This window comes from Monodelphis domestica, chromosome 5, assembly GCF_027887165.1.
Source record: "Monodelphis domestica isolate mMonDom1 chromosome 5, mMonDom1.pri, whole genome shotgun sequence".
Taxonomy (NCBI): domain Eukaryota; kingdom Metazoa; phylum Chordata; class Mammalia; order Didelphimorphia; family Didelphidae; genus Monodelphis; species Monodelphis domestica.
In genome coordinates this window covers 107,098,243-107,242,421 of record NC_077231.1, presented here as the reverse complement: position 1 = coordinate 107,242,421, position 144,179 = coordinate 107,098,243, and the positions used below count along the sequence as shown (strand labels likewise).

Genomic DNA, 144,179 nt, shown 5'->3' with positions numbered 1-144,179 from the left:
CTCCTTAAAAAAGGAGACTTGGCCAAAAGGAAAAGGAGGTACAAATACTCACTGAAGAGAACAGTTCCCTAAAATTATAACTGAGCAAGTGGAAGTTAATGACTCCATGAAACACAAAGAAACAATAAAACAAAACTGAAAGAATGAAAAAATAGAAGAAAAGCTGAAATATCTTATTGGAAAAACAACTAATGTGAGAAATAGCTCAAGGAGAGCTAACTTAAGAATTATTGGACTACTTAAAAGCCATGATCAAAAAATGAGCGTGGACATCATATTATAAGAGATTATAAAGGAAAATTGCACTGATATTTTTGAGCAAAAAGGAGAAATAGAAATGGAAGCAATTCATCAATTACCTCTGAAACAGATCCCCAAATAAAAACTCTCAGGGATATTACAGTCAAATTCCAGAGCTTCCAGGCCAAGGAGAAAATAATGCAAGCAGCCAGAAGGAAATAATTTAAACATCATAGAAGTAAAGTCAGGATTGTACAAGACTTAGCAGCTTCTACTTTACAAGATCTGAAGATTAGAAATATGATATTCAGGAAGGCAAGAGAGTTAGGATTACAACTAAGAATCTCCTGCCCAGTGAAACAATATATTACTCCAGGGAACAAAATAAATATTTAATGAAATAGAGGACTTTCAGGCATTCCTAATAAAAAGACCAGAGTTGAACAGAAACTTTGATGTCCAAGTGAAAGACATAAGCCAAGCAAAAAAAAAGGTAAACAGAAAAGAGAAAATTTAAGGGATTCAATAAGATTCAGTTCTTTACATTCTTAAAAAAAAAAAAAGAACCCTTACAAGTATCAGTTCCAAAAGCAAAAGAGTGGTAAGAGCAAGGTAATTGAGTTTAAGTGACTTGCCCAGGGTCACACAGATAGTAAGTATATTGGGCCATATTTGAAGCCAGGATCTCCAATTTTCTATGTTAGCTGCCCCTTGCCCTCATCTTTTTAGAACTCTATTACATTTGACAAAGTTGGTGATCTTCTCTTCCTGTATACTACTTGTATACTTTTTTTTAGGTTTTTGTGTTTGTTTGCAATTTTCCTCCTACCTATACGCCTGTTCCTTCTAGTCTCCTTGTCTGGATTATAATAAAATTTCTGCCCCCTAATGTAGATGTATCTTAATGCTCTTTTCTCTTAACATTATATTCTTTGATGACTTCATCAGCTTATTTAGATTTTATTATTGCTGTACAGATTATTTCTAGATCTAAATAGCTAGAACTAATTTTTCTCTCTGTGTCTCTGTCTCTGTCTGTGTCTATTTCTCTGTCTCTCCTTCTCTCTTTCTTTCTTTGTGTGTATCTCTGTCTCTGTCTCTTTCACTGTAGGCTAACATTTCCCAACTGTCTATTAGATATTTTATATTTAGTATCAAGAGTTTAGGCCTGTTTTACTTTGTCATGATTATGAGCCAGAAATTACTTCAAAGGTCTATGGGTAAAATATGTAGTATTTTCCTGAAAAATAAAACTGTAATTAAGAACGTTTTTCTTTGAAAAATTGTCTTCCTAGATAAAATTATGGAAAGCATCTGTTCAATTGGTTGTATTCAATTATCTGTTAATATGTAATATTTTCCTCAGGATATTCTGAGAACTCCTCTTCCTCCTCTATCTCCCTCTCCCTTCCCATATGGCTGCTTAACTTCACAATTTCTCTTTCATGTATCTTATTTTTTCTTCTAATTTTGAATACCTTTATCAATCAATAAGAATATACTAACCTCCTTTGTTTTTCTCTTCTTAAAAGTTTGGACTTACTTTAACTTGGCATGGAGACCTTCATTACACTAAGATTTTGTGTCTGTTTGAAATGCTTCCTTCATGTAGGCTACATAACAATTTGTTCTGAATTCACTCTCCCAGGGCAAGGCTGGTTATATCTCCTCTAAGTGTTCTAGTAAGATCCTTGAAGGACTGTTGGTAGATTTCTCTAATGTTGTCGTCTTGTGTTCTGTATAACATTGGCCCCACTAAAATTATTCCAGATGTGGCGTAGTCACTGCACAATTCTTCATCACTGCGAGCTTGAGTGGAAGAGGCAATTCTTGAGGATCTTCATTGCTAGGCTATGTCCAAAAGGTTGTTTCTTGTTTCTGGGGATTCACTGTTGGAGACTATGTGCAAAATCCATAATTGACTCCAGTCCTAGACTTTCTGCTCTTATTTTTTGAAGCTCACAGGATTATACTTATCTCCAGTCTCTTCTTGAAAAGCAAGAAAGAATGGGCACAACAAAACCATAAATGACAGCAAGGCCATTCAATCTTTGATTCATTAGGGAGACCTGGTGGGAAAATAAAGGCTCAAGACTTCTTTCTTATCTGAAGATAGGCGTTAGGACTCACCTTCTCTAACTTTAGTTAGTCTGATAAGAGCCAGAAACAAGTTCTTGCTGACTAATTCTTTTTTAAAAAATATAACCACTGTCTGGTTATGCAGCTAGAGAACAGTTTGTCTTCTCATGAAATGATTAACAGTCATGAACCAGGTATAGAATATCTGCATATGCTCCAAACTAGGGAAGAGGGCATGTCTCTTATATGTCATCAAACTTTTCTAGATGCAGGCTCTTCAGCATTTTCCATGTGGGCGATTGAACCAGCTTTTCTCTCCTCTTTTTACATGTCATAAACAATGTCTTTTTTTATAGTTCCTAAAGGACAGTCTAAGTCAATTATTCAATAATTTTGGGATCACTCTCTACATAGAACCCTGTTTTCTGAATAAAATGAGCTAGGTTTGGGAATCTATCCTTACTAAGACTCTAAGTCCTCCTCTAGGTGAGGAAAACTTTTGAAATCTCTAAGTAAAGACTCAATGAAAATTGGATTTCTACATCGAACCCAAATACGACAACAAAAAATGAAAATTCAGTTTAACCAATAAATTCTTTTGAAGGGGTGTCAACAATTGAATATTAATATTCTTGTTTTAATAACAATTTTCTTGGTTTGATGGGTGGCAGTAGCTGACATATTTTGTATTTGTTTCTGTTATGAATGTTTTTAACCAGAATGGATATGCATATGTTTGTTCACGTATATTTAAATGAATCGATCTTGAAGACATCTTGACATTTATGATGATCTCTTTGGTGTGAGCTGGATATATATGGTAATTTAAAAAAAGGTCTTAGAACCTGAGTTTAGTCACTTTTCTTATTTTTATCAATCTCATTGAAAGATTCAAGTCTTTCTAACTGTTGTTTGCTGGTTTTTGTTGGTGAATCTTTTTGAAATTCTTGTTTCTATGTGGTGAATCCATCTGCCATTTCTACAGCAGACTATGAATGGCTATTATTTCTTTTATAGCTTGTTTCTTTTATTTTTTCAACTATAAGATAGCTTGGGTTTTTCTATCTGTCCCCAACTCCCCAAGTCTAAGACTTTTTCAGTTAGTGATCTAGTACCTTGAGTAGATGAGGAGGAGTAAAGTTTCACCACCTCTGAGAAAGGTGTTAGAATATTTGAGCACTAAATATGATCCAAGGATCTATTAGTATTTGAGAAGTAGAATCTTTAAATATGAGAAAGAGGGAGAAAATAAAATGCAGTAAAATATAGTAGCCCAAGAGATATACTTTTCTCCTTCAATCTATTGTAATGCAGAATTTCACTCTCAAAGACAAAGAGAAAAGCCCAGACAATTAAATCAGTGTTAAGAGTCTGCTGAAAGAAAAATTGGAATAAATTCCAGAAAAATGACCCAACTTCATAATTAATTTGATAATAAGATGCTGGCTAGATATTCTTTCATGAATAAATGAGGTTGATCCTTAGCCAATATAGAAATGAAATGTTCAGAACCTATATTGAGAATAAAGAATTAAATAAATTAGTTGAATTCAAATGTTTAGCAAATTGGAATAGAATATTTTAGGATTTAATTGTTAGCATCTAAGCACATAAAATAAATTAGTTTTGTTTTTCAAGAAAAATTTGGGTGCAGTCTGGATGCTTGCATGTTTAAAGATTTTAAAAATGTTGAAATAATCAGTAAGTGCAAAACACAAATGTGTTAATTTACAAAAATGACAGAAATGACAGGAAAAAAGAAAAAATCCAAACAAGAAGAAAAGTTAAAGGTTAAAAAATGAACAATAATGAAATATTATATACATTCAAAGAGAAATGTAACTTGCAATAGAATTGGTTTCGATTGCAATGCAATTTGCAAACTTTTTAGAGATTCTGAAAATGAATGGGAAGAACAAAGTCAAATTAGGGGGAGTCACAGAAAAGTTTCCAACCATTTGAAACTTTTGGGGATGGGGGATTGTGCACAAAGTTGGGAATATTTTAAAATGATTTTTCAAGCTTAATTTCATAGATGCAAATATCCTGGTGTGGATTTGGAAGATGAATTTGGAATCATGGAACAAGCTTTTCATAGAGCAATTTAATTTTATTAAATTGAATTATTATAAATTCATTACCTGATAGATTAGTTGAGGTTAGCTGTTATCCAGGACAGAATTGATCTTGGTTATGGATAGTAAGAGGTGGATGATGGTATTATACCTCTCAGCTGTGATCTCATGATTATTTAAAAAACTCAGTGCTGGGGATTTGAATATAACCAGCTTAGAAATCTCCAAGTTGAGAGATATCTGTGTGAATGGGATCTTCTAATTTTTGTGTGCATTCTGCTAGATTATTGCTTTATATTCTGTTTTATGTTTTAATTAATCCTAAGATTGTTCTTGATTAATGTGGCTCCAATAGCTCCTTTGGAATTATGCCTGGATTGTTGTTGTTGTTTATCCTTTGTACTCAAAGAGGACCAATGATATCACTATGTTGGGGTGAGGGTACAGTGTGTTCCACTGTGGCTAATTCGTCCAACATGAGCTCAGAAACCACAGATTGGTCACAAATAGTCCATTTAATAGCACCTGCCTTACAAGGCAATTGTGATGATCAAATGAGCTGAATATACATAAAGCTTTTTGTGGAATTTACTACTATCTATGAGGCAGTTAGGAAGAAATGGATAGAGTCTGAGCCTGGAGTCAAAAGATTCCTCTTCCTGAGTTTAAATTCAGCCTCAAGCACTTACTAGTTATGTGATTCTTTTTTTTTTAATTGTTTTTTTTTATTTTATTTTTTTTAAAATATATTTTATTTGATCATTTCCAAGCATTATTCGTTAAAGACATAGATCATTTTCTTTTCCTCCCCCCCACCCCCCATAGCCGACGCGTAAGTCCACTGGGCATTAGATGTTTTCTTGATTTGAACCCATTGCTTTGTTGATAGTATTTGCATTAGAGTGTTCATTTAGAGTCTATCCTCTGTCATGTCCCCTCAACCTCTGTATTCAGGCAGTTGCTTTTTCTCGGTGTTTCCACTCCCATAGTTTATCCTTTGCTTATGAATGGTGTTTTTTTCTCCTGGATCCCTGCAAGTTGTTCAGGGACATTACACCGCCACTAATGGAGAAGTCCATTACGTTCGATTATACCACAGTGTATTAGTCTCTGTGTACAATGTTCTCCTGGTTCTGCTCCTCTCGCTCTGCATCACTTCCTGGAGGTTGTTCCAGTCTCCATGGAACTTCTCCACTTTATTATTCCTTTTAGCACAATAGTACTCCATCACCAACATATACCACAGTTTGTTCAGCCATTCCCCAATTGATGGGCATCCCCTCGTTTTCCAGTTTTGGGCCACCACAAAGAGCGCAGCTATGAATATTTTTGTACAAGTCTTTGTGTCCATTATCTCTTTGGGGTACAGACCCAGCAGTGCTATGGCTGGGTCAAAGGGTAGATATTCTTTTGTTGCCCTTTGGGCATAGTTCCAAATTGCCCTCCAGAATGGTTGGATCAATTCACAACTCCACCAGCAATGAATTAATGTCCCTACTTTGCCACATCCCCTCCAGCATTCATTACTTTCCTTTGCTGTAATGTTAGCCAATCTGCTAGGTGTGAGGTGATACCTCAGAGTTGTTTTGATTTGCATCTCTCTGATTATAAGAGATGTAGAGCACTTCTTCATGTGCTTGTTAATAGTTTTGATTTCTTTATCTGAGAACTGCCTATCCATTTCCCTTGCCCATTTATCAATTGGAGAATGGCTTGATTTTTTGTACAATTGATTTAGCTCATTATAAATATGAGTAATTAAACCTTTGTCAGAGGTTTCTATGAAGATTTTTTCCCAATTTGTTGTTTTCCTTCTGATTTTAGTTATATTGGTTTTGTTTGTACAAAAGCTTTTTAGTTTGATATAGTCAAAATTATTTATTTTACATTTTGTGATTCTTTCTATATCTTGCTTGGTTTTAAAGCCTTTCCCCTCCCAAAGGTCTGACATGTATACTATTCTGTGTTTACCCAATTTACTTATGGTTTCCTTCTTTATGTTTAAGTCACTCACCCATTTTGAATTTATCTTGGTGTAGGGTGTGAGGTGTTGATCTATTCCTAGTCTCTCCCACACTGTCTTCCAATTTTCCCAGCAGTTTTTATCGAATAGTGGATTTTTGTCCCAAAAGCTGGGATCTTTGGGTTTATCGTATACTGTCTTGCTGAGGTCGCTTTCCCCCAGTCTATTCCACTGATCTTCCTTTCTGTTTCTTAGCCAGTACCAAATTGTTTTGATGACTGATGCTTTGTAATATAGTTTAAGGTCAGGGACTGCAAGGCCCCCATCATATGTGTTTTTTTTTCATTATTTCCCTGGATATCCTTGATCTTTTGTTCTTCCAAATGAACTTTGTTATGGTTTTTTCTAAATCAGTGAAGAAGTATTTTGGGAGTTCAATGGGTATGGCACTAAATAGATAAATAAGTTTGGGTAGGATGGTCATTTTTATTATATTGACTCGTCCTATCCATGAGCAGTTAATGTTTTTCCATTTGTTCAAGTCTAGTTTTAGTTGTGTGGCGAGTGTTTTGTAGTTGTGTTCATATAGTTCCTGTGTTTGTCTTGGGAGATAGATTCCTAGGTATTTTATTTTGTCTAAGGTGATTTTGAATGGAATTTCTCTTTCTAGTTCTTGCTGCTGAGCTGTGTTGGAGATAAATAGAAAAGCTGATGATTTATGTGGGTTTATTTTGTATCCTGCAACTTTGCTAAAGTTGTTGATTATTTCAATTAGCTTTTTGGTTGAATCTCTAGGATTCTTTAAGTAGACCATCATGTCATCCGCAAAGAGTGATAACTTGGTCTCCTCCTTGCCTATTTTGATGCCTTCAATTCCTTTATCTTCTCTAATTGCTACTGCTAGTGTTTCTAGTACAATGTCAAATAGTAGAGGTGATAATGGGCATCCTTGTTTCACTCCTGATCTTATTGGGAATGCATCTAGTTTATCCCCATTGCAGATGATATTAGCTGTTGGTTTTAGATATATACTGTTTATTATTTTTAGGAATGACCCTTCTATTCCTATGCTTTCTAGTGTTTTAGTTATGTGATTCTGAGCAAGCCATTTAACCCTGTTTTCCTCAGTTTCTACCTCACTTAAATGAGCAGGAGAAGGAAATGGCAAACTGCTCTAGCATCTTTGCCAAGCAAACCCCAAATGGGGCCATAAAGAGTCAGTCATGACTGAACTATTACAATGCTACACATAAATGATAGTTATTATTTTCCCTTTGTGTCACATTTGCCAATCTGAGAGGTATGAGAAGTAACATTACTCTAATTATTAGAGATTTGGAACATTTGATTATGATGAGTACTGAGAGTTTGGATTCTTTCCTTTGGAGATTATTCATATCCTTTGACCAATTGAAGAATGACTCTTATTCTTATTAGTTTGAGTCCATTCTTTTTTTTTTTCCCCACCTTTACCTTCCATCTTACAATCAATACTATATATTGGTTCCAAGACAGAAGAGTGGTAAGGGCTAGGCATTAAGGTTAAGTAACTTGCCCAGGATCACACAGCCAAGAAGTGTTTGAGACCAGATTTGAACATCTCCAAGTCTGGTTCTCAATTCACTAAGCCACCTAACTGCTACCATTTTGTGTCAATTCTATATGTATCTTGGAAATTAGGCCTTTACTGAAGACACTTTATTCAAAACCTTTTCCTAGTTAATTGTTTTCCTTTTGATTTTGGTTTTGATTTTGTAAAACTTACAAATTTTATGTAATCAGCACTGACCATCTTATTGTCTTTGATAATTTTCTTACCCTTCTTTAGTCTAAAACACCTTATTTATAGATATAAAAGCAAATTTCTTCCTTTTTCCTTTTAATTATGTGATACTTCACATCTAAGTAATCTGTCCACCTGGAGGCAATATTTATATATCATTTAAGAAGCCTAAACCTAATTTCTGGCAATCTGTTTCATATTTTCCCCTTTCATTCTATAAGCTCTGGGCAATTTTAATTTATATGTTCTTGAAATATGATATCTTGTATTTTTCAGTCATACTTTTCATGTAATTCAGTCCCTTGATTATTTATCCTTGACCTGTTTTCTAAGTTGGTTATATTGGACATATTTCTCAGATTTTCTTCCATTTTGAAGAAATCATTAATTTAAAAAAATTCCTGTTGTCTTATTGAATCATTTTCTGCCTGGCCAATTCTGAGTTGTTAAACATTCTAAGACATAAATTCTCCTTTCCTCTTCTCTGACTATTCTTTTTTGTATCTCATTTAGTATCTTCTCTATACCTAGAATCTTGTGGCCAGGACATTTTTTATCGTTGAATCTTTACCCAGACTTTTTTTTGTGTGTGTGTAGGATTGCTATCTTTCTCATTCTTTACAACCTACATGTCTCTCAAACTAAGGCATTTCCTGGTGGAATTCAGAATATTGTTTGGATTACTCAGCTCAGCAGCCTTAGTATCTGGTTTTGGTGGAGGTATAGCCTGTGCTTAGACCAACTTCTATGACAGAATGGTATGGGAAGGATGTGCTTTATCCTGGGAATGGTACCCAACTCTAGACTCCTTTTCAAGGGATTCTGTGGCTGCGCCAATCCTGGTCTGGGCTTCAGGGCATCCTATTGTTTCGAGTTCACCAGGACCTCCTCTTCTAGTAGGCTCTGTTTGGGGCACTTTCACTCTTATGCTGGGCCTAGGACTTTAGGGATGTTCAACATGGTTTTTGCATGGAGTGTTCTGTCATGTTTCTTACCTTGGGCTACTAAGGTAAGAAGGACCTGGCTTTATGATTATGAATCAACTTCTTCTTTGGGGGCTTTAGTGGACAAGGAATTTTGGAATTCTCTTGTTTTTTCCCCCCAGGTTATTTCCTCCATGCTGGGTTGGGTACAGCTCATAAGTTGACCTCTTAATAAACTTCAATGGCTTTCTATTGCCTCCAGTACCAATTACAAAATTCTCTGGCATTTGAGCCCTACATAACCAAACCCCACCTTAACTTTCCAGTCTATACCTTATTCCCCAACATATTATCTTTGATCCAGTGACACTGGCCTTTTGGCTGTTCCATGAATTCCATTTCTTAGTTCAGAGTATCTTTTTTTGGTTGTTCTCTGTGTTTGGAATGCTCACTTTTTTTCTGCTCTCCTTTCTGATCTCTGTGGCTTCTTTTAAGCCCCAACTAAAATCCCACATTCTATAGGGAGCCTTCTCTAACCCTTGGCACATAGTAAACATAAATAAATTTTGTGATTGATGCCAGTTTGGGAAACATGGGAGCAGGAATCTACATTTAATTGAATCAGTCCTATACCTTTGCTGAATATCTTTTCTAGGCTAAGATGAAGTAAACTACCTTTTGTTAGCATTTCATAGTTGATGAGTGTTTCCTTTTACTCTCATTCGGAACCTGAACCGATAGAGAACCTTATTTAGATTTGACTTAAAATAGAGCTTCTTTGATCATATTTGAAAAGCCTGTGCCTTAAAACTATAAATAATAATTAAAAATGCTTTGGTTCAACCACCATAAAAACATAGTTAAATCAATTTTTCAAAAGGCATGTCTTATGTATATTCTTTACATATTAAAAACTTAAAAGGTCCAAAACAATTCATTATGTTTCTATCCCTAAATTCACCCTTTTCAGAATATCTCTATTTTTCACCAGCATTGTTCTAGTCACCTATATTCAATGACCTTGTAGACAGTATTAGCTCCTAAAGCATCTCCTCACCTGCAATACCAGAAGTTAACAAGTCATGTCAATTATACCTCTATAAGCCTCTTTCTTCTATTATCTTGTCTGGGGTGTTCAAGGAAGACTAGTATCTTTCTCATAAGGGTTGTCTGAGTCCTTTTCAGGGATGTTTTCCTTCATTGGTGTACACCTGTCACCCAGCTCTTACTTGAGACTCCAAGAAGCATGTATAGCAGCCACATTCTGGTGAACTGTCTTGGTAGGCAGGCTAAACAAAGTTGAGAGAAACTGATAAGCCTCAAACATGGTTGCAAATGAGTGGAGTGTCTACTTCAGGCATGTGAAGACATCCCCCTGGTAGAAAGCATGAATAAGAACAGTTTGTTCCAATGGCCTTGAAAATGACAAAAGCAGACTCTATGATACTTAGAGCTTGGTGAGACATTGAAGAAGACAAGGTCTTCCACTGCATCCCAAGCCATCACCAGTTGTCTTGACTTTTGTCTTCCCATGGCATTTTGATGACTCTAGAAGACAATGAGGCCACACTTCTGTACAACTCTGACTCACTTAAATCCAACTTATGTGCAAGTCAAAAGATATCACCCATAACGTTTTACATTTTTGCCAAGTCCTCTGGTAATGGATCAAGTGCCTAAGTAGCAAGAGTGGACACACTGGGAGTTGTAATCATAATACTGCACATTAGCAGTCTAGGGAATAGGGCTGCTTTCTTGCTAGAATAAAGCTGCAGTAGAATTTGGTAGCCCACTGGGTGTCTGAATAGCCTTTTAGTAAGGACTGCATTACTTACCTCATGGCATGAGGAAGGTGCTAAAAATTATCTTCTTGACCCAATTCTTGTCTGCTTATAGCAGCAGCAAGGATTATGTCTTGCAGTTGAAATACAAAAAAATGTGCAAAACTTTTGTGAAGATGATTCTACCCACCACTGATATGTGGTGGATAACTTATGGATAACATGAAATCCAAGAGACCTGAAAGATGAATAGCTCTTAATGCGAAAGAACTTAGATATTGAATCCAAATAGCAAGGCTATCAAATAAAGATAATTTTACCATGAAGTTGCTGTGGGTTACACATTCAAATATAATCTAGTCAACAAGCTTGTATACTTCCTCCCCCCCCCAAAGACTGAATGACAGATTCATGATATTATGACTGCCATTTGCAGGAAAGTGCTGTGTCACCATCATCAGTGCTTATATTCCCTCCATGATGAACCTGATGAAGTCAAAGAAAAATTTTATGAAGACCTTTATGAAGACCTGGAGACCTTCATCAACAATGTGTTAAAAGAGGGTACACTTATAATTCTGGGTGGCATTAATGCCAAAGTAGGCACAGAATATCAGATATTGTAGATATACCCTTTCAGCAAATAGTGGCATTTCATGGGCTATGTCATTATAAAGAGAAAATACAGATGGGATGTGAGAGTAATGAAGTGATGTGTGGTATAGAATGCTGGACTGATCATAGACTTATCCTCTATAAACTAAATATTTGCATTCAGCAAGAACAATGACTTGGATGCAAGAGGACTAACAGAAGATTTAATTCCAGCAGATTAGATTGCTTCTCCCAGGGGGAACAGTTTGCCACTCACTTGGAGAGAAAGTTGAGTCAACACTTGGTGGGAAACAGTAGAGTAGAAAAGAAATGGGCAGCTTTTGGAGATTTGGTGTACAGAGCCAAATTTATTCATTTGAACCAGAATACTCACAAACATTTGGATTAACATGATGAAAATGATGGAAAAATTCAGAAGCTATTAAATGAAAAATGAGAACTCCACAGAATTTACCAGTAGGATAGCTCAGTTGTCTTTAAGAAGGCAGCATTTTATTGTATCAAAAGTAAAGTACAAATGAAGATTAGAGAGAGGTAGGATTCCTGGATTGGTAAGAAAGCAGATGAAATTCAGTTTTATACTGATAATAATAACCCAAAGTACTTATGTGATAGCATGAAGGCTGTTTATAGGCCAGAGACCTATGGGTACATCACAACTTCTCAGTGCTGATGGAGTCACACTGATCAGTGATAAGGACATGATCCTGGAGATCATTTAGTGTTCTAAACAGATTGTCATCAATCAATGCTGAAGCCACATGTATTGTATACTTCAGGTGGTATACCTCCCTACTCAAACTTCCAACAGAAGAAGAAGTTTTGAATGTCATTAGGCTCCTCTTGTAGCTAAGCACTTGGTGCTTATTCCATTCCAGAAGGGATTTATAAGACAGGAGTTCCACTGTTTATACAAAAGCTGACTGAAATTTTCTGGGTTATATGGCAAGAGGACATTATCCCCTAGGAGATCAAGGATGCCTCCATTATCCATCTCTAGAAAGGAAATTAGATTGTTCTGTGGCAATAACAAGGAAGAGTCTCTAAGTTATTGCCAGCAAGATTCTTGTTAGAGTCTTCCTTCACCTGGAAGATGGTCATCAACCTGAGAACCAAAGTGGCTTCAGAAAGGGCCATGGAACAGTCAATGTAGTGTCTGCTGCTCAACAACTTCAGGACAAATGCCAGGAGGAGGACAGACAGAAATTCATTGTATATGTTTGTTGATTTGACCAAGGTCTTTGATATTGTCAGTCATCAGGGTTTGTGGAAGATCATGACAATATTTGGTTGCTCAGAGAAGTTCATCAGAATTGTATGCTAGTTCCATGATGGCATGCTTACATGGGTTCTGGATAATAGATGATGCTCTCTTGCTTTCCCAGTCACCAATTCAGTGAAACAAGACCATGTGTTTATTCCCGTGCTTTTTAGCATGGGTCTTCTCTGATGTTGTTGGATACCTTCAATGAGGATGAAAATGGCATTAAGTAAATTATTTAACCTGAAAAGGTTATGAGCCAAGACTAAATTTGAGGCACAGTTGGTGTATGACTTCTGTTTGCAGATGATTGTGTACTCCCTGTGGCCTCTGAAACAGATGTAACAGAGCATGACTCAATTCTCCCTTGCTTGTGTTAATTTTGGCCTGAAAATTAGCACAAAGAAAACAGAGGAAGTTCTTCACCAGCTAACACTGCATTATCCATGCATGGAACCATTGGCTATAGCAAATAGAGAAATTTTGAATGCAGTGATAAGTTTACCTTCCTTGGCAATATCCTTTCAAGGGATGTACACATAGAGGATGAGGTTGGTAAATGCATGCCAGAGCTAGCTCAGTGTCTGAGAGGCTCTGACCAAAAGAACAGGAGAGAAGAGATATTAGGCTGCCACTGGAGCCAAGCATCTACAGAGCCATTGTGCGGAAATCTTTGTAGAACACTTCTGAAATCTGATAGTTTACCAATGCTGTGCCAGCAAACTGAATCACTTCCAATAGAATTGCCTTAGATTTTTCTGAAGATCACCTGGCAAGATAAATTCCTGGACTTGGGAGGGTCTTTCTTCAACAGGACTGGCATACATTCTAACTCTACTAGTGGCACCAAGCCCAACTCCAGTGTGCTGGCCACCCTGAAATGACTCCATAGATATTTTATATACTTTGCATATATTTTATATTGTTATATACTTGAGTGCACATTATTTCCCTTAGTAGAATATAAAGCCTACAGGAGTGGGGATAAATTCACTTTTGTCTCTATCTCTCTAGAGCTTATCCATAGCAATTGATTAATAAATGTTTGTTAGTTGATTGATTGGAATGCACTCTCTTGTCACTTTTACATCATTGAATCCCCAGCTTCTTTGAAAGCATAGCTTAGACAGTTCTGTCATCAAAATGCCTTCTTCTTCTTCTACTTATTCTGCTTTGGAGCAGCTGGGGAGCACAGTGAATAAAACTCTGGGCTTGGAGTTGGAAGGAACTGGGTTCAAATGCCACCCCAGACACTTCCTAGCTGTGTGAGCCCTAGCAAGTTCCTTGAGTCCAACTGCCTAGCTCGTACCACTTTTCTCTTTTGGAACTGATACTTATATTGATTCCAAGATAGAAGGGATGGGTTTTTTTTTTAAAGAAATTATTTTGCATTGCTTTCTGTATGCTTATTTCCTTCTTTCTGTATGTTTTATCTCCTCAGCATAATGTAAGCCCCTTGGTGACAGGGACTGTTTTCCCTCCTCCATATTCCCAAAGCCTAAAACAAACAATGGTAAGTACTTAAAAACTGTTTAATTCACCATCCATTGTTATTTTCCTAATTCATTTCTGTCAATGTAACTTTTTTTCATTTAATGGCAATGTCACTGTACCCAAATGACCTGTTTAGCCTTAAAATGTTATTCTTATTGTTCCTATAAATTTTTTAGTGGTATTTAACCTTATAATACAAATGGAATGTTTTGATTTTTTCTGGATTCGATTTAATTTTATATGAAGCTTGGTAAACCCATGAGTCACATTTGTTATTTAAATTCTTTAGTATTGGATTTCCTAAACTAGGTTACATCATTTCTGGATTGCTATTTCTTGCTGGTACTAGGAAGAGACATCAGAGTAGGTTACCACCTTCTCAGTTTCATACATGATGAAATGGAGAAATAAAGAACAAGGTTTTAAAAAAAATTCCCCAAATCAGAGCTAATATCTTCAGAAAGTTAATCACAGCGCTGTCAATTGAGTTAGCCTGTTTTTCTCTGTTGTTTTCCCTACAAGTAGATTCTTCCCTTGGTAACAGTAAATCAAATCATTACCCCATGCCTTTTATCCCTAATCCCCCATCTTTCACACTGACTTGGCAATGATTTAGGGAAATGATCATCAGGGTAAGGTAGATTAATAGAATGGCTTTTAAAAAGGGCTTAAAGCATGTCAATTTACAAATAAATAAATGTAACACCAACCCATTCTCTACCACTACTTTAACAAATTGACAGACACTTTAAATTTCTTTTCCTTGTTAGAAAATGGGATATACATTTTTTCGTCAATGTTTCTCATACTTGTCAAGAGATTAATAGATTTATTATTTTAAAAAAGTTTTCAGATAGGATGTTTAGAGAACTCTACCATAAATATATTTGTTTAGATTGCATTCTGGGATATACTTTAGTTGACCATATAATCTACATTTTAAAGCTTCACTTAGTTTGAAATATGACTAGAGTACTGAAAAAAGTTATCTCCATGATCACATCTACCATAAAATCTTGTATTGATTTAGTATATGTAGGAGATTCCTATTTTGAAGAGAGTCTTGAAGACTGTATTTAGTTCTACTAAGTTAAACATTTTTAAGAAAAAAATTATACCATGGATGTTTGTATTCTCTTTATCTCTCAGTCAGTGTCACAATACATATGTGGACTACTTTTTTTGCTATTTGTATCTTACGTTTTTCAAAAAGAATACTTCTGATGTATGTAGATTCCATTCTTATAGGGATTTTCAGAAATGGAGAAGAAGACCTATAGATTAGTAATGACCCCATTTGCAAATATCATGATACTAACTGCAATATGTCTTTTAATATTACAAAGAATCCTGAGCAAAATCCTTAAAAATAGTTTTTTTGAAAGTATATGCCAAAGTAAATGAAAAATGCATATTGTTGAGATTATAGAATGCAGCTGAAAATACTCAAAGACACCTATATTATCACAGATATACGTGCCTGCACACACACACACACACACACACACACACACACACACACACACACACACACAAGACTAGGACTATAAATAAAGGATAGTTTATTAGGTCTAGTAGTATGAGATTGACTTTGATCTAATTTAAGAAAGTATTTTCAAACATCCTTGTTGCTTCCAAAGCCAGGTGATGCTGTGAAGCATTGAATATCATGATTTCAGAAGAACAAATTTTGTAGATAATCCAAAGAATAACAAAAAGGTGTGTATACTGAGTATAATAAAGTGGAGCCACATAAATGCATTTCCAAAAAAGACTTTTCTATGAGTAGTGGCATTAAGGCATCATCAAGAATGTCTGATGTAAAGAAGAAATAAGTTGATTGTGTATCAAGAATAAGAAACAATAAGGAAATCCAAGTCCACTTAAGTATCTAAAAGAAACAAAGTTCAGGTATAGTAAACCAGAACAAACCCTCTAGATTTTGTTGGTAACCAGGTTTAAGAATAGTACAAAAGTAATTCATTTGTGTTGTTTGTCCTTTGTTTTCCAAAAAGACCAATGACATTATGATGAGTGTCTTGACATGGGCATGATTTGGATTTTAGTTAGGCAGACTTATGCAAAATCATCAGCCTTACTTTCCCAGGGTCATCAAAGTCCAGTGGCAAGGCAAAACTCAGGCTGACTGGTGCTAAGCTCTAAAACCTCCACAACCCTTGCTTCAGTCATCTTTAAGGTCACTGGGACAAATTGTTCTTGTCTACCCATTCTGCTGGGAGGTCTTCATATTCTTGGGATAGACATCCCCCGAGAACACCAACGGGATTAAAACTTGTCAGTTAACCTCAACCTAATTTTGCTTGTTTGCCAACATGGATTTAACAGGACAAGCCTCTGCAACATGCTATGATTTCTTGGAACCACAGATGAGAATTGGATAACAGGTGGACACCAAAGGTGAATAAGCATCCCTAAAAAGGGCTTGGCAAGCCTTCTCACTAAAGGGAATAGTCCTCCTTGAAAGCCTCACAAACCTCACAGATGCATAGTCTATTTAATAGTTATAAGAGAGGATTACTTAACCATAGAGACCGAAATAAATTCTGAGCAGGGAAAAAATTTCACTGAGAATAGAATTGATTTGCTTGAGCACAATTTCCAGATATTATCTGCTGTTGGTCATACTGATTATTTGTCAGTCTGAAGCCTCATGATTCATCTGGAGTTCCTAATGGGTTGTTGTACTTAGGTGACCAGAAACTATACCGATATGTAGAAAGCTGTATTATACCTTTGAGCCAGTTAGGTTGTTCTCAAGGAGAGTTTTATTGCCTTAAAAATTGAAAAAACAATGTTATCCCCAACTCCTCTGCCCACCAAAGCAGGGCAGGAAATTCATGTACATAATCCCAATATAACAAGCAGCCAGTCTCACTAAGAAGAATCATCTATATCAATGACATTAACAAAAGGCCAAAATAACTTTTGAAGAGTGATGTCAGAGAATTCTCAATGAGATGGTAATATGAAAGGTCATAGAGGACCCTAGCTGTCTCAAAAAAACCCAGAAATTATCTGAAAAGAGTGTTATGATGAAGAAAACAAAACAGAAACAGGTTATAAGGGGAAAAGAATGGATAATAGAAAATGAGATGGAGCAATAAGAACTTAGTAACTCCACGAGGCAACAGGAAATACTAGAACAAAGTAAAAGAATCTTATGAAATTAGAAAAAAAAACCACCTCTAAGCCAAGATGAAAAATGCATTAAGGACAGAGTATCCAAAATTATTAATTCCTTAAAACCATGACCAAATTAAAATATTATAATTCAGATAATTTTTAAAAACTACTCAAATCTATCAGAACTAGAGAGAAAGGAAAAATGGAAAGAATATATTGATCATCTCCTGAAAGAAACTCCAATGAAAGGAATAGCCTAAATCAAAAACTTTCAAGTCAAAGGGGAAAAAATACATCAGAAAGAATTTAAGAAATGAGGAATCTCATATGTAATTCATATCTTTAAAAAAGAGAGAGAGATCCCAGCAGGAAAACACACAGGAACACTAGAGTTAAGTTTTGTAATTACCAAGTTAAAGAGAAAAATACTATGAAGAACTATAAAGAAACACTTTAAATACTATGGAAATATGATAAATATTTAGCAGCCTTTATATTAAAACAAAAAAAATCATGGAATACAACATTTTGAAGACCAAAGGAGCTGGCTTCACAAGAAACATATTTAACAATGAGAGACACACACATAGAATAAAAATACAGGGATAGAGTGTAAAATATTATGTTTCAGTTGGCAAAAAAAAGACATAAGTAGCAATAATTATCTCAAAGTTAAAGCTGAAATAGATCTAATTAAAAGATATAAACAGGGTTACCATTATGTTAACAGATGCCATAGATGAGGAAGCATTATCAATACTAAGCTTATGCACCAAATGTTATGGCATCAACATTTTTTAAAAATTTTATTTAATTAGATGATTTAGAATATTTTTCCATGGTCACAAAGCTCATGTTCTTTCCCTCCCTTCCCCCCACCCCTTTCCATATCTGATGCACAATTCCACTGGGTTTAACATGTGTCATTGATCAAGACCCATTTCCACATTATTAATATTTGCAATAGGGTGATCATTTAGAGTCTACATTCCCAATCATAGCCCCATAAACAAATGTGATCTAAGCAGTTGTTTTTCTTCTCTGCTTCTTTTCCCACCGTTCTTCCTCTGGATGTCGATAGCATTCTTTCTCATATGTCCCTCTGAATAGTTCTGGATCATTGCATTGCTACTAGTAGAGAAGTCCATTACATTCAATTGTACCACAGTGTATCAGTCTCTGTGTACAATGGTCTCCTGGCTCTGCTCCTTTCACTCTGCATCAATTCCTGGAGGTCATTCCAGTTCACATGGAATTCCTCCATTTTATTATTCCTTTTAGCACAATAGTATTCCATCACCAGCATATACCACAATTTGTTCAGCCATTTCCCAATTGAAGGGCATCCCCTCATTTTCTAGTTTTTTTTTTGCCACCACAAACAGTGCAACTATGAATATTCTTGTACAAATCTTCTCCCTTATTATCTCTTTGGGGTACAAACCCAGCAATGCTATGGCTGGATCAAAGGGAGGCAGTCTTTTAGTGCCCTTTGGGCATAGTTCCAAATTGCCTTCCAGAATGGTTGGACCAATTCACGATCCAAATTTTTAAAGGAAAAACTAAAGGGCTTATAGGTGGAAATAGATAACCAAAGTATAATAATAGGGGATTTAAACCTTTCCCTCTCAGAAGCAGATAAATTTAACTTCCAAAAATAAATAAGAAAGAAATTAAAGGGGTAAGTAAAGTCTTAGGTAAGTATGATAGATATCTGGAGAGAATAATACAGGAATTCAAAGGAATATACCTTTTCCTCAGTGGTACATGGTACTTTTACAAAAATTGATCATATATTAAGACCCAGAAATTTTATAATTAAATGAAAAACAGAAATATTAAATGTATTCTTTCAAATCACAATACAGCAAAAATTACATTTAGTAAGGGGCCATGGAATCACAGAATAAAAATTAGAGACTAATTTAATCTCAAAGAATGAGTAGCTTAAAGAAAAAGCCATAAAAATAATAATTTTATTAAAGAAAATTATAATAATGAGATAACATACTAAAATTTAAGAGATACAGCAAAAATAGTACTTAGAGGAAAATGTATACCTCTAAACACTTATATTAATAAAACAGAGAAAGAGCAGATCAATAAATTGGGTAAAATGCTAAAAAGTTCGAAAAAGAGCAAAATAAAAATTCCCAATTAAATGCTAAATTGGAAATTTTAAAAATTAAAGGTTAGATTGACAAAATTGAATGCAAGAAAGGCATTTAATTAACAAATATAACAAAAGGTTACTTTTATGAAAAAATAGGTAAGCCTTTGGTTAATATGATTTTAAAACAGAGATAAGAAAACAGAATCATAAGTATCAAAAAAAGAAAAGGGTGAATTTCCCACTGTGAAGATGAAATTAAAGCAAATATTAGGTGTTATTTAATAATTTAAGTGACACGGATGAATTCTTACAAAAATACAAAGTACATAGACTATGAGAAGAGGAAACAGAGTAAATAAATTTATTTAAAAAGAATTTTAAAAGAACTTCCTAAGAATAAAACATTAGGACCAGATGGATTTACAAGTGAATCTTACCAAACATTTAAAGATCATCTCTTTTCAGAATTAAATAAATTATTTAGGACAATTGGTAAAGAAGAAGTCCTACCAAACTCTTTTTAGGAAACAAATAGGTTGCTGATACCAAAATCAGAGAAAGCAAAAACAGAGAAAGAAAATTATAGACCAATTTCACAATGAATATAGATGCAAATATTCCAATAAAATATTAGCCAGGAGTCTACAACAATATATCACAAAGTATACATCATGGCCAAACAGGATTTATACCAGGTATGCAGAGATGGTTTAATATGTGGAAAACTATGAACATAATTGATTACATCAACAAAAATTACAAATGTTAACAAAAATTATGATTATATCATTAGATATAGAAAAATGTTTGACAAATGCAAAACTCATTTTTATTAAAAACACTGGAAAGCTTAGGTTTGAATGAACTTTTCTTTAGATGAATCAAAAGTATATATTTTAAACCATCAACAAACATGTTGGAATTGAGTTTTATCTATAATATTAGGAGTAAAACAAGGATGCCTATTATCACTAATATTATTTAATATTATACTAGAAATGCTAGCAATAGCAATAAGAGAAGAAAAAGAAATGGAAGGTATCAGAATGGGCAAAGGTAATAAAACTACCTCTTTTTTAAAGATGATACAATATAAAGAAACTAAAAATTAATTGCAACTACTGATTTTAGCAAAATAGCAGGATATAAAATAAACCCATATAAATCATCAGAATTTTTAAAATTCTTCCCTTCCTCACAGCTATGTCAGGTAGAGCATTCTATGTCCCCTTAATTTGCTTACGATTTCATGCTTTGTGTCTAAATTATATACTCATTTTGACCTCAAATTGGTATAATGTGTCATATATTGGTCTATATAGTTTCTGCCATACCATTTTCCAGTTTTCCCACTAGTTTTTGTCAGGTAGTAAATTCTTATCTGAAAAGCTGGAATCTGAATTTATCAAACACTAGATTGCTAAAGTCATTTACCTCTATATATTTACCTCTGTATATTGTGTATCTTATCTATTGCACTTATTCACAATTCTATTTCTTAGCCACTCCCAGATTGTTTTGATGATTACTGCTTTATAGTACAGATTGAGATCTGGTACTTCTAGCCCACCTTCACATTTAAAAAAAATTAATTCCCTTGAAATTCTTGACCTTTTCTTCTTCCAGATGAATTTAATTATTATTTTTCTAGTTCTAGAAAATATTTTTGATAGTTTCATTGGTATGGCACTCAATAAATAAATTTAGGTAGAATTATCATTTTTATTGTATTAACTCAGCCTATCCATGAGCGATTACTATTCTTCCAGTTGTTTAGATATGACTTTGTGTGAAAAGTTTCATAATTATTTTTATATAATTCTTGTGTTTTCTTGGCAAGTAGATTCCTAGGCATTTTATATTGTCTAGAATTTCTCTTTCCATCACTTGCTGTTGCACTTTGTGGGTAACATATAGAAACAATGGATAACTTAGATGGGTTTATTTTGTATCCTGCAACTTTACTAAAGTTATTAATTATTTCAACTATTTTTTTAAGTTGATCCCCTTGAATTCTCTAAGTATGCATTCATATCTCCAAAGCGATAGTTTAGTTTCCTCATTGCCCATTTTAATTCCTTCAATTCTTTTTTCTTTTCTATTAAATAATAGTAGTGACGATGGCCATCCTTGCTTCATCCCTGATCTTATTGGGAAGACTTCTAGTTAATCCCCATTAGAGAAGTTACTTGCTGATGGTTTTAGATAGATAACTTTATCATTGTGAAGAAAGGTCTATTCATTCCTATGCTTTCTAGTGTTTTTAATAGCAATTGGTGTTATATTGTGTCAAAGGCTTTTTCTGCCTCTATTGAGATAACCATGTGATTTGTTAGTTTTGTTATTTGCTGGTTAATGGTTAATTACTGGGAACTTTAATGTAACAAAAATAAAATTTAAAAATATAGATAAAGAAGAGGGGAAAAGTATCTCTGTTCATTAGATGTGTTTAATTAGAAAATTATAGAGATTCAGCAAGGATATTGAGACAATAGCTTTAACTAATGTTTAAAGCTTATGATTGGGATGTACTAATATAATAAAAATCACAATATTCTATAAAATTATTTATCCAATTGGATATCAATGAAATTAACAAAGACATTACAGAACTAGACAAATAGTAAAATTAATATGGAGGAATAAAAGGTCAAGAATCTAAAGGGTAATAATGAAAGATTATGAGATCTTTCCTATAGGGAGCCTAGTCATATCAGATCTCAAAATATACTAGAAAGCAGTCATAAGTTTTTTGGTACTATTTAAAAAGAGAAATATCCATCAAAAGAACAGTGTATATACTTATTGTACTATACAGAACACCCCAAAAGAGTAGCATAGATTTCTACAAACCCAAATACCCCAGGTTTCTGGGAGTTAGCATTTGAAAAAACTGCTGAGAAAACTTGAAAGAAATCAGCAGAAATTAGGTGTATTTTTTTCTGAATTAACTTTTTCTTTAAATGTTAACAAGTATTTATTTATTTTTCTTTTCTTCCTACCTCCCTCTTGTTTGAGCGGGGAAAAAAACCAGAAAAACAAAACTCTTTTAAACTTATATGCATAATTAGTCAAACAAATTACTACATAGTCCATGGCCATGAAATATGACTCATTCTCCATCTTGAATCCATAGTCTCTATTTTAGAAGTTCTAGAAACCCTTTGTCATCAGTCTTCTGGAATCTAGTCATTAAACTGAATTAGCTCTTAAGTCTTTCAGTTTTTTTTTTTCTTTTCATCTTTTTAACATTCTTATTTGGCTATAAATTTTTCTCTTGATTTTGCCCAAAGGCTCTAAAATTGTAAAAACAGCTTTCCTGGAAGGTCTTTTATGTTATTTCTTATGGAACAATCATATAAAATTATATTCAGAAACTATAATTTATTTAGTCATTCCCCAGTTGATAGGAACCTTCTTAGTTCTTTGCCACTACAAAAGGAACTGCACAAAATATTTTTGTATGTTTGGTGGTTTTCTTCTTTATTTGATGGCCTAGAATTTGTATCTCTGGCTCAAAGTTGGCACAGTTTCCTAACTTTTTGGAAATAGTTCCAAATTGCTTTGGAGAATGGCCAGACCATTCCATGTGTGCCATAGTTCCAATGGCACACAACTATGCTTGTTTTTTCATAGCTCTCCTTTCATAGCATCAACATATCTAAGTTTTCATTTTTAAATCAACTTTACCAATCTGATGAGAGTGAGGTAGGATCTCAGTTTCTTTCATTTGAATGCTCATTTGCATTTTCCATTTAGCATTTCTTTAAAAGAAATAGCAGTCTCATAACTTATTAAAACAATTTATTGTGTACATTTCCATTTCCTTCTTTGGGAAGATTCTAGTTATGGACCCAAACCTAAGTTTTAAGGAAATCCTTTCCAGGCAATGGGGTTGAAGCTTAAGTATATGAAGAGTGTGGCCAAAAAAAAAAAAAAGGAACCTAATTCTTCATTAGAGGTCAAGCTCTTCCACAATTGAATTTAACCTGAATCACCTGTGTGGATATAAAACTGAGGGGCCCCGAGTTAAGGAGTGTATTCAGTCTTTTAGACTCAAATTTTAGACTCAAAATTCTAAAAATTAGAATAAATTTCTAGCTGAAAAAAGTTAATGTGAACTAGAATTTACAAGTTGTTTTTTGAGAGGGAAACTATTAAAGAGTTCTCCTGGGTTCTTAGTATTCTAATGAGAGTAATAAAATTGGAAGATTATAAACTGAAGATGGTCACCTCATGGTTGACACTAGCTGAGTTGTCACTTGCTTTGTGAGTTAATCATAGACTTAAAAAACAAATAAACCTAAAATTGACCATAGAAAAATCTAGAAAATTGTCCATTGGTGCTTTATGTAGTTTGCTACCCACCTGGATTTGAGATCTCCACATCTTTGCTTTAAAAAAAGGGAAAAAAAAACAAGATTGAATGTTAAGTAGCGAGGGCTTGTATGCTTTGCTAGATTTTTCTATGGAAAAAATGTATAGATTAGAGTAGTGTTAACATTGGTGATTATCCAAGACATGGAGAACTCCTATTCTCTAGTCAGATATTATAATGATGTGTGTTAAAAACAAGATTTTATTTACTTTTTTACTTAATGTTATGCTTTAAAATTCTAGAACTCAAAGTGACTTGGAAAGACAACCCACCACCCCTTATTCTTTGTAGACTGGAACATAAATAGATATGTAAAGGTCTTTTCATAATTAAGCTAGAGCAAATGATAGCAGTCTTCCTTCTAGACCAATACAATAGTCTCTTAATGTTATAAAATGCTTTTTAATTCTCTGATTAAGTTCAAAGTAGATAGGAACTTGTTTTTGTATGGAGCAAGCAGACCAAACGAATAAAAGCATGATTCATTTACTTTATTTTTTTCCCCAATTAAAATGGAGCTTTGATTTGCAATTCCTCTGGCTCCCATGCTTCCAGGCCAACTAGATAGTTCCACTCCACCTGGGAGGATGCTTTTTTTCACATCTCAGGTTGCTAGTTGATGATTGGTGACTTTTCTGGAAGGGAGGGTCCGCAGGAAACATGACACTGAAGGATGTGGCCCCCAATCAGTTGAGAGAAATTTCCACTCCAGAAAGGGCGAAAAGAACAGAAAGCAGCTTCTCCAATCCATACTTGCCCCCCACCCTGGGTACCTCTCTACATTCCCATTAGGGAAGGAGAGAAAGAAAAAGGTGAGTGATTCTGAAATTAAAAAAAAAAAGTTTTCTTTTAGAATTAAAACGGTTGTCAGTGTGCACGCTTATGTCCGATCCCAACCTACGAAGAGACAACTCACGTGTGTGACACTGTATGGTTAACTAGTTCAAGTTCAGGCTTGTTATAGCTGCCGATTTTAAAATTGTAGTATCACTTTTAGGTGGATTATAGCAGACTTTTGATCCCATTCCATAGACGTTCAGGAGCCTGGCACTCTTTTGGGAGAAGGGATTGATTTGGGCTACTTTTGTGTTGTTGCTGAGATCTGGTTAATAGCCAAAGTAAATGAAGCCGGACCTTTCCTCCTCGCTTTTCTACTTCATTCCTCGTTCACCCACACTCCTTCATCCCCACTCCTTCTCCCTGTCCTCTACTCCACGCCACCATTGCAGCTAAGGGCTATCTGATGCCCCTCGGTTAAAAATCCTCGCTCCTCCTGTTGCTATCGCCGCTACCATCCATGGAAGAGGGAAGGCAGAGCCAGGCAGAAGAGGGGGAGGGGAGGGGAGGAGCGGAGGCTGATTCTATTTGGGAATCCGGTCACTCAGGCTTGGTTAGGTGTTACCCTAGAGTGCTGACCCACTACCCTCTCCTAAGGCTCCTATTCAGGAGCCTTTTAAATAGATGGGGTAGCTAAACGCCAGGGCTGTAGATAGGGTCCTCACAGTGTGCGGTAAACAGACAGTAGACTCCCAAGGCGGGGAGTTCTGGTTTCTAAGAGGTTGTAGATACGCGAGGATGGGGATGGCGTGTGTCAGATTGAAAGTGTGAAGGGCCGGGGGAAGGAGGGGGGGGTGTCACGACGGAGGCTTGAAATTGACTGAGTGGTTTGGTTTGTTCATGGCTGTCTTCATCCGGAAATTGGGACTGTGGGGACAAGTAGCAACTACAGAAAAACAAGGAAGCGGGGACCGAAGACTAAGACTAAAGTGAAGAAACAAGGAGAGTTAAGGGGAATGGAAAGGAAAGATACAGACGTCCGTAAGGGAAGGATAACTCGGAGAGCTGCAGATTCCTGACAGTCTGCTTTCATCTGGGCACTTAGGGCGCCACGCTTTAGCTTTATGGAGGAAATCTGGGCATGGCATGGAAGAGACATAGCCGACTCTTTTTCCTGAGGACTGTTAAAATCTAGAACTTCGGGGTGTTCTTCAAGGCTCGGAAGAACCTTTTTGAGATGGAAGGGATCTCAGAAGTCATAGGAAACTGGGGTCCTAACAAAGAAAATGACTTATGCAAGGTCACAAAAGTAATGAATAGTTTCGGTCAGGTATGGAACCTGGATAATTTGAATCCTGTGCTTTCTTCAAAATAACAAAGAGTTACCAGCCTCATCGGCTTTCAGAAATAGTGATTTGTGGAATGGAAGGAGATGCCCAGGCAAAAAGGGAGGTAGATTAGAGTTGGGGAGGATGTAGCAAACTGGAGGAAAAAGTTAAAACAAAGAATGCCCGGGGAGAGGGTGAAGATAGGAAAGGCATATATATATATATATATATATATATATATATATATATATATATATATATATATATATTTTTTTTTTTTTTTTTTCTGTAGAAGCACGAGAAGGCTATAAATCTGGCACACTTTTTGTTGGTAGGGAAGAAAAAGAGAAATTTTGTTTGATTTATTTCTCTTAGGAGAAGGTGTACCTGCTGTCTTCATCTTTGGGGTTTAGGTATACGCATAAATTTCGAACTTTGTTTGAAAATAGCAACACCTGCTCCCTTGTTTAGCAAGTTTCCCCCCAGATTGGCATGGGGGAGAGACTGAGATTGGAGGTGTAATAAGTGATCAATTGGCCAATCACTAAGTATTTCGTTGTTCCAGGCACTGCTCTCATAGATGTTATATTCTACTAGGGGAGAAAATATTTACTTATAAGTATATGCAGAATCAGTATGTCGATTGTTTCTCCAGTTATGATTTTCAAATTTGCTCATCCAGCCCTAATCTATCTGTTGATCTTCAGTCTCACATCTTTTAAGTATTTAGTGTCCATTTCAAACAGGGTGTCCTTTGGGCATCTTAATCTCAACATATCCAATAGTTGGACATGAATGAACACATTATATTTTCCTCAAAACCCTACTCCTTCCAGACTTCCCTATTACCATCCCTTGCTCTTTCCTATCTTGACTCTTCACTCCTATTCTTCCTGCCATATGCAATCTGTTGCCAATTTTTACCTTCCTGTAAAATCTTTTGTGTAAACCCTCTTCAGTCTTCTGACTGCCACCATCCTGAGGTGCAAATCCTCATTATCTTGTGCTTGGACTATGGCAATAGCCTGCTGCTTTGTCCATCTCAAGTCTATCCTGACTCTAATCAGTATTCCAGTCTCCCCTCAATTGGCTACCTTTGCCCTACAGGATTAAATATAAAATCCTCTAAGTTTTAAAGCCTTTCATAACCTGTCCTCCTCAATGCCCAACTTTCTAGTCTTTTTACAACCAAAACTCCCCTGAGTATTCTGTAATCCAGTGACACTGGCTTTCTTGCTTTTCCTTGAACAAGACACTCCATCTGCCTCCTTCAAGTTGCTCCTATGCCTAGAATCCTTTTCTTCCTAATCTCCTCATCCTAGATTTCCTAGCTTCCTTCAAGTCCCAGTTAAAATAATGCTATCTACAGGAAGTCTTTCTGTATCCCTCTGAAATTCTAATGTCTTTGCTCTATTGATTATTTCCAATTTATTTCGTATACAGTTCATTTACAAATACCTGTATTCAGGTTGTCCCTCTCATTAGTCACAGGCTGTCTTTTACCTGTCTTAGTATCTCCAGTGACTGGTGTCTAAAAGGCACTTAATAAATATTTACTGATTGATTACATGACTGAGGATGAGTAAAACATTGGAGCTGTTTCCTACCACTCTATACCACCACCACTACTCTAAGTGAGTCATGAGGACAGAGGAGAGAGATGTTGCAGAAAAAGAATTGACAAGACTTGAAATTATTGGGTGTGAGAGCTAAGGGAGAGTGAAGAGTCAAGGGTAACTTAGGTTGTAAATCTAGATGACTAGAAGGATGGTCATACTTTTTACAAAAACATTGCCAATTGGATATCCTCGGGGCATGGAGATAGCTCAGTGGTTTGAGAGACAGGCCTAGAGATGGGAAGTCCTAGGTTCAAATCTGGCCTCAGATACTGCCTAGCTGTGTGACCCTGGGCAAGTCACTTGACCCCCATTGCCTAGCCCTTATCACTCTTCTGCCTTGGAGTCAATATTGATTCTAAGATGGAATGTAAGATTTTTTTAAAAATTGGATATCCTAAGAAATATCTCCAAAGGGTAGGGATATCCTGGAGTCAGTCCCTATAAATTGGACCTAAGAGAGACTATTGTTAAAATTTCAGTGTGAGAATTTATATCTTAAAATCTGCAAATGCTATAAATCAGGACTTGATTTATTGTTTTGTTGACTGTCTAGACTTAAGATAATTCATTACATATTACATGTGTATAATATATTTATATTATATATTAACTTAAAATGTCCCCCTAAAAGTGTACATTGTTCGGGAGAGTTAGTTGTTAAACATTGGTTTTTTAAACCCCTTTACCTTCTGTCTTAGAATCAATACTGGATATTGGCTCCAAGGTAGAAGGAGAGTAAGGGTTAGGCAATGGGATTTAAGTGTCTTGCCCAGAGTCACACAGCTAAGAAGTGTCTGAGGTCAATATTTGAACTCAGGACCTTCTGTCTTTAGGCCTGGATCTCAATCCACCTAGCCACATAGCTGCCTCTACACACCAGAGTGTTAAACTCAATATATCTAAAACTGAATTTATTATTTAACCCAAAATCTTCCCTTCTTCTGAGCTTCCCTTTGACAATAATACTGTCAGATATAACCCTCCAATTATTTCCAAAGATTATAGATTCTTTTTCTTCCTTCTTCTAAATTCCTTCCATTATTTTTTATAGTACTGTCCTAACTCTCGATTTCTGTCCTTTATCTTCATTTTACTAATAAATCCATTTTACTTATCTTTAGTCTGTATAGCATCCTATTCTCCAACTTCCCTTTATCTCAATTTTCCCTTTGAAAATAGGAAGAAAGAATACATCCAGTTCTATAATAATATAAAATTCAATATTAATCACTTACTGAGAAATTTACTACATAAAGAGCTGAATGCTGAGAAAAATTGGGTCTTAGTGATGATTAATATAAATAACCCAGAATTGAAAATCTTATTTTTTCTTTTGTTCTCTCTACACCATTCCCCTTCATCAGCTCCCATTTATATGATTTATTATCTCTATGCTGATGATTCTCAGATCTACCTATTCTGCCCCAGTGTCTCTGCTGATCTCTAATCTCACATCTTCAGTTAACTTTGAGACACCTCAAACTGGATGTCCTGTAGATATCTCAAAACATTTCCAAAACAGAACTCATTACCTTTCCACCTAAACTCTTTCCTTCCTAACTTTTCTATTACTGTAAAGGGCAACACCATCCTTCCAATCCCTCAGATTTGCAACCTGGAAATTATCCTCACCTCCTTACTATGTCTTATGCCCTATATCTATGCCAAAGGGAATTGTCCTAATCTTACTGTGTTTTGTGCCCTATATGTATATTTATGCTAAATCCTGTTGATTTCACCTTTGCAACATCTCCCAAATATTTTCCCTTCTTCCACCACCCTGATGCAAGTCCTCATCACTTTATATTTAAATTATTGCAATAGCCTACTGATGGGTCTGTCTGCTTCAAGTTTCTTTCCACTTCAATCTCTCCTCCATTCAATTTCCAAAATGGATGCCTTTTTTTTTTGTATTCTCAGTAAAATTATTAAAGCACCGGTCTGACCTTGCCTCTTCCCTGCTCCTTAAATTCCAGTCCTTGTGCTACCTGTCACCACCATGATCAATTATAAAACTCTCAGTTTGGCATTTAAGCCCTATACAATATAATTCCTTCCTACCTTCCCAGCCTTCTTATTCCTCATTCCTTGATATGTACCCTTCGACCTCTTGGCTTTTCCACCAAGATATCCCATCTTTTCACTCTGGTTATTTTCTCTGGCTGACCTTATGCCTCAAATGTCCTCCTTCCTTTAAGTTCCAACTAAAATCCCATATTCTTCAGGAAGTCTTCCCCAAACCCTCTTAATTCTAGTGCCTTCCCTTTTTTGATTATTTCCTATTCACCCCATATATAATTTATTTTGTATATATTTGTTCTCCTTTTCTCCCTCATTAGATGGTAAGCTCCTTGAGGACAGAGACTGCCTTTTGTCTCTTTTGTATCTCTGGGGATCAGCATAATTTCTGACATGTAGTAGGTGCTTAACAAATGTTTATCCATTGCTTTTCTTCATGTTATAACCTTTCTTTCATCAATATGTTATTGTTATAGTCTTGAAACTTGAGGTTTTGGTTTGTTTATGTGATCTCATCCTTTTAAAAATGATTTAAAATCCTCTTTAGTCCATCATAATTTTACTTGCACCTTTTCCTGCTTACGTTGTGTTTATCTTGTCATTTGTATTGCAACATTTGTGCTCTTTACAGCACATATTCTTCAGGTCAGGGACTTTGCTGTTTGATTTGGCGCTATTTTAATCACTAAGTACATTTACTAGGCCACCCAAATGATAAAGAAAAAAAAGAAATACTTTATCAGGAGGCAAGTTTTGTGGAAAGCTTGATTCTGCAATGATGAGAATTCGGTTCATTATTTTTTTCAAACAATTTACCAAATGATAGTCTCCTTCCAGAAAAGTGACTATCATGATCTGCAGGTATGGGTTACTTTGAGCAGCATGAACATATGCTAATCCAAAGTCCTTTCCTGAGCTTTCCCTAAAAAGGACAAAAACAAAAGATTAAAAAATAACCAGGAAAATGAATTAAGGATAGTAACTAAACTCAGGAACTGCCCCCCTCCCCCACCCCATGGGAAAAAAAAATAGAACTCTTTGCTATTATGCCATAGGGTGGGACTTGGGAAGCTATTCTCTTTACTTGGGAAAAATCCTTTCTAATTTTAAGAGTTTGGAGAAGCAGAGAAGAACAAATGTTATATAGATTAGGGAAGCAGAAAGAACAACAGGCAAATGGAAATGCAAGGATTCAAAGAGCTTCAAGAAGAGAAATAATTGGGCTTTGTGTAGTGTTTCAAATGTTTATTAGCCTTTTAAAGGTTTAATTAAACTTCTTCCTTGGTTATTCTACCCAAATATTCTCTTGAATGAATCAAAGGGATTAATCAACTCTTTTCACCAATATTCTGATCATTTTAGAATGGGGGAAGCAGATACTGCCCAAACATAGAGGTATTTTTTTCATTCTAAGTTTGGTTATAGCCCTTAATTAATTTTCTTTTGAAAATTAACTAAAAAGAATTTGAAACATTAATTGAAAATGAAAAACTTAAAATTAAATTTCCAGAAACTTTTGTTCTTGTCCTTTTATGGAAAGGTCTGGAGAGGACTTTAGATTAGAAAACTTTCTTGTCATTTTCTGTTCAACTAAATGGAGATTTTTTTGTTTGCTTATTTTACTATTCTTCCACAAAGTGCACTACTCAAACTATTCAAATAGAGGATGAACCTTGGAGTATGGAGCAGGAGAGAACCTACCTCTAATACATACTCTGTCAGCATCCAAATAACTCTTTAAGATTATAAATTGCAGTCAAGGGAGCTCCCCATCCCAATGAAAACTCAGGTATAGACCCCCCCCCCCATCCATTTACAACCCAGCTAGCAGGACCAATACACACACAAAATCATAGACTTGAAAATGTATTTCTCCACTATCTCACTTTGGAAGGCACATCCTTAGAAATAACATAGGGACACAACACACATTTTTAGGATGTTTGGCAACTTTCTGGCAGAAATAGATTGGTCAGGTTCAATTATGATTGCTGAGTTGAGAAGGCTATAGGGTTGACTGATCATTTTAGTGTCAAACATTTTTCTAAATTGACTTAGCTATCAATTTATTTACCTATATGTGGGATCAAAGAGGCACAGAGGCACCTTGATGAGGGAAAAGCATTGAAGAGAAGATTAGAAGAAATACTCCTCATATAAATGATGATTTTATTTGATGAAACTGGAAAATGTAATTCTAGCACAGTGGCTAGATAGCCACTACTAGGCTGCACCCACAGAGACTGGCACTTTTCTGTAATCTCTGGCCTTTATAGTGTTTGCCCTGAGTTTGTTGATCTGACGATGACTTTTCTCTTCAATAATGGAACTAGACTCCTGGTGCTTCCATTTGAACCTTACTCATATTTCTGAGGGATAATTCTATTTTTGGCTCTAGTCTAAGGGGTCTTCCTCAGTAGGGGAGGGGAGGAAGTAAAAAAAAAAACTTCTCCCAATACAAACAGGAAACATGTATGGAAGAGACAATTTTATTCTCACCCACAGAAAAGGGAATATGAAACATAAAGAATCACAAAATATTTACAACTACTTGAGAAGTTGGTATAATTATCTAAGCAAATCCTTTTCATTTGCACATAGCTTTTTCATGAGAGCTACTTTTTACATTTCTGGCCTCCCCCCAACCCCCCCCCCCCCCCACTGAGTACAGCCTAACCACCACCATTAAGCAGGCTCTTTCAGTAGTTTCTTTCTCAGAACATGATTATTTTCTTCTCCTTTGGTTTGTTGGTATCTTCACCCTAGCTCTTCCAGTAGCTGGTACCTTACTCCTCAGGTGGCCAGGAAAGGGAGAAGATGCCAGCTTTCTGTTGAGATCTTGTAAGGCCCTGTACCAAAGGAAAGAAAACACAAATAGGAGGGGACTATGAATGGTTTTTACATTAAAAAACAGTCTTTTATGGGATCTATGGGTTTGTGGATTGAAATATGGTGAGGGAAAGGGCATTATTCCCCACCCTGTCCCTCACCAACCAGAACTCAAATGCTATTCTTACATTTCAAGACTGGCAGGAAAATAGGCTTAATCTGCATGGTTCACCTTTTCTTTTTAACTGTTTTTCTTCTGCATTAAAAATCTCCTAGCCCTGTCTATGATCTCTCACTCTTCCAGATGCCAGTTGGTCCCAGAAGTTCCAACTCCCTCTGTCCCCTATAACAAGTAGACTCTTCAGGTACCAAATCCCTCAGGCCTGATCCAATATAAGGTTCTCATCTCCCTTCACCCATAGAAGCTGTCTTAAAAAAATAAAAGAAGGAAGTTTTATACCCCAAAGGAATCTTGAACTTTTGGTATGGAGAGGAGGAAAGAGGGGAGAACCCCCTTCTTAAAGTGGGGTTCAGGGGAGACAGCAGATGTAATGGGTGGGCTCAGAGAGAAGAGAGGGGATTTGAAGATTTTCCCCCTTCTGCCTTCCCTCCTTAGCTAAAGCTGCTCTCCTCAATTCACTCTTGTCCCTCTTGTCCTCCCTCCACTACTCGAGACCAAAAGGTCTCCCCTTGATCTGTTTACTCACCCCCTAGAGAAAGTCAGGTTGACTCACCCCTGGGCAACAGGAGCTGAGGTAAAGTCTGCTCAGGTTTCTCTTCAGAAAGTCCTTTTGATTGGTAAGTGTTGGGGGGAAAGATTTCCTGTCACCAGCAGGAAAAGTGGGTAACCATCAGGAGAAAGTCTTTATCACCTCTCTTTGGCTTCTTAAGACTGAGAGACCCTCATTGCTCTACCAGCCAGAGTCTTCTCCCTTCAGGATTCCACTCCTGGGACCCCTCCCCCATCAAGGTGATCAATTCCACATATTCTTCAGTCGGGCACTTTTTCCTAGTGCCACCCTCTATCACAAAGCATTCATCAATAGGAGCCCTTCTTATCTCCAAAGTAGTTTTCCTTTTTCTCTTTTTTAATCTTTCTTCTCTTCTCCTTATTCATTCTCCTCTTGCCTCTCCTCTTTCTAAGACCACAGAAGTCTCTTTCCCCTGATTACTGGTCCTTGATTTGACCCTCCAGAATACTTTACTCTTCTCTCTCTTTATTGTGCAATATGGTGTAAAGTGCTGGTCAAAAATCAAACCTCATTCCAATTCTTGGAGCAATTAAAAAAGCATATAGGAAGTTCTTTACTAAATAATTTATGCTATTGGGTTCATCAAATACTTTGCTGTTGAGTTTCATTGTTTATGACTCTCCCTTGTCTAGCATGTTCCATTGAACAAACTGTTTTTGAAGCAACACTAGAATGTTTTGATGCTTAATAGTGTAGAGTGAAATACTACAATAGGGTTGAAGGGGTTTTAGGGAAGAAACATAGAAGGAACATGTAAATATTTTTATTTTATTAAAACAAGGAAGCGGAAGGTAAAAAGGGAAAGAAAGGAAGGGAATGATCTTAATTATTTTCCCTCTAAATTGTAAGCTATCTGACTATAAACTATCTTATTTCTAAGCACATTGAAGGAAAAGTCTTTAGGGATTAGTAATCTTACAACAGAGTCTTTTGGTGGGCAAAGTGCAAAAATCCCAAGAGAAATATCCAAAGGTGGTCTGTTCTATCTGTCCAGCAGAAGAATGAAGACTGCCTTCTTCTCCATAGCCAAAGATATTCCCAGGCTTGTAATTTAAATGATGGTTTCTCAAGCTGCTCCAGGAAAACACTCCTCCTTCACCCATATCCAAAGAGATTGTCAGTTTCTGTTTCTCTGGGATGATACTATTCCACCAGCTCTAGGGAAAATTCTAATCCCATGCCCTGTCAATTACTCATGTCCTAAGTGTTATTTCCTATTTTAACAAGTGGTAGTGCTATTCTGCCTTCCTCCATCCCTACTTCTTTTTATAACTTCCCTTGGTATTCTAGATGCTCTATTTTTCCAAATGAATTTTTATCGTTTTATCAAGTTTTGACCAATGATCTTTTAATTACAAATCTGATGATCTTTTTTCAATTGTCATCTTTCTTACTCTGCTGCATTTGACAATGCTGACCATACTTTCCTCATGGATACTCTTCTTTCGGTGCTTATGTGAAAATAAATAATTTTTCCTGGTTCTCCTAGGGGTTTCAATGCTCCTTTTCAACAAACTCAACACCCAGTTCCCATTTACTAATTTTTAGTATGTTCCAAGACTGTATTGGATTTTTTTTCTCTTCTTCTACACTCTCTTTTTTGGTAACCTCATCAGTTCCCATGGCTTTAACTAACCCTTCTATGTAGATAACTCTCAGATCTAAATAACTAGATCCAGTCTCTCCCCTGAGCTTCAACTTCCTGTCACTTATTTCCTAATAGATATCTTGAAGTGAATTCCTGGGATGTCTCAAATTCAACACATACAAGATGAACTTATCTTTCCCCCCAAACTCATTCTTATTTCAAACTTAAGGTATTACCATTTCCCCAATCTTCCATGTTCATAACCTTGTAATTCTTTGTTTTTAAAACCCCTACCTTCCATCATAGAATCAGTACTGTGTATTCATTCCAAGGACAGAAGAGTGATAAAGGCTAGATGATGGGGGTTAAATGACTTGCTTTGGGTCACACAGATAGGAAGCATCTGAGGCCAGAATTGAACCCAGGACTTCTTGTCTCTTTACTTTGCTCTCAATCCCCTGAGCTACCTAGCTGCCCCCTGTAATTATTCCTGATTTGGCCTTTGACCTGTTATTTGCCAACCCCCACCTTATTCAATCAACTCTAGTGACTTTTTGTTATCTCTAAGATAACTATAAACTATGTTAAGCCTTTAAAGTCTTATGCAATCTATCCCAACTGATCTTTTCAGACTTATTATATATTATTCCCTCTCACAGTCTTCAAGCCAACTAATCTGGTCTTATTGTTCCTTATACACAACACTCTATCTTTTATTTTTGTACCTTCATACTAGCTGTCTTTGATTCCCAGGATGCACTCACTCCTCATTTTCACCTCATAGAATCTCTCCCTTTAAGATATGACGAATAAATGCCCCATTTTCTATGTTAAGCTTTTCTAGGACTTTTTAATTGTTAGGTCTTCCTTCTCAAACTACTTTGCATTTATTTTTTAATATTTATTATATACTGATATACTCAAAGATGGTCATGCCCCTGGATTTGCCATCCCTCACAGTTGTATCACCTCTGTATTAAAAAATTCTAAACTTCCCATTTTTGGGAAAATTTTATTTAATTAGATGATTTAGACTATTTTTCCATGGTCACAAGATTCATGTTCTTTCCCTCCCCTCCCCCATGCCCGTTTCCCCACACTCCTCCCCTATCTGATGCTCAATTCCACAATCAGAAACTTTCCATCTCTCTTTCTTCCTTCCCATACAAAACCCTACTCTTCATCTAAACCATGATCTCCCATTCCTCAACCTTTCCCAGGCCATCACTTCTCCACTAAACTCTCTTTTGTCCCCATCTTGACCCCTTAGTGAACCAGTTCAATTCTACACTGTCTTCTCCTCTGGAGTCCTTGAACCTCTTAATGTTTCTAATTGTACTCTGCCAAGTCTCAGCCTCCATTACCATCTGCTTCCTTTTGCTCCTACATATGTAAGGCTGAACAAAGATGGAGAAAATCACACAACTATTCTAATTGGGTCCATTACAAATTTATGTTCCAAGCATTTCCATCCTTCCTCAAACATCCAGTATTCCCCCCTCTACCTCTCCTCTCATCTGAGAACCTTGCTTCATATTTTACTGAAAATAATTGAGGTCACCATTTTCCAGGAGCTCCTACTTCTCATCTCATATCACTCAGATGTCTTCTGCCAATTGTCTCCTTCCCTAGTCTCACATGTAAAGGTGTTGCTATTTCCTGCCAAGGTAAAACCTGCACAAATGATCCTATTCCATTCCATGTCCTCCCAAAGATTGCCTCTTCTGTTATCCCAATTCTATTACTTTTCTTCAATTTCTTACTTTCTATTAGTTCCTTCCCTTCTGCCTACAGACGTGCCCAGATAGTCTCCATCCTCAAAAAAAACTTCACTTGATCCCTTCATCCCTGCCACCATCTTATGTCTCTATTGCCTCTGGTGTCCAAAGACACTTAAGAAAGCCCTTTACAATAGGTGTCCCCACTTTTTTCTCCTCTCATTCTCTTCTTAACCCCTTATACTCCAGCTTTTGACCTCATTATTCATTATTCCACCAAAACTGCTCTTTCCAGTTACCAGTAATCTTTTAATTGCCAAGTCCCACATCCTGTTCTCAATTCTCATTTTTCTTGACTTCTCTATTGTTTTTATGTTGATCCCCCTCTACTCCTTGATACTCTTTCCTATGTAGATTTTAGGACATTACTCTCTCATGTTTTTCTTCCTACTGATCATATTGCTTTCTCTGTTTCCTTTGCTGGATCCCTATCTACATCAGTTCCACAATGGTGTCCCATAAGGCTCTGTCCTGAGCTTTCTTCTCTTTTTTCTCTATATTGTTTTACTTGAAAAACTAATCAACTTCCATGAATTTAATTATTATCTGTATGATTATATTAAAATCTACTTATCCAGTCCAAACCTATCTGCTAGCCCTCAGGTGTCTTTTAGACACCTCAAAATGATTGTTTAGTAGATATCTTAAACTCAACATTTCTAAAACTGAATTTATCTTTCGCCCTAAACCTGGCCACCTTCCAAAACTTCCCTATTACTGTTAAAGGACATTGCCAATTGCCCAGTCCCCTAGTTTCAAAGCGAGATGTCATTCTTGACTTCTAACTACCTCTTCATCCTGCCTCCCATAAATATCAAATCCATTGCCAAGGTCTGTCAAATGTACTTTTGCAGCATCTCTCAAATATGCTCCCCTCTTCTTCCTCTGATATCATCACCACCCAGGCCCTTATCACTTTAATTCTTAAATTATAATAACCCTTTAGTTAGTATACCTGCCACAAATCTCTCCCTACTGAACTCCATCCTCAAGCCACCAAAGAGATTTTTCTAAAATGCTGCCCTGACCACAACACATACTCAATAAACTCCAGTGGCTCTCCATCACCAAGGTCAACTATAAAATCCTTCAACATTAAAAATCTTTCATAGTTTAGCCCTCTCACTCCTTCACAGTCTTTTAAAAAATACCTTACACTACTTTTCTTCCCTCCCTTATTTCCCTGTCCTTCACCCACTCACACATACTCTTTGATCTATTGACATTGGCCCCATTTCTGTGCATGAAGAAGACATTTCATCTCTTGGCTCTGGACATTTTTTCTAGCTTCCTCTTCTTCCTAGAGAGTTCTCTCTCCTCATCTCCACCTTCTGACTTCTTTCAAGTCCCAGCTAAAATCCTACCTCCTATAGGAAGCTTTTCCTAACCCTTTTTCGTGTCTTTCCTAGTTGATGATTTCATTTTTATCCTGTATATAGCTTTTTTGCACATTTTTGTTTGTTTATCTCTTCTAGTAGAATGTGAGCCATGGAGGGCAGGGACTCTGTATGACTTTTCTTTAAATCCATGGAATTTAGCACATGCTTAGAATACAGTAGGTACTTAATAAGTACTGACTGACTTATTCATTAAAATATATATACACATATGTATATATCCTCATCTTTCTCATTAGGATATAAATCTTGTAAGTAGAGGTTTTATTGGTATCTTCAATGCCTACTACAGTGTGTGGTACAGTAAGTGCTTAATAGATGCTGACTAATTTTCTTCTGTAACCTAAAAATCCTTAGTTCCTGTAATCATTCTTCATATGACATGGATTTGGATTTTTCACATTCCTGGTCATCCTTCTTTGAATGTGCCCCATTTTATCTATGTTTTAAAATATGGTATCAAAATTAACACACAAGATACCAGTTTTGCTCCAAAAAGGACAAAGCAGTGGTTTCTCCATACATATTTTTCTCTGAAATATTATTTTGGTGTTATATATTAAAGATCAGATTTCAAACTTTACCAAAGGAAAATTCTGTACAAAAGATTTGAATGTGGTTATCTTTTACAGAATTTTATCTCTGTCATGTTCCTATCATATGTAAGTGTACAGACACTTCTGTGATGTGCTAGGGAGTTAGCAAACTCTTTGTAGTTCAATCCCAAGAATCAGATGAAATTAGATTAGAACTGGGAAAATTAATACTTTCCCCCCCCTAGCAAGACTATGTTTAGCTTGGTAGATATGTAGTTTACTGTGAATGTACTCAAATGAGAGATAAAATCAATACAAAAAATAAATGTTTGACATTAATTATAAGCAATAGTTTGAATGGCAATAGTGGCTGAGGCATTAGGTAGGTTCTGCATAGCCACAAAGACATAACCAGGAGAAATGGGTAGAAGTTATAAAGAGGAAGATTAAGATTTGTAGAAGGGAAAATGCCCTAATAGCTAATGGAATGAGCTTCCTTTGGAGCCAATGGGTTCCCTTTCACTGTAGGTCTTCAAGTAAATCGTGGATGACCAACTCAAGGTGTTTGTTGTTTGGTAGTTTGATTCGGGGTTAGAGGAATAAAACTTGAATCCTGACTCCCATCTTTACAACCTGTGAGACTTTGGGCAAGTCACAGCCTACTTAGGACTAAGCTTTCTCCTCTGTAAAAGATGCTAAATTCAAGGAACAGGTAATAAGCAGTAATGTAGAATAATTGGTTCTTTGGAAAGAATATATATCAAAAACATCTGGAAAGGTGTGTAGGATCCAGATAGTCAGCCAATGAGCATTTATTAATGGATTCTGAGCAGGAGAGATAGCGTGCAAAAAAACCAGTGTATTTACAAGATATGATTGGAATAGATGCAAGGTAATCATAGAGGGAAGGCATTGGTAGTGAAGGGGATAAGATGGGATATGAGATGAGTTTTGAAATAAGCCAGAGAAATCAATAGGTATAGTTGTGGAGGGGAGTATTCTGGGCAGGAGAGATAGTCAGTGAAAAGTTTTGGAGTCAGTAAATAGAATTGTTTGTGTGTAAACAAGAACAAGAAGGCAAGTTCCTGGATTATAAGGATTGCAGAAGGGAGTAAGAAGTAAGAAGACTAAAAAAGGAGAAAGCAGTAAGATTGTGAAAAGCTTTGGATAGAAGATTTGATCCTGGAGGTAATAGGGAGCCACTGAATTTATTGAGTAAAGATTATATGATAAAACCTAAACTTCAAGAAAATTACCTTGACAGTGGAGTTCAGGATGGATTTCGATAGGAAGAGACTAAAGTCAGGGACCTCACTAGAAGATATGGCTTTAAATCCTGCAGGAAGTGATAAGAACTTGTACCTAAATGGTGGCTATGTGAGTAGAGAGAAGAGAAGAAATTTTGTGGTGACAGAAATGAAAACATTTAGCCACAGATTGGATATGTGGAATGAGTATGAGAGAAGAGGATAATGCTGGTGCAATAAGCCTGTCTGATTAGGAGGGTGGTGCTGACCTCAACATTAATAAGGAACTTGGAAAAAGGAAAATGTTTTGGGGAAAGATAATGAATTCTCTTTTACATATGTTGTGTTTGACACATGTATGGAATATTCAGTTGGAAGTGTCCAAAACTGTATCTCAGGAGAGAGATCAGGGCTAGATATAATCATATGTGGGAATAATATATGTAATAATTTCCATTGGGATGATAATTGTTTCTAGGAAAAAGCTGATGAGCTCACCAAGCAAGAAATTACAGCTGGAGAAGAGAGCCAAGGATGGAGCCTTGGGGAATAGGCATGGTCAGCAGGTGCAGCGACCTGGGTGAAAAACCAGTAAGGGCTACTTAAGAGTGGTCAGATAGCTAGGAGGACAAGCCAGGAGAAATCAGTGACAGAAAAACCTAGAGGAGAGTGTATCCAAGAGAAGAGGGTGATTGAAGATGTCAGAGATTGAAGAGTAATCAAGAAAGATGAGAATGAAGAAAAGGCTATTAGATTTGTCAATTAAGAGATTATTGATGACATTGGAGAGAGCAGCTTTCATTGAATGATGAAGTCAAAAACTATAAAAAGTTTTAGAAAAGTGTAAGAGGAAATGAAGTAGAGGCAGTGAATGAATCTATGAAGGAGATGTGTGAAAGGATTGCCTTGTTGCAACGAAGACCCACTTGAGATTATATCATAAACATTTTTGGTCAGCTCAGCTCAGGAATTCTCATGGATTCAGACATCTTTGATCAGCATTTGAATAGGAGCAAAAGCAGCAGGTAGTCAGGTAGTAGAAGTAATGTGAATTTGAAGGTAGAGAAGCTGCTGAGTAATGAGGGACAGCCTAAAAGTGGCAAGAAGGAACAAGGAATATTCTGACTCTTCCCTAGCCTGACTGGTGAGTCCCGAGTATGAGTTAATGTGCAACCAGGATGGGAGAGGGGAGCTAGTGTCATTAGGAATGGATGAGGTCTCAGAGCTGGAAAATAGAAGGAATGGAAATATAAAGGGTTAAGAAGAAATCCAGTTTTTAAATCATGGAGCAGACATTCTAGAGAGCATGGCAGAAGGGCTAGATGGATTTAGGAATAGGACATACAAGGATAAGGGTTTGAGGGGAACTTGATAGAGGGAACAGGCAGTTAGGACTGAGGAATATTTCCAAAGCTGAGGATTCAGAAGCACTGGGATGAGGGGAGAATATGGAGGTATGGTAACCATTCAGGAATGAGTCTAGGGGGAGTATCAGTGGCTGGAGAGAACTATTTTGATTAGACTATTCAAGGCCCTCATTTGTAACAGTTGTGATTGGTGCATCCAGAAAGGTACAGAAAATATGTTTCATGGTAGGTGGGAATAGCTGAAGGTGTGACCTGGAGGAATTCAGTCAGAAGGCAGAAGCTAATAATTCAAAGTGGGCCAGATCTGGAAAAGACCTAAAGGAAATTGAAGAAGTCTCTGAATGAAAGAGACCAGAGTTGGGTTCTTTAGATTGAGGTTGAAGATGAAAGGCAGGTGGCCTGAATTTTGGGGGTGACTGCAGGGCTTCCTGTCTCTATGTCTAAAGTCTCTATGGTAAAGACTATGAAGAGGTTGTCTGAAAACTTTGTATTTTGTCCTAGAGATAAGGAAGATATCTTAGTGAAAAAATAATACTCAAATTCAGAGGTCTGGACACCCATATCTAGTATATTACTTTCACTATACTTTTTTTAATCTCTTAGACTATATGTATGTGTGTGTACATGTATCAGATATGATCAATTTTCAGAGAATTAGGATATTGTATGGAGTAGGGGATAGAATTGGTCTTGGAATCAACAAGACCTGGGTTCAAGCTTCCTCTCTGACATAGATTGACTATGTTATCCTAGGCAAGTCATTTAATTTATTGATGTCTTAGGAAACTCTTAAGACTAATTTGGATAATAGTTACTCATCAACATTATTAGAGGAAATTTCTCTGATAAAGGACTCATTTCTCAAATCTAGAAAGAAATAAGTTAAATTTATAAGAATCTAAGTCATTCCCCAATTGATAAATGATCAAAAGATAAGAATAGGCAGTTTTCAGATGAAGAAATCAAAGCTATCAATAATTATGTTAAAAATGTTCTAAATCCCTCTTGATTGAGAAATGAAGATTAAAACAATTTGGAGATACCTCCTTACACCTGTCAGATTGGACAATATGTCAATAAAGGAAAATAATTATATTTGGAGGGAATGTGACAAAATTTAGACACTAATGCATTGCTAGTGATGGTGTGAATTGATTTGATTATTTTGGAAGGCAATTTGGAATTATGCCCAAGGGACTTGAAAAATGCCTACCTTTTGATCTAGCAATACCATTACTAGGTCTGTATCCCAAAGAGATTTAAAAAAAATTGGAAAGGACCTGTTTGTACAAAATTAATTATAGTTGCTCTTTTTGTGGTGGCAAAGAATTGGAAACTAAATGGATGTCTCTCAATTGGAGAATGACTGAACAAACTGTGGTACATGATGGTGGTGGAACACTCTTGTGCTATAAGAAATGATGAGCAGAATGATTTCAGAAAGAGCCGAGAAGACCTACTTTTACTGATTAAGCGTGAAATAAACAAAACCAGGAGATTATTATACACAGTAACTGCAATATTGTGAAATGATCAAATGATTTTGCTACTAATAGTGATACAATGATCCAGGACAATTTTGAGGACTTATGAAAAAGAATGCTATCTACCTCCAGAGAAAGAACTGTTGGAGTAGAAATGTAGATGAAAACATATGATTTATCACTTGTTTATTTGGGTATATGTTTTGGGCTTTTGATTTTGTAAGATTATTTGCTTATAAAATGAATAAATATAGAAATGTTTTGCATAACACATGTATAACCCATATTGAATTGCTTGTCAGCTCCAGGAGAGGGAAGAGAAGAAGGGAGAGGGACAATACGAACCATATGACTTTGGAAAACTTACATGGAAATTTGTTATTTAAAAAAATTAAAAAAACATTATTAGAAGGATAACGTCACTAGGAATCTTCTACACTGATGAAATTATAAGTGTCAATCTCTGTTTCTGTCTTTGTCTCTGTCTCTGTCTCTGTCTTTGTCTCTGTGTCTCTGTCTATCTGTCTGTCTGTCTCTCCCTTTCTTTCTCTCTCCCTCTCCTACCCCACTTCCTCCTCCCTCCCTTTCTCTCTCACTACCTCTTCTCTCCCCACTCCCCCATTTCTTTTTCTCTCTCCTCTCATTTTGACAGTGCCTGGATAGATGTACACATCCACACACATTTAAGATGTATGTGTCTATTTATTTGTCTGTCTAATGTCCAATTATTCTAGGTGACCAGGTTTTCAAACTTTCCCTTTTCTATGAATCCACCCTAGTTTTTACTGTTTGAATATTTGCATATAAGTATGTGTATGCAAATTGATTCAATATTCTGTATTTTCTTGGTTGTACAAAGTATTATTTATTTCCTACAGTTATAAGGGAAGAGCCAAACTACAGACCCATTGCTGGGTGCCATGACCTTTACTCAGTAAGGGAAAATGTTAACATTTTGTAGTTCTTTGAACTGTATCGGAGAGACAAAAGACAGATGGGGTAGTTTAGAGTTAGAACACAGAAGAGAGTACAAATTTGAGTCTAGTTCAATTGGAAGATTCTAGGAACAAATAATATTTTAACAGGATATGATTGTAGCAATTTGAGTAAGAGAAAAGGCTCCTATGGGAATTTTTTTCTCATATACTTCAGGATAGCATTGCATCATTTACTCAAAACCCTTGGCAATATGTCTCAGAATCTGTGATGCTGTCATATATACATCAAGATCTATAGAAATTCCTAGAATTTATATATGTACAAATAAGATGTTTGGGGTGTTCAGGAAGGACTTAGACCTCCAGTGTGAGGGTTTGCTGAACCCTTGTTAGGGCTGTTCATCCGCCTTTGGTGTCTAACTTTCTCCAAACTCTCACTTGTGACTCCAAGAAAATTTGCTTAGTGGCCACAGTCAGGTAAAATTGGTTAAACCAGTTTGAGGCTAACCAATGGACTTCAAACCCATTGGCGAGTTGGAGGATATCTACCCCAAGCATGCTGGGTCTTCCTGCAATGGAACAAGTGGATGAGCACAATTTGTTCCAACAGCCATGAAGGCAGATGAGCAGGCTATGTAGAGCTCTAAGAACTTGGTCAGACACCAAAGATGCCAAGGTCATCACTGCGTCCCAGGCCATCACCAGTTGTTCTGATTTTGTCTTGCTACTAGGTTTTGATGGCTCTCAAAGAATGAGGCTGATGACTTTGTACAACTCTGCCTCACTTCAAACCTATTCATGTACAAGTCAAGACATCATCCAGTGATATCACTGGTCCTCTTTGAAATGAAAGATGAAGAATGAATTTGTATGCATATGAATATATACATATTTATACAGAATTAAAATTCTAGTTTTTCTTGGTTGGGTTTCCAGAGGGCTTAATATGACAGTCACAGATTCTAAGAATTAGAAGGACCTCAGTGGTCCTCTAGTCCAATCCATATTCCAAAGGAATCCCCACTATTAATATATTTAAAATGTGGTTGTTCAGTCTCTGCCTAATTACCTCCAATAAGAGGAAACTCACCATCACTCAAGGTCATTTCCCATTTAGATAGCTCCAAATGTTAGGAGTTTTTCCTGATATCAAATCTAAATGGGTAGATTTTTTACCTTCCAACTTTTTGCTCCTCTATAGCCATATAGAAGATGTCTAATCTCTCTTCCACTTGATAGCACCTCAAATCCTTGACCACAGTTATCTTGTCCTTTCTCAGTTTTCTTTTTTTCCTAATTGAACGTTACTAGCTCATTTTAACCGCTTCTTAAGTGGCATTAATTCAAGGCTCTTTCAGCTCACGAGTTGACCTACTCTGGATACTCTCCATCTCATCAAGGTTTTTTTTAAACCCTGGCACCCAGAATTCCAGAACTGAACACAGTACCCAAGATGAGAATAGTGGAATCAGAATATAGTGACTGTCATCTTTCTATCTGTTGAAATTATGCTTCTATATAAAACATCTATCTTTGAATCTATAAATCTAATCTATTTTACATCTTTCCTTCTCCTTCCCTCCTTTCTCATCTTTCCTTCCCAGTGTTCCCTACATTGAGTAAATTTTAAAAAGTCTCTTAAATACACATTGTTTGACAAAACCTATTCTTATGTTGATTATGTCCCAAAATATTGTGCATTTTAAGTTCATCACTTCTTTGCTAGAAAGTAGGTGGAATATTTTAGCTTTGGTTTATATTTTATCATTGCTTTTATCAGAGTTCTAAAATTTTTCAAATTATTTTCTCTTTCTGCTAACTTCACTCTATAGATAATAAAGATCTTTTTAGTTTTCTAGAAACTTGCCATTTCACAATTTCTATTAGGGCAATAATATTCTGTTATATTCATATTTAAATTGAATTTTATTTTACATACCTACATTTTCCCACTCACTTTCCCCCTACTTGCATCAAGAAACCAAGAAAACCAATTCCCCTATTACAAATGTAAGTCAAGTAAACTAAGTTCATGTTCTGGCAATGTCTAAAAAATGTCTCAATCATTATTCTGAGTCTATTATGAGGAGATGGGAAGCATATATGATCATGAGTCCTCTGGAATTATGGATAGCTAATAGATTGATCAGAGTTGTTATGTTTTTCAAAGTTGTTTATATTTATAATATTGTTGTTATACAAACTATTTTTAGGATTCTTCTCTCTTCTCTATCACTTCACACAAAATTTCCATAATTTCTTTGAAGCTCTCCTCTTTATCATTTCTTATAGCATAATAGTATTCCATCACATTCATATACCTTGACTTCACCAACTGATTGAGCACATTGATGAAAACCACTCAATGTTCGATTCTTTGCCACCATAAAAACAGTTGCTATATATATATATTTACATATGAATCCTTTTGTTATTTCTTTGATCTCTTTGGTGGAGTACAGAATCAGTAACAGCATATGGCTGGATTGTGGAGTTTATACATTATTATAGCTTTTGGGGCATAGTTGAAAAGTGTTTCTAGAAAGACTGGACTAGTTCACAGTTACATCAACAATACATTAATGTATCTCATTTCCCATTATCCTTCTAGCATTTGTCCTTTTCCTTTTTTTGTCAACATTGCCAATTTGATGAGTATGGAAAGTGGTTTAAATTTTTATTTTTCTTATTAATGAATAGAAGAAATTTTCATACAGCTATCAAGAGCTTTATTTCTTCCAAGGAGAAGCATCCATTTAACAATTGAAAAATAGTTCTTATTTTTATAAATTTAAATCAGTTCTCTATATATTGTAGGAATGAGCTCTTTGGCAAGAAACTTGCAGCCAAGGTTTTTCCTATTTATCTTCATATTTTATAATTTTAACTGTATTGGTTTTGCTTGGGCAAAAACTTTTTTTATATTACCAAAATGATCTATTTTATGTTCTTCTGTGTTCTTCTATCTTTTGTTTAGACATGATAGACCATATATCTGACAGGTAATTTCTTGCTTTTCTAATTTGTTTATAATGTCAGCATTCAAAACTAAGTCCTGTATCTATTTGGGACTCATCTTGCCAGTGAGATGTTGAGATAAATATTTTTTTCAGAACTACTCTACGGTTTTCCCAAAAGTTTTTGTTAAATAGTGAGTTCTTGCCCCAATAGCTGTTATCTTTGGGTTTATCACATGCTAAGTTACTGTTCTCATTTGCTTCTATCTATTCTGTACTTAATTTGTTCCACTGATTAACCTCACTGTTGTAGGCTTCTTAATAATTTATTTAAATTTTTTGATATAATAATCATCAGAGATACTGGGTTATATTTTTCTTTCTTTATTTTGACTTTCCCAGGATTACAGATCAAGATAATTTTTGTATCAGGAGAAACTCTACTGAATCACTTCTTTTCCAGTTACTTCAAGTAGTTTATATAATATTGTAACTAATTGTTCTTTAAATGTTTTATAGAACTTGCTTATAAATCTGTCTAGTCCTGGATTTTTTCTTTATTTATGGTTTGCTCAATTTCTATTTCTGAGATGAAGTTATTTAAAGCCTCTATTGCTTATTTTTTCATCTTATTATTTTATATTTTTATAAGTATGCATTCATGTAATTTAGTTTGTTAGTCTTGTTGAAATATAATTGTTCAAAATAGTTCTTAATCATTTTATTTTTGCTTGTTGGTTATGAATTCACCTTTTAAATTTTTAAATGTGAAATTTTTGCTTTCTTTTAAAAAACAAGTTATCTATTGGTTTATTTTTTGGTAAAATCAGCTGCTTGTTTAATTTTTTTGATGCAGTGACTTTTTTTTCAATATTGTTGATTTCTTCAGTGATTTTGAGAATTCCTATTTTGGTATTTCATTTTTTTAAACCACTTGGTTTTTAATTACTTGGTTTCCTGGTTTTGTTTTGTTTTGTTTTTTAGTTGCATGACCAATTCATTGATCTATTCTTTCTCTCTTTTATTTTTTTTAAACCCTTAGCTTCTGTCTTAGAATCAATACTAAGGATTGATTCCAAAGCAGAAGAATTAGAGTATGGGCTAGGCAAGGGGGGTTAAGTGACTTGCCCAGAGACATAGAGCTATGAAGTATCTGAGGTCAGATTTAAACCTAGGACTTCCTGTCTCTAGACCTGGCTCTCAATCCACTGAACCACTCAGCTACCCCCTTTTCCTCTCTTTTATTTACAAAAGTATTTAGAGATATAAATTTGGTTTGTACCAAAATTACATATTTAAGTAAACTTTGGATCAATAGGCTCTAGTTGAAAAGATCTTTTTGCCCTGGGGATTAATATACAGCACATTAAGATATCCAAACTAATTATAGTCAATGACTTTCAGATTGTATCCTTAAAATTTTGGGATTCTCTCAAAACCTGTTGACTCAAAGTTTACTTAAATATATAATTTTGGTATATACCAATTGAAATGCAATCTATTGAGTTGGTTAGAATAGATTTCAAAATAAGTAGTCAGGTAATTAATTCATCACATAAATCACTTTTATTTTATCAGCAAACTTTTAAGCTATCTGTTCAACTGTTTGCATTTTTGTAAGTATATGTGTGTGTTGGGACGTAAGCAGGTAAATTCTTAGTTCTTCTGCAAGCGACTTTATTATTTTAGAATATACACTCTCATTATTCATATGTATTTTATAGTTTCTTTCTTGGAACTGATAAGATTTTGTGACCTTGCCAAGACTAAATCTTCAGTGGATCTGTTAATGCCTCTCAGAACTATGAGACTCTTCAAGGTCTTTTGTATTTTCCTCAAACACCAAGTTATTGTTGTTGTTGTTATTGTTATCTTTTATGAACTGAAATATACTAATTTGAATACTTAACACAATTTTAATTTAATTAAAAAGGCATTGTGTTATGGACAAAAATCTCTAGTAAGTGATAGCTTAAATTCATAATTTTACAACATTCACATCAAAAGAGGAGTAAACTTCCCAATAATACAAATGCATTAGACTATAGGTTTCATTCCACAAATTAATAGCACTTCTGTACATTGTTTTCCCAAAATCACAGTGAAGCAGGTATAAGAGTTATGCAAATCTAAAATACTATCATGGTTTTAAAACATAGACACAAAACTTCTTTTCCATTAATAACATTAATATAGTCAAATTAATAGCATTAATATAGTCAAAGGCATTTCTGATTCATTTTAAATGGAAAAACCATTCTATTCATCTATCTATTTTGACATTCTATGGTAGTTATATTAAGAGGCAAGTATAGAGTAGCAATTACCATTCAGAGAACTGATCAACTAGGTAAATAACTTTCCTCAATTCGTTTATCAAACCCAATGTTAATTCAAATTTTAAAATTCACAATTTTAAATCTTGCCAGATTATTCTGACTACTTTTCCAGAATATAAAAATCTTTGAAATATAGCTTAGAAATCATGAGAAATCTTTTTAAACTAACCTTAATTGAGAGGCAGAATAAAGATAGAGTGATTTGAAGCATTTTTGGTTCAATTCATCCAGCATACCTACTCTACAATGATGTAGAAAATACACTAGGCTGAATTCTGATCAGGGAAGCAAAAAAAAGTCAAGTAAGTAATTTCCCCCCAGTAATTTTTGGGCAGCTTAGGTAGACAGGCAGAGGACAATGTGGACTATGTGGACAGAGATTATCTAAAACATAGCACCAGAGGAGGAAACAACAGAATAGAAAGAAATCCAAGGGATTGCTGAATCAGTGCTAGATGCAGGAACAGGTGCCCTTTGGCATCTCCATCACTCATTTCCCCACTCTAGGTCATGGATTCAGTGTGAAGAGGACCTCAGCTATATACCAAGCAGGGAACAAATTACAGATCCATAGTTGCATGGCTCTTACCTCAGCAGCAGAAGATCAGGGATTTGCTTTTAGTCTTTATTCTTCCACATAATCTTGGAGTGGAGCAACCAAAGCAGAAAGTTAAGACCAGGTAGATAAAGACCTAAAAAGGAGCCAACAATTAGGTTGCTCTGAATCTACAGAATCTCTCATCAGGCTAACAGTGATGGAGTTCAGTAGCAAACTATTGAAATTCTCAAGCCTACATGAACCAATAGACTTAAGCCTTCGCAAGAAACTTATTAAGTTTCTTGTAAACTTAGTTTACAAGTTTACAGAAACTTGTTGAAACAGAGCTAAGTCCAAGAAGGCAGACCTTTCTGCAGTTCACTTTACTTTAGGAGAACTGAAAACTCAGAGATCCCATAGATTCAGCTGTGAAAGCAGCAGAAAAATGTGAAAGGGCAAAAATTCCGGATAGACAACCCACCTAGCCCCCTCAAATACTCCCAATCCAGTCCTAACACAAAGTTTAAAGGCAAAAAGTAGGCTTGAAGAATGAGAAAATGATAAAAAGAACCTCACCCTAAAGAACTATTATGATGATAGGGAAGCTCAGGCTTCAAAGAAAAATATACATTGGACATGGGCACAATAAGAATTACTAGGAAAGTTTTGTTTTTTTCTAAGAGCAAAAAGTTATTTTAAATTCAGATGAGAGATCACACTTGAAACAGAAAGATATACCTAGAATTAAAATAAAGGGCAGAAGGAGAATATAATATGATTTAGCTGAAATAAAAATGTCAATTGTAGCAACCATGATTCTTAGATAAAGCAAAAGCAAAAATAAACTTAATAACTTAAAATTATTTTATTAAATTAATATATCATTATATATTAAAATGAAAAATTTGCTAAAAGTTGCCAGAGGCTATGGATCATCAGTGAATCAATACTAAACATAGATGCATCAAACATCATAGCTTTTAGGTTCTTATTGCAAAAGTTAAAAGAGATACAGGAGGAATTAAACAATATAACTATAATTACAAGGGACTTCAATTTATACCTTTCAGATCCAAATAAATATAATAGTAAAATACATAAAAGTGAAAGAGATTAATAGCATTTTAGAAAAATTAAGTGCCTAAGACAGAATTTCCACTCAGGTCTTCTTCACTCTAACCTTGGCTCTCTATTCATTGCACCTCTTAGTTGCTCAGTGGCTCACAATATGCAGAAGCAAATGAGCACATTAGTCTAGTGTTTAAAAAAATAAAAGATTCCATTTATTGAGACAAGAATTCATTACTTAATAAAAATTTTTCAGAAAATTAGAGAACAATCTGGCAGATAGTAGATGTAGGCTTGCACCTCACTTTATATACCATTTGTATAAGCTCCACCTGGGTATATGATTTGATATCATAAACAAATTAGCAGAGCAAAGAGGGACTATCTTGTCAGTTCTATAGATAGGGGAAGAGTTATGACCAAATGAGACAGAGAGGTTCATAAAAGGCAAAAATGGATAATTTTTTCCTTTTTTTAAAATTTAGAATATTTTTCCATGATTCCATGATTCATGATCCCCCTGTCCTCACTCTTTCCTCCCCTCTCCCAAATTCAACAAGCAGTTCCACTGGGGTATATATGTATCATTCTTCAAAACCTATTTCTGTGTTATTCATATCTGCAGTAGCATGATCCTTTAACATCAAAACTCCATATCCCCATTGTACTATGTGATCGATCACATATTTTTCTAGTGCATTTCTGTTTCCCCAGTTCTTTCTCTGGATGTGGATAGTATTCTTTCTCACAAGTTCCTTTGAATTGTCCTGGGTCATTGCATTGCTGCTAGTAGAGAAGTCCATTACATTCCGATTGTGGCACAGTGCATCAGTCTGTGTACAATGTTCTCCTGATTCAGCTCCATTCACTCTGCAACAATTCCTGGAGGTCGTTCCAGTTCACATGACATTCCTCCCTTTCTTTATTCCTTTGAGCACAATAGTAATCCATCACTAACAGATACCACAATTTGTTCAGCCATTCCCCAATTGATCGACACTCATCATTTTTTGCTACCACAAAGAGTGCAGCTATAAATAAGAAATAGATAATTTTCATTACTTGAAATTGCACAAATAAAACCAGTGAAGTAAAAACTAGAAAAATACTGGGAAACTAGTGGGAAAAATTTAAAATACATTTCTCAAATATATAGGTAATCAAATCAAATTTATAAGAATATGAGCTATTCCCCAAATGATGATAGTCAAAGGTTATAAATAGTTTCCAGAGGAAGAAATTGGAGCTATCAATAAATCATATAAAATAGTCTAATTCAGTAACAATTAGAGAAATGAAAATTAAAGCAACTTTTAGGTACCACCTCCCACTCATCAGAAAATGTGGAACTGAAAATAAAATTGTATTAAAAAAATCTCCCTTTAATAACCTGAAGAAACAAGCATTTCTTAAAGGTATGGAAAGCTTCCTATTCCTCTCTTATCAATGAAGTCTGAAAACTACTTTAAAATTCTACTAATTTTTTAAAAATCTAAATCCTGGGCTGTTCCTTCATTTCAGGCCAGACATTTTGATAACTGGCAAAATTGAGGACCTTTTTTTGCTTCAACTTTCATGAAAAATTCCTATTTCTATATTTTTGCTTTTGGGAAATAAAATTTAAGTTGTATTTTAAGAACTTTTCTGCATCTAAAGAATGCTTTTATATACTTTTCATTATCCTCTAATTGAGTTTCATATTCAGTGTTGGTACATATAATCTCCAATTTCTTTCAATTCTTCATTTCCCTTTCTAAGAACTCTGATTGAAGCTCTATAACCAATGAATTACATTTCTCTGATTCCAAATCATATCTCATGCTATTTCTATGAGTAGCTTCCTTAAATACACTGAATCTCTCCTTTTCAAAATTTAGCACACTTTTCTTATGTACTTAAAATTTACTACAAACCTTTCTTTTCCCTTTTTAGAATGAAGTCTTCAAGATTAGAGACATTTTCTCATATTGCTAAGTAAAATGATTCCCATTTGGTTTTTTTCAAGTAAAGTTCTACTAAATCATTCATAGAAGACCACAGTGGTAAGATATATCAATCCTCTAAAATGAAATTTACCTACTCCTAAATTATTTGCTTTCCAATTTAAATAAATCTTTTTTCTTTTCAAGCTGCAGAGAGCTAACTAGACAGTTCTTATGCACCAGACAAGACTTCGAAACTTCAAAATGCAAACCACTTCCTTTTTCCCCTCCTCTGCTTTTAGGATAACTGGAAACAAACCTTTAAAGTTGGTCCAGTTCTTTTTAAGAACTGAGCAGTTGGTGAAATCATTGTCCCTTACATTAAAACAATAAATCATTTACTTTTCAAGGAAGGGAGGGAGGGAAGTGATAGAGAGTTCTTCATGCTGTTTGTATGCAAACTCCACAATTTTTTTCTCAATGATCTCCCCAAAACCTTGTAAAATATTTCAGCATGTAAAAAACTACTTTAACCACATTCCCATCATAATTTGGATATACATGTTAAACAGATTACATTAACCTCTAGATAGTTTTCAAGGCTATACATTTCTGTAAATGGGGAAAGGATCTCCTTCCCTGTTAAATGTCTTCTCTTTTCATTTCCACCTGACCAAAATTAGGAACACAGAAAAGAAACCAGATCTATTTAAAGATCTAAAATTTTCATCAGAGAAATTCACTCTTTTTTACCGTTACCTTTGGCTGATTAAACTATATGGGGGGGAAAAGTTTGACTGGATTTACCAGCAAAAAAACACAAATGAAATACTACACACACATTTTCTAAAAGTATTGGGGCATAAGATCTTATACTATATATTTAGACTTTCTTTTCAGAGGACATTACAAGAACTTAGAAAAGAAAAACTTCTAATAAAGAGGTAATCCCAGCCTAAAGTCACTTTATTGCGTTTTAAAATTTCATCTAGTCTATCTACAATCTGGGTCCAAAATTTTTGAAAGAGTCAAGATGAACTGGTTTCACATTTTCCAAAAATCCATAAAAAACCATTTGCCATCAAACTCTAGAAATCCATGCCCCAAACCTTTATTTTTTTAATATATTTTCTTGAAATGTCCTGCTGTCCAACCTTTCTTCAAAGCAGTTTCTATTTCCTGCACATTTTTTTCCTGACCAACAGCCAAATTTTCAGAATTTAAAGGGGAAAAAATGTAAATCTGGTAACCATTGTAAAAGAATTTGTCAAAACACGTACCAGACATTAACATAATTCTTTAAAAATATACTGAAGAGGACAGAAAGTAAATTCAGACAAGGAGATAGATAAGTAGGGCAGTATTGGTACGACTGTGCTAAATTCATCATATACTTAAAATAAAATATGTGTAAATAAAATTCATTGTTTCACATGTCTTATTTTTCACTTCTTTAGATAAAAATATTCATATTGTTGTTTGTTAAATGCACTTAAAAAGAAAACAATTAAGTACCTGATTAATTTTGGTCTCTTTTAGACCCCGAATTCTAGGAAGTTGTTGATTTAAAAATGTTAAATCATGCTACTTCACTTGGGATATTAAATAACCACAACCACCACGACCATCATACTAGGCTTAGATTTATACCATATTTTAAGTTTTACCATTACAACAACACAATTAGGTATGTGCTGGAACTATTATTATTTCCATTTTATAAGTGAGGAGACCAGCATTCAGAGCAGGCAAGTAATTTGCATATGATCAAAATTCAATGAGAAAACAAGGGGCTCAAATCCAGATCTTTGGTCTCCAAATGTAGTGCTTTTTCCATTATGATCCAGTACTTTAGCCAAGAGTCCCAGAATTCGTTCCTATAGAACAATATGCCTTCCTTCAGTAAGCCTGGTCTTTTGGAAACTGTCTCAAATATAATTTCAAATTTGTCACATAAATAGTATTTAATACGGAACAATTTCAAAATTTTGAATAGAAAAATATAATTTCTCCTGCTTGCTAGATTCGACATGCTTCTAAATTACTTTCCTTGGATTGAGGTTAATCCATATGGGAATGAAAGAATTTAGCAAACATAGAACCTTCTAGTAATACTGAAATTTTATTAAAGGACTCAGAAGTGGTAGAAAAGGGCCAGAGGAAAAGTTTTTAAGCAAACCACCATTTGACACTTATGTCACCTTCCTCAACTTATACTTTCTTTAAACAGATTTTCCATGTTTTATTCCCCCCATACATTATGTGTAAAAATAATTTTTAACATGCATTTAAAAAATTTGAGTTCCAAATTCTCTTTCTCATCCCACCTTTCATCTTTTCCCTCTTCCCTGAGACTGTAAGGAATTAGATATCAATTTTACATCTACAATCATGTCAAACATTTTGCCACAGTAGTCATTTTTCAACCTATACTTTCAAGGAATGAGCTACTGAGAAAGAATGAATGTACAGCTCATTCACCTTCCATCTTAGAATCACGATCCACTTAGCCACCCAGCTGCCCCTGAGCTCATTCATACTTGTTTGGGGTATATTTTAGTTTCTTTATCTTGGAGTCTTAGATGAACATTCTTCTCATTTACCTCTTAAGAAGCAGTTAATCTACAATGATAACATTCTTAGATACGAGCTGTGGAAAACTTTGTTAATCTACAAAATACACTAAGATGCAGAGAGGTCAGCCTTGTATTTAATAAATGCTTATTGAATTGATATTTAAAAATTCCCAAAGCTCTGTTTTTAGGCTATCTTCATTTCCTCTTAACCTCTCCACCCTTCACTGTGTCCATTTTTGTAGGAATGAAAAACATTTAAGCAAAGTCACTCCATCTCTGTTTGTCACATTTCACACCCACTGTATATTCCTCTGCTGAGGAATGGATGGTGTGCTTCCATGTTGGTTATCGAGGAAAACAAGCAAACAAAAAATGCAAACTCATTTAGATGCCTTATGGTGGGCATTGTTGAAATTGTTCTCTTGCTTGTATTTGCTCTGCATCATTTCTTAAGTCTTACATTATTTCTGTGAGATAAATTAGCAAGTGTACGGGATTAGCTGTTTGACTTACAAAAAGGCTGATATTTTTACCATGTAGCAAAGATAAAGGTCATATTGATTATATAGACAGAGATACAGTTTTGTGAATGTGGATGTGGATGATTTTCCAAAAGTGTCCTCAAAATTTACCTCTGACAAGTGAGATTCAGATAGATTCTGTTCTCTTTCCTTTCCAAATTATAATTATGGTGAGCATGACATTGATATTAAAAATTGTTAATAATGTATTGAATAAAGCATAAGTTTGCAAATCTGGGTGGTGTTCAAGGTTTCCTATAATCTGGAGGCTTGGGACAGTACCAAAAGCAATGAATCTGAAGTCAGAGATATCCTGGGTTCAAGTTTTGAATCTGCTAATTATTATTTTTAAATTTGCCTTCCATATATAAAGCTACTATTTGTTATCAGTGTGTGGCTCTGGATAATTCATTTCTCCTCTGAACCTCTATTTCCTTATCTGTTTATATATACATACATATAGATAGATAATATCTTAATAATAACATATAATTTCCTTCCAACTCTGAAGCAATGATCCTTTGATCTGACTCATCTATTTTTACAATTTTATCTCACCTCATTAATCTTTATCTACTTTTATTTTCTAATCAATTTAGAACACTGTCTATCCTGGTCTCTCCCCATAATTTTCTGCACTTCTTTATGCATTCAACCAATTAAACAACCAATAAGGATTTCCCAACTGGAATACAAAATCAAAAGGGAAACAGTTCTTTCCCTCAAAGAATTTACATTCTATAAGATTTGACTATATATATATATATGTGTGTGTGTGTGTGTGTGTGTGTGTGTGTGTGTGTGTGTGTGTGTGTGTGTATGTTTGTAGCTGCTTTTAGAGCTTGTGTGGCTCCCCTATGTAATCTAGATAGAGTTATTGTTGTTCAGTTTTTTAAGTTATATCTGACTGGGATTTTATTGGCAAAAATATTGGCGTGGACGACCATTTCCTTTTCCAGCTCATTTTACAGATGAGGAAACTGAAATAAACAGAAGTAAGTGACTTGCCCAGGGTCAGTCAGTTTCTGAGGCTGCATTTGAACTCAGGTCCTACTGACTTCAGCCCCTGGTGCTCTGTCCACTGTACCCCCTGGTCTCCCTCGTCTGTGCCTTTAGTTAATATTTTTTCACATCCATTCCAGCATTTATCATTTTACTTTTTTGCCCTGTGAGCTAATCTACTTGGTATGAGGTGATACTTCAGAGATGTTTAATTTGTATTTTCTTAATTATTAGTGATTTAGAGCCTTTAAAAATGACTTTAGATAGCTTTGACTTCTTCTAAAAACTGTCTCTTCATATGCTTTTACCATTTATTCAATTGGGGAATGGCATCTATACATATACATATATATATATATATTTAAATAAATTGGATGCTAAATCCTATATATTTGAGACATGAGACCTTTTCTCAGAGAAACTCTTAATTTTCTTCTGTTACAAGGGAATCACTTTAAAAGACTGATATATATTAATTTAAGGTCGCCAAGGAATCAGCTATGTAATTCCTAAATGAAAAACTCAAGTCAGCCGTCAGCCTTTTTTGGAGTTTAATTACAATAGGAGCAAGAAAGGAATTAGAGATATATATAGAGAGAGAAAGGGGAGAGAAGGGAATAGGGCTTAAATACCCCTTCTGTTTAGGCTGGGCCAAAAGGCCCAAGCCCTTAGATAGCTGGGGCAAAGAAAAGAGATCAGTCCCTTTCACTCACGTGTCCAAAATGGAGAAACAGTCTCAGAGGCCCCCACCTTCAGCTTCCTTCAGAGCAAGCTTCCTCAGAGCCCAGGAACCACACCGACCAAAAACTCAATCCTCTCTCCCCGAGTCTCCAGACCCTCCTATCTTTAAGGACACCATCCAAGTTGCCTCCCCTCAGTCCTCACATCTACCAATCACTCTTCATCAATTTCCCTGTCAATGGAGGCTCTCGCTTAACCCAGGACCGCCCAGAGGTTTCTGGCTTTTGCACATGTCTGTTGAAGGTCATATTTTTCAAATGATTAAATCTTTACTCCTTTGTTCCAGCCCTTTCTAAATCCTGTTAACTTGAGTATGGTAGAGATTGGAATAATTAAATTTTGATCTAGGCTGCAGCCCTTACTCAATCTTATTAGGACTGAATAGGGTGGAGTATCTCCATTGTATCAATTCTAAAATCAATCAAGACTCAAAGAAATTCCTGTTCTATGCTCAAGCATAGGTCAAAGTCCTTTCCATTGTTCAGCAAAGGGTTTCTGTCCTAAAGTAATCTTAAGAAGGGAAGAGAAGGAACCTCCCATGCCAATGGAGTTCCCATTCCAATAGACTATCAGTAAGAAATTTTCCAAGTATGAAATATCCCAATGGTGAAATTTCCAACATTTATAAGTCTAAGGAATTTTGAGGTTTACAATCCCCCCTGATGATCATTGGGAGACTAGTCTCCCCATTGATCATTTAATATAATCATTTTGTAGTTCTAAATTCACTTCTAACTAAAGAAATATTCAATTTTCTAGGAGAAATTAGAATAGTGAGAGAGGAAATAGAAAAGAAAAGAAAGCAAAACCAATGTTTGCTAGGCGCATTGACAGAAAGCCAAATTAGGGGCAGTCCCTTTTGGCATAAATGTTACAATAAATGTTCAATCAAAAGTTCAGTCCAATCAATCACATCGAAAGTTCATTCTTAATCTTCTTGATGAAGTGTAGGTTTTTGGCATCTTTCTGCAACAGTTCATTCTCTGGATATAAAAGTTTCAAGCTTCTTTCTTGAAGATCTTTTCTTGAACAAAATCAAAATCTTTGAATTTTTTATAAAAGTAAAATCTTAAACAAAAGTCTTGGATTTTTATAAAAATAAAATCTCAAACAAAAAAAATTCAAAAATTCTTATATTTTAAATTAAAATACAATCCCCCCTGAAGTAAGTATTAAAAAAAATATCAAGTTTAGCTCAGAATGCAATGTTCAGTTATGGGGGTGTATGTGTCAATTATCAAAAGAATAGAAAAAATAATCAAATACATAAGAAAAACTCAAAATAGACCTTGTATAGGTCCAGATTAAAGTAATTTCTATCCCACAAGTATGTAGGACAGAATGCAGTAATATTTCACTTAGCCATTTGTAGCCAAGACTACAGGAAGTTGCCATAATATAAGAAGGAAAGAATTAGAATTCTATTTTGATGGGGAAATGTCATTCCCTTGTCTGATTTTTTCCTTCAGAGATATAGGGAGCCAGCATGATAGTCAAGCTTTTTACTTGTTTGAGTACTTCGAAAAGAGTGTAGATACAAGGAAGTCCTACGACTTAAACATAAGTTAAGCGTCGCAACCTTGAGTCTCACTTTAATATTTCATGTGTGCTCTATTGGCACTATTCAGGTTTAGACTGTGCTCCTTGTTTTTATCCCTTTTCCTGGAATCAGACACAAACATTAATCACAGTCCTATAATATTTTATCAATAAATGGCAGGTTCCCATAGTTTAAAGCTTTTAGGCATATATTGATATTATAGCAAGAGTATATATATTAACTTGTATTACTGCAGGGAAAAAAATAATATTAATATTAATTATGTGTACCTTCAGTACAAAAAATGAGAAAAAAAATCAAATATTCTGATCAAAAAATAAAAAGAAATAAGAAAAAATAAGGAAAAAAATCAGTAATTCAATATATTCTTGAAAAAAAAACATCCATTTGTCTATGGATTATTATCTCCAATTCATATGATAAGATAGAGTCACAATTCATATGATAGGATAGAGTCAATCAGTCTCAGCAGAAGATGCTTTCTTCACATGTGAGCAGTGAATCCAAGAGTCTCTTTCTCCAATCTTTATAGATGTTGGAGTAGTTAATAATATTTGGAATGATCCTTCCCATGAAGGTTCAGTTGCTCCAGTTCGCTTGAAATTCTTGATATAAACTTTATCTCCTGGGTTCAGGTCATGCAGAGAAAAGTCTAATGGTCCAGCTTGTACTGCAGCTCCGGATTCATGAAGTTCACGTAGTTTGTGCTGTAACTCCTGTATATAGGAAGCAATAGTAATATCTCCCCCTAATAGCGATGTATAAGCCGGGGAGAAAGGCTTAGCCTGTATAGGCGGATGTCCAAAAAGCATCTCAAATGGTGAAATATGTAAGTCTCCTCTAGGCCTGCTTCTAAGATAAAATAGGGCCAGAGGGAGAATTTCAGGCCATTTTAAATGGGTCTCAGTGCATAATTTGCCAATCATAGTCTTAAGTTCTTTATTCATCCTCTCCACTTGGCCTGAGCTCTGGGGGTGATATGGAACATGGAATTTTGGAGTTATCCCCAAGCAAGAATATATTTGATTTAAGACAGAATCGGTAAAATGACTCCCTCTATCGGAGTCAATACGTGCTGGTAGGCCAAAACGAGGAATAATTTCTTTTAAAAGTATCTTTGCAACAAAATCTGCTGTGGCTCGGGTCGTAGGAAATGCTTCCGGCCATCTGGTTAGTTGATCTACAATTACTAGACAAAATTTATAATGTCCAGCCTTTGGCATTGTTATGAAATCTATCTGTAGGTGTTCAAAAGGTGTGTAAGCCAGAGGACGTCCCCCAAAGGCTTTTCCACGATATGCATGTTGGTTATATGCCTGGCAAATAGGGCAGGCTGAACATACTTTAGAGGCTACAGTAGTTATACCAGGGGCTATCCATACTCTCTTGACAGAGTCCACAATGCCCTGGGTGCCAAAATGACCATTTTTATGAATAGATTGGCAAATTTGGTTATAGAAACTTCTAGGGAGCAGGGGTTTTCCTTCAGGTGACACCCATACTCCATTAATTTGTTTTGCTTTAAATTTTTGTTTCCATTTTTCCACTTCCTTTTCATTATAGGAGAGTGATAAATTTAAATTATCAGTGGTTGTTAATGTTAAAATTAATCCAGGTCCTTCTATGGCTGCTAGTTTTGCAGCGGCATCTGCTCGGTCATTTCCTCTAGAGACAGGGTCAGAGCCACCTGTATGGGCAGAGCAATGAACTACAGCTAGGGCTTTAGGCAGTTTGAGAGCAGAAAGAACTTCATTAATAATTTCTGCATTAGCTATGGATTTTCCAGCTGAGGTTAAAAATCCTCTTTGGAGCCATAGCATCCCGACTGAGTGACAAATGCCGAAAGCATATCTAGAATCTGTATAAATTGTTGCCTTTTTATCCTTGGCAATTATACAAGCTTGTTTTAGAGCTATGAGTTCTGCTCCTTGAGCGCTAATGTTAGAAGGTAGTGAAGCTGACCATTCAGTGGCAAATTCTGAGACTACGGCAGCTCCAGTGTAACGTATGCCATCCCTCATAAAAGAGGAACCATCGGTAAATAAAATCAGATCTGCATTGTCTAAGGGAGTGTCCAAGAGATTATCTCGAGGCTTTTCTGCCATGGACACTAATGTTTCACAGTTATGTAGTGGTTCTCCTGAAGTAGGTAAATCTGGAAGCAAGGTGGCAGGGTTAAGAGTTGAACAGCGTTTCAAGGTAATATTTTCACTATTTAATAAGGTTATTTCATACCTTGTAATTCTCTGATCCGAGAATGCCTGTGTTCTATGTTTTACCAATAATGCTTCAATCTCATGTGGGCACATTATTGTTAATGGACATCCCAATACTAAATCAACGGTTTTTGTTACTAGTAAGGCTGTAGCAGCTACTCCTCTAAGGCATGGTGGTGCTCCTGCTGCTACTGGGTCTAGTTGGGCAGAATAATAAGCAATTGGGCGCTGAGAAGGTCCCAAAGTCTGAGTTAACACACCAGAGGCTACTCCTCTTCGCTCATGCACATATAAAGTAAATGGCTTGTTGTAATCTAGGATGCCTAGAGCAGGGGCAGACATGATAGCCTTTTTCAGATCTGTTAGAGCTGACAAGTGTTCAGGCTCTAATTTGAGGGGTTCAGGAACTGAATCCTTTGTTAATGCTATAAGGGGTTTAGTGATTTCCCCATAGCAAGGAATCCATTGTCTACAAAACCCTGTTGCTCCTAAAATTGCTCTCAGCTGTTTCTTAGTGGTAGGAGCACTCAATTTTTGAATGTTCTCAATTCGTTTTGGAGAAATATAACGAGCACCCGCAGTCAAGATGAATCCCAAATATTCTACTTTTTGGAGACACCATTGAACTTTATCCTTAGAGATTTTATGTCCTCTTTTGTGCAATTCCAAAAGAAGGTGTTTGCTATCTTCTTGACATGTTTCTGCATCTGTTGAAGCCAAGAGTAGATCATCTACATATTTGATTAATTTGCTATTTTTAAATGTTATATTGTCTGTGTCTTGGCTCAAAATTTGCTCAAATAAGCTCGGACTTTCGACATAACCCTGTGGCAGCCGACACCAGGTATATTGTGAGCCCTTCCAGGTGAAAGCAAAAATATGCCTGGAGTTTTCATGTATTGGTATGGAAAAGAAAGCTGAACACAAGTCTACTACTGTAAAGTATGTAGCTGTGCTAGGAATAGATGAAATAATAGTATGTATGTTAGAAACTACGGAGTGTCTCTTTATAACATGATTATTCACTGCCCTTAGATCCTGTACGAATCTATAGATGTGCTTGCCATCGGGTCCTTTTTTTGGTTTTTTAATTGGCAGGATGGGCGTGTTGTATTCAGATTTGCAAGGGATTATTATTCCCTGTTCTATTAATGAGTTAATAACTGGTGTAATACCCTCAATTGCCTCCTTTGAGAGGGGATACTGAGGGATAGAAGGAGGTGGGCTAGATTTAGTTTTTATCTGCACAGGAACAGCAGATTTAAGTAAGCCTACATCAGAAGAAGATGTGGCCCAAAGAGACTCTGGTATATCTTTAGGTATTTCAAAAATGGAAGGTTCTTTTGCCTCCTGGTTTTCCGAGAGAAGTACAGGGAGTAAATTTAAAGATTCCTCTGGTACTTCTAATGATAATGAGCCATCTGGGGAGCAGGTTATTGTGGCTCTGAGTTTGCATAGAAGGTCCCTCCCCAGCAAATTTAAAGGGGAGTCAGGCATCAAAAGGAAGGAGTGTTGTACCTCTAGGGGTCCTACAGACACCATTCTAGGAGGAAGTCTTTTAACTCTTTGGGTTATTCCTGATACTCCCATTACATTCTCTGGGCCAATAGAATAACATTGTAAATCAGGTGTTCTCTTTAATACAGACCAGGAAGCTCCGGTGTCTAATAGACAATCATAATAGGTGTTACCCACTTTTAAGGTAACATGGGGTTCATTAGTATGGGGAGGGCAGTGGATAGGGACAACGGGTAGTAGGACATCAGGGTCTGGGAAATCAAAGGTTGTATCCTCTGATTCCTGTGCCCCAGCCCCCCCCGGGCACCATCATTGTGTTTGGGATATTCCTTGGGCACCCCCCTGAAGGGCACCTCTCTGAGGGTCATTAGTACCTCGAGTAATTTTTGGACGAGCGCCATTTCTCATATATTGTTGAGTATTATCATTAAAATTTTCTTCAATTTGAGCATTGTCATTAAATTCCCAATTCCTATTTCTATAATTCTGGTTTCTAAAGCTCTTATTTCTATATTCATTATAGTTATTTCCATAGTCATTATTATAATTTCTAGAATTTTGGTTTCTATAACCATTATCATAATTTCTATAGTTATTATTTCTAAAACCATTATTAAACTGTGTATTCCTTCCAAACATCTTAAGAAAGGTTCTACATTCCATCATTTTGTGGCCCTTCTTCTCACAGAAGTGGCAAGTAATGGATTGATAATTGGATTTCTGGAGAGGGGCAATTGTCGTTGGTTCATTATCATGCCCACTTTCTAATTTAGTTATCCTATCTATTACACATCTCATTTTTTTCTTCATTTCCTCCATGTCATCATTATTCTCTTTTTCCTTTTCTTCGTTTCCCTTAAAAACATATATAGCTGTTTTTCGCAATTCTTCAAGGTCCATATCTGACCATCTTGGGCATTGTGTTTTAAAATAATTTTTAATTACTTTGCAAGAATTATTTACAAAGATTCTTCTAACTTGTCTTAAACTATTCTCTTTATTTAAGTCCCAATCTAAGTATCTGTCCCCAAACTCGATAATTCTGTCCATAAATCTGGAGGGTGTTTCGTTTTCCTTTTGCTTAATTTTTTCCAGTTCCATCCACTTATCTGTACTGTCCGCACATTCCTTCATGGCCGTGAGGATGGCCTCTCTACAACGGTATAGTTGTAGATAGTCCTCAGGATTATTATAGTCCCATTCGGGATCCTGAGATGGCCAATGTGCTGCATTACGCCCCCGGGTTTTGTTGACATGAGCAATTATTTTATTTTTTTCACGTTCACTTAAAAAAGCCTGTAGTAAGCTCTCAACGTCCTTGTAAGACGGATTATATTGAAAAAATATGTCTCCCATCTTTTTTGTTACTAGAAAAGGATCTTGTTCATATGTGGGGATATTTCGTGTAAATTCATTTATTTCTTGGGGAGTAAACGGTATCCTATGTCTTAAAGTCACCACATCCCCATTTCGTCCTATTTCAGGTACTTCTCTTAGAGGAAACAGGCCTCTAGTTGAATTTTGCACCTGTGGGTCAGTTTGACAAGGACAGGTTTCTCTAGGAGGACAAGATCTCCCTTGCATTGGAATTTGGTTTTCTGTAGGAGAAGGAACATGAGAAGCTGGGATTGCAGGGGAAGGGTTTTGGGGATTAAATTCAGACAAGATTTGCACTGCACGAGAGAAGCAGTCTGTTAACTGGGCTATAGGGAAGGTGTTTTCCATCTCTATTTCAGGGAAGGAAATTTCCTCATTCAAAGGTTCAGAAACAGGTCTGTTTCTGGTAGAGTGGGTGTTTGCCCATTGATCCTGTAAGAAACATTTTAGATCTTCTAATTGGGCTTGCATTTTATCCTCAATTTTTCCTATTTTATCTTCCATATCTCCCATTTTATCCTCAATATTTCCTATTTTATTCTCAATATTTCCTATTTTATCCTCAAGTTTTTCTATTTTATTCTCAATATTTCCTATTTTATCCTCAATTTTTTCTATTGTATCCTCAATTTTTTCTATTGTATCCTCAATTTTTTCTATTTTATCCTCAATATTTTCTATTTTATCCTCAATATTTTCTATTTTATCCTCATTTTTTTCTATTTTATCCTCAACATTTTCTATTTTATCCTCAATATTTTCTATTTTATCCTCATTTTGTTTTATTTTATCCTCATTTTGTTTTATTTTATCCTCATTTTGTTTTATTTTATCCTCAATATTTTTTATTTTTTCATCTCTAAATATAGTATTGAGGAGTACAAAAATGACAGTACCTATTAATATAAAAATTTGGAGGTATCCTTCATTCCTCAATGCCCCTACTTCTTCAGCTGCCATATAATTGTCAAAGAATGTAGTACTCATTTTTATATGTATATTTTGTAATTTCACAAAACACGTGGGGAGCAGGGCAAAGCAACAAACTTTCCACAGGGTTTTTTTTTTTTAATCCAGGAAGTTGTTCCTTAAGGGAAAGGATATTTAGAAACAGTTCTTCCAGCCAGGACTTTAGAGTCCTGTTGCTGAGATTTAAAAACAGCTGTTTTCTGTCTATCAGAGTCACACAGCTGGGAAGTATCTGAGGTCCAATTTGAACCCAGGACCTTCTGCCTCTAGGGCTGGCTCTCAATCCGCTGAGCTACCCAGCTGTCCCTTAAGATTAAAGGGAAGAAAAAGAAAAAACTGCTGATTCCAATTTAACTTAAGGAGAAAAGAGAAAAAGTTTTTTATACTCACGTGTTCTAGCAGCTGTGTCTTTAAGCCAAGTTTTTTTTTTAAAAAAAAAAAAAGGACTAAGTGGTGAAACAGTATAGTAAAAAGGCAAGGAAAAAGTTTTATTGAGAGGATTCTTTAGACTCCCGTGTGGTCAGCCACAATGTTACAAGGGAATCACTTTAAAAGACTGATATATATTAATTTAAGGTCGCCAAGGAATCAGCTATGTAATTCCTAAATGAAAAACTCAAGTCAGCCGTCAGCCTTTTTTGGAGTTTAATTACAATAGGAGCAAGAAAGGAATTAGAGATATATATAGAGAGAGAAAGGGGAGAGAAGGGAATAGGGCTTAAATACCCCTTCTGTTTAGGCTGGGCCAAAAGGCCCAAGCCCTTAGATAGCTGGGGCAAAGAAAAGAGATCAGTCCCTTTCACTCACGTGTCCAAAATGGAGAAACAGTCTCAGAGGCCCCCACCTTCAGCTTCCTTCAGAGCAAGCTTCCTCAGAGCCCAGGAACCACACCGACCAAAAACTCAATCCTCTCTCCCCGAGTCTCCAGACCCTCCTATCTTTAAGGACACCATCCAAGTTGCCTCCCCTCAGTCCTCACATCTACCAATCACTCTTCATCAATTTCCCTGTCAATGGAGGCTCTCGCTTAACCCAGGACCGCCCAGAGGTTTCTGGCTTTTGCACATGTCTGTTGAAGGTCATATTTTTCAAATGATTAAATCTTTACTCCTTTGTTCCAGCCCTTTCTAAATCCTGTTAACTTGAGTATGGTAGAGATTGGAATAATTAAATTTTGATCTAGGCTGCAGCCCTTACTCAATCTTATTAGGACTGAATAGGGTGGAGTATCTCCATTGTATCAATTCTAAAATCAATCAAGACTCAAAGAAATTCCTGTTCTATGCTCAAGCATAGGTCAAAGTCCTTTCCATTGTTCAGCAAAGGGTTTCTGTCCTAAAGTAATCTTAAGAAGGGAAGAGAAGGAACCTCCCATGCCAATGGAGTTCCCATTCCAATAGACTATCAGTAAGAAATTTTCCAAGTATGAAATATCCCAATGGTGAAATTTCCAACATTTATAAGTCTAAGGAATTTTGAGGTTTACACTTCCCAGATTCCCATTTTCTTCTAATTTTGACTGCATTGGCTTTGTTTCTGCAAAAACTTTTTTTTATGTGATTGTAATCCAAATTTTTGATTTTATCTGCTGTGATCTTCTTTATTTCTTTTTGGGTCACAAATTCTTCCCTTATTCATAGATCTGCCAAGTCAATTTCCTGATGCTTTCCTAATGTAGTTGTAATATCATCCTTTATATCTGTCTCATTTTGACCTTATCTTGGTTTTACCATGAGAGATGTTGTTCTGTGTCTAGTTTCTGCTAGACTGCTTTCCAATTTTCTTAGCAATTTTTGTCAAATAGTGAATTCTTGTTAAAAAATCTTTGGGTTTATCAACCTCTAGATTACTGTAGCAATTTACTAGTGTGTTTTTTTGTGTCTAATTTATTCCACTGATTCACCACTATGTTTCTTAGTACCAGATTGTTTTGATGAGTACCACTTAATAATATAGTTGAAATCTGGTACTTCTGGACAACCTTGCTTTTTTTGTAAATTGATTCCCTTGATATTCTTTAACCTTTTGTTCTTTCAGATGAATTTTGTTATTTTTTTCTAGTTCTGCAAGGTAATTCTTTGACAGTTTGATAAGCATAGCTACTCAATAAGTAAATTAATTTAGGTAAAATTTTCATTTTTATTATGTTGGCTTGACCTACCCATGAGCAATTCTCTAGTTAAGATCTCTCTTTATTTCTGTAAAAAATGTTTTATAATTGTTGTCATATAGCTCCCATGCCTTTGGTTGTAGACTCCAAGAACTTTGTATTGCCTATAGTTATTTCAAATGGAATTTCTTTTTCTATCTCTTCCTTCAGGTTTTTGTTGGTAATATATAGAAGTGCTAATGATTTATGTGAGTTTATTTTATATCTTGCAACTTTACTATGTTGATTGTTTCAATTAGATTTTCAGTTGATTCATGAGAGGGCTCTAAATATACCATCATATAATCTGTTGAGTGATAGTTTTCTTTCCTCATTGCCTTTCTTTATTCTTTTAATTTGTTTTTCTTGTCATTGCTACTGTAAAAAGGAATTCTTTATTCCTTTTTTAATTTAATGGAGCACCTGGAGATCCTCTTACCATAGAAGTGTGTAGGGATTAAACAGGCCACAGTGACAGGAAGTAGAAACCATAGAGACAAGAATTGAGGTAGAAGAAGGGAATAAAAGGGAGCCTAGGTCAGTTGGTTGGTCTGGCAGTTGCTGATAGTTAGGGCTGGCAATTGCTGGGAAGTTGGCTGCTGGAAGTGTGTTGGGTTGGTGGTTGGCATTTACTTGCTGGAATATGAAGGTAAGCCTGAACTTACTGAGAGGGCTTTTTGGCTTTTGGGTTTTTTGGCTTTTTGTTTGGGCTGTTAGGTTTCTTTTTTTTTTTTTTTGCTTTCTTGAACTTTTGGGGAGGTGGCTGCTCTTCATTGACAGACTTAATTGGGGTAGGATTAAACACTGATTGGGTTGGTTGTGGATTGGGTTGAAACTTTGTGGGGTGGTTGTAATTTATGGTAGATATAGGCAGTTTTAGGTAGTAATTATAGGTAGTTATAGGATAATTAGTATAGACATTAGGACATTTTCTCTACTTCTTTACTATATTTCTCTCCTTTCCTATATTCATTTTACTATATTCTTTTACTATCTCTATTTTAATTAAACTAAATTGCTAATTGTTAAAAATTGCTAGAAGTTTTCTTTTCTCTGGCTTAAAGGGATAATGTTAATTTATAACTCTACTATATTCTCATTAAAACTTAAATTATTAAAAGCTGCTCTCTTGTCAAAACTCCTAATTTAACCCTTATACTACAACTAGTATTTCCAGTACGATATTGAATAATAATGATAATGATGGACATCCTTACTTCACCCTGATTTTACTGGGAAGACTTTAGTTCATCACTATTGCAAAAAATGCTTACCCTTGGTTGTAGATAGATACTATTTATCATTTTAAGAAAAGCTCCACTTATTCCAGTGCCTTCTAGCATTAAAAAAAATAGGAACAGGTATTGCATTTTGTCAAAAGCCTTTTCTTTATTATTATAATCATATGGTTTTCTATTATTCTTGTTTTGATATAATATTTTGATAAATCCCACTTGGCTATAATTTATGGTCTTTTTGGCATTATTTTTTAATATCCTTGCTAATATCACATTTAATTTTTTTTGCATCAATATTAACTAGGGAAATTGGTCTATAGTTTATTTTGTCTCTTTTTGCTCTCCCTGGCATAGGTATCAAAACCACATTTGTGACATAGAAGGACTTTGGTAGGATTTCTTCTTTACTTATTTTTTAAAACAGTTTATGTAGTTTTCAAATTATTCTTTAAATGTTGGCAGAATACACTATTTCATCCTCAATATGGGAGCTCTAGAACTTGACTATAATATTTCTGGGAGATTTTTTTGGGGAATCTCTATCAGGGTTGATTGGTGGATTCTTTCCATTTCTGTTTTGCCCATTGCTTCAAAAATAGTGGAGCGGGTTTCCTTCATAATTTCTTTTTTTCCATCATGTCTTTAAGGTAGGCCAGTAATTCTTTTATTTAAAATTATTTATTTATTTACTTTTTGATTTAAGTGCATGGTTACATGGTTCATGTTCTTTCCCCAGCCTTTTCCCTCCCTGAATCCCAGAGCCCACAAGCAATTACACTGGGTTATACATATATTATCACTCAATACCCATTTCCATGTTATTCATTTTTGTAATAATCTTTTAAAAACCAACCATATCCTATGCCCATATAAACAAGTGATAAATCAAACATTTTCCTTCTGCATTCCTACTCCCACAGTTCTTTCTCTCAATGTGGATAGCATTCTTTCTCATAAATGCCTCAGAATTATCCTGGATCATTGCATTGCTATTAGTAACAGAGTCTGTTAAATTTGATCTTCCCACTGTGTTTTAGACTCTGTGTATAGTGTTCTCCTGGTTCTGCACATTTCACTCCACATCACTGTGGAATTCTTTCCAGCTTGTATGGAAATCAAGCGGTTCATTGTTCCTTATAGCACAATAGTATTCCATCACCATCAGACACCATAATTTGTTCAGCCATTCCCCAATAGAGAGATACCCCTTCATTTTCCAATTTTTTGACACCACAAAGAGCATGACTATGAATAGTTTTATAAAAACATTTTTCATTATTATCTCTTTGGGGTATAAACCTAGTAGTGACATTGCTGGATCAAAGGGTATGCAATCTTTTAAAGCCTTTTGGGCATAATTCGAAGTTCAGACCAGTAATTCTTTTATTTTTTCATGGCATTTACAAATTTATTTGACTTAGTTATTTTTTTTCAAAGAAAACACTAGCCCATTTTCTGTACCATCCTTAAAGAGATTGGCTCTTTCTACACACACACACACACAGACACACACACACACAGACACACACACACACACACACACACACACACCACATCCAGTAAACATGTATTTTTCAAGACTTGGATTTTGAAAATTTTTTGGTAATTTATTTATTATTTTTTAAAAATTAATTTATTTAGTCAATTTAGAACATTATTCCTTGGTTATAATAATCACATTATTTCCCTCCCTCCCCTCCACCCACCCTTCTTGCAGCCGACACATAATTTCGTTGGGTATTACTTGGGTTTTTTTTGGGTAATTTAAAGCAGAATTTGAAATATGTTAAATAATATCTAATTTAAAATAAAATCTTAACTCTATGAGATTTTTAGGGTATAATTTTCATATTGAAATAAAAGTTCAAGAGAAATAATTTCCTTTGTAAGGACATATTTAAATCAAGCACAAATGTAGCTTTTTCATAAAATCTCTTCTAATTAAAATCTATCACTACTCTTTAATTCCTAACAGCTCATGTTCTGCCACTGATAACATAACTACCATTTAAATCTAAAATTTATGCAAATTCAACTTAAACTTTTGCTTTTCCTAAAGAGATAAATGAGAAAAATAATGGTGTATTTTTAGTTTCCAGAAAAATATGGGGGCAGAAATCTGAGTGTCTGAAGAGGAAAAAAATCACCCCATAATCTTAGCTTTTGTATACTATGTGATGAAATCAGAACACATGGAATGATACATTTCACATTGCTGGAATAGACAAGTATATAACTCAACTGGAATGCTTTGCTTACAAGATCTAATTACAAAATAATGAGAATCTCAATTAAAATTTCATTATCTTGGTAAACCCTTCATATATACAAGCTAATTTGAAATCCACTACTTTCTTAATATCAGATTCTAAATCAAAAAGGTACTCTGACAGCACAGATTTGTTAATGGCATAATTTATAGACATCATGTCTGTAAATATGTCATATGTCATATGTCTTGAAAATCCAATTTATGGTCAGATTCCAGCACTGGGAGACTGGATGGCTTGAACTGAGTCTTCAATATTGCTTCATGAGTTTGTTTTGAGGTTAATTCCCAAAGCATGCATATTCTAATATAAGCCAAAACAAATTACAATATCAAATATGAATAACTCTTGGACTGACATCACCATTTCCCACCATCAACAGAATTGTAAATGTATAAGCAGGCCAGTAATTCTTAAATAATCTCTTTTCAATCTATTTTCTAGGTCAGTTGTTTTTCTAATGTGCTATTTTACATTTTTTTCTATTTTTCATTTTTTGACTCCATTTTATTGTTTCTTTCATGCCCTATGGAGTCATTAGCTTATACTTCATTGCTTCTAATTCTTAGGAAATTATTTTTTTAGGGATCTGTTGTTCCTTTTTCTCCATTGTGCCAATTCTACTTTTTAACCAATTATTTTATTCAATATTTTTGTGCCTCTTTTCCAAGTTGCTAATTCCACTTTCATAATTTTATTGCATTATTCTCACTTCTTTTCCTATTTTTCCTCTATCAATTTAATTTTACTTTAAAATATTTCATTTTCTCTCTCTTTTAAATGTCTCTTTGTTTAGCATTTCCAATAATTCTTTTGGGGCTTTTGTCCAATCTGCATTTTTCTTTGAAGCGTTGTGTGTAACTTTCCCACAGTGTTGTCTTCTGAAATTGTGTCTTGAACTTCCTTGTCACCATAGCAATTTTTCATGGCCAGGTTATTTTTTTTTATTGTTTGCTCATCCCCCCCCCCCCCCTTCCTAGACTTTGGATTTTATATTAGAATTGGTTTTTGCTCACCTCTGACTAGAGGGGAATCACTGTCCCAAGCTTTTGCACTATGCTGTTTACACAGTTATTTAGTTATTTGTGAGGAACTGTAAATTTTTAGTACTTTCAAGGTGATATAGTCCAGGAAGAAGTGTGATCACTGCTCTTGTGGTCTGTGTTCTGGCTTTACTCAGGAAAGATTTCTCCCCTTGAAACAACAAATGCTAGCACTCCTCTCTGCCCTAAAACTGCAATCCAAAACTGAGAAATAGACAATGAAATTGCCAAAAAAGTGCCAAATCCTGTGCCTACTGCTAGCACAGAGGTCCTCTGTAATAGCTTTCTGACCAGCTGTCTAAATATTTCAGTGTCTCTGGGCTGAGAACTCCTAAACCTGCTGTTATTGCTTGTCCCAGTTGCCTCTAAGGCTCACAGCTGGTGTCGCTGTCATGTGGGCTCTGGGCCAGCCCCCAACCCAGTGTCACAGATTTTGCCTTCCAATTTCCTAAATTATCTGGGGTTGGAAAAATGTCTCACCCTTACTTTTTGTTGGCTCTATGTCTCTAGAATTCAATTTTAAAGTTGTGTAGAAAGGAATGTTAGAAGATTTCAGCTGGAATGCTCACTCTTCTGTAGCATCCTGGCTTTCCACATATATTCTGATATTAACTCATAAATTAATACAAATGAATAGTTTAAGATTTTGCTATCTTAATTTTAATTTTTTCCCATGCTTATATGATTCTTGTTATTTCATTCCCCCCTTCCAACAGTTTTTTTAGTAGTTATTCTTTGAGCCTCCACAATAGACTGTAAATAACATTTTCCTCTACGTTTTAATTTTTTCTATTCAAAATCACATTTCTTTCATGTCTCCCCACACTAACCTCATATGGTTCTACTTATCTTTCTCAATATAAATCTTGTCTCATAGGTTTAGCCAAATATCAATATCATTGGTTATATAATTTATCAGCCTTCAACAATAAAAAGACATTTTAAAATATTTCAAGCCATGTATAACCCAAATTGCACATACTATTAACAGTAAATGCTGACTCCTCAATCCAACAAAGTTTAGTTGTCTCAGGATGATTGTCATAATTTCTGAAACATCCTCTTTAAAGATTTCTTCAAAAACAAGCTGGAATAGCACTTGTCATATTGTGGGGATTCCTGCACCAATTGAGATGAAATATTCCTTTTTCCTTATTGCTGTTTCTAAACTTTCCTTCAACCTCTATCATTAAATTATCTTTATTATTTTTTGAGGTTGATTTAATCTATATTTACCACCCAATCAGTATTCTGATTGCTGTTAACTGCACAATTCCTCCCTCCTTCCCATCCTTCCTTTCTCATTCCCATCTGTCCTTCCTTCCTTCCTTCCTTCCTTCCTTCCTTCCTTCCTTCCTTCCTTCCTTCCTTCCTTCCTTCCTTCCTTCCTTCATCCATTTCTCTCTCCCTTCATTCCTTCATTTGTTCCTTTCCCCTTTCTTCCTCTCATTAATTTCTCATTTCAATTTCATCTGAACTCTAAACAAAGATGTTCAAAACCTTGATCTTGCCACCATCTACAAGTTTTCTACTTCCATATCTATGAACTCTTGAATTCCTTTATCTGATCTGAATCTATTGTCATTTCACTTCTCTCTCTACTTTCTCACCATGACTTCCAATTTCATTTGAGAGATGCTCAAGTTCTTTCCCAGGCTATCACCTGTTGCCCTTACTATGCTTTCTCCTTCCCCATTTTGATCCTTTGGTAAACAATTGCGGCTCTACATTATCATCTTCTTTTTAGCCCTTTCTCTCTTTATCCTGTCTTGGAACTTGCTTCACCAAGCCTTATTCTTGGATTACCCCTTTCCTCCTACTTCTGCACTACTGAAAAATGATAGAGAAAAACACAAAACTCTACTGCCTGGGTCTACTGCAGATTTATGTTACATAACCTCAACTTGGACTTCACTGTGGCAAGTCAATCTTTTCATACTTTCTTAATCTTCCAATGCTGAGCATTTTCACTGGCTGTCCTCCATGCCTGGAATTCTATCTGTCTCTTTCCTCATCTATTCCTCCTGTTTCCCCTGACTTCCTTCAGTCCCTAACTAAAACCTACCTTTCATCATCTTCCTTAATGCTAATGTTTCCCCTATTTGTCTTCTTCTGTATCATATATATATATATACACACACATATATATATGCACATATATTGCACATGATTTCTTCCATTAGACTGTGAGCTCCTTGAGAACAGGGTTTTGTGTGTGTGTGTGTGTGCATGCATGTGCGTGCGTGCATATGTGTGTGTCTTTTGCCTTTTTTCCCTTTCTTTCCAGTACTTACCATAGTGAATGACACATGGTAGAAGCTTAAGAAATAATTGTTGACTGACTTTTAGTTTAGTTCACCTAAATGGCTGTAATGATTCCTTCCAGTTTTCAAGTTCTGTGATTCTTTTATAGGCAGTCCCTGGATTTTACTCAGCATGAAAGTAATATGTACAGAACTGTGTTTTAGGAATATCACTTTGCTAGTTGAGTGAAGAATGGTTTGGAGAGGGATAAACCATGAGCTAGAGAGACCTTTAAGAAGGATATTGAAATAAGCTAGGCCTGATGGGTGATGAGTGCCTGAAGTAGATTTATTTTTGCATGAGTGGAGAAATGGGTTCAGATCCAATCAATGTTCTACAATTATGACTGATAAATCTTTTCAACTTAATGCATATATCAAGTAAGAAAATGTATTTCCCACTTTTTCTTCTGACTCTTTTTCCATTTTTCTTTAGACTTTGTAAAGAAAATTTACAATACTTTAAAGAATTGATAAAATAAACAAAAACCTATTAATACTAATCGTCCTGAGAGTCAAGTACATCTTTCCTCTATGAAGCCTTCCTTTAGCTCTGCTTCTAGTTTGAGGTTCCTTTCCCTTTCAAACTTCTCAGTACTTTATCCTTGTCATTTCCTTTGAATTTATTGCATTCTTCCACGTATATAGCTATTTGAACATAGCTTTTCCTCTGAAAAGTAGATTGTAAGCTTCTTGAGAGAAAATTTTGAGTCAAATATAAGTTTGTATCTTTGAAGATAGTACTTGAGCATAAGAAGATATTAATAAATATCTGTTGAATTGGTTTAGTTGTAATTTAGGAATTACTAATTATATCTTGACTATTTTAAGAATAGTATTCACTACTACAAATTATATATTTATGGATGTGTGATCCATTGATTCCCAAAATATATATATATATACTAGAGACATAATATGCCAAAGACATGCAGAAAGTGGGACGTTCTCCAAGTTCTAGTTTAAATAATAATCATAAAGCAATAATGGTATTGTCAAAATGTTATTATGCAGGGTAACTTACATTTCTTAAATGCAAAATTAATATTTTCCAGCTAACAAATTTATTTCTGTAAAATTTTAAAAGTTATCCATGTCATAGTAGTAGCTTGTCTTGCTTTGTGATACAGAGGTTGCTATGGTAAATTCACATATTTTATTTAGTCCTGTACAGTAAATAGACATTGCAGCTGACCCAGATAGTGCAGTAGGTATTAAGACTATGTCAGCATTTCTATTATAAATATTTGTTTTCAAGTGTTTTTAACTTGGAAAATTTTAACTCCATACGAAGAGCTTATAACTAGCTGTGTAATCTTAGGCAAGTCACTTCACCTCTGTGAGCCTTTTTCCTCATCTGCAAAAGGATGATAGATGATTTCTAAGGTTCTTTCCAGCTCTTATGGTCTATGATAATAATGTCATATTGATATCTTTTTAAAGGTTCACAAAGCCCTTTTCTCATAGCCACTTGTTATCCCCATTTCACCAGTGAGAAAACTGAGACTCATATAAGCAAAGTGACTTGCTCCTACTCAAACAGTAAATGCTATAAGCATATAAGCAAGGTTTGCACTGAATTCTAGAGACTTACAATGCATTTTCCCCTTACAGCACATATGACTATCTAAGATTTTTAGCACAAACACAGCTGTTGCCTGAATAGCTCCTGCCCAGAAATATAGGACATACCAAAAGAAGGCATCCCTGACTAGGAGACTTGCTTAGTTTTTAATCATAAAATTTAGGGAAGTCTTTTCTGATCTTTTTTTGCCTGAGGAGGAATAGAGTTGAAATGTATAAGAACTAGGATTCAGCTAAGAATGCTTGATGAAATCTTGGAGTTGGACATTATTTATTTGATAAATTAACAGTTTTGGTAACTAAAAAAAAACTGTTCATTTAGAAGATATTTCCAGACCAGTTAAAACTTCATCAAAACAATTACTTGGTATAAATAACGATGTTTAATATTAATTAACTCAAGCTTTCATTGTGAAAATAGAAAATAGTTGTATAAACTTTAAACAATAGGGTGAAACCATCTATGGTCTTTTCATTAGAGGCAAGTGTAGCTTATTTGGGGAAATCAAGGACCCTTTCAAATAAATACAAGGCTCTGTTGATTATTGTTCCATGTGGATAAAGAATTAAAAAGTTTATTCTGTAAGTTAAAGAAAATAAAAATTATAATCCAGTGACCTCATACATTAGAGAATGTATTGGTGTTGAGACAGGACAGCAAACACGGACAGAAAAAAAAGGTCAATAGAGGTCCACCTATACTCTTAGGAAATCTGCACAGCCTTCCTTTCTGTACATGCTGCTTAAATTATTTTATTGCCAAGATTGGGAGTTCATTATGGGAAATATTTGTTTTGTTAGAATGGATCCAACCAGAGATCAGTAAAACTAATAGAAAAATTAAAAAAACCAATCATTTATTGTATCTACATGTCATCAAACTATTCTCTGAAATGGATTTTTATAAAAATTAAATGGACTTTAGACACCATTTTTTGTTTTCAGTAGTCAAATAGTCACGGAACTTTAAAACTCAAATGGATCTTAGAGGTATTATTAATTCAAATTCTCCCTTCTCACTTGCTCCTTTCATGTTATAGATGATGAAATGAAGTTCAGATGTCACAAAAATTATGAAAATCTTTTAAGAGAGCCTTTTGGAAGATGACCTTTTTCTTTTTTCATCAGCAGAAGACTTTAAGACAGACTGAAAGATTATGCTATTTCATTTTAGTGAACAAAATAGTCAACAAACATTTATTAAACACCTGCTATATGCCAGGTACTGTGTTAAGCACTGCCCCATATGGCAGCCATGAAATACAATTTTGATATAGCCATTATCCAGTTTTTCCCCACATTCCCTCACTCTACCAAGAACATTGATCTGAACATCAAAAAGTTAGGAGCATTTGTCTTATATCCTTGTAAACATCTGATATAAAATAATTTCCTTTTCAGAAGAAGCAAATGAGAAAGATACAGTGCTCTGTAAATTGTTGCAACCCATGGTTTGTTGAACAAATGAGTGATTGAAGAATGGATTATTTTTTTTTAATTATAAAAATACATTACTAATGGCTTCGGTACCTTTAGCAACTCTAAGGCCAGAAGCTGGAGACATGCTATCAGTCTAGTCTGCATTGGGAGAATTTGATAGAGTTTCTAAATTAGAAATCATAGATTTCTGATGTGTATATATATACACGTGTGCTAAGTGTTTGGAATTCAGAGAAAAATTTGACACAATTCTTACACTCAAGGAGTTTATATTCTTCTTAAATCTTTATCTCTTTCCTCTGGTATAGTAAAAAAAAGCAACCAAGAGTAAGAAAATCTGAGCTTTCAATCTACTTTTGAAGTTTGCTCAGTTTGTTCACAAAAATAAAGCTATTGGATCCCTAAGATCATTTCAAATTTACACTTAGAAAAAAAATCTAGATGTTTCTAAATTAACACTTTATTGCCTCCTATGATAATTATATGTTCAAAAATATTTAAAGCGCTGTTCAACCTGGCCTCAATCTATCTTTCCAACTTCATTACTCCCTTTGACTCCCTATCTCTTCATTTCTATCTTTTCTATTATTATAAAAAATAGCATTATCCTCTCAGCCCTTCAGGCTTGTGACCTAGTAGGCATTCTGGATTACCCACCATCCCTCATCCCTTCTCTTCCCCCATATCCAAGCTGTATTCATTATATAGTATTTTATATTATATTTTCATTATATATTCATTATAGGTTAATTATGTTTATATGATGTTTATATATTTTATACTTGTATATTTTATATATTTTAATATATTTTGTATTTTTATATTAACACATACATTATATTATATATTCATATATTTCACATCCTTACATTCTGTCATCCAACCCAGCTAGCCTGTAACTCGTATACTACAGTCTGTAATTTTGTATTACTTGAAATGTGTTAGAGAATTTCTCTCTTTCTTGAGATGCAGTTCAAGGACTCCTTCCCTCCTCATGAAGCCTTTCTTCATCCATCCCTCGATCTCTCAACAATTAGTATCTTCCCTCCCAAACTACTATTATTTAACTACTTTGTAGCTATTCTCTTTGTATTTATTCAGCATCTAACTATCTGTGTACTTTGCCTCCCCTGCTGGAATGGAAACTCAATTCAAGTAAGGATGTTATACAAATAAATTCCTTGCGTTTGTGTCACCAGCACTTAGCACAGTGCCTGGCACAAAATAGATACTTAATAAATGCTTTTTGGTTCAGTTATTGATTTGCTTATTAACTGCCTCATTTTGGGTGAACAAAATAGCAATGCAGGAATTATAATAGTTGGAAGTCAATTAAAGAAATTTGGAGTTTAATCCTCAGCCATCCAGTTCCTTTATGTCCTGTCATTTCTGGCACACGTGGTGTTACCAAGGGCATATTCCAAGGATGGGGCTCCAATTGGTTAGGCCCCCAGTACAACCCCTTCACACTCAGCAAATTGCCAAATGGAAATTATCCATATTAGAGGTCATGAAAATACAGGAACACCAACACATTGCTGATGGCATAGTAAATTATTCTAGCCATTTTGGGAAGCAATCCAGAATTACTCTAAGGAAGTGATTTGATTGTTTCCTATCCTTGACCCAAAGATCTTACTGATAAAAAACCCCAAGGAGGTAAGAGATGAAAGGTCCAACGTATATAAAAATATTTGTAGCATCAATTTTTTTTATAGTGCCAAAGAACTAGAAAAGTAGTGATATAATATGGCATATAGGGAGTCAGACTCCAAGACTAGAAAATCTGGGTTCAAACTCACATGTGGCTATGCTACCAAAGGCAAGTCACTTAACCTCTCAGTTTCCCCAATCAACTCTTGAAGGCAATATCTGTAGACTGAATGAACCTGCATTATTTGAGGAAATTTCCCCACCAAGAGTTAATAATGATGAAATAACAGGTCTCCACTCTTTCCAGTAGAAAAAAATAAGATGCTAATAAATTGGAAGATAAACAAATTGTCTTACATAAATGTATGAAGTATTACAATGCAATTGGAAATGATAAATATGATGAATATAGAAAAGCATAGGAAGAATGATGAACAACAAAATAACGTAAGCCAAACCAAGAAAACCCTCAGTGGCCATGATGGAAATGGAAAGAACAAATAAAAAATGGAAACTAAATGCTTTGTAATTATGAGTAAGCTTGGTGTTCAAGAAGAAATAGGACAATGCGCCTTCCTCCCTTTTTTGCAGAGGTGGGAAATATTAATATGAAATATTCACTATAGTATAGGGACCGTCAGAATGGGTTAATGTGGTTAGTTTTGCTGAATTGTGAGGTGAAATCTGAAAATGGTTTTGATATGCAGTTTCTCTCATTATTTGTGAATTTGGAACACTTTTTTGTATTGCTGTGAAAAGTTTACAGTTCTTTTTGGAACTCTTCATCATATCTTTGAATACTTATTTAGTAGGGATTGATTTTTGGTATTGAATTGTGTTAATTCTCTATGTATTTTGGTTTGCAAACATTTATTAGAGATATTTAATGCAAAGATTTTCTTTTCTCAATCCACTATTTTCCATTCTTATTCTAGTTGCATTGATTTTCTTTAAGGAAAGGCATGTGAGCTTTAATTAGAATTATAACTAATCTTGCTTGCAAGAATAAATGTTTAATTCCTTGGAGGCACTATGAATGCGATTTTTTTTTTTCAAAATCCTAATCTTCTGTCTTAGTGTCGGTTCTGAAGCAGAACAGTAGTAAGAGCTAGGCAATGGGGGTAAAATGATTTTCCCAGGGTCACACAACTAGGAAGTGTCTAATGCCAGATTTGAACCCAAGACCTCCTGACTCCAGGCCTGGCTCTTTGTCCACTGTGCGATCTAGTTGCCCCTAAATGTGAACTCTTAAAAATACAGATATCCCCTCCACATCATGACTTTCTCTGTCAAGGTTATGATGTATTATAGATTGCCATAAGAAATTAAATGGGAATTATTGGGGAGTTTTGTAGAAGCCACAGATGACAGGCAAAGGCCAGTAGGTGACAGAGAAAAGCTTTAGAAACTCAGAAATGCACAAATATATGTATAGTATTGTATATAACATCAACATATTTTATCTTTTAATACAACAGACATGCAAAATTTCTTTTTTAAAGTTAAAATAACTAAAAAGTTAATTTGTAAAAAGAACATGAAAATCAGCAGATGACACAAAAAAAAACTAGAAATGTAGATATCTTAAAAAACTTAAAGTGTACAAAATGCATGGAATGTTATGTATAAAATTTCCTATACAGCATGCCCAGTATTCTTGTCCTCAAGTTTGTTTCATTTTTAAAATGTTCTTATTTATTTCATAATTTTCATTTTCACATTCAGCATTTTAACCTAACATTGACCTGCATATATTGTGTGATCAAGAACATACTTGACCCAAATTTTAGAATAAGCTATTCTAAACATCCCAGAAAAGAAAAAAATTCAGACTTCTCCAGTGCTAAGAGAGTGTCAAAAAATGTTATGCGGATTTTTCAGATGGTGCTCTGTGATGTAGAAGGAATGCCTGTATACCCAAAGGGGCACAAAGCAGAAATGTATGTATTGACTTTGGGCTGACATTTAATTACAACAGTATTTGAAAGACTGAATTCTGGTCCTTCCATAGCCAGCCTAGGTATATTGTGTGTTTATAAAACTGAAAGGAAAGAGAAATAGTATAATCCAGACCAATCAAGAGTCAGATCCCTAAAGTTCAATTTAAATGCTTTAAATGTTATAGTTATAAATGTAACGTAAGAAGAGTTTGAACAAATGCAATTTCTTCCTTTGTGATAGTGCAAATGAAAATTAAAAGTGCTGGAGAACCTATGTTAAAAGGTACATTGCAGATAAACCAGCAAGTATGCACAGAAAATGAAAGTTTCCTCAGAACCTGAATATATTTTCATTTTAGAGTAGCATATATAGCTTAGGCAAAAAATGGCATTGGAAAATGTCTCTTATTTTGGTTTTGTTTTATCCACTTCACCTATGATACCAACCCCCCCCCAATAAAGACACACACACACACACACACACACACACACACACTAACCCCATTAAGTTCATTAACGTGTTTAAATAATGTCTTTAGGAAAGCAGTGGGGAGCAAATATGTACCATGGCACCATTCAGCTTTAACTCTCGGGTTAATATTAAACAAACATCCATGGCAAAGGATGTCTTGTTATAAGATTGTTTTCTGTGATTTCATGGGTCATGGTCACAATTTGTCAATCACACTTCCCCCCATTTTACAATGTGGAAATCAACCATTTGATGAATAAATTACTGAATGAAGGGCAACAATATATTTTTCAATAAAATATGCTGAAACTTATGGAAGTTCTTTTTAATAAGATGCTTAATAAATAAATACATTGTATCTTTAATGAATCAATAATAATGGAATGACCACAGTAAGAATTTGCATTTTTTCTTATCCTAGTCATTTGAAAAAAAATTTATAAAAGTAGGCAAATTGTTAAAAATTCACACAACAAAATATTGATGAAATGAACACAATGGATTGATTTTGATTGGATTAGAAATCAGGAGACTGGAATTCTAGTTTCAATTATCCTTATCTAGGTGACATCAAGAAAATCAGTTATATGCTTGATATTTTCTAAGATGCTTTACTACTGTAAGTATCATTTAATTACCATTTAACAAATTTTTATCTGGCATGCTTACTCTGAGGAGCCATAATGCCCAATTTAAATCATGCATTCTTTGCTCTCATTAAGAGTATAGTCTAGTGAGACATTTGATAGAACCAGAAACAATTATAATAAAGAAGTGACACATGACTAATGAATCAGAGAACTGTAAAATGAAATTCTGTGGGAAAACTAAGGGGGTCAGAATCAGTTTGGCAAGTCTTCAGGGAATAAGTAGCATTTGAATTCATCAGGAAAGTAAGAGAAAGTCCCAGATAGAGAACAATGTGAGAACAAGAAAATCCATAGAGAATGTTCAAGACATCCATTTTAGGTACATTTTGTCTGGCATCTAGAGCACGTAGAAAGGCTTATTATGAGCTGGAACAGTAGATTCATGTTACATATGGAGAGCCCAAATACCAAACCAAAGACTTTCAAATAACAGACAATTGGGAGTTACCTGTGATTTTTTTTTAGTGGAGAAGTGATATCAAAGAAAGATGATTCTGTCAGTGGTTAAAGGATTGACTGAAGTACAGAGGGCATGGAGGTAGGAATACTCACTAGAGAGCTATTCAATTATCTTAGCAAGTAAAAATTAAGATCTGTACTAGGGTGGTGGTGGTGGTGGTGGTGGAAGAAGTACACAAGAGAAGATGGATATCCACAAGAGATATTGTAGAAAGGAAATCAACATAACTTAGTGAACAATTGGAAATAGGATTTAAGGGAGAGAAAAGCCAAAGGTAATGAAAACTGGGTGATTTTCATCACAAAAAATGTTAAATTAGAAGGCTTTTGGAGAAAGATTATTAACTTTAGAAATGTTGAGTTTAAAATGCTAGTTGACTACTGCATTGAATATGTCCTGTAGGCAATAAGATAAGAGGGTTTAGAGCTTGGAAGACATGTTGAGCCTGAACATAAATCTATTTGCATCATCTTTATAGAGGTGGCAGTTGATGCCTTGGGATTAAATGGGAATAATCAGGAAGAAAATACAGAAAGTTTCTGAGCCATAGGAGGAAAACACCAATCAGAAAGGAGATAATTAGACAGAGGAGAAATAGGGAGGAGGAGAACCAGCAAAATATGACAAGGGAGGGGAGACTATCCAAAAGTTGGTCAAAATGAATGAGCTAACAGTTTGAAAAATGAAATGGGAGAATTCTAACCAAGGAGGAAGAAATAAAAAATTAATAAAAGATATTTTGCCAAATTATATGCTAATTAAACTGTTAAATTAAAATAAATCAGTAACCATTTATATGTATATGAAATTCCTAGATTAGCAAAATAAGAATTTAAATTATCCAATATCAGAAAAAAAAACTGGAAAAAACCTTAAATGAAATACCAAAGGGAAAAAGAAAATGCCACAGGACTAGATATATTTACAAATTCTATCAAGTATTCAAAGAGTAATGAATTCCAGTATTATACATGTAAAATATTATGTTACTGAATTCTATCTATTATACAAATATATACAAATATAATTTTGATAACTAAATTAGGGAGAGTCAAAATGGAGAAAAAAACTCCTATAGAACAATATTCCTAATGAATACTGGTAACATTTCAAATAAAATATTACCAAAAATGCTATAGCAATATCCTCCAAGGATTTCTACCAAAATTATATTTCCTCAATATTAGGAAAAATATAAACATAATAATGAATATGAATAACTAAAACAGAAAAATCTTATGATTATATCAATGGATGCAGAAGAGATTTTGATGAGTTACAATCACCATTTCTGCTAAAATTATTAGAAAACCAAGAAATAAACGGGCATTTATTTAATATGATAAGTAGTATCTGTCTAAAAACAAAAGCCAGAAGTACATTTAAGATGAAATAGAGGTCCTTTCAATAAAATTGGGATGAAGCAAGGTTACCTGTTATCACAATTACTTCCTTCTCAACTCTGACTCAAAGAATTCCTCTTTCCTTTAAGGTAAAACTCAAGTCTCACTATCTACAATTGTTTCATTAAAAAAATCGTATTCTCTATGCCTAACATGGTGCCTGCAACACAGGTGATAAAACGTTCTCATTGATTGAATGATATATATACCTTAAAAAGTCAATTAAAGTACAAGTCGATAAACTGGGAAAATAAGCATTTTTGGTCTTATTCGTCCTCTAGGACTTTGTCCTTGAAATCACTTCCTGTCTTTTATGTATCTGTACTCGATGTCTCTATTGACTGCTTCCCGTCTACCTTCAAACATGTGGAGGTATCCTCTGTACTAAAAAATGAAAGCAAAACAAAATAACTTTTCCCTCGGTTTTTTCACTCCATATATTTCACATTTCATCTCTGTCCTAACCTTTATTTCTCATCTTTTCCTTTTCACCCAACTCGTCCTCCTACCACATTCCAATCTGAGTTCTATCACCACCAAATGAAATTTCCCTTTCTAAGGTCACCAAGGATTTCCTACTTTGCAAATCCAATAATCTTTGCTCATTTGTTATCCATTTTGATGTTTTTTTAATTAACAAAAATTGTTTTCTCTCCCCTCCCTGCCTGTGACAAACATACATACAGAAATATATATACATATATATGTGTACATATATAGCTGCTTGATTTAACAAAATATGTATAGATGAGCAAAAGAAATTTCAGCATTGAGCAAATATAAATGTATGCATATTTGTGTGTATGTATATCTCACTCTAGATATTTAGACCACCTCCTCCCTGTCAGATGGAGAGTAGTATGGATAATTATCAGTCATATAGAATTGTGGTTGGTCATTCCTTTGGTTGGAATTCTTAAGTAATTCCAAATGGTTTGACTTTTTATATTTTTGCTCCATAAATTGTTCTCAGGACTCTCTTCACTTGACTCAGCACCAGTTAATACAAATCTTCCCAGTTTTCTCTGAAACCATTCTTTTCACTATTTCTTAAAGCACAATACTATTCTAGTATATTCACATGCCACAATTATTTCTCCAATTGTTTAACACTCCCTCTGTTTTCAGTTCTTTAACGAAAGTATTTTTGTATATTTGGACCTTTCCCTTTTTATTTGATCTTTTTGGGGTGTAGACCTAGAAGTAGTATCAATGGGTCATAGGGAATTTCCAGTTTAGCAACTCTTTGGTATAGTTCTAAATCACTTTCCTATGTAGTTGTAATAATTTGTAGCTCCACAAATGGTATATTAAAATATTTTTTATCCAATTGTTCTCCAACAGTTGTCATTTTTCTTTTTTTGTCATATGTGCCAACCAACCCAATGGGCATAAGATGGAACTTAAGAGTTTCTTCAAAGTGCTTCTGTTTTGTAACTAATCTGTGCCAGTGATGGAGGTTTATATTTCTTAACCAGGACCAAATTATAATTTTAATTATTATTGCTTTGTAAAGTATTTTGAAATCTAGTACTGCTGGACTTCTTCTTTTTTCATTATTTCCCTAGAGATTCATGATCTTCAGATAAATTTCATTGCTATTTGATTTGGTCCTATAAAGTAATCATTTCATAATTACTAATAAATAAAATAATTTCTGTAACATTGCCATTTTTATTATATTGACCACCCACTTATAAGCAAATTTTCTAATTATCTTAGTGTTTTTCAAGAGTATTTTGTGGTTGTATTAATATAATTCTCATGGCATATCTTTGGTACATTTTATTGCTACTTAAAATAAATTTCTCTTTTTACTTATTCCAGCTGTATTTTGTATGATTTATGTGAGTTTAATTTATACTCTGCAATTTTGTTGAAGTTGTTCATTGTTTTAATTACTTTTAAGTTGACTTTCTAACATTATTTTAGGAAATGCTTTGGATAATGCACTGATCTACACTTCCGTTGATGAAAATGCTTAAAGATACACTGCTTTTGCAATGATTTGTTCCTTGACCTACCAATTTTTTAGGATTAAACTGTTTAATCTTCAACTAATTTGGAATGCCTTCTTCAATGGTATTTTATTGAATATAATTTTTTTACTCCTTTCTGATCTGCCTTTTAAAATTTGTGAGCTTTTAATGTTTTAATATATGCATGGTTTTTAAAAATGTGCAATGTGCTTATACTTTATAAAGATGGAAGTACTGTGAAATATGTATATTCTATCTAACTTCTAAAATTCTATTTATGTTCTTGAGTATTTCTTTCTTAATTTTTTTATTAGATTTGTCTAGGTCTGAAAACAGTACATGAGATCCTTAGCTATTACAGTTTTACTCTCTATATCTCCCTCTAGCTTGTCTAGCTTTTTCTTTTAAGTATTTTGATGCTAAGCCATTCCATGTTTATGTTAATTATTGATATTAATTCATTGTCTTTGATAACTATAAGCAAAATGTAGCCTCACTGTTCCTTTTAAAGAAAACTTCATTGCTGTGCATTATCTCAAATTGTTTATTACTCTTGCACTTTTTAGTTCATTGGAATCATAATAGATTTTGCTACAGCCCCTTATTTTTAGCTCTTGGTGAATCTTTACATTTCAAGGGTCTCATAAACAATGTATTGTTGGAATCTTCTTTCTAATCAATTCTGCTATCCTCTTTCATTTTGTGAGTGTATTCATCCATTCACTTTAGAAGAATGAATGTTAATTGTATTTCCCTTCATCAGATTCTATTACACTTTTTTCTCTCTTTGGTCCTCAACTCATTTTTTTTTCTTTATGAGAAGATTGAAATTAAAGAAAAGAGCAGTAACCTAGGCTTGATGCAATCAATTTTGCACATCTGCCTCTTTTTCTTCTCTTTACCCAGACAATCCCCATCACAAAATCTTTATTTTTTAATATTTCAGTTCAGCCAAAACATAAACAAATTTTCTCTAACTCCTTAAAACTTTGTGTGAATCTTTATGTTTCAGGTGTTTCTTGTAAACAACATATTACTGGATGCTGTTGTTTAATTCATCCTGAAAAAGCTTTCCATTAATTCACATTCATAAATGATCATTAATTGTGCATTTTTTCTCCATTTTCTTATAGATATTTTGAGGTTATTACACTGAATTTGTGTTGAACATTCCCATCTCTATAATAGTTTTTTTAAAAATCATAGTAGTCTTCATTTGTTTACTAATCTTAAGAGTAATATTTTCCATTTTTCTGACTGTGTTAAGGCCAGTCTCTGTGCACTCTGGGAAGGAATTTTGAGGTTTTTTTTTTTTTGTGATTCTTATTCTTTGTGGCCCTATTGCTGCTTTCTTTTGGTTTTGAGATCTCAGATCAGATTTCTCCAGGATGACTTGTACCAGGGACCTGCAATCTTTCAATGTATTCACTTTGGTTTGATCTAGGATGAAGTCTGATACCTTCCCTTTTTGTTCTTTTATTGCAAGCTGCTCACTCCAGTTTTGGTGTGGATGACCCAAATATAGAGTTGGCCCTAGTTGGGACTTTGGTATACCAATACTGCCCATAGGCCCTTTTAATTAGGAGTGTATTGGGATATTCAGAGAAGACTAGCATCTCTGGTAGGAAGGCTTGCTAAATCTTTTTCAGGGGCTACTTATGCACCTTTGGTGTCCACCCACTGTAGCTCCAAGAAGGTGTAGCAGCCATATTCTGGATAAAACCATCTTGTGAAATGGGCTAAACCAGATTGAGGATAACTGACAGACCTCAAACTGGTTGGTGAATTAGGGTGATGTCTACTACAAATATATAAAGGTTTCCTCTGGTGTAATGGACAGATGAGAATAATTTGTTCCAATGGGTTTGAAGGTGCTTAAAGTAGGGACTGTGGAGTATTAGAGCTTGGTCAGATATTGAAGATTTCAACGTCATCCTCTTTATCCCAGGCCATTGCCAGTAGTGTTGACTTTTTTTGCCACTGGACTTTGATGACTCTGTAAGAGAGAGGGAGGTGGATGACTTTTTGCATCTTTGCTCCATTTAAATCCAATTTACATGAGTTAAGACATTACTCTATAATGTAAAGGACAAATGACAACTGTCCCCAGCTGGTTGCTTTCCAAAAAGCTACCAGGTTGTGCAGGGTCATAATAACTGAATTGCATACTATCCCTTGGCCCCTCAGCTTCCTGTCCTAATTATTCAATACAGATCAGAGTAGGGATGGGGCTGAATTTTAGACCCAACTTCAGGGTCAGAACCACATGACTGCTGGTAGCTTTTGTTTCTGTTTTTGTACTAATACCCAAACACAGGCACTAGCCTTGGACTTCCAGTCCCTATTGCTTCTATGATCCAGATCAGGGGTCATTACCAATATATCTATTGGTTAGCTTCTAATCACACTCCTTACATAGTGCTAGACTTTTTGGACCTCATAAAATCCAGATTCACAACAGCTCTTTGCCCTAAAGCACAACAGAAAGCCTCAGTTCATCCCCCGATCTAGAAGGTGCTGTATAACACCCCCTCCCATCTTCAGGGTCTATCTCTCTATTTTGAATTTAGTTAAAAAAAAACCAACTCACTGTTTTCCCCCCTTGGATTTCCCAATCGCTAAACAGTCTGCTGCTCTTCTTAGACCTTCTTTGGTGGAATGATGATGAGATGAAAAGCTGTGCTGTACATCTTCCTTCTATTTCATCATCCTAGCTGGTCTCCAAGTGCTTGGTCTTTCAAGGATCTCAAGGATGGTTGAGGCTACAGAGCTTCAAACTTGCCTATGTAAACAAGTGAGCAGGGGGAAAGGTGCCAAAGGGCTTCTATAGCCAAGAGAAAAGGTCACTGCCTCTTTCCAGTGAATTACTGGACTTTCTACATGCAAATATTGCCACTTAAGGCCTGAAAAGGGCAAAGTCTAAATGGGACTTTGCCTCAAACACTTACATAAATATTTCAACAGTGTAATGGAAGTGAAAGAGATAACCACCAGGGTCACCCATAACCATCAGTTGTAACTGCTGACTTCTCTTCAATTCTGAGAATGCCAAAGTCTCTCAAATATTTTTCAAATATTCTTTTCCAGATATATTTTCCAAAATATCTCCATTGGATAAGCACTAAACTTAATTTATCAGGGGAAAAAACATTCTCTTACTAAGTTCTCTCTGCTCGCAGTCTCTCCAGAAAACAGTTAATATTCTCTTTAGTGTGGCACTTAAATTGCTTCTTTTCCCCCAAGATTATGATCCTTCTGAAAGATAAAGTTTACATATCTCAAGTCTCTATACTTGTTTGGAGAGGAGGAAAGCTACTGAAGTTAGGTTATACTTAATTTTTTTTTGTTAGTAGAGATTGCTTGCTGGGTAGGGGAAGGTGGGAGGATGAAGGATGTACTCAGAAATGAAGATGGTGTTAAAGCAACCCAAAAAGTAGCAATGAAATTAAAAAACTACAACAATCATTTTCTACCAGTCAGTTTTTAGAACTAGAAAATATCTAAAAAAAGATCATTTGGTCTAATTCTCTGCCCTCAGACAGACAAGATTAGGCGTTAGAATGGATTCACAAATTTGGATCTGTGACTGCCCTTCTTTAAGGCTAGAAGAAAAGTCTTTCACTCTATGCCTTTTAACTTTCTCATATTTAAAGTAGTGATAATAATTCTAATGCTTTATTGAACTTTGAAGGCAATTATATCATTCAATTATTGCTACTACTCTAATCACAAAATGCTACCGCTGAAAAGAACCTAAAAATTAAGATAGTCTAGTCTCCTCGAATATTTCATGGGTAATGAAACAAAATTTGAGTGATTTGCACTGTTATTGAGGGAGAGCTAGATGGCGCAGTGGATAGAATGCTGGACCTCAGGTCAAGAAGGACTGTTCAAAAGTGGCCTCAGAAATTTAGTAGTTGTATGACTCTGGGCAAGTCACTTAACCCTTGTTGCCTCAATTTCCCCATCTGTAAAGTGAGCAGAAGAAGGAAATGGCAGACCACTCTACTATCTTTGTCAAGAAAACCCTAAATGAAGTTATAAAAAATAGGACATTGCTGACAAAACAAGTTATTGAACAGCAAGATCAAGTCTAAAATACCGATATCATGATTCCTAGTGCAACTCTGGCCTCTCCCAGAACCAGGCAAGTTTGATCACCCATCAGAATTCCAGAGGTGCACCCTGAGAGACTGGGGATACCTCCTCCTCTGCTCCCAGCTCAAATGCTCCCCATTATTGAGGCTTTTGACTAGCCACTCAGTTCCATGTTATGTCTTAGCACCCAGTAGGTTTTTTTTTAAAGTGTATTTTTCCAAAGATATTGCAAGAAAAAACATGCAAACATTTCCTCTCAAGCATACTTTCTTTTCACCATCTTGGTCTCTGGGGAAGTAGGCTCAAAATTTAGCTCAGTTTCTATGGCTTTGGTCCTTCCAAGTCCAGAAGACTAGAAGAAGCATGACTGAAGGTTAAGCTCTCATTTCGGTTTTGATTGCACGAGCCCAGAAGGTCACTTCCAAAGCGTGCTCCTTATTCCTTAGCGTCAAGCTCTGACACCGTCTGGAACTCCAGGGTTCCAAAGCACCTTCCAGGCCTCTCAAACTCACAATGTCTCGCAGGTTTCACTCACTCCACCTACAAATGGAAATTTAAAAAAATGCTTGAGAACTTTGAGCTTATTTATCTGGGATTTATCTGAGCTCGCTCAGAGCTGAATGAGGCAAAGAGAGGACCATGGGAGGAAGTATTTAAAGCTGATTTGTTTTTTGGAAGAGCCAGAAGTGAAGAGACTTCACTTCTTCATGTGGTTAGCTAATGGAAATTACTTGTAAAATGTCCATGCAGGCACCTCAGGCAGACACACTTTCTCTTACTGGTCATCCCAGGCTTGTGTCCTCAGGAAGGTTGCATTAGCTGAGAAGACTGATAGGGTGTACATTTGCCAGGCCCCCCGTTACACAAGTCTAATGCTCAAAGAACTTTAAATATCAACGGAATCAAGTAAACAACCAATTGCTAAGCCCTCACTGTGTTCCAGGTGTGATAGAGGAATGATCCAGAGACTTTGTTTTTTACACTGAAAAAGAATCTCTGCTCTCAGGGATTCGTAGTCTAATGAGGGAGATAATATACTAGTAATTATGTACAAATAATATACACACGGGAAAAAAAGTGTGTGTGTGTGGGGGGGGGGTCATTTCTGGGGGAAGACACTAAGTTTTTTTAAATTTGAAAATGTTTATTTAATTAATTAATTTAGAATATTTTTCCCTGGTTACATGAATCATATTCTTTCTTTCCCCTCTTCCCACCCCCTTCTGTAGCCAATGAGGAATTCCAATGGGTTTTACATGTGTCATTGATGCAGATCTATTTCCGTATGATTGATATTTGCACTCGGGTGATTGTTTAGAAAGACACTAAGTTTTAAGGATGTATGGGAAGAGCTTCTTTAAGAAGATAGGACTTGTTGCTGCATCAATTTCCCAAGGATATCAGGGAGAAAGGAAAAGAGCCTATACATCCCAAAATATTTACAGCAGCTCTCTTTGTGGTGTCAAAGAACTGGAAATTAAGGGAATTGATAGAAAGGGAGAGATCTAAGACTATGCGAGAATAAAGATAATAGATGGTACAGTTTGCTGAAGAAGAGACGGAATAGGATCATTTTTAGTCATGTTGAGGGTTGAGCCTTGGCAAAGGGAAGAGTAAAAAAGTGTAGTGGCAGAAGCCATCTGAGTAATGTGAGATAAGGAGGAGAGGATAAAAGAAAGCTCAGTAAATAGCCTCAGTTGTTTTTTCCAGTGAAGTATGAGCCATGAATCATAGCTGAGAGATATTGAAGGGTTGAGAAGAGGTGGAAGGGTTTGGAAGAGTCACTGTGAAGAGTGGGATAGTGAATTGTTTAGGAAAGTGTGAAAGGATTGCCTTGCTGCAGGGAGGACCTATTTGAAATCATGTAACCTAAATGAGTAATGGACCCAGTTTAGCTTTATGCAATGGTATTGTCAGTGGGAATAAAAGTAGTAGATGAGAATGAGGCTTGGCAGGGCATGTTCAGGGATTGGATGAGAAGAAAAGGACCCATGAGATGAGGACAGGGTAGAGATGAGCTGCTCAAGATAAGAAAAGGATAGGCTAGTCAGAGCAGGGGGAATGGCCTGAGGGGTATAGGGATTGTAGATTAAGGTGAGGGTGAAGAAAAATGAGGCTGCAAGGCAGAGGGAAAAGTGGAATGATAAGAAATTGTGATCAGATGAAAGAATTTCAATGTTCAACATGGAAGTGATTTTATTAAATATACAGGTATAATTCAACTAATGTCTCAATCAATTTGTGATAAAATTATGGACCACTAATAGTGTTTAAAATACAAGTATACCTTGTGTAAACATACCTTACATTTCATACAGTAAACCTTCATAGTGACCGATGATCAGACAGCTAAGCGATCTTATGAGTCTGGCTGTCCTTTGCAATGAATGAATGGAAAATCATTTATTAAATGCACACCGTATGCAAAGCACTGTGCTAACCAAAGAGAATATAAATTGAAAAGCAAGGCAGACTGCTCTCAAGGAGCTCCCATGATAATGGGGAGTGGACAGGTTAAAAAACCAAAAAAGGACACATAGAGGATGTTTCAGCTGTAATTTCCATGGTCAATATCGTTGTGGCAAAGTAGATGATCTTCTTTAATGTTTTTTAAAAACCAATAAAACCAGATTCATTTCTGATGTTGAATTAACTGATAGTGACAAGAACATTGGTGCCAAGAACTTTATTTTGGGGGCTATTGAGGAGGCAGGGGCTGTAGGAACTCACAGCAGTTGTCAGGTTGCGTTTCTACAAGTATTGATTCCCTTTATCATGATCAGTGGAATAGGGGTGGGTTGGAAGCAGGGCTAGTGACTTTGGGAGAGGAGATGTTATTATTCTGGAGTTTCTTGGGCTTAGGGTCCTGGACTGTCTCCACTATGGCCTTTGGAGAGACCATGCTAGGGTATGACTTGCCTGGCACATATTTCATCCTTTTCCCCCCTCATGATGCTTTGCTGTTTCACACAGTCTAGCTTGTCTGCCCTGTGGATGGCATTTGTTTGGCAGATGTTTTGGGGGGATGCCTGGTCCCTTCTCCATAGGGGATTTTTGCCTAGATGGTAGGGGACTGAACTGAAAACAGGGCATTGTTTCACCTACCACCTTGCTTTTATGGAACCAATTAAGGACCTTTCGGATAGGCATATCTATTTTAGTCGGTACACTCTTCAAATCCACATGTCTAAATTTAAACAAAGAATGGGGAAAACTCCACATTCACTGTGCAGAACTGACTCATATTAACCAAACAGAAAGTTACTCAATGATGCCAGGTAGAGATGTACTTACTGCTTTTACCTTGAGTTTTCCCCACTGAATTCAACAGCGCTCCGATGAAAAACCTCCGAAGCCTGAGAAGATGAATGTTTCAAAATAACGGCCATCTTTAGCTCACACACAGCTTTCAGAGACTACTCAGCTTTGGTTCTAACATTCTGAAAGCGAAAAAAAAAGCACTTGTGTACAGTCTATATAGTATAAGACTTGTGGTTCTGTTCCCTGCGTCTTGGAAGCTAGAGTTAAGAACTGCCCAGGTTTAGAAAATCAGAGCCATCATGGAATTATGAAAGGGAAATTAACAGTAAGGTTCTTCAAAGGAATTTGTTTTTGACATATGTAAGATGAAAGCAGAACACTGGAGAAAATATGTCTATTATAACCTCCCTGTTAATTGCTAAAAGCCCTAATATTAATTCATTAAAAGAAAACAGTTTGCCTAGATGCAGTATTCATATTGTATTCTGCTCAGTGAACTTCAGGTAATGAGATGATTTAACTATTTTAAGAAGTGTGATTGTAATTATCCTCATTATGGCCACTCTCTTTAAATGTGTTATTTCCTCAAGCACTCTTTTTAAAATGTTGGATTGTATTCTTATTAAAACAATCTTGTCCAGGTTCTCATTTAAAATGGATCTTGTTTGAATCCATTGTCCCAGGACTAAATTGGAGTTAAAAAATCACACATAATCTAGAACATTTTCTGAGACTGTTATGTGCTGTTATATTACTTGCAAATAACAAAACAAAAACAAAAATAGAAACTGCCAAGACCTCAAAGTCTTTCCAGCTGTGTTAACAAGAAAGCAGTGAAAGAAAAAGTGGCCTGCCACATGTTCTGTCTTCTCACCAGTTTTATTTGAACCTAAAGGTTATTTTCTGTCCAGGTTTATGGCAAAGTAAATAACTGCCTGATCACTTCTTTGTCAACTTGGACAAACCTTGTTTGCTAATTTTGCAACACAGTAGCTGGCTAACTATGCAAACATTCCCAAAATGCAGAGTAGTTTGGAGGTAGGATGACTCTATGTTCTATAACTGCCTCAAAACTCCCTGAATTTTATTTCTGTTCCCTGTGAATCGTTTGATTGGTGATGGGGGGGGGGGGGTAACAAAGAAGTTTTAACTTGAGTTTTTTTATTCTGTACATTGAGGATAATCCCCAAGCACCCTGACATTGTTGTGATGAGGAAATATAGTCTTGCTTAAAAGTCCTTTGGGAGAGCTGCCATTTCACTAGTATTTATGCCATCTACATCAATGTAAGATTATAGTCCCTTAATAGTAGTTATAGCAGAAAAATTCTGCCAGTCAACTTTCTGCTCATGAATCTTTCTGCTCTTAGCTAGGCTAGTCTTCCAATGACACAGTCCACTATCCGGACTATAATGTTAAACCTTCCGGGCTTAGTAAGACCTTACAGAGTTTATATTCCATTGGCACAGCCTTGGAGAACTTAGGACAACGTTACTTCTACACCATGATGAAGTAGGAGAGTCTTACTATCAGATCTAATAATGGAGATAATTAATGGGAAATTCTCCCCAAACTAGCATTTACATTTAAAATACTTTATTTCTCTATAGTATGAGAACAAGCAAGATAGTGGGGGAGAAATGGATTTGGAGTCATAAGACCTGGATCCTAGCCCTATCTCTGCTACTTTTTAGGTTGTGGACCTTGTTTTCCTCACCTATAAAATGAGGATAGTAATACCCGTGTTACCTTACTCACAGGAATTAAGTAACTGGGCTTTGAAATATTGGAGTATCACCATCATCATTATCATTGTCATCACATTCATTGCTATCATCATAATCATGATAATCATCATAGTAATCCCTTTTATCTCTATGAATTATTAAAAAAATAGCACAACTCAAATAGAAATGGAAATGGTTGGCTTACCAAAGAGATTAAAGAAAAAGGAAAGGGACTTATATGAAGAAAGATGTATATAGCAGCTCTTTTTTGTAGGGTCAAAGAATGGAAATTGAGAGGATGCCCATCAACTGGGAAATAGCTGAATAAGTTGTGGCATATAGTTGTGATAAAATACTATTGTTCTACAAAGAACTGATGAACAGGATGGTTTCAGAAAAACCTTGGAAGACATATTGTACTGATTGGAAGTGAGGAGACCTGGGAAAACTTGTACACAATAACAGCAATATTATAATAATGATCAACTTTGAAAAACAGCTGCTCTGATCAATACAATGATTCAAGGCAATCCCAAAGGTCTCAGGATTAAAAATGTTATTTATATTCAGAGAGAGAAGTGATGAACTTTGAATACAGATTGAAGCACATATTTATTTACTTTACTTTTTTTTTTAATTTACTCTGCTTTTTTCCAACATGGCTAGTATGGAAATATATTTTGCATGACTTTGAATCATTAATTGATATCACATTGCTTGCCTTCTCAATGGGTTGGAGAAGGATGTAAAGGAAGAAGAAATTTGGAATTAAAAATTTTAAAATAAATATTAAAATAAAGTATATTTAAAACTTAAAAAAAACAAAATTTTGGCTAACATTGTAAAATAATAGTATAAGATTCTATTTAAAATTTAGAAGGTTTATGATTTCTGTATTGTTTCCTCCTTGGTAGAATTTAGTTTAGTTTTCTTGTGCAATTAGAGCAAGAGCAAAGAACAAACAAAAAGATAACTAGCATTGAAAAGATGAAAATCTCACTTAATACTCTAAATCCTGCCTGAAGAAACACTATAGGCTAAGTCACATGTAATAGCCACACAGAAAAAAAAAAGTGTCCTGAAGAAGCATTTTTCAATTATGTAGGCTAATACAGTTGAATAAAGGCAAAGGAACTCTTGCCTTTTTTAGAAGCATTTAATATTGGTTCATGGACAAGCTTTAATCTATACTGAAACATTAGTTTGAATCAGCATATACAGTTTTGAGTTGATAGTAATAGTAAAAGAGAAAATAATTTCCATGGAAAATAGCAAAATGATTCAACTTGTGACCAGAGAAAATGATAAAAACAAAAATTTAGAAAATTTAGAGAAAAGAAATGCAAAATCTCGCAATCATTGAGATCTGCCCTCCAAATAGAATAAAGTTCTTTACCCTATCTGACTCTCATTTGGCTATAAGCAAATCCTTTTCTGAGTATTAGGTGTTTGATCACAAGATTCAAATCCAACTTTGGGTTCAGTCCTGATGAGAACAAGAGGTTATCACTGGGAGCTATTGCAAAACAGTCTTGATAATATAAGTGTAAGGTTCTTTTTGTGAGTGTGTGTGTGTGTGTGTGTGTGTGTGTGTGTGAGAGAGAGAGAGAGAGAGAGAGAGAGAGACAGAGAGAGAGAGAGAGAGAGAGAGAGAGAGAGAGAGAGAGAGAGAGAGAGAGAGAGAGAGAGAGAGAGAGAGAGAGTTAACTAATTTAGATTTCATCCTGCCTGCATATTTTATTTTAGGAAGTCACTAAAGTTAGGAATTTAGGATGGGATCACCAGGGTGAAAAGTGAGCAAATAATGTTATCATGCATTCTGTTTTTAGGTGCTAATGTTAAACAAGTTACATAAGATTAACCATCAAATTACTTGATCCTGAGATATCAGTCTGGAATATGTGTACTGATCCCTTAATGGTTCCTCAAACCTTCTCAAATGGAATCTCCATTTGCTGGATATGGTGTCTATGTTTTGGGGGAACAGTTGCATTGTTAGATACCATGGGCAGAGGAGAGAGGAAGAATGAGGAAAGGATCACTTCACCTAAGGTCTGGCCATTTTTTAAAGACAATAGGGTCACCCCTTTGATTCACTCAGGAAAGGTATTCACGTTTCTTAATGAATACTCTTCATCTGTGATCAACTGAGTTGGGAAAAAGCCAAATCCTCACTTGGGTATATTTTATATTATGAAATTCATGAGTTCAAGGACTCTATGCCTTATTCTTTTATCTCCCATAGTGTCTTTCATAGGACCTTATACATAGTAGATGATCAGAAAATATTCATTGGTTTCTCCTTATGTGGAGACTAGTATTTAAGATTTTATCACACACATTTGTTTCTTTATGATCTTCCCTCAAATTTTTCTTTTCATTCATACTCTTTTAAGTGTTCATGCATATTCTGCATCAGATCACCTTTCTACTCTCAAACTTAAACAAAATCAAGGTCACAATTTCCTGAATTTGCTTTACTTGAAAATAAAGTAGTATGGCTCTTTTAACCACTCAATTAGAAATCTGCATTAGTAAAATGATTATAAAATGAATTTAAAAGTCCTGACTACTATCCCTAGATCTGTATTTCTATTAAATAATTGCATAATTTAATATATTAATATTAATAATATATCAATAATAATAACAGTGTAGACTATTTTAGTTTCTTAAATAACTATCTCTGCCCAATCATGCAAACCAATTTGAAAAAATTGATTGAATAACTGGATAATTAGAGAAATTTAATGGTTAGTTATTTTCAAACATGCTTGCATGTGAAGATTCAGATTTTGAATAAGTCTTAGGTGTTTCTTTTGTAAAATATATTTTCCCATACAAAGGAGGTATAGCTCCCTCCAAAATATTCATCCAAGGAAGGCTCAGGGGCAGCTATCTTATCCCCCTCCCCTCCCAGCTACACACTGACTTCATCATCATCATCCCTCTGGAGTCTCATCATCCCACCAGAACACATCAATTCTGAAACTCACATTTCCTCAAGCTCTTGAGGTTTTTTCATCTCTCTGATCAGAGTGGGTAGAGATTAGACGATAGAGAATTCTTCCCAAATCCTCAATTAAGGATGGTACCCTGGGTCTTTATATCATCATTTCCTACAGGGCTATCTATACTTTGGAGTTCCTTACATCCACTTCCTTCCCTTCTCTTTTTCACCTTTTTTAAAAATGTATTTTCTTTTATGTGTTTGTCTTAGAGACAGCTAAGTGATCTTATAGTGGACTACAGAATGAGGAAAATCTGAGTTCAGATATGTCCTAACTAACTTACATTTAGTAGTTATCACCTAACATTTGCCTCAGTTAGTAAACACCATGTAAATGCTTATTCCCTTCCTCCTTCCCATTAGAATGTGATTTTCTTGAGGGCAGAACTGTCTTTTCTCTTTGTTTATTCCCATCAATTAGCCCAGTGACTAGTACATAGTAGGCACTTTATGAATGTTTATTAGTTGACTGACATTTGGCACCCCTTCTTTCACTTATAAAAGCTACCCCAGGAAGATTTCCCTTCCCTTTCTTACCTAGAGTTTTGAAAAGCAAATCTGTCTACAGGAAGAAAAAAACACGTATTTATTAATGGAATTCTCTATATGAGATATTTTTACAAATATTGTGTCATTTAAGCCTCATAACAACCCTTCCAACCAGGTGCTATTATTATCCTCATTTTATAGTTGAAGAAACTGAAGCAGACAGGTTAAAGACTTCTTCAGGGTCACACAGCTGGTAAGTGTCTTCCAGGCCCAGTGCTCTCTTCACTGTACCATCTAGCTGTTTGTTTATATAAATTAATCCAACTTCCCTTCCTCTTACTTCTTAATCTTTGCAGCCTGCCTTCTGATCTCATAATTCATCTGAAACTACTCTCTCTGAAGTCACAAATGATTCAGTCTCTTTCTCCCTGTCTCTGTCTGTTTCTATCTCTCTCCAACCCTCTTTTCCCTATCTAGAATTTTATTTCATCTTTGCAGTCCCATCCCCACCACAGTCTTAGGAAAAGGAAATAAAAATAATTTCATTATTTGTATGCAATCCACTTATGCTCTGAAGATACTTATCCCAACTGCCATTTTCAAAGACAAGTCAGATTCCCAGATTTAAGTTGTCTACATTCCACCCCCTAAGCCTTCTAGGGGCCACTTCTGAAGGGCTATGGGTGATTTGCTAATACCATTGATTTATTCATCCCAAGATTGTCATTTAGAAATGTGATCTAAACTAAAATACCCTTTTTTGAAGGAATATTTATTAAGATTATACTGTAAGAAGAGTTTGTACAAAATACCCCCCCCAAATCTGTGATTAACTTTCCCACAAGTCCGAATAGACATGTAGCAAAAGAATAAATCAGAGATCCTAGCTGCTGTGAGTCCTTCCCTCTCTCTTACCCCCACCCTCCACCCCATTTGTGAGGTACTCAATAAATTTCTCTTGAGTCTGGTGAATCTGTCTAGTCAGTCTTTGGCTCTGAATGTAGACACTATTGTCAGCACTTTCAGGGATGCCATTACAGGAAGATCGAAGCTTCTTCTCTTCTAGGGTATGATAGGAGGACACTTATAGGAAGATGAGAGTCCAAAATCGTATCATGTCACTTCAAAGCAAAAGATACTCTTCTGGTTAAACTGAGTGGGGGGGACATGGTGGGATGGGAGTGGAAAGGAGCTCTGGTCAAAGTTCAGTCCTCCAATCTTTCTATCCCTCTCCCAGGAATTTCCTTCTCAGGAGGACTCAGCTAAACTGTACCAATTTCTGGGATAACATTTTCACATTAATTTAAAGTCTTTATACCTGACCTGGGAGATAGAACTAAATCTCCTAGCCAATTGGAACAAATCTGTAATCTGACATAATTTCTCTTATCAAGTGGATTTTAAAGTCCCCACTTTGTCTTAAGGCTTAAGATAGAAATATCTTCTTACCTTGTTAATATACAAGACTAACATGAGGTTGGGGTGGTTTTGACATTGACACCTTGAAAAGTTGGGAAGTACCTTAGAATCATTTGCTGAAGAAGACATTTTGACTGAGATACATTTATTTAAAACATCAGAGAACTGAGTTTTTGTTGCATAATCCATAAGACAAATTAAACCTCCTCTGAATTTTAAATATACTTATCTATAAAATATCTCCATACACATTGAATTACAAATATGAAGTAATATAATCAAGTTTAATGTTACATTTTTAGTGTTGGGTGTAGAAAATTGCTGCTTTGAATTTGAAATGTAAATAGATATGAATTTTTAATGTCTTAAAATGCCCATCATTTCTAATTTTGTTTATATATAACACAAACAGAAACTGAATTTGAAGCAGTAAACACAGTTAATTTAGTTGACCAAAAATGCATTTTTCTCTTCCTTTTAGCTAGTGAATAGAAAATGACAAAAAAATTACCCCATGCTATCGAGACACCAGTAGATTAGATAGTTGATATAATTATTTAAATAGACATATTAAAGATATATACCATTTACATACTTATACACATATATTTATACTCATTTCTAGGACCTGCAAGGTTGGAAATTATATTGAAATGATCGATACACTTACTTCGTATGAATCTCATTTCACTAGGAGTTGAAGCTTAACATTCTTCCTCAATAGTAAGGTGATTTGGGGTCTTTTGCACATTACAAGTTCTCAAACCTGTTGCTTGTATGATCTCAGAAAGGTACTGATGCCCAAAGTCTCCATGACAGATATCCTAGCTTTTCCCTACATTAAATGGAGCTCAAACTGTGTATCTAGCTAGGTGACTGAGAATGTGCTCTTGAGCTCCATTCCTTCAGGTACAACTGTGTGCCGGAACTATAGCAACTGAGGGCAAATCATGATAGTAGGACTATTTAAGGGGGTAATGGAGGCTCCTGAAGCAGTCACATAAGCTGCATTCCCAAAGGTCATGGAACCAATCATTGTCGTGTGCTGTAGTGTTCATCTAGATAAATATCACTCAAAAGGCACAGTGAAGGAATCTGATCGAAAACGACTTACTTTAGGACTTTGCATCATCTATTGCTTATTTCTTTAAGCTTGAAAACCTCAACCTATTTTTAACAATATCATACTGGATCATTATTTTTTTCTTCTCAGAATTTCTTGGTCACTTTGACCTGCTTTGAAAAACAATCGCCATATTGCTTTCTATATCCTGTGTAAATCAGCCTAAAAAATTCTCAAAGTTGAATGGAATGACATTGCAGGGACCTCCCAGGAACCATTACTGGAGGCACATTCCATCTGGAAAAGGGAACCAATATAAAGTAATTATATCACATAAATAAAAAATAAACTAATTTTATCACAGTTTAATGATGAAGCCTCTTTAAATAGAAATGGCATTATACTTTTCACTGAAAGGCTAAATTTCTTTCTCACTGTCCAGAATTTTAATCATTTACTATGAAAGTCTTCTAGATACCCTGCCATGCTTCCTTTGTGACAAACAGTTATTGTTGTGAGATAAAGTTTGTCAGTCAACAAGCATTTGTTAAGTACTAGAACTTGCTTTCAAGGAGCTCAAAATCTGATGGGAGAGACAACATGCAAACAACTATTTAGACAATTTCAGGAGGATGGCACTGTGATTAAAGAGGACTGGGGAGACTTATTCCAGGAGGTGGGACTTTAGCTGAGACTTGAAGGATGCCACGGAGGTCAGGAGGTAGAAATGGGCAGAGAGAGCTCCAGGCACAATAGCTAGTCAGGGGATATGCTCAATTAGGAGAAGGAGGATCATATATGAGGAACAGCAGAAAGGATGGTGCCATTTGGATCAGAATATGTGGAGTAGGAGGGAGTAAGATGTAAGAACACTGGAAGTGTAAGAAGAGGCCAGGTTATGAAGGACCTTAGAAACCAAATAGAGGATTTTGTATTTGGCCATTTCAGGAATAGGAAACCACTGGAGTTGATTAAACAGGGAAGGTAATGTAGTCATACAGAGACAACCCATAAAACCATTTTCTATCTGCATCCAATGTGGGCTTCTTTGATTTCTCTACCATGCTCTCACCAAACTCATCTAATAAGGCTAAAGGTGTGAGTTCTTGCTCACACCTTATTAAAAGTGTCTGATTAGAGGATGAAGTCCCAAACTCCCCCATTTAAGGAGAGGAGTCAGGACAGACATGTCTTTAGACACTTCTTCATTTTTCATCCAGCCGCACTCATTTTGGACTTGTCTCTACTATGACTCCATGTTAGGTACTATCCCTGCTCCATGTTTTCAGCATTATTTTGTGTTGGCTTCTCCACTAGATTGTAAGCTCCTTGAGGATGGGGACCATATTTCTTTTTTTTTATCTTCTATTTGTATTCCTAGCACTAAGCACAGTGCCTAGACATAAAAGGCACTTAATAAATAAATGTTTATTGAATATTGACCTGTGCTTTATTTTACAGCTCAGGACAGGATGGACTTGAATGAAGAGACTAACCAAAAAGCTATTTATGTAGTCCAGAGATGACGTGATAAGAGTTTGCACTAGGATAGTGGCAGTTTCAAGGGGGAGAAGGGAGCCTATATATAGAGAAATGTTATAAAGACACAAACAGAACTTTATAAATGATTCAGAATGGGGAGTTAGAGTGAGGAGTTGAGGAGAACAGCTAGATTGAGGACTTGGGTGACTGTTGGTAGCCTCTATAGTAGAAGGGAAGTTATAAAAAGAGGAGGACTTTGTGAGGGAAAGAATTTGTTCAGTTTTCTGGGCATGCTGAATTTAAGATGTCTATAGGCATCCAATTTAAGATAGCTAATAAATGGTTGAGATTTAAGACTGGAAAACTGAAGACAGATTAAGGCAAGACAAATAGGTCTGAGAATTATCAGCATAGACATGATAAATGAATCCATGGAAGATGATAGTAAGAGAACCTTGGGAGAAAACAGGTATGTATTGGAAGCCAATTTGAAATGGCTTATTGGTTATTTAACTTTCAATACGAGCTTTGCAAATCTTGCTACAAATTAGGATTTGATTTAATATTTTATTGATGTTAGACTTAAGAAAGTGATGGAGAAAATGTTAATAATGCAAATTAAATTTAAAGGTATGCCTTTCCCACATCTCCCCCACTTGCAACGAAGAACCATTTGCTGGACATTTTCTAACATATCAATGGGGGAAACCCACAGTTACAAGTGAATATTTGGTAAAAGAAGCCTAAGTAGATGTAATCAGATATATATGAGAGGAGAGTTAAGAGAGAGTATGGTCACAAAAATCTAGGGAGAAGAGAGTATCAAAGGAAAAGTAATCACCAGTTTTATAACAGTTTAATCAATAACTCAGAGGCTATAGAAAGTTCAAGAAGGGGTGAATATGGAGGAAAAGTTTGGCCAGACAATTGCTCTTAATCTCCTTTTCCAATGATTAAGGGGAAGAACAGATTGTTTGCAGACCATGTCTTTCTTCTCTTAGTCAGGGCTTCAAGGACATGACTTTCTGGCACAGACTTCTGCCCCAACTCTCATTTGGAGATGAGAGATATACCCAAGAAGTCTTTGGTCTAAGGCACTTGTTTAGTTACAATAGCCTTGCAGTGAATTAGTTCTGGTCCATTTTAGGAAATAAAAGAAATCATATTCATAAGAATTCTTTCACAGCTGACTTAGTCTCCAATGCAGAATAAAATTCTCACTATTTTATGGAGAGATGCATACTTCCATACTATTCAAATCCTGTGAATACCAAGCTACTGCTGGTGCCCTCCATTTGAACTCTCCCTTGCATGCAAATATATATTTGTACATGCATCACAAATGTTATGATTTATAACACATGGATGGATAAAAATAATTTATTAAGCACTTACTATGTGCCAAGCACTGCACCAATCCCTGGAGATACAAACACAAAAGCAAAGATGTTCTTAAGGCACTTACATTCTGACAGGGGCAGATGGAATTGGGGAGTTGTGGTCTTGGAGGGATACTTTGGTTTGGAAAGTTAAAGAAATGATGATTACAGCCATGTTGGCATAAATTGACATACTCTTTCCAGGAGCAATGACAGAGTTGATTTTAGTTTCGGTGCTAGAAAGGATAAGGGTGGTAAACAAGGGATATGTATGCAGTGATTTATAAGAATTCCAAGGAAAGAACTGAAACCAAGAACTAGATATACTAAATATATCTATAGATGGGAGATTGAGGCAAGAATTTATTAATCTAGACACTGAGGTCAAAAGTGAGGAGTTCCAGGCAAAGAAGAATTAAGATATGAATACATCTTATATATGATATGATATATATGAAACAAAAAACCATGAAAAACATATGAAAAAAAGAAATAATTTAATAAAAATAGAAAACTATTTATATATGTATATTTATTAAACATAAATAAGTTCATATATAAATATATGTAAGCTTTCAATTGCACTAAAACTTGTTACTGTGTGGATATGTATATAGTAGTAGTAGTAGTAGTAGTAGTGATAGTAGTAGTTGCCAACAAATAGTAGTAGTCTCTTGGTAACCAAGGATGACGATTCTTTGTGCGTTTTCATCTATGGTGTATAGATGAGTGTGCACAAAGACACTTGTGTATGAAGGAGATTTAAGTGGAAAAATTTGCCAACAAATAAATAGATTGCAATTACAGTGACTTCACTTTTTGCAGTTATTCAAAAAGGTCAGACACAGCTAGTTATCTCTAGCCTCAAAATCAGCATCATAGACACCCACAGAAACCTCTCTCCCCCAAACCACATGAATCACGTGACATGGCAAAATATTTTAAAATAAATTAATTAATTAAAAATATTTCCCTCTCTTTTTCTTTATCCATAAATAAAGTCCTCATCTCCATGGCATGCTGAACAATGACAATCTGGCCTCAAGTCTTTACTCTTACTGACATTTTTGATGTTCCATTTCCATAGTGGGTGAAAGGGAATTTTGTTAAAAAAAAAAAGTGCCTCATCCGCCAATGCCTTTATGTCTCCAGTGCCATTTCCTGGCTTAGCCCAGATTTGTTCTCTCTATGCCAGCTTCACTTGCTGCCAGTCCCTCTTGGCCATGCAAAGGCAGCAACCTCCCCGTGGCTACCTGGGATCAAGGTGGTAGCAGTAGGAGTAGATGGAGTAAGAGATATGGCAGCAAGAGAAATAGCACATCACTCAATGGTCTCTTAATTGCCAAATCTGATGCCTTTTTTCAGTCTTGACTCTGCTCCCCAGCACTATTGGTCACCATCTCCCCAGGATGCTCTTTTATCTGGATTTTCATGACACTGTTCTCTCTTGATTCCTATCTGGGACTCAATCTAGAGTGGGACTCAAGGAGATTGAGTACTTCCCTGAAAGCCAAATGCACAAGGACTCAATGTCAAGGACAGCACTGGAACTGAGGTAAAACCAGAGTTCCTTCCAGGACAGGAACAGTACCTTGATTTTCAAGACAGCAAAAAAGGAGAGCAATGTGGGATGGCCGGAGCCTAAGACATAGCCCTCCATGGGATTTTTACTTTTCCAGTGCATAAGCTGAGAGACTGGTGCTACCTTTAGCAGGTAAAAAAAAGAATTCTACATGCTAGGTAGAAAAAAAGGGTCCAAAGTTTGCTCATGTCTATGAGACATAAAGCAACCATGGTTGCTTGGTGAGAATCTTTGACTTCTCCCTCTCCCCTTTGCTCCCTACCATGCTCTCTTGGAAGAAAGACCCACCAGTTTCATATTTTAATCTACTTGTCTTCACTCATCTCAAGTGAGGGATGTGGGGCAGGGTTGTGGTAAGGGAAAATGGGAGCCCTTCTTGGCTGAAAACTTAGATTGGTATTAGAATCATTCAAGCTATATTTTGAGTTTCTCTAGTTAAAGGTTTGAAATTATATTCATACCAGAGAGCTATTGATAATAATTCTGTTGATTTGAATTTGTGGGAAGACTGGAAAAGGAGTTAAAGGAAAATCTGGGAGAAAAGAGATAAAAATTGTTGAAGTTTTGGAAAGCCACATTGGATTTTATTAGTATGAACTGGCTAGGGATCTGAGCTACACACTTAATGAAGATGTGATTTTTTTTTTAAAGAGAAAGAGAACAATCCCTAGGAACATATTAGATATGGACAGAAATGGATAAGAGAGAGGAAGGCAAGCAGCAGTGAATGAAACATGTGAAAGGAACGTCACCCTATAACAGAGCAGTGAGTTGCTAGGGAAGCTCTGTTTCTATGAAGGAAGTAGGAACTGAGTTGTCCATTCATGGCCAATTGGAAACCTAGGTTCTGGGATGATTGAAAATCTAGCCTACTGTTTAACAGTATTGCTTGGTTATAGAAAGATTTTCAAAGTCATTTCACATCCGATTCACATCCAAAAGGCTAAATTATTTTTATCTTTTCATTTTTTCTGAAAGGTAGAGTGGGCATTTGAAGATCATTAGCATTAAGTGTAGTTAATGGAATCATCAGAAGCTTTAAAGAGAAAAATAGAATGAAAACATTTTGTCATAGGAATAGCATGATTGACTTTTATTCCTACTATGCATCCATTCATACTTCCTCTGTGAATATATAGTTCAGCAAAACAATTTTTGCATCAATCATGCCCCAAAATATATGTCACATTTCTTATTCTAAGTCCATCACCTTTCTGGCAGGAGATAGAGGAGTGACATGTTTCATCTTCAGTCATCTGTACTCGTGGCTTATCGTTGCATTGATCAAATGTCTAAAGTATTTCAAAATTGCTGGCATAAGTTTTCTCTCTTCATTTTGTAGCAGTTGATAGAGATCTCAGTTTCTCTGGAAACTGCCCACCTCATCATTTCTTAAGACAAAATAAAATTTGGCCTCTTTCATGAACCACAATTTGTTCAACCACTTCCCATTAGGTAGGTACCTCTTTAGTTTCCAGTTTGGGGCTACCATGAAAAGAGCTGCTCTAAATATCTGTGTGCCTTCAGTCCTTTTTCTCCTTTCTTTGCTTTCTTTGAGGCATAGGCTTAGTAGTCATATAGGCAGATTAAAGCTGGGACATAGTTTAATAACTTTTTGACCGTGAATCTTTAAAATGACAAAAAGTTGGGATTTGAGCTCTGGAGGGAACTCTCAAACTAGAAGTCTTACAATATAGGACTAGTTATGGAATATGTTTCTCCCCTCTTAGAACAAGATTAACCAATGGAGTCACAAGTCTGTTGTTTTGAAGTAGACTTCAGTACTTAAAAGTATGGAAAGATTGGAGAATTTCCTATGAGGTTAGATTATGTACTTATATTCTCTTCCCATAGAAGTTGAGTTGAGTGACATTTTATAAAAATGAAGGAATTTATTTGCCTCAATTAATAATAATAATAATAATTGACAATTAAAGTTTGCAAGATATTTTACACATATTATCTCCATTTGTTACCCAGATTCTTTGGGAGTGATATAGTTGCCATTGACTTTCAAAATGAAGGGGAAAGCCCCTTTATTCATGCTGCTAGGGCTAGATGAGTCCACTTTAATGATAGAAATCATCCTTTAAAAATAAATGTAACTTTTACTCCTTTAAAACTATAGTCCTATCATCTGTTAGAAGCAGTAAGATTTTTACAATTCCCCTTTTCCTTATAGATCAGTTATTTTCACTTGACAATAAAATCCTAGAAGAAAAATACAAAAAAGATGTCAACAAAAAGATAAGCAGAATGTATTTAATTTTTGAAAGTGAAAAAGGAATTCAAAATTAGTTTTTTAAAAGCTCACTCACAAAGGGAAAAAATGCTTATTCTATACCACTAAATGTTACTCTTACATGAGAAAAACAGTTCTTACTCAAAGAACAATGTTTTATTGTTTTCTATATAATTGTCACCAGAGAGTTGACAGAACTGTTGTCATCAAGTATTGTTGCTGACTAGGCACCCAGGCACATATTACTTTAATTATTTAAAAGGCAAAGAAAACAATTGTGTATTGGATTTTTTCAATCTACCTTTCTTGACTTTCTTTTGGGACACCAATGTGCAGAAAGGTATGAGTTAGGCATTCTAAACCAACTTTCTCTCTTCTCATTACTTGGGTATACACTTTTCCAATTCTCTGTTAAGAACTATGTATTTTGATGTAATAGAGTGTCTGGGGTTCTACCTTAATACATGGATTGGATGGCTGTCTCAAACATTTGTGATTTGTGGAATGAACTATGGGCAAGTAGCTCCCACTTCAAGAGCTTTCCTTTCCTCGTCTGTAAAATGGGGATGATAATATTTATTGGTGTTGTTGTGAGGAATGATTTGTAAGGTCTAAAGTAATAACAACTTTGAATTATTAACATCAGCGAGGAGCAAATAAAAAAACTAAAATTCTTAACTCTTTTTAATTTAAACTGCAGCATTACTTTCCATTACGATGACATTCTTGTTGCTTTGGGGCACCCACCTCATTCTAATGGCAGCAAATAAAGATGGTACTTCATTTTAAATCTTGTAATTGGTTCTTGTTGAACAACATTTCATGTTGTGGAGTTTTGACCATTTCCAGTGTCATTCTGCTCATTACTTCTTTTGTTTTGCTTCTTCATATTATGAAAACGAATTCCAGGCATATTGATTTTGATTAAGGGAACCAAAGCAGGCAACAATAAGTCTTTGCAATTTTTGTGCTGGTTCTTTTCATCTTGACTTTAAAAATATAATTGGTTTTGTTGACTCTTGTATGAAAACTCTTTCAAAAGTGACCCTTTTGAGGTGCTATTTGGGAGCTATTTATATCATTTTGATATAGAATGGCAGTAAGCTATGGAACAGTTTCAGCCACAGTGTACTTGTATTGATGCCAAAGTCAGAAAGCAAATAGAAGTTGGTGTAACTGATGTTTAAACTAAGTGGACACCAGTAAACTGATTTGGGAATTTTGTTTTGTTTTCCTTTTTTTAAAGAGCTGACGCAAGTTTGACAAAGGGAGGTGTTGGAGGGGGGAGTAGTGTTGGTGATTGGTTTGTTGGGTGTACTCCCACAAGTCTTTAAATCATTGCCGAGCTGCTCAAAGGTTCATACAAGTAAACTCTTTTACAGGTGTCTGTCATTCCAAACAATTAAGAAAAGAGGGGAAGATTGGATGGTTGGCTTGGAGGTAAAGCTAAAAAAATTTTTTTAAATGAATGTTCTTAAAAAATTTATAATTATTCTTTTAATATTATTATCTTTCTCATTTCTAATGTTAACTGCTTAAGGAAAACAATTTAAGCATCTTTGCCCTTTTAAAAATATCAAATATTATGTTTAATATTTATCCACCCAAATCCTTGTTGTTCTGTGCTTTTTTAAGATAATAAATTGGAGGTTTGGACAAAAAAATACTAAGCAATAGGAAAGATTAAAGCTTTTGAAAAGATCAACTAATAAGATGTGTAGCTATATATAGCTTCTGGTTAATCATTGTAAATGTTCAAGTTAAAATAAGGTGTTAGAAATAATATGTAGAAGAAGGATGCACAAGCCATTGAGGCTTCCCACCAATTTGAAAGCCCACTTTAATTAAAGAATAGATAGAAAAACATGGGTTCAATAGATCCTAATTTGTTATTTCATTTCAAAATAGAGCTGCACCATGAAGGAGGCCAGACTGTTTTGTGATCAGTTGAAGAAAAAGCTAATTGCTTTCACTTGCCTTTTGAATTAGACTGTTTTCAATGAAATGGAATAGATAAAATTTAAATGACACCAGATATTGATGGAAGGGAACCAATTATATATGTGTGTGTAAACATAATTTTCTGTGGAATAAATTCAATAAAAAAGATTCTTCTGTGGACTTCAACATCATGATTTTCTATATTAACTTTCATAAAAATTGGTATAGGTCTCAATCAAATAGCAAAGATAATGATATTTTGGTAGGTCAGTTTAAGTCAAGTAACCAATTGTATTTATTTATTCTTTTTAAGCTTACTGAAAGAGGATTTTTCAATGAATAGAAAAGGTTTTTTGCCATAATTCTTTTGAGATTATTATTTACAAGCCGATAGCGGTGAGGTGGTACCTCAGAGCTATTTTAATTTGCATTTCTCTAATCAAGATTGATTTAGAACATTTTTGTATGACTAAAGATAGTGCTGATTTCTTCATCTGAAAACTGCTTGTCCATATTCTTCATTATTTACAATGACTTTTATGTTTTTTTTTTCTAGTGTTCACAATTAAACTTTAAATATAGCTTTAGGTGACTTTTAAAGAGCCTTATTTAGTCTCTACTATTAGACAGAAAAATGAACAACATTTGACTTTTGGCAAATGATATAAATTGCAAAATAAATGCATGATATAAAAAAATAATTTCTTAATATTTTAACACCAAATGCAACGAATGGGTTACTGTTAAAAACAGTGATTTAAAAAACAGCAATCTGATGCTTTCAATAAAAAGAAACTAATTGATAATCATAGCAAATTGTTTAGTTTTCATTTTTAAGATTTTGCTGACTGGTATTTGTTGATGAATTAGTTAATTACTGAGATCAACATTTCAATAACATGAAACAATACATGCTTAATATATTGTTTCAGTAAATAATGAGGCAGGAATTACAGCAGGTGTAGTAAAGCTGTAGAAAGAGTACTGAATTTTAAATCAGACAATTTGAGTTTGAATGTGGACAAATTATTTTACCTCTGGGGTCTGTTTTCCCTTTAAAATAAGGATATTGGACCAGATATTAAGTTCTATGGTCCTATTCTACATATGAGACACAGATTTGGCTAACATTACATTTATCTATACTTTATTATGTGAGCAGCTAGATGGCGCAGTGGATAGAGTATTGGTACTAGAGTTAGGAAGACTCATCTTCATGGGTTCAATTCTGACCTCTGACACTTGTTAGCTATATGATCCCATGCAAGTCCCTTAACCCTATTTGCCTTAGTTGCCTCATTTGTAAAATGAGCTGGAGAAGGAAATACCCAACTGCTCCAGTACTTTGCCAAGAATGGATTTTCTCACAAAGTCAAATGTAAATGAAATGACAAAAATAAATTCCCAACAAAATATTTTATTATATATTTTTCTATGTTACTGCTATACATTCCTGAAAACATGAACAACACTTTAACAAGTTTGGAAAGAAATTGAAAGAATACTGGAAAGATGGCAAAGTGAGAGATATCTCAAGAACCATTATTCCATCTTGTCCCCTCTTCCCAACTTTCAGCACACAAAATGATACAAGAGTTGAAATATATCTCATGTATAAAAAAATTGATGTATAGCTCACAGGTGGCATGGGTATATATCATCTGAGGTCAAGGTCTATGGGAAATATGAGTAAGGCACTGATTGCATTGTCAGCAATCTGGATGAAAAGATGAGTCAGACTGAATCCAAGACTGCCGAGGTTGAGAGATTTCATCTGTGTCCAAGATGAGTATTGGACTAGAATTATAATCTGACACCCTTCAAATACATCTTGTATAAGGGTATACTTTTTAGGTGTTTAGGAGAGGCATTTCAATGATTGCTTTTAAGGAAGAGAAAGTAGTCCCTGGCTTAGAACTGCCAATTTAGCTCATTCCCACCTAACTCTAGTTGGGCAAAAGACAACCACAAATAGTGACTAGCAAGTAAATCCATTTATTCAAACAAAACAGCAAATGGAAATTAGATTTCTAAGAATAGACTATACTAAATAATGCCCACGTGTAAGTGAGCTATTCAGTTGGGAATAAGAAAAGATCTCAGTTCAAACTAGAAAGGAAAAAACAATCTCACTCAGGAGAAATCCACTCTCAGCATTCTCTATGGTTATAAACCTTGAAAGTCAAGAAACATGATGGGGCCAGCTTCTCACACCAGTCCATGGCTCAGAGGGCTCTAGTCTGTACCATTCAAAAGTTTTTCTGTCTCAATGGATCCTCTCTAGGTTCTCTCTTAATGAGTTTCCACAACCAAAACAAGGAAGTCCTTCATGGCAGATACAAAGTATTGTACTCCGTATTCTTTCAGCCAAACAGGTATTTGATCACTTTCCAAATAAATAGCACACAGCACAAAAGATGTCTTTCAGGATACTGTGCTTTGGGAATGTTACAAATTTAGTTCTTAGATATAACAAAAATCTGGAAAACAGTTAACTACATTGTACTATGAATAATCATTCTGTATCTCTAGTTTATCACCTTTCAAGAGCTAGGAAGCTTGATTGGATATCCATCTTCTGATGTTGTATTTGGTCATAATTCTTATCTTTCATAGTGGTTTTCCTTTAAAATGTAGTAGTAATTATATAAATTGTTCAGTTCACTCTGTTCATTTTATTCTGCTTCAATGGAAATGCTTTGAAGTTAACTGTTTTTCTTAGACCTATTCCTTTCCAAATTCTGCTCCTCCTCTTAAACACCCACCTCTCCTCTCCCCATTATTTCCCTTGTCATTGACTTATTTCCTTGTCTCCCAATTTATTTTAATGCAGCTCTACCCTAAACTCCATCCCATTTCTTTTTTAATATATATATTTTCCAATTATTTGTAATAAGTTTTTAACATGTTTTCCAAAATTTTGAGTTTTAAATTCTTTCCTTCCCCTTCCTCTCTCCTCCTTCCCTGACACTGTAAGCAATTTCATTTAAGTTATACATATGATATTATGCAAAACATATTTCTACATTGGTCATGTTGTAGAAGAAGACATAAAACACAACAACAACAACAACAAAACCCATGTAGAAGAAAGTGAAGTGAAAGTAAAGTGAAAAATAATATGATTAAATTCACATTCAAAATGCATCAGATGGAGATGGATAGTGTTTTTCATCATGAGCCCTTTGGAATTATTTTGTGTAACTGCCTGCATTTACAAATTAATATTTCCATGGGTGGACACCTGAGAAGGAGATTGGAAACTGAGAAAAAATGGGTAAAGAGGAGAGAGAGAAAGAGAGACAAAGGAATAAATACTCAGAGACAAGTTGTTAAAAAGCATGAGATACATCGTGCTTGCTCCTCTGATGGTATTGAGAGAGAGATCTGCATGTGTTCCCAAACTTTTATTGAAGGATAGTGGGAGGTAGCGAATGAACATGTGACATAGCACAGGATTTAACATTGGCTCAATTGAAAACCATGTAATCATAGAGGAGGAGGTTAATCAAACATGTGACTTGATATGGAATGTGGTCTAACAAGGAAGTAGTTAGTACCCTGTTGTAGCTAATGTCCTGCACAGGAATTCTTTGGACCTTAGTACTGAAGATTTGGTAATACAATAATCAAGAAGTAACATGATCATGAGTCTGGTATATGAGTACATGGGTTACAATATCAATACATCAATAATACTTCCAAGATGATAATATAACTGGGATGCTACATCTTGGATTGCTATGGTGCAGAAAATAGATAAGCCATTCATAGTTGATCATTCTATAACATTGCTTTTACTGTGTGCATTTATATTATTCTCCTGTTTGCTTGTTTACTTTGTATGAGTTCATGTAGGTCTTCCCAAGTTGTATTGAAATCATCCTCTCTATACACCACTCTATTTCTTAGCCTGTACCAGATTATTTTGATGATTACTGCTTTATAAGTCTCACCATTTTATAACTAAGTGGTATTCCATTACAGTCACCTACCACAAGTTGTTCAACCATTTCCCCAATAGATGGACATCCCCTCAATTTCCAATTCTTTGCCACCGTGAAAAGAGCTGCTATAAATATTTTGGTACAAATATGTTCTTTCCCTTTTTAAAAAAATTGCTTTGGGATACAGACTTCATGGTGGTAATGCTGGATAAAAGGGTATGCACAGTCTTATAGCCTTTGGGCATGATTCCAAATTGCTCTTCAGAATAGTTACATCAGTTCACAGTTCCACCAATAGTACATTAGTATCCCATTTATCCCACATCCCCTCCAATAATTTTTATTTTACTTTTCTGACATATAGTCAATCTGATAGGTGTGAGGGTGTCTCAGAGCTGTTTTAATTTGCATTTCTCTAATCAAGATTGATTTAAAACATTTTTATACGATTAAGATAGTCTTGATATCTTCATCTGAAAACTGCCTGTCCATATTATTTGGCCATTGATCAATTGAAGATTGGTTTCATATTTTTTTTAAAATTTGATTCCATTCTCTGAGACCTTTATTCAAGAAACTGGCTTTAAAATTTCCCCCTCAGCTTTAGGTTTCCATTTTAATCTTGGTTGCTGATTTTGTGTGTGTGTGTAAAACTTTAAAAATTTAATACACTCAAATGATCCATTTTACATCTTGTAGTGTTCTTTTGAGGAAATTGATTAATTTTATTGAGGAAATAAAGTAATTTAGGTAGATTTACATTGGCTCTTCCTACCCATCAGCTGCTAACATTTTTCTAGTTGTTTAGATCTGACTTTATTTGTGTGAATAGTGTTTTGTAACTGTGTTCATATAATTACGGGGTTTATCTTGGCTGACAGACTACAAGGTATTTTATTTTGTCTAGAGTTATTTTAAATGGAATTTATCTCTTGCTGCTGGACTTTGTTGTTGATAATACGTAGAAATATTGACAACTTATGTGGTTTTACTTTGTATTCTGTATCTTTGCTAAGGTTGTTAATTATTTCAACTAGTTTTTAGTTAATGATCTAGGATTATTTAAGTATACCATCATGTCATTTGCACAGAGTGATAGTTTAGTTTTCTTATTGCCTATTCAAATTCTTTCATTTTTCTTCTATTACTATAGCTAGCATTTCTAGTATAATATTGAATAATAACGGTGATAATGCACATCCTAGCTTCACTCCAAATCTTACTGGAAAGGTGTTGGGCTTATCCCCATTGTAGATAAGGCTTGATGATGGTTTTAGACATTGTTATTTTAAGGAAAGCTCCATTTATTCCTATGCTGTCTACTGTTTTTGATAGGAATGGGTATTGTAAGTTGTCAGAAGCTTTTCCTGTATCTATTAAGATAATCATATGATTTCTGTGGATTTTCTTATTGGTATGGTATTCTTATTGGTATGATATTTTACCTACTAATTAACCAGCCAACCCTTTATTCCTGGTATAAATCCCACATGATCATAGTGTATGGTTCTTGTGACATTTGCCCTGTAATCTCCTCATTAGTATTTGACTTGAAATTTTTATCTCAAGATTCATTAGGGAAATTGGACGATGGTTTTCTTATTCTTTTTTCTCCTTCCTGGTATGGGTTTTAGCATCATATTTATGTCATAAAGACCAATCTCTTTCTTCAACTATTTCCCCAAAGAGTTTATATCTTATTGGAATTAATTATTCTTTAAATCTTTGGGAGAATCCACTTGTGAGTCCATCTGGCCCTTAGAATTTTTTCTTTGGGAATTCATTGATAGTTTGTTCAATTTCTTTTTCTAATATGGGATTATTTAAATATTATTTTTCCTCTTTTGTTAATATGGGCAATTTAGATTTTTGTAAATATCCATCCATTTCACATAGATTGTCAGATTTATTGCTCTATAGTTAGACAAAATAGTCAATAGATACTTTAATTTCCTCTTCATCAATGAAGAATTTACCCTTTTCATTTTTAATATGAAAATTTGCTTTTCTTCTTCTTTTAAAATAAAACTAATCAATGTTCAATCTATTTTATTTTACTCTTATTTTAGAAAGGTAGCTCCTAGTCTTATATTTTAGTTTGATGGTTTTCTTATTTTCAGTTTTATGACTCTCATTTGATTTTTTGAATTTCCAGTTTGGTGTTTAATTGGGGGATATTTAATTTGCTCTTTTTCTAGTTTTTTAATTGCATGTGCAATGAGATGCTTCTCGTAAATTTTGATATGTTGTCTCATTATTGTCATTCTCTTTAATGAATTTCCCCCTCTCATTTGTTTGCATCAAATACCTCTTGTTCTCACCTTTTTTTCCTTTCACTAAGCTTTAGGCAAAGATTTATAAGATGTATAATTTTGGGTGGCATCTTGAATTCAGCAAATCATTCCATTTCTTCTTGTGGGTCAGATGGGTACAGAATAGTTTTATACTCTTTGCATTTCAAATGCTTTATATTTTAAGACCTTCCTAGTTACTTGCAAGATTCATTGTTTGTTATTCAAACTGTTAAATTTAGCTACTAATGTCTTAGAGTTTGTTTGCAGCATTGATTTTTTTTAGCAGATCCATAGACTCTTTGATTGGCACTATGTTTTCTATGTTCAAAAGTTCTAACCATGTTCTTATGTTATTTCTTGTATTATAATATTTAGGTTTTTTGACTTGTCATAGTCTTTTGGAAATTATCTACTCTGTCATTGTGGTCAATATGTTTTATTTGTATAGAAACCATTTTTTTTCTTCAAATGTTATGTCTATTTGTTTTTCTTCTTCCAGGTTGTCCTTTGCTTCTATATACACACATTCCCAATCAAGATATTCCTTTTTCTATTTCTTGGGTGAGCTTGGATACCATGGATCTAAAATTTTCTATTCTGCCAATTATTTCTGCTGTTGAGGCCACAAATAAACTTTCATAATTCTTATTTCTCTTTTAATCCATTTGGCAATATCCTGCTGTTGCTCCACATTTGGTAATCTCCTGAATTCTCTCCCTCATTGTGTGTTAATTATTTTCTTTTGTTTTAAAATATTTATTCATAGACATATTAGCTGTTTTGGAGGTCTTATTCCCTTCTCTTATGTTTATCTTCTTATGTTCAAGATCTTTAACTGACTTTTCTTTCTTTGAAATCTTTGGTAATTTCAAACCCCTTTCATTCCACTATTTTTCACTTTCTGATTTCCTGTTGGAAGTTAAATGAGTTACAGGACAAAATAGACTCTAAAATTAAGAGAGAACTTTAATTTAACTCTCTTAGACCTACAAAAATCTAAACACCAAATAAATAATAAAGGAGGTTAAGAGAGGACTATAATTTTAAGAACATTAGATATGATAGGTCTCTGGAGACTATTTTATGAAAAAAAGGATTATACCTATTTCTAAATGGTGTAGGGCACTGTCACAAATATTGATCATGTTTTAGGGTTTAAGAAACTCACAAACAAATGCAGAATTGAATAAATATTAAATTCATCTTTTTCTGGTCATAATGCAAGAAAAAATACATTCAATAAAGGGTCTTTGATAATAAATGTAAAATCAGTTGAAAACTCTCCTAATCCTTAAAAATGACTCAAAGAACATAATTACAATAATAAGACAATATGTATGGTATGTAGCCAAAACAGTACTTACGGGGAAATTCATATCTCTAAACCTTTCATTAATAAAGAGAGAAAGAGCAGATTAATGAATCGGGCATGCACCTATTTAAAAAACACACTAGAAAAATAGCAACTTCAAAATCCCCAATTAAACATGAAAACAGACAAAATTACTTTTTTAATATTGTACCAGAAGTGCTCGCTATAGCAATAAGACAAAAAAAAAGGAAATAAAGAAATAGGCAAGGCAAAGAAGAAACAAAACGATTTTATTTTTGCAGATATAACTTGGCTAACAAACCAGAGAAAGCCAACAAAAAACTAATCAAAGCAATTTAAAACTTAAGTAAAGTTGTAGGACGAACTCATACAAACCATCAGTATATCTGTTTATCATAAAATCTAGTAGGAAAAAATAGAGACATTCTATTGAAAATAAATGTGGGGGGGGGGCGGCAGCTGGGTAGCTCAGTGGATTGAGAACCAGGCCTAGAGATGGGAGGTCCTAGGTTCAAATCTGGCCTCAGACACTTCCCCGCTGGGTGACCCTGGGCAAGTCACTTGACCCCCATTGCCTAGCCCTTACCACTCTTCTGCCTTGGAGCCAATACACAGTATTGACTCCAAGACAGAAGGCAAGGGTTAAAAAAAAAGAAAAGAAATGTAGGTAGTATAAAATATTTGATAATCAACCTGCCAAGACACACAGGAAATTGATGAATACAATCATAAAACACTCTTCACACAAATAAAAGCATTTTGAAATGACTGGAGAGATATTAATTACTCATGGGTGGGTAAGCCAGGACAGTAAAATAGAAGTACCAATACTATCTAAATTAATTTAGTTATTCAGTGCTATGCCAATCAAACTAAGAATTACTTTATAGAGCAAGAAAAAAAATAATGCAGTATTCCTTTAGAAGAGCAAAAAGTCAAGAATATCAAGGGAATGGATAAGAAAAGAAGAAATTGTAGAGGCCTGACAATTCTAGAGCCAAATTAGGCTACAGACTTGTAATGAAATAGGGAGGTTGATCAGTGGAATAGATCAGGTCCACAATATACAAAGGAAATGAGCTAAGTAACCTACTATTTGATAAACCTCAGGATCCCAGGTATTGGGGCAAGAATTTATTATTTTAAAAATTATTGGTAAAATTCAAAAGAAATCTGACAAAAATGAAACCTAGATCAACATCTACTTGTACAAGGTCCATCTCATTAATGTTTTTCCTAAAGGTAATATTCAGAAATTGAATGTGATAGTCTGTTCCTCATGAATTACATTGGTACCAGTACTTCATTTTTGATGTTGTACTTAAATGGATAGTCTGTGATTGCATGAGTAACTCCCACTGAGTTTAGAGTTGAGTTAAATCTCTGTATCTTTTTCACCTGGACTGTTATCTAGACAAACTTCCCGCAACCCATACTTTTGCAGTTTAATTATTGAATACAAATATAAGACATTGATTAAATTTAATTTTATATACATTATATCTACTTAGCTTGTCAAAATCTTCCTGAATTTCCTTTTAAAAATCACTCAACATATCATACATTTCTTCTAGCTTTGTATCATATAACAATTTGATTAGAATGGCATCTATTTCTCTATTCAAATCATTAATAAAAATTAATATAATAGATCTGATGACATAGAACAATGGTATCCCATTAGAATTTTCAGTCAGATTGACATTGGCCCATTACCATTCTTATTATAAGAATATTCATTCATATCATTGTTTCATATTTAACCCCACTTAATAAATATCATTAGGTATATAGACCTGTTTTAGTCCCAGCTCTGATTCTAACTACCTGTTAACTTGAACCAATTACTTTACTTTTTTTAAGCTTTCATTTTATCATAAAATGAGGAAGTTGTACTAAATGATCTTTAAGATCCCTTCTAACTTTTAGTGTTTTATGAGGGTCATCTTCCCATTCCAGGATGCTAATACTCAATAATTGATTTTTAAATGAGTTTGTGGACTTAGATCACAGACAAGCAGCACAAAGGTCCTATGTATGCCCGAATCCATATTAGATTATAGTTGGGAAATGTTTAACAAAATAAATAGAAATACATTACAACATGGATAATGTTAATTTGTGGTTTTCTAACTCAAAATGCAATTGCAGCAATTTTTGCCATCCCTGGTTTAGATGACCTTTGAATTCTCTTCAAGCTCGAGATTGCTGATCTAAAGATTCTGTTTTCTGATGTCAGAATGTGTTAAAAATCAAGTATTTGGGGAGGCTGCTTGAGATCTTTTAACAAATAGGGGGTACTACTTAGTGAAGTCACTTTTTAAAATTATCACCAGCAGAGGTGGTAAGAAAAAACCTAGCATAATAGTAAATAGTAAAACCTTCATCAAAAATTCTATTTTCTTGCTTTTTAAAAAAAGTATAGAGTCAAAAGGTATAGTAATAAAGTTCCAGGGTTGTAGTAAAAATTCCTGTTCTTATTCCATCTCTTAACACTTAACCAAATTTGTGTCCATTAAATCATAGTTTTCAGATACAAGTTGAAATCTTTAGAGAGCATTAGTGTGTATGTGTGTAGTACTCATACATAAAATGAAATAACAAATGCATGTCTTCACTTATACTTGAACCTTTCCAATATGCAGAAACTTTTCTTTTAATTTATCATTGTGATAAACAAACTGAGTGATTCTTATTCATTTTCTGAATCTGAGGAAAGTAGAAAGAATTACTTTATGTTCTCTCTGCAGAACAGTGTTCAGAAAGTCCATATATGGTGGGAGAACCTCAAACTCAAGGTACAGTCCATTGTTTGCAGTGAAGAAGCTGCCATAGAGAGTAGGAAACTCTGAAGACTCAAATGAATCCCATGGAAGTGCAAAAAGTCAACATCCAACTTGATGACCAAAGCAGTAGTGGAGAAAGTGTCCCAGACAGCTATATTGAGATGGTAAATTCGGTAAAAGCTCCTATTAAAAGGTATGCCATTGAGTATAATCTGGGGCTGCCCCAAAATAAGAGAGCAATGTTTATTGACATTGGAAGTCAGAGGTTCATTTGGAAGATTCTCTCCATTATCTGCTCAAGCTCCAATAACAATGACTTTGGTAGTCTCATTCCTGCTAGACCTTCATGTATTAATACAAAAGGAAATACACTTTCAAAATTTAAAAATCTGTGATCACATAGATACATTTTCTCTGCTGACCCAGATCAAAACACATCCAGATCTTATTCAACAATTTCTTGAGTATACTGTAGCCAAAATAAAGTATCACAAGATGGCCAAGTCCCTGCTGATATAAGCCTCTCTGAATTTAGGTCGGCTAGTCCTTAAGACTACAGTGTCAGGACAAATTCTGAGACCTTTTTACCCTGATGGTATCTGCTGGCCAGAGATTACACTACACTCACATATCCTTCAAAAGCCTACATATCCCAGTGAGGTATTTATTATGTGTTTCATTATAGTAACAACAGATTTCAAATCCCAAACTCATCCTTCTCCCCACCTTTGCTGCAGGACTGCCTGCTGCCATTGAGGTTGGTAATTTCTAACCAGACTTGGAAAATCCTAGATTTTTTGTACCAGATCTGGAGAGCTTTGTAAACCCCTCAGGAGCAGCTCAAAGGGAAAAAATAACTCTCCACTTACCCACACAAAGCAGCTGCCCACCCCAAAATATGAAAACATTTTTACTTGCTTAATCAAAGTATTCTACCTTATCAAATATTTAAGATACTTGATAAAACATTTAAAATTACTTAGTGAAAAGAATATTTTCAACAATGAAATGAGAATAACACTCTAGATTTTAAGTCAATACATCAGGATTCAAACGACAAAAATTGGTCAATTCACATAACCTCTCTGGATGGGTCTCAGTTTCTCTGGGGGTTATAACACTTGCCCTACCTAGTTCAAAGGATTTTAGAAGGAAACAAATTCAGAGAAAGTAAATGACTTCCTCTCATCCCACAGCCAGAATCAGAGATTCTCAGATAAGTCTCTTCACTATCCTTCCTGCAATCTTTAGAATATGCTACAAAAATATATTAACTAAAATCTAATCATTAAAATTTGGCTTGAGGTATGAGAGAAAACTGAGAGAAGGTGGAATTCCAGAGAACTCTTTGTCCCTTTAAGGAAAGGTGATAATCTAAGGTTGATGGAATATATAATCAGAATTGAAACTAAGAATTCTGTCAACTGGGATGAAAGAAATTGAGAAGGATGAATAGAGGTAGTGAAGAGGACTGACTGAGAGAGTTGATGCAACCATGGAAGCACTTAGACCAGGAAAGTATTGGCTTATCTCCCAGAGGGTCCTATTTATGCTCCCCCAAGGGGGTAGGTGAAATACTTAGGAAAAGATCCATTCTGCATGTAAATAGTAGATGTGATATGAAATTATGATTTCTTTATGCTGAAAATTCAGTGAAGAAACCTCATTCATCAGTAAGGACCAGACAAAGAATTAATAAGGTACATAATATTAAAAATTCATTATTAAATGATAAATAAAAATAATATTAAAAACATTTGGCCTGGAATTGATGATAATTAAATAATAAAGGTTCTAAATTTATTCTGAACTCCCCAAATGACTTGACATTTCTTTAATATTAGTTGCTCTCTTCTTTTTATTACCTCTCTCTCCATTTTATTTATTTAAATAAATATACTTACCCAACATTTGCTGATATATTGTTTTGTTATTTTCCTTTTTTTATGTTTTTGTTTAGCCAATTTGCTAATGATGATGATGAAAGCCAGAAGTTTCTAACAAATGGATTTCTAAGCAAAAAAAAATTGGAAGATTATGATGAAGAACATGTAAGTTAATTCATGCTTTTAAGCACATAAAAACAGGAATTGATAGTGTCAGGTCTGTCTGAATCTCTGTGGGAAAAACAATATGACTGAAATTTTCCAAGGCTTTCATCAGCACATTCTTTGTTTATTCAGGTCTTCATTGGAATAAAGGCTTGTTTTTTCTTTCCTGTTCACCATATGGCTGTATAATTCATTTGTGAATGTTAGTTATTTTGTAAAAAAAAAAAATTACTGTAACCCAAAGGTAAACTGAAGGCATATTTAAGGCTCTAGCTTTCCCTTTTATCATATGACACATTTTCTTTATTTAGAACATCTTCAGATCATACTTAAGAGTCTAAACTTCCTTTCATTAGATCAAAAAGCATATATAAAAATATATTTGGAACCTTCTGAAATAAAATATAGTATTCTACCAAAAATCACATGGTTTTATTCCTAGCAATTCTATTTTGGTCAGCTCAGACTTTCCACCAGCAAGGATATTGTGGGAAAATGAAAAGAATGCCATTAATCAAAATGGGGTTGCCTTCTGCAAATGTTTAATTAGAATTCTCATTTTTTCTTCAAGCATCCTGGAACCACATCTTTTGGAATGTCATCTTTCAACCTTAGTAATGCCATTATGGGAAGTGGAATCTTAGGGCTGTCTTATGCCATGGCCAACACTGGAATAATACTTTTTATGTAAGTGTCCAATACATGTATTGTTGTTTTTAATTATTCAATTAAATGATCTTTGGATAAAGGGCATACATTTATGCGATATCAAGAAACTATATCACTTTTACCAATTCTTCAGTATTTGAAGTAATCTAATGATGCAAAAGTGAAACCAGTAGAATGTGTGATCTTTGAGGGCAAGGACCTTGTTTTCAAATTCTTAAAACCCAACATGGCGCCTTGCACAAAGTAGGTTTGTAATAATCAATGTTGAAACTTGTTTGGAAATAAAAGATGAGAAAACACTCTCCATTCTTTTCAGAGTTTGTGGTTGCAGTACATTACATATTTGTTGAATGCCTTTTTCATTATTTTTTATTACTCACTACAAGTATGACTCTCTGGGAAGAGAATAAGAGGGATATATTTAGAAATGAAGATGATATAAAAACAAAATAGAAATAATTTTTGTGCTTCTTGAATGAAGTAATGAAAAGCATTTATTAGTCATAGGTTCTAATCACTGGGGATATAAATACAAAAGAAAGACAGTGCATATATGAGTTCATGTGCAGGGCAAATGGAAAGATCCTGAAGTCCTAAGAATGCCATGAGGGAGTGAAGGACAAGATCCAGAGGTCCTTAGGACACATTTGGCAGGTTGTGCGGCATTGACCAGGATCTGGAGGGTAGAGTTTCAGGATTAATGATAAGGCTCTGAAGAATTTAGGATTCAGTGACAGAAAAATATGGAAAGCCCTGATGGTTCTCTACTTCATCAGGAAGATTTATCTAAATGATGTGAATAACTATCTTGTTCTTTGAGACCACTGAAAGAGGAGTAAAAAGAAAGAATGAAAAAGTGACATTCCCTCTGATCACTCATCTTGCCCCTGAATTCTAGGCAACTGGGAAGATGGGGAATGGGTAAATAGAGAGGGATTTTTTTTCAGTCTATATAGTCTGCCTTTGTAATATTAAAGCCATTCTTAATTCTCTCAGCAGAGCACTGAATTTGAAATCGGAAAACCTGGGTTCAAAATCTTGGCTTTGATATTTATTGCCTTAGACAAATCACTTCAACTCTTGGGCTTTAGTTTCCTCCTCTGTGAAAATGACAGGGTTGTAATAGATGAATTTTAAGGTCCCTCCTTTCTTTAAATCTATGAGCCAGAAAACAGACATGTATAGTCTCCATCCCAAGACCTTTCCATTCTATTGAGTAGTTTTGCAAAGCAGTCAATTGTCTCATAGTTAGTTATAAAAAGAGAGAAAATACATGGACTGTTCGTGAAAACTTATTCCTGAAGCTGTCATTTCCTTATTTGTGAAATGAGTATGATAATGCTTGCAACTACCTACCTCACAAGATTGCTGTAAGATATCACAGTTGCTACTGAGAAGGCTTAAGCCTTAAAGATATAAATGTGAGTTATTGATTTTGTTCTCGTTCGTGTGACATTCTTACCGCAGAAAGGCCATGCCTATGTACTTATTAATGACCAATGCATTAGTTCTTTGAGTGTCTAAGACTTTAGAAAGTGATGTAGAAAAGGTTATTCATGAAAATGAAACTTAATATGTGCTGTACATCATTTCCCCCCAGAAAGCTGGTTGTTAAACTTGTACATCTCTACTTTCACTCTTTCTTTAGGAATTACCACAATTTCGGTCTCTTTAGCAGTGCATCTGCATCCATATTTTTTTGTGGATGGTGGTGAATGTGGAATTCACAGTTAGAAGGCTTGATCCAGGAATTTTTAAAAAATGTAGCCAAAAGAGCCCCCCACATTATTACCAATACTACTCTATTTCCAATGTGGAGTCTGAACTTGGTCTAGAGATTGAATAGGAATAGCCATTTTACCCAGATATTCAATACAACAATATAAAATCCTACTCTTTATTCATTTTTCTGTAAAATTCAGTATATTAGAATTGAGCTTGATCCTCCTACTTTAATACTCCAATGTATGTTATAGGCTTTGAGTTTATGATATAAAATTTAGACTGATTATTCCTTGCTCATTGCAATTTCCCCCCATTCTTTGTTATTCTCCTAGAATCATGCTGCTCACTGTGGCAATACTGTCTCTCTATTCAGTTCATCTTTTACTGAAGACAGCCAAAGAAGGAGGTATGTTATCTATAACATTAAGTTGGTATTCCATATATAGTACATGGACTTCTGCTTTGACTTTCTCTTGAAAAGTCAAATGTTTGGTCCCAGATATATGCAGGCTAATTTCTTCATCTTATTTTCTTCTTAATGACAATTATAAACTTAGCATAAATATGGTCCAGAAGATTGTTGGTAAAATAATATACATAAAGATTTTGAATTTAAAATTTCTCCCCAATTCGTTTTAAGATTGGTTTTGAACTGCTATCTCTGTTTGGATGGCATTAGTTACTATCTGATATTTTTACTGGAATTTCTTGTATTCTTTTGGTATCTGAGATGAAGAGAGGAGCTATAAAAGAGTGGAAACAAGGCTGGATTTAGAGTCAGAGGACTCAGATTTAACTGTTTCTCCTCTCACAGATCAGTGTACAGTTGACAGAGTCACTCCAAGTTCAAATTCAGCCTCAGACACTTATTGGCTCTCTGACCCTACACAAGCCACTGGAAAACTCTTTCTTAGCCTCAGTTTACTCATCTTTAAAATCCAGAATTCTTTGGACCTAAATTTTATAAATAGAAAGATAACCTTTTCCCCTCAGTAAAAATAATAAGAATACCATCTACCTCCCAGGGTTGCTGCAAAGGAACATGAATTCGAATATGAATGGAAATGAAATGTAAATTAAAAATATGAAATAAAATGCACTCTGTAAACCTAAAAACACTATATAAATTTTAGTTCCTACTGCTACTGTTACTGCTAATCTACTTTACTTAGCTGTATGACATTTGGCAAATTATTTATTAACTCTGGTTCTCGTTTTCTTTGTCCATAAAATAAAGAGCTTAGATTAGATTAACTTTGATATTCCTTTAAGTTCTATCATTCTGTGGCCCTGTGGCATATATGTGATTAAGAATTTTGTTTGAAGTCTTTGTAAATGACATAAAGTTGCACTACAGAAATGTTTTGGGGGAGGGAACCAGACTTCCACTGGTATACTTTTAATGATCAATCTCCCTCTGCCAAAGCAGAACGGCACCTTTTCTGCAAGATAGAGTCTCAGAGCTTTGCCTAAGGCACTGAGAGAATATTAAATGATTTCTACAGCAGGAAGTGGGCAGCGAACTTCCTGATCCTAAAGCCAGCTCTCTATCCAATATACCATCATGACTTTATAGAAATGTTTTAAATGATTAAAATATTTCAGCAACTCTTTTTTTCTTCCTTTCTTTTTAAATATAGGCTCATTAATTTATGAAAAATTAGGGGAAAAAGCATTTGGATGGCCTGGGAAAATTGGAGCTTTTGTTTCCATTACAATGCAAAACATTGGAGGTGAGGCAGCAAACGACAATGTATAATATATGAGGAAATTTACATTTAATTGATCAGGACAGCAGAATTCTATGGATTTGTATTTTATATAAGAAAATATACTCCCCATCTTTGCATCTTAAGTAAATCTGTGTCCTCTATTCTTCTTGCCTTCGCTCTTTACTTTGTTCTCCTTCCAAGTCCTTACTGTCTCTCTTCCTCCTTCTCCCTGTTGTTCTCCTCTCCTCTCCCCCCCTCTCCTCTCCTTTTCTCTCCTCTCTTCTCCTCTTCCCTTCTGCTCCCCCCTCTCTCCTTCTCTTAAACTCTTAAACTCTCCCTACTATTAAAATATGTATACAGTAAAATGCCATGAAAAACAATGAAATTTAAAATCAGACTTAAACATTGATTTTAAATTCTAGCTTTGGATCAACATCTGTTTTAAAATTAAAACATAAATCAAGGTGTCATTTTTTTATTTATTGCAAATATAATCACCTAAATCTAAAGAAAGTTTAGCACTAAATAAACTTCATAACTGAAAAGTTGAGGCATAGGTGAGAACTAGGTGTTATGTCTCTAGATCTCTTTGGGTCATATATTAATTTATAAAACTATCTTAATATTTTAAATATATATTTTATTTGTTTCATTGAATATTTTCCAATTACATTTTAATCTGGTTTGGGCTATATTCAGATATGTTATGAAGCATGTTTGACAATTCTGCTCTATGTAGAACTATGAGGAAAAGTGTGAAATCAGGAAAAAATATGGAAACATGCCCCCTCTTTTAAATTAGTATCCCAATGCAAAGCCTCATCCATGCTGTGCTGGTAATGGCACTGCTCAGAACTTGAAAATTATCTCTGGTTTAATTGGAGTTAATATTCTTTCTACAAGTAGAAATTACAACTCCACTGTACCTTAGTTGATGATGTCTCATGAGGTGCCATGGCCTAAATTGTCACTATTAGAAGGTGAGCAATCATCTTTCCAAACTTACCTAGACTGGTCATCATCTGGCAGACACAATCTGACCCTTACCTTAATCTTTTTCCAACTTGGTAAGAACTGTCCGAACTTATGTTCTCCTATTATCATCCTAAAAACCCAAGGTGTCATGTTAAAATTTTGAAGTAGAACTTTAATTGAGGTATATGAGAAAAATACATACTTAATACCATTGCCTGTTTTGATTTCATATATATGCTTTTAATATTGCCTTCATTTTAGCAATGTCAAGCTACCTCTTTATTATTAAATATGAACTCCCTGAAGTAATCAGGACATTCATGGGACTTGAAGAGAATACTGGGTATGTTCTTATGTTCTCTCAGTGACTTTACATCAGCCCATTTGACATTTTTAGCTACTCTAATATTATTCTTTTTCTCTTTTAGAGAATGGTACCTCAATGGCAACTACCTCGTTATATTTGTGTCTGTTGGGATTATTCTTCCACTTTCTCTTCTTAAAAATTTAGGTAAACATTTTCTAACTGAAACTTTACCCACATTACTTCTCCTAGTTTAATGATGTAGGCTATATATTAGCAATGTTTATTGTTCATGTTTCTTCTGTTTTACAGGTTACCTTGGTTATACCAGTGGATTTTCTCTAACCTGCATGGTATTTTTTGTCGGCGTAGTAAGTGATTCCTTTGCACATTTTCTATGGCTCAATGTAGCATGAGATTTCTAATGTTTTAATTATTTAGGTATCATGAAACATTTCATTGCTTGGAGTTTTTCTTTATATCATAATTATTAATGATGAGGAAAAAAATCTTCTCATGCTTTGAAAATAGGTGAAGTAGAATGCCATTGCTGAATATGGACACATTGGACAAATAGGCAAAAGAAACATTCCTAGCAGAATTAGTCATGAATCCTTCCTTCCCTCCTTCAGAGGATGGGGGGAAAGCAGTTAGTAATGTTGAAAGAGAAGTAGGTACATACCATATAAGCCCCTAGAGCCCTAACAACATGGATTACTGAATAGAATACAATCAAAAGAAACTATAAAATTCCTTGAAAACTTCAAGATTCTTCCTCTCTCCTCCTTTTCTGTCTTCCTCTTTTCCTTACCCCTCTTCTCTTCCTTTGCCCTCTCCTCCTCTCCTTTTCTCTTCTACAAATCTCCCTTCCTTCCTTCCTTCCTTCCTTCCTTCCTTCCTTCCTTCCTTCCTTCCTTCCTTCCTTCCTTCCTTCCTTCCTTCCTTTCTTCCTTCCTTCCTTCCTTCCTTCCTTTCTTTCTTTCTTTCTTCCTTCCTTTCTTTCTTTCTTTCTTTCTTTCTTCCTTTCTTTCTTTCTTTCTTTCTTTCTTTCTTTCTTTCTTTCTTTCTTTCTTTCTTTCTTTCTTTCTTTCTTTCTTTCTTTCTTTCTTTCTTTCTTTCTTTCTTTCTTTCTTTCTTTCTTTCTTTCTTTCTTTCTTTCTTTCTTTCTTTCTTTCTTTCTTTCTTTCTTTCTTTCTTTCTTTCTTTCTTTCTTTCTTTCTTTCTTTCTTTCTTTCTTTCTCTTTCTTTCTTATTTTTTAAAAGATAGTGATGATATATTTAGTGCTAAGCATCGTACTATGTAAAAGTTAATCATGTAATCCTGAGAAAGGTGAAGCATACTAAAGGTAGCTTTAGTGAACAAAAACTGACTATAGCTGTTAATAACTGCAGTTGCTTAAATCAGGATAGAGAATACAAGGTATTAATAAGGACAATGGGAGTCTGAAAGTTATATGTTTATCCTTAAACTAACTCATCTCAGCAGTAGCTTTTTCTTTGAATAATGCATACCACTGTCATCCTTCACAATTCTTGGTTTCGATTTTTTTCCTTTGCACTTATTCCTAGCATTCTTTCTATTCCAAATTAGGTTATCTATAAGAAATTCCAAATTCCTTGCCCTCTACCTGACCTGGATCACAATGTTGGAAATGGGACATACAACAATACATTTCTGATGCACCTCAAGATGTTACCCAACAAATCTCAGATTCCTGAAGTGAATTTCATGATGGATTATACTAATGGGAATGTTGCAGGTCTAGATGAGAAGCAGACCAAGGATTCTCTTCATAGAAGAGATGTAGAATATGAAGCCCAGAGTATGGATAAATGTCAACCAAAATACTTTGCATTTAACTCAAGGGTAAGTGAGATTCCCTAGACTGAGTCTCTAGACATGGTATTAATGTGCCACTCTGAATTTCTATGATTATGTAAAAGACTAACCAAATGTTCTTGTCTTTGTTTTTCAGACTGCCTATGCAATTCCCATTCTTGCATTTGCTTTTGTATGCCACCCTGAGGTTCTTCCAATCTACAGTGAACTTAAAGAGTAAGATTTCCATTGTTTTAACTTTAGAATTTGATTCTAAAATATTTCAATCATATTCCCATGTTTCCTTTGTGGAAAAGTAATTTTAGTATTTTCCACAGACAATATCTTATGATGTTTCATAGGAAAATGCTTCAGTCAACAAAGTTATTGGACCTGGCTCAGAGCATTTGTTGCATAAATAGATAATAACTTCACTGATGACTAGTACGAAGCTTTTTAATTCAGCATTTCCTCTTTAGAAATGGCCAACCATCTTGCTTTCTTTTGGATTTCAGTTTTCTTATCTGTCAAATGTGATCACTGGATGAGATACTCCAACTCTAAAAATTGGTTATTAAGCTCTTTCCCCATTGAAGACTAAAGTCCTTTCCTTTCTCATATAGGGGGCACTAGGGCTGATATGTTAGAGAAAACATGAGAGGTCACAGAATCTATAATTAAGAAGTGAATGATGCTTTGTCCTCAGCATCCAGAAGAAATGTACTTCTTCCCTGCATCAGGCACTGATGCATTGATGTCTTCTGCTGAGGACTCTGGGGAATGGGCCACAACTTCTCCTGGCTTGACTTTACCTGTAGAAGGACTGTCCTTTTCAGAAGCACCACACTTATTTACCCAACACTGTTTTTCCTTTAAATTAAAAAACAAAAACTATTTACTAGTTCCAGGTGTCATGTAAAAGAATTAAATCATGATTAGAGCAGCTTTGTTTCTTAAAAATAGAATGGCCATTATAATGTGGGTAAAATATTTAGAATCTCAATACTTTTTACCAATAATGCTCATTCTAAAAAAAAATGGAATTTTATGTAGATTCTAGAATTTACCCAATACCCATTAAATTATCCCAATTGTCATTTATCCATTAAATTATCCAGATTTCTCACAAAACATCAGTTTCTCCATTTTCATAATCATCACTTAGTTATGGGAATAACATAATGAACATTGTCCATATGTATCTAAAAACAGTTTCTAAGGAACTAAGTATCTTATTGGGTGAATTATCTGGTTCTTATAGTAACGTTTCTCCAACATGATCCCCAAGTATATTTCAAAATAAAATATATAAATTTCTTTAGGCTTAAAAGTAATTTGATCTTTATGCTAGTTCATCAGTATTTATATTTTTATTCACTTTCAATGAAATATTATCCAGCATAAACCAATAGGCCAGGATTAGTATTTAAGTATGTGACTACTGAAACAAGTTCTTCATAGCTCTCTTTGAAGTCAAATTTAAATGAATACATAAGTCAACCATACATTGAGTAACTAGACAAGAATTAAAACCTAAACAGCAATTACCTTCACAAATTCCTCAACAGCTTTGTAAAACTAAAAGTTCAGTTTGTTCTTTCCCTTTTCAGTCGGTCTCGAAAGAAAATGCAGACTGTGTCAAACATCTCCATCACAGGAATGCTGATTATGTATCTGCTTGCTGCCTTGTTTGGTTACCTTAGCTTCTATGGTAAGTTAGAGCCACATTCTTTTTTAAAAAAACCCTTGTCAAATCAATTGACAATCTAAGTATATAGACATTTTTTAGTGGTACAGGTTAAGTTAATTCCTGTTGGAGAATATCAGCTGGCATTTGCTCATTTAATATGCCATTTCAGTAACATCTACTTAGGGCTAACAGGTTCAGAAAATATGTGAACCTACACACACATTTTTCAAAATACCCCCAAATTAGATAATTTTCTTCTATAATAAATGATCTGTGTTTTTCCTCCATATGGCTACCCATTTACCCCAATATAAGCTTCAATGATATTGAATATGTTAGCATATTATTGTTATTCTTGTTACCCAAATAAATATCAGCAGAGAGACTGGATAATAATTACAAATTGTTTGTAACAAGTTTTGGAGGGAACATCTCCAAACTCCCCTCCTCCTAAAAGGCAGTTTGGAGTCTTTGTCAAACCACAAATGATTCCCCTCAGACCTGAGAAAAAGAGAGATATCCAATTGGACTTAGGGATGGGAAGGCAGAAGGGATAGCTACATCAAGGAACTTCTCAGATCCCTGCAAACCCCAAAAATCTCTCTACCCTCAGTAACCCCAATTTTATCTCCTGGGCAATGACTAAGTTAGGACACCTACCTTAGCAGCTGTCCATAGTTGGAGACGGAAAGACAGGAGACAAAGAGGGTGCCCCTGGCCCTCCAGGTTTTCCCCAAGTCGGGTGGGATATACCATTGCCTGGATGCCCTCCCGCCCTCAGCCTGCAGAAGGGAAGGGACATGAGTTTTAGATAGGATGGGGAAGGACCCAGGGCAAATGGAGTTCCAAACCCTCCAACCACTTGACTGGCCCCTAAATGAGAGGGACTAGACTCCTTTAGCTCACTTTCTTTGTTTCATTAAGTCCCCAACTCTGACACTATAGGGATGATTTTATTTTGTATTTCATTTTGCCTTTTGGCAACTATATCCAGAAAGTGGTCTTTTGGGCTCCTCCTGAGTTCTTAATAAGAAGTCAGTTTACTATGATGCCAAATATATATAAGAACAAAATTTCAGGAGAATAGTATATACACTATAAATTCTTTCAATGTACAATGAGCTCTTCTCTTATTTAGCTTAACTAATACTGATTATGTTGTACTGACACTCTCTGTTCCTCATGCAGGAGAAGTTGAAGATGAATTGCTCCATGCTTATACTAAGGTGTATACATTTGACACCCCACTTCTCCTGGTTCGTCTAGCAGTTCTTGTGGCAGTCACACTTACAGTGCCTATTGTCTTGTTCCCAGTAAGTAAAAAGAACTTTGAAAAATCCCCAACAGTAAATCTGTGTTTATGTACTGAAAATCATGTTTATTTAATAATGGTGGGAATTTAAGAAAGCCATAGGCAGGGATGGTTTTACTTTTGGATTTAGCATTTTTCATAGTGCCTATAGAGGTCTTATTTGCCATTAAATAATTAAGTGTAATGAATACATTTTATGTATTTAAGTTTTTACCTCAACTTCAAAACAAAAGTTCTGGGCAGCTATCTACTAAATTAATAATATGACGAGCAGGGATTCAAGTAATGCTAGAAAACAATAAAGTTACGACCACATAATCTTCAAATGACATCACAGTTTGGCTGCTATTCTAAAGTATTTCATTTGGCCTTTTGGCACTATTGGTGACTACATCCAGAAAGCTGCTTTGGGGCTCCTCCTCAGTTCTTAATAAGAAGTTAGTTTACTATGATGCCAAATATACATAAGAACCAAATTTCAGGAGAACAAGTTAAAGTAAATCGTTATTTCTTTCTTTAGATGTTACCACTTAGTCAACAATCTTTAACAAATATCCCCTTTCAAATAAGCCCTACCTTCCCTTTGGAACTGACAGATGTGTGGATTTGCTTTCCTTAGCAAATACTGTATTACCCAAACTTGGAGGGACCAGAGTTAAACCACCCATATAGAACTTGTGGTAAGGACCCAGAGAAAGTGAACCAAGAGCTCAGAGACTTCTTGTTAAATTAACACCTTTCAAAAAAATCTGGGTTTCCTAATTTATCTCAATTGAGAGGGAAACCAAACAGTAATTCAGTAATTAATATCATCCCTTACAGGACATTCTGTCTAATACTGAACATATAATGAGTACTCTGAAAATAGCATATAATTATGCAATGCATGACCTAATGACCACGGCATTTTGTACACATTTCCATTTGATTGTTACAACAATCCTGTAAGTAGATAGTATAACTACTGGGTATTCCTATTTTCCAGAAATGAAATTTAGGCCCAGAGAAGATAACTGACTTTCTAAAAGCCTCCCAGCAAGTTAGTGGAAGAATTGGAACTAGAAGCCAGATCTCTTGAATTCTTCATTCAATCAAATTTTCTCCACATCTGTCTATCTAATTCATCAATAGTTTAGGAAGACCAGTATTTTCTTTACTACTACTTGTAAGCATCTCTCTCTCTGTCTCTCTGTCTCTGTCTCTGTCTCTGTCTGTCTGTCTGTCTCTCTCTCTCCTTCCTTTCCTTTCTTTTCCTTCCTTTCCTTTCTTTTCCTTCCTTCCTTTCTTTCCTTCCTTCCTTCCCTCCCTCCCTTCCCTTCCTTTTTTCCTCCTTTCCCCTTCCTTCCTCCCTTCCTCCCTCCCTCCCTCCCTCCCTCCCTTCCTCCCTTCCTTCCTTCCTTCGTTTGTTCGTTCGTTTGTTTGTTCCTTCCTTCCTTCGTTCCTTCCTCCCTCCCTCCCTCCTTTCCTTTCCTTTCCTTTCCTTTCCTTTCCTTTCCTTTCCTTTCCTTTCCTTTCCTTTCCTTTCCTTTCCTTTCCTTTCCTTTCCTTTCCTTTCCTTTCCTTTCCTTTCCTTTCCTTTCCTTTCCTTTCCTTTCCTTTCCTTTCCTTTCCTTTCCTTTCCTTTCCTTTCCTTTCCTTTCCTTTCCTTTCCTTTCTCCTTTCCTTTCCTTTCTCCTTTCCTTTCCTTTCCGCCTTCCTTCCTTCCTTCCTTCCTTCCTTCCTTCCTTCCTTCCTTCCTTCCTTCCTTCCTTCCTTCCTTCCTTCCTTCCTTCCTGTTCTACCTTCTCCTCCTCCTCTTCCATCTTTTTCTTCTTCTCTACCAGCCTACCTATTTTATTTATATTGCCCTAAGTCAAATCTTTGATGAGTTTGAGTGCCCAGAGGGCAGATTCAAGCTATCTGTGACCCCTGGAATTAACACAGTAATAATAAAATGCTTGTGCTGGGAATGGAGCAGCTCCCTAAGTGTGGACTCTGCACATGGGCCATGGGCTTCATCAGGGAACCTAAATTCTTTTTTTCTTAGGTGTTTAAATTTAGTAAACTGGGATTTAGCAATCATTTTTCAGTTGCTTCCACCAACCTTGCTCCCAAACAATCCTTCAGAGAAAACTTAAGACACTCTTAATATATTTTAACAAGATGGCAAGAAAAAGGGAACCTTGGGAATTGTCTCATTTTATTTAGATTTTTTAAAAAATTGAAGATCCAAGATACGTTGAGGTGTCTGCCCATACCTTTCTGTCCCACAGCATGGTTGTTTTACACCAGCAAATGCTAGCAATTTTGACTACTACTGCATAGTAGATAAAAAGTTGGTTTTGTAGTCAGGATATCTGGTTCAAGACCTGCCTTTGACACACACTGATTGAATGACCCTGAGCAAATCATTTAATTCCTCAGTGTCCAAGGCAGCTCTCTGAGGCCGCTACTTACCTGCTTTGGTACTGGTAGGTCCTTATATGTATGAAAACATAAGTCTGCATAAAAAAATCTGAGAATAATAGAAATTTCATTGACAATAGAGTCTCAGGGTCAGCTGATATTTTTCCATCCCTTTCTGACCCACATTTCTAGGATCTTTTCCAGCTCTGTAGGAAAGAACATACAGATGAATAGGCAAGATAAAAGGCCAATGAATGAAGTAGTAAGCCAGAGCCACTGACTCTCCTATTATTGAATTGGGCATGAAACTAAAAAACAAACAAACAAACAAAAACAACTAGAAAAGGAATAAATGGTATTAGAGTTGGGCACTGCTTACTCTGGGTAGGAGTCACGATAAATGCTCTCAGGTTTATGCTCTTTTCATGGCTACTTCCGAAGTGTTTTCATTTGTACACTCTCTTTATCCAATCATTAAGATATAATATTATCCTCTATGGCAAATGAAACAGTTGCTAATCTTTTTATTTATTTCAAAACTGCATTAATGAAGAAACAATGATGAAATCTCCTGTGGATCTTTCATATATTGGTCATACAAATAAGAACTAATTAGTTTTCCAAATATTAGTTTGGTTTTTACACATTGCTTCATTAATATGCACTGAAATCCAAATATTTCTCTTGATCCTCCTTATTATTAAATCCTGACTTATGGCTCACAAGCAAGGGCAGAAGCTTTCTTAATCATCCCCTGAAGGTTTTAGCCTCTCAGTTTTATATGTATCCCTCCACTTCTTCTTTTAAGAAGTTTTTAAAAATTAAATTAAATTTCTAGATGAGTTCTGAAAACTCATTGAGTAAACTTGAACTACGAAGGATTAAAAAATGAATGAGACATCTTTAGTCATAAAAGCAGCATTTAGATCTTTTCAGTGGAGCAAGAGGAAGTTGTTTTAAGAGGTTTCGAAATTAATGTTTTAAAACCTTTAATAATAATTACAAAAAACTAAAAATTCAAACTGTTTCTTTTTCTTTTCTTTACAGATCCGCACATCAGTGATCACACTGTTGTTCCCCAAAAGGCCCTTCAGTTGGATAAGACACTTTCTGATTGCAGCAGTTCTTATTGCACTAAATAATGTCCTTGTCATTCTTGTGCCAACTATAAAATATATTTTTGGGTTCATAGGTAGGTTTCAGAACTGCTTTCAATTACTAAACTCACTCTTATCCTTCACTAGATAGAATGGATTAGGTAAACCAGTACTTGAGATCATAAGATCACAGATGTAGAAATGAAAAGAGACTTCAAAGTCATGTAGTCAAACCCAGTCATTTTTCAGTTGATGCCGAGAGGTTTAATCAACAACCAATGGTACAACATGGGGTTTTCCAAATACACATGTACAGTAGGATTTAACATCGATATGGCTTTCTTGCCTATTTCTCTTACTATTAGTTTCATGCAAACTCTATAGTTTAATTTAGAACAGAGAACAAAAGTTGACCCCAGATATTCTGAAATTTCACCAGCATTCTCATCTGTTTTTACCAAGTGGGTGATTCTTTCACTCCCATTCACCAATGTTTACAACAACCTAAAATTGTTTAGAGGATCCAGTATGGATAGAGCAATGGGATTAGGAAAGTTTGAATTCAAATCCTGACTTAGGAATTAGAGCACACCTTACTAGCTACATGATCCTGGGCCAGTCATTTGATTTCTGTTTACTTTGGTTTCCCCAATGCTCAAGTGGGGATGATAATAACAGCACTGATTTTCTGAGTTATTTTGACAAGCAAATGAGATAATATTTGTAAAGCACTTAGTACAGGGCCTGGCACATAGTAGGTGCTTCATAAATGCTTGTTCCCCTTTCCTTCTGCAAGACAGATTCAGGGGGTCAGTGTGCCCAGGGATCAGCATGGGCTTAGACAAAATGGAAGAAGTTCCATATCTTTCCAAGAAAGTCTCTCTTAGGTCTATATCAACAAAGTGTTGAATTTTGGGACAGAATCTGCTTGATTACTTACAATTACTTCCATATTTCTGTGGCAATGTTCACAAAGCAGGCTCTAGGAGGTCTTGCCCCATGGTCACATAGGTACTATGTGGCTAATGAGGGCTTTTTCCACTATCCATATTTTGAGAACCACAGTACTGCAGAGTGAAATATAATTGCAATCATTACTAGCCCCATCCCTTTCCTGTACACGGAGGTACAGAAAAATCTAAAGTGAATGAATGATTCATTTGAGGTTAGATCCTAGACATTATTCATTACCAGTCCATGGACCATACTGCTTCTCAAATTGTGAAGCCAAAGGTCATATACATTTTCTAGAAATGTAAAAGGACAGAAATTTTCTCAGCAGGGCATTAGGGTTTGACAGTCATCATCAATACAAGTGTTGAAAATGTTCTTCAGAAAGGAAAGAATTTGGTTTTCTCAGACAATTTCTCCCTTTTTGGATGAAGTGTTAACTGCAATTAGTTTTCCATTCTCTATCTGCGCAGGGATCATTCAGTTTTCTCGTCTTTGGACTAAACTTGTGATTTCATTGGTATTAGGAACTACTGTGGAGGAAATGCAGATTGATGTCTTACAATTTGGCCTGAGGGCATTGAGAGGTTAGGTGTATTAGCCACAGCCAGGATGTATTAGAATTGTTAGAAGCAGGATTTGAACGCAGATTTTCCTGAATTAAGAGGCAAACTCTCTACACAGTGAAGGCTCTCATTCAAAACGTATGAATTAAGCACAACACCGTCAGTTGGGTAATTTTGTATTTTACCCCCATGTATAGTGGAACAGCTCACTTATCATCTATATCATTAATAACTTGATAAATACTTTGATTTTTCCTCAGGTGCATCTTCTGCTACAATGCTAATTTTCATTCTTCCAGCTGCTTTTTACCTTCGACTTGTTAAAAAAGAACCTTTAAGATCACCTCAGAAGATTGGGGTAAGTCTACCAACAGAGGATCTTGTGATTTCCTTCCAGCAGATGTTGATCTTCAAATTTTTACTTCTATCAAAAAAGAAAATGCACATATTTTTTTAAAAAATCTCTGTCATTTTTCAAAGATATATGTGTTCAAAATATCTCAACTTGGGGTGAGATGCTTTCCTATATCTACACACACACACACACACACACACACACACACACACACACACACAACTTAGAGACTGATAATTACAAATCAAAGATGGCAGACCTGATTTACTTTCCAGTGAGTCAGATACATACATCATCAGGGGAACTTTCCTATTACTCATTGTACACATTTGCATTGAGAACAATTGAAACACAGAAAAATCACAATAATTATTTTTGTTCACCCAGAAATTGAATATTTGTACATTGAATAATATTTTCCCCATTGATTCATTAAATTTTGGAAATGTCATAGGAGTAAAGGATATGTTGATATTGAACAAACTTTGGCTTAAATATATTAAAAAACTATAATATATATAATATGTATTATATTATATATACTATAATATATAGATATATAAAAACTAACAACAATTTACTTTTTAATTTATTTATACATTTATTTACTCTTTTATTTTAAAATTTACAATTTGCTCTTTTATTTATTTATTCATCTGTTTATTTATTCTCCATCTGAAAATATGAAATTTCTTCAACTGGTTTTCAAATATAACCCCTACAAGAAGTTGGCCAGGTGAACAAAGCAATCACTGTTATCTTGCATGCCCATTTGAAAGAATACACACATGTAAATATACAACAAAACTAATTCCTATTGTCTCAGAAGTTCTTGATGACTCTGTAGGACTTGGCTTATATAAGAACTGATTGGATTAATTCAGATATTTAGGCAAATTCCCTTGTGGGGAGATCCACATGGACTTTTTGGAATGTCAGCAGCCCATTTAAGCCATCTCTAATAAACTTCATCAGTACAGATACTTTTTTTTACATTTTACAACCCTTCAATAACTTTGTATATAATATGCAAGAGTAGCTATGGCCCTCAAATGAATTAGCCTGTATTATAGGTAACTTGGTGATTGAATCTAGTCCTTTCAGTGCTCAGATAGATCTGAAATTCTTCAGGAGAATTATACTGGAAACCTTTAAAACTCTAAAACCTTGCCAGAGAGACCATTTCTTTAACTGCTAAATAGCCTGGGTAGCCATCATGCCACCAAGGACACCAGAGTAGAGGCATTAGATTGCAAATATGTTGTTGTTACATTAGGCATAATTTTCTTGTTTTATATATATATATATATATATATATATATAGAGAGAGAGAGAGAGAGAGAGAGAGAGAGATAAAATAAAACTTCTCTTGTTAATGCTGATAACTGGGTAATCAATAACAAAAGGATTTTATTGTGACTGCTCCAATAAAAAGGTTTTTTTTTTAATTTGTTTTATTTTTTTAGCAATACTTCTACAAGCTCAAAGCAGACTTTGGCTTACTTAAATCAAGACATCCACTCTGCCAATCACATCACTGCCTTTTACTTTATCAATTCATAAAACCAAAACTATGCTAAGTGAGTAATCCCTGAGTTCCTTCAATTCTATCTATATTTCCTAATGATATTCAATCTCTTTTTTTCAACTCTAGGCTGCTGTTTTTCTTGTGGTAGGCATCATCTTTATGATTGGAAGCATGGCACTCATTATCATTGACTGGATTTACAATCCTCCAAATTCCAAGCATCATTAATCCAAGCAAAAATTATTTTGCGTTCTGGAAATGACTGTGTTCTGCTCTTACAGACCATTTTGATGTCTATATTGGAATGTTTTCTAGTGAAAATTATATGAAGAATACAAATAATTTCTCCATTAATATCAATATATCTTTGGAATATTAAATCATCATTTTTAAACAAAAAGTTTTTTAGTATTTAAAACCCATGGAGAAGAGCCCTACCTTGGTTTAAATCAAGAAATTCAAGATGACAAAAACATTTTTACTGCTGCATGTGCAGAGTAAGCTTTCATATGCATGGTCATCAAGAAATCTGTTTCTCCTCCAGATTTTGATTAACAGCACTTCTTAGAACACCCAGAAATATCCTCCTCCTCTCCAACCTGCTGGCTCTTCACTCCCATAAAATCTAATGGAACTGTTTTTTATAACACAACTACATTGTCACAATTCATAAACTACCCTGTTTCACAAGAAGGATCAGTCACTAGAGTCTAAAACTTGGAGCTCCATCAATATTTGTAGAATGAATGAGTCATCATGGCATATTTTGTCCAGCCTGTCAGTGACACTGAATCACATTTATCAAACAGAAAAATAATCTTCAGGCAATGGATTTGTCACAATTGTTAGGAGACCTGATTGAATTCTAAGAGGGGCTTTAAAAACTACAAATCCACAGGAACAGTCATTTTATCACAAAAAAAAATTGTACAGTCCAGAAGCATCTACTTTATTTTTATTGTTATTTGTCATAAGCCCCTTGTAATATATGTGAGTTATGTCACTGAACAAGTGCTATCCTTCTTGTCTTCCATTCTAATTCATTAGGTTTTAAGAGACCACAGATATGTGGGAATAAATGGGAACCAGTAGTGCATGATGAATTTTTATTTGAAAACATTCAGCGCAGGAGGCCGTCATTTGCTTTTTGTTCATGTATATAATCCTTTTCTGTACTTACCTTAATGTTAACATATGGCACTTTATTTTTATTTTTTACATGTGTAGCTCTTATTTTTTTTCGTACTTTGGGGAAGAATAGATTAGTGAGATAAAAAGTGACTTTTTATGTTTTCTGTTTATTGGGAGAGCTTTACGTTTTAATACCCAAGTTAGAATTTAGCACAATGTTCTCAAATGTTTACAATAATCAGCTATGCGAAAAATTCCTTTTCTTAAAATAATTGCCAATACTAAGATTTTTTTTACTTTGGACATCTAAAATCAGATTGAATAAATTTAAGTTTGGACAGATGTTTACAGATTCATTAATCTTACCAAATTGAATGCTTTGCTGTGAAAATAACAGATATCTTTATCACTGAATGTAAAACTGTGGATGTATACCATTAGATCTGGAGGAGACTTAGAGATCTTCTAGTCTAACCTCTTTATTTTGCAGATGAGGAAACTGTTGCCCACAGAGGTTGTCTGAGATTGGTTACTCAGCTAGTAATTGGCAAAACTAGAATCTGAACCTGATTCCAAAGCTGGTGCTATTTTTAGTATATGACACTACTCAGTTCTTTCAATTTCTTTACATTTCTCCAATGAGAGAAAGTAGTCCTATAATGGTATTTTAGTGAAAAATTCACTACCCTGTATTTTGAAGTTCCACTATTAAAATTTTTTTCACTTGAAAAACAAGCACACATTTTATATTTCAAAATGTATTTTAATAAAGTAAAAAAGTAAGGTCCTCTAGCTTAAAAATAGAATTATTATTAACTATTTTTAAAGTGAAAAGTTGTTTTGAAAAAAGTGATCCTGAACTATATAATTTCATGTTCTATTTTTAGTAGTGTAATACTATAAATGAATGCATTTTGTTGTGGAAAGAGAATGTTTGTCTATAAGTTGCCATAATTTAGGGTTCTTGTTAGTAGAAATTGATTCAGTGAATGGCGTCTTCAAAGTATTTGCCCAACTTTGTATGTGTGTGTTTTAAGCTATCAAAAGAGCTTGGAAACAGATTTACCATCCTAGTGTTTAATCTGAGCTCTATCTGTGTGCAATTTGAGTTTTTATCTGAACTTTAAATGTGAATTAAAATATTAAAACAAATTTTATCAAGAATATATTTTTTAAATTTGGTTAAAAGCATAATCTGTAAGTTTTCTGACTACAAGACAATACTCTGGTTTACCTTTGAAGTGAATATCTTGGAAAGGTCAGCATTTATATAGTGAAACAATTTTCAGATTCACTTTATAGTGATAAGCTAGTAGGCTAGAGATTTCTCTTCTGGGACTCTTCAAGAGAGCTCACACACTGCAAGAAAGGCATGCATTTACCAGGATAAACTAGTTTATAGTTTATTGGAGAGCAGATAAAATTTTATTTTCTTACTTTATTTGTAAGGTGAGTCTATTGACTTTTTTTTATCAATATTATTGCAGAAAGTACATATTAACATATAATAAAAGAACTTTTCAAATCAATAATGTTTTATTTAATGTGTTAGACTGATGGAGATAATGATTTTCTCATCAGATGATCGAAATATAAATATCTTTTTTTTCTGCATGTGTCCCTTCTTTGAATGCTGTCCATGCATCACCCTGGGCAGCCTAAGATTATAAATTTTGAGGTTAAATTAAAGAAGAGGAGATTCTTTGGGGGGCCCATCATTCACTGTGATCACAGGAAATCAATAGCATCTTCACTAAATGTTCAGCAACCTGGCCTCACAAATCTCTATGTTATGGTCCTCAGCAGGAGTCACTAAAATCCAAGGGACAGAGAGAATGTAGTTTTATCTGACTCATAAATTGCATTAGGAAAAGAAACAAAGTCAAGTGGGGTCTAGAATCTTAGTAACATGATAGTGAGTTTTCTCTCTTTTGTCTGTCTTTCCTCTTTAGTCCAAGAGGATCAAAGTCAGAAAGCAGATGGGAAAAAAGCATTGAAATAGCTCAAGTGTATTGTCCATTGTTATCGCGTGTCTATGTGTGCCATATCCATAACCAGCTACTCCACGCTTTTTAAGAATTTTCAAAGAACTGATATTCAGATCAGAATAGTAAATAGTCACACATCTTGATAGAGAAATAATAAGTAATTTGTAAAATAATGAATGTTGATGTTTTTATAAGGTATATGATGCAAGAAGGATGAACTAATGAGGAAGAGGGAATAAAAGGATTTTGATATGATGGATGATTTAGTTAGAATCTCCTTAGGGATTTTCCTAAAACTCATATCCAGTCATGTCACTAAATAATTGCCATTGGCTCTCTGTTATACCCAGGATCCAATATAGATGCCTCTGTTGAGCATTTAAAACTCTTCATAACCCTTCCTCCCTTTCCAGTTCTCTTACACATTATTCTCTCCATGATTGATGACTCTTACACATAAAGCAAACAATTACAATCATATCATTTTTCAACATATGAAATTTTATGCTTCTTTGTCAGTTTATTGTTTTGGGAAGAGACTATTCCTAGTTTTAACATTTCAGCTATATCTCAAAGAAACCGTGCATTTGTTCTCTTTAGCAACCATATACTGTGGATTTTTTTGTGCAAAATTATTAGTTTATAAAAGAAACATCTTTTAAAAAATAGATTCTTTTGACTCTTTTAGATATTTACACCACCTAGATTTCCTACCTTCTCCATATCTTTCCCTTCCTTCCTCTAAGAGAGCCATTACTTAGGATAAATAATTTCTTTTCAAAAGGAGAAAGATCATTATTTAGATAAGTTGATATATCAAAAAAAAACCTGACATCACATGCAACATTCCACCCTTGTGGACCTATACTTTATAAAAGAGAAATGTCCTCTAATATTTCTTCTTTGAGCCAAATTTATACTTTATAACTACAGTATTAAATTTCAGTTGTTGTGGTTATTGTTCTTTCCATTTACATTGTTGTAGTCATTGAATATATTCTTTTCTTGGCTCTACTTATTTCACTTTTTGCCAGTTCATGGAACTCATTCCATGCTTCTCTTTATTCATAACAGAAACATCTTGCTAATCAAAACAGTATCTTCCCAGAACACATCTTAAGCAACGGGCTTTAAAAAGTAAAAACAGACCAGCTTTTAAACAGTAAAAGTGATTTAGAGGGACACAATAAAAATGATCAATAATCTCCAAATGCAAACTATGAAGTATTTTTTTCAAGATCATCAACCTAATTAATAGGGTTGCCTATTACTCATGCTTCAAATGATTAACTTGGGAGAGGACTATAAGATTAAAACCTGAAGATAAAAAGATTGGAAATCATTTTTCTTAACCTCATTTTATTGATGTTAAGAGATTTAGTGGCAACATCCCTACAGTAAGTACAGGTAGGTGGCATAATGAATAGAGTGTCAGGCTGAAACCAAGAAGTTCTTCTTCCCGAGTTCAAATCTGGCTCCTGACACTTTTGAGCCCTTTGACCCTGGGCATTGTAAGTTATTTAACTCTTTTTGCCTCTCTTTCCTCATATGAAAATGAGCTAGAGAAGGAAATGGCAAATCACTACAGTATCTTTGCAAAAAAAAAAAAAAGCTCAAATAAGATCATGAAGGAGTAGTATACAACTGAAATGACTAAACAAGAACAAATACTAACAGTCATGTAAGCAAATAAGTAGCAAAATCCTGATTCTAACTCATTGTTTGGCTCTGTGTGTCTTGCTTTTAGTAAGTGGAAAACAATTCAAGTATGAGCATACATTTTAATAATTTTTGAAACCCCTTTTTTGTCCTGCTTTGTGCTGTGCATGATGAAGGATTCAGTTGTGAGCTCACTACGATTTTATATAATGTGTCAGAACAAAATTTGTCAATAAAAATGGAATTTGTTTTCACCATTTCCATTTAACCCATTCATCTTTCTTACATTTTATAATTTGAGATGTTATTTTGTCTTATCATACTTACCAGGAGCAAGTCTTTATCTTTTCAGATTTTTACCTTCCTCAGAGAGTTGAACCAGGTGATCTTTAAGGTCCCTTCCATTTTTAGAATTTTAGGATTTCAAAAAAGAGAAATTTAAATTTGTCAATTTAGATCAATTCAATATCCATTTATTAAGCACCTATTACAAGAAGAAGACTGATCTAGACACTGAGGGAGACAGAAAACCAAGACCTCTTCTAGTTGTTGTGGAATTTACAGCCTATGAGCATGCACGTTGAAATATTTCCCTTATCATTTTTCTATTTCTCACCACAGTTTTGTTGACTTTTTATTTAAGTATTTAGATTCTACACTGTTCAGTAGACAGATAGATATAGGTTTATGTTATTTATATATGTTACCTTTAAGCATATATTTTCTTGCTTATTCTCTTTTTATCATGCCTATTTTTACTATAGTCTTATCTAATATCATGGTAACTATCTCTGTTTTTCTAAGATTACCTA

The 144,179-nt window shown here is 34.9% G+C and overlaps 1 protein-coding gene across 3 annotated transcripts; it reads left to right on the top strand.

Moving 5' to 3' along the window:
* Window positions 1-24,519: 24,519 nt before the first annotated feature.
* SLC38A4 (solute carrier family 38 member 4) lies at window positions 24,520-140,872 on the top strand. 3 transcript variants are annotated; one of them, XM_001366975.4, is made up of 17 exons: window positions 24,546-24,661; window positions 108,532-108,589; window positions 119,415-119,643; window positions 121,411-121,501; window positions 122,073-122,188; window positions 124,228-124,301; window positions 125,536-125,628; window positions 126,844-126,925; window positions 127,011-127,093; window positions 127,199-127,257; window positions 128,478-128,753; window positions 128,863-128,942; window positions 130,316-130,416; window positions 131,584-131,708; window positions 135,140-135,284; window positions 136,967-137,064; window positions 138,716-140,872. In XM_001366975.4, exons 3-17 carry the CDS (start codon window positions 119,525-119,527, stop codon window positions 138,815-138,817), a joined length of 1,644 nt encoding a protein of 547 aa, XP_001367012.1. In that variant the 5' UTR covers window positions 24,546-24,661; window positions 108,532-108,589; window positions 119,415-119,524; the 3' UTR covers window positions 138,818-140,872. The 3 variants fall into 3 exon arrangements, with proteins under 3 accessions (XP_056655005.1, XP_001367012.1, XP_016281492.1); XM_056799027.1 differs by lacking the exon at window positions 108,532-108,589 and having other exon boundaries at window positions 24,520-24,661; XM_016426006.2 differs by lacking the exon at window positions 24,546-24,661 and having other exon boundaries at window positions 108,450-108,589.
* The last annotated feature ends 3,307 nt before the right edge of the window (window positions 140,873-144,179 follow it).

What these genes read in the sequence shown, in the direction of transcription:
- SLC38A4 (XM_056799027.1), top strand. Translation starts at nt 119,525, where the DNA reads ATGAATCCCATGGAAGTGCAAAAAGTCAACATCCAACTTGATGACCAA. An exon ending in TGGTATTTTTTGTCGGCGTA is followed by an intron (nt 127,258 to 128,477) that starts GTAAGTGATTCC and finishes ATTCCAAATTAG; the next exon opens with GTTATCTATAAGAAATTCCA. An exon ending in GATCACCTCAGAAGATTGGG is followed by an intron (nt 137,065 to 138,715) that starts GTAAGTCTACCA and finishes TTTCAACTCTAG; the next exon opens with GCTGCTGTTTTTCTTGTGGT.